The sequence below is a fragment of the Aphidius gifuensis genome, linkage group LG5, assembly GCF_014905175.1.
Source record: "Aphidius gifuensis isolate YNYX2018 linkage group LG5, ASM1490517v1, whole genome shotgun sequence".
Lineage (NCBI taxonomy): Eukaryota > Metazoa > Arthropoda > Insecta > Hymenoptera > Braconidae > Aphidius > Aphidius gifuensis.
The window spans coordinates 9,615,720-9,742,246 of record NC_057792.1 but is presented as its reverse complement, the minus strand read 5'-3'; the positions used below and the strand labels follow the sequence as shown (position 1 = coordinate 9,742,246).

Below are 126,527 nucleotides of genomic sequence, written 5' to 3'. Positions count from 1 at the left end.
ATATGAAGATCCTTCAACTTCATCATCTATCAAGAAGAAGAAGTGGCATCAACATGTGGTTCTGATAGTAGTAGTGAATCAGAAATAGATGATGAAAAATCCAAAAAATTCTATGGAAGACATAATGAATGAAGTATATTTTTGTTAAAAAGGATTTTTACTTTTTCATTTTAATAATAATATATATATAAATTTATAATTCTAATTTATCCTTTTTTTAATTTACTTGATAGTTTGAAATTAAGAAACTTGATGAAAATTCAGAATACACAACACAGCCTCTTTTTGAAAATAAATCAGTGGTTAGTATGATAACGAATTAAACAAAATTATATTCGATACCGGTAAAAAGAAAACGAAAATATGATGGGTAACCTGAAAAATTTTTAACAATAACAAATATATCTGTAAAAAGAAGGCAAAAGGAAAAAGGTATACAAAATTTTTATTTATTTATTTATTGTTTTTTTATATTTTTTCAATACATGTAAAAAAAGACATACAAACAATTTATTTATTTATTTATTTATTTATTTTTTCTATACAATAATACCTGTAAAAAAGACATACAAACAATTCAATTTATTTACAAATGGGTTTATTATTATTTAATCTATTAATTGGGCACAGTGTTCACAATGACCAAATTCATTGACAATGGGTTCTCCATCACAGAGATCGCATTTTACGTGACTCAATGATTCTTTGAGCTCACGTATTTGCTTTTGTAAACATTTTATTCTATCATCTACAAGTTGTTGTCGTTTTTCAAAAATTGGATTGGGTATTGGTGATGGTTGTGGGTACTGCGGCTGCTCACCCATCTGCCATTTTTCATGACACCCTTTACAGAACTGGTGGTGGGGTGTGGCTGCTTTATTCGGACATTGATATCCCGCGCAGTCAACGCAGAAATCTGTAATATCTACAGACTCATCTTTTGGCTTTGAAGACCCTGCTTTAGGGCGATATTGATGTTCTTCATCATATTTTTCAGCAACATTATTCTCATTCATAATAGTGGGAGGGTCTGAAGACGAAAACGATGACCCCGATGACGATGATGATGACGAAGACTTTGACGATTGGCTCAATATAACCACGTCATCTACCATACAAAAAATATATGATTAATATTATTATTATCATTATTATATTTTAAAAATTTTTTCATTTATTTTACCTTCATCATCATCTACGGCTATCATTTTTTTCCGTGTTTCCCGGATCGAATAGGTAATACTGGATCCTTTTTTTTGTATTGTCATCTTTACTGTGTTCTAATAAAAAAATATATATGATTAATATTATTATCATTATTATATTTTAAAATTTTTATTTATTTATAAAATATTTACCTTCATCATCATCTACGGCTATTATTTTTTCCGTGTTTCCCGGATCGAATAGGTAATACTGGATCCTCTTTTTTTGTATTGTCATCTTTACTGTGTTCTGTAATAAAAAAATATATTTTATTATTATTATTACCATAAAATTTTTTCTATTTATTTATTTTATAAAATATTTACCTTCATCATCATCTACGGCTATTATTTTTTTCCGTGTTTCCCGGATCGAATAGGTAATACTGTTCCCTGTTTTTCAGTATTGTCATCTTTACTGCGTTCTGTAATAAAAAGAATATTTTATTATTATTATTATTATTGTTATTACTATTATTATTATTATTATTGTTATTACTATTATTATTATTATTATTATTTTTACTACAAATATTTACCTTTTTGTTTTTTCTGTCCATTTTCTTCAAGAGCACTTTGTACTAGATCTGTAACATAAAATTATTATTATCATTATTATTATTTTATAACATTCTATAACGCGTAAAAATATTATGAACAAAAAATATTTCACCTGCAAAAAACTTAACCAACTCCTCATCAATTGGTTCATTTTTTTTTATCTCCAACTGTGCATCGGCAAACATAGCCGCTGCTGTTTCATATTCTCGGCCTGTGTCAACCATGTCATTTTTTTCAAGAGGTACATTTTCCCGTTCAGGCTCATTAACCGGGATTTCATTGTTTATCACAATTTCGTCTACCGGCATTTCAATGTCTATAAAAAGTATTGAAAAATTATTTATGGAAAATTTATTTGTTGAAAAAGTATTAAAAAATTTTTTATTGAAAATTTATTTGCTAAAAATTTATTTGTTGAAAAAAAAGTATTGAAAATTTTTTTTTTATTGAAAATTTATTTGTTAGAAAAGTATTAAAAATTTATTTTATTTATTTTTTAAAAAAAGTATTCAAAATTTATTTTATTTATTTTTTAAAAAAAGTATTCAAAATTTATTTTATTTATTAGTTAAGAAAAAAGTATCATTGAAAATTTATTTACCTAAAAACATCATATCATCCTCATCAGCCTTCTCAAAATCCTTCAACAGATCTTCTTCACACTGTGTTGAACTTTTTTCACTTGTTTGAGCACGTTTGTCATTAACTCTTTGTATGATTTTTTTAAACTGCACTTCTAATTCCGGATACTCTTCTATATAGCGTATATCTGTCGGGTTACCGAGTAATTTATATCGAATAAAATCATGAAGTTCTCTATCTTTTTTGGGGAAATCTTTGAAAAACCCGGAGACCCAATATCTGCGCGCAATTACAGTGCACTTTAAATTTTTTAGTTCACTCAACAGTTCAGGATATTTATAAATTTCATGTACCCATTTTTTACCATGGATATCTCCTACTTTTTTTTTTTACAACTAAGGTCAACTTCGTTGGTTTCAAGTGCGCGTTTCATTTTTTATTTTAGTTAAGATGTGAATAAGTAGACCCGGAAAACACAACTGACACTTGTCGTGAAAATTTTCAGGGATGATAGTCAAAATAATTTTAGTCAGGCCCATTTTCCCACCACCATAAATACTTATCATTTCTAATTGGTCCATTTTTGCTAAGATGTTGCCAATAGAAAATCAGAAAATCAAAAAAAAAAATAACAGGTGTATCTTCAAATTTTTAGAAATTTGTCGGTAAAACTTACTTAAATACAAAAAAATAACCCACTGTTTTTATGACTCTTTTCCACGTACAAAAATCTGAAAATACCCATCGCAAGTCGCTCGTAAAATTAGATAATAAACAGCAGGAACATTTAGAAAAAGTCTATCGAAAAAAAATTAACCCTCGGCATGGAAATCTGAAAAACATCTCTGAGCAACTCGTTAAAAAATAAAATAACAAAAGAAACATTTTAAATTACAGAAAAATTTATGTCGTTCGTAAACTAAATTAACAGCGGGATGATTTTTTCTATTCTACCCTTATACGATTTGAACACGAAACTAAAAACTATATTAAAAAAACTCCTTTATTCTTATATTTTCCGAAAACTATACTAAAAACTATATTAAAAAAAACTACTTTTATCTATGTTTTCTTAAAACTCTATTCTTTTTTTTCCATACTATAAAACTCAACACATGTATTTCAAAACTAAAACCGGAAAATACTCTACTGAAAATTCTATACTAAAAATACTAACCCAAAAAACTATACTAAAAAAAACAACTGAAAACTCTATGCTAAAAAAACTATCTACTGTAATGAACCTATCGTGGATTCGTGATACTTTACGATAGGCTCAAATACCAAAATGTTAAAACTGGTTGCCGGCTCAGTTCTGGCAGGTGGTGCAGGGTTCTCCACTTAAAAAGACAAATCAATCAAAATTACAGTTTAAATTTATTAATGACAGTAGATTAATCAGAACCCTCGGTGACAAAAAATGACCAGTCCAGTACGTCAAATTATACAATTTAATTATTCAATTTTATTATGCAATTATAACATTCAATTATCCAAGTTAACAACCCAATTCAATTATTCAAGTTACAATATTTAATTATCCCAATAATAGTTAATTTATCTCGATGCTTTTACTTGGTCTTTGCGAATCGCCGCGATGTCCGCGCCCAAGATCCCGTATTCCTGTCAGTCCCCGCAAATCTGGTTAATTCTGGTCCCTTAATTACTCATACTCCGTTTCCAGTAGTAATTGCAATAAGTTGTAGGCAGTCCGTTACCGGTACTGCCGCTAAGTAGTCCGTTGCCATTACTACCATTCACTCTAATTGTAGTCCGTTGGCAGTACTACTACTCTCTCTCTCTCATACATGCATTCAAATTGGAACAATTTAGTGGGGGGTAAGTAATCCACGAGTGAATACTGGGCTTACCACTAATTGCCGTTCTGGGGGTTCTCAATGTATGCCGCCGTTTCCAGTCGAATATGAGCAAAAAACCAGAGCATTTAATCCATTCAAAAAAAGCCAACGTTTACTCGTCGCACGCTGCCAGTTCAGCGCGACGGGTGTACTGGGCGGCTATGAAAAAGCCAAACGGTGCGTAGCCCCCTGGCGTCAGACATCTGAACTATTATTTTTTTGTACAATAAAATTTTACATGTATATACTTTTTTTCATTATTATACTAATTTATATTTTATTATCTTGTGACACCGTCACACTACCTGTACGATTTCCTTATTCTATGCCTATACTACGCTTACCTATGCTCTATTCTTATTCTATTTCTATACTACGCTTGGCCTATGCTCTATATATTTCACCGTTGCCCCTTGACGTCACCCATGCATTTTTACTACGCGCCCTTATTCATGCAACCTATTCCTATACCATACACACAAACCTCTCACTCACACACATACCTCTCACTCACTCCTATGCTATTTCATTTTTACCCTACACTATAGGCCCATGCACCCTGTACTATAGGCTCATGCACAACACACACGAGGGGGGAAGGAGGGAACCGCATTCCACAAAGTCGCCCAGAAGAGCCACCTTCTACTTTTGTAATAACCAATCGTACATGATGTAGTATTATCAATTACCATAGAATTACTTCAAATAAAAATAATTTATAAGACAAAAGTTAACTTGTTTTTTATGTATTTCTAATATCGTCAGAAATTTTGTAGAAATTTTTTATTAACATTTGTTTCGAAAAATCGGATGTATGAAAATCAAGACTATGTTTTCCTGTAGTCTTATGCATATACAATATTGTTGCATGATTGTATATGTCAACAGAAATATTTTCCAGACTCTCTATGCAGGTTTTTCCACGGTAATTCATTCACAATTTCATTCATCGACACTTCATGTAGTTCTATTTCACCAGACCCTATGATTAAATACAACAGATATAATTTTGTATGAATAACTTCTTATGGAGAATATTCTAATGTCTTCACACTTATTCGATTTATATTTTTTTTTTAAATCGTCTGTGCTTCTACTAGCTGTGTACCAAAATAATATAAATTCTAGTTAATCCAAAAAATATTTCCATTTTATATACTGCAAATGAAATTTTTCTTGAAGTATTATCACAAATAAGAATATGAATTCGATAATCTTCCCACGATCCAACACGTAGGTTTTTCGTCTCAGATTTGTAGAGTGCAACTGAATGTGATAGAAGAAGATTACTAGTTGACTCCATCGTTAACTTTCAATTTTACCTGTTATTACATCGACTTTTATACAATTAGTTATTGAATAGTGAAAAAATTAATAAGTAGAGGGATAAGATAAGAGGGGACAGACTTCACATCTATATGACACATTTTTTTTCTAAAAAAGATAAAATTTTTTTTATAATAATTACAATCGGTGGAAATGAAATAATTAGTTGTTATTCAACGATTCTCACATGTGCTCACGTCAGAGTTAATTCACATATATAGGAACTGAGATTATGGTACTTATAAAAATTTAAAAAACATATTCAAGTTTAAAAAAAAAAATGCAACGCTTCGAGATTGAAGTTTCTTGATACCTTACCGTGATGTTTATAATAACCACAATAATTCGGCCAGAATTTTTTTTTTTTTTTTAGAATTTTTAATAAAAATAGTCTGACAGATTCTGGCAGATTCTTACAGATTATGTCAGATTCTATCAGATTCTTACAGATTTAGTCCGGTTTTTGGAACAACTGTCAGATTCTTGCAGATTCTGTCGGATTCTTGCCGATTCTGTCAGATTCTTACAGATTTAGACCGGTTTTTGGAACAACTGCCGGATTCTGCCAGTTTTTTTCACCAAGGTAACCAAAACTTTGCAATCTTCTATAGAACCACTCAAGTGTTGAATTACCTAAACTTTAATAATCTATTAGAATTGTTCTAAATTGTTCTAATTCAGCTGGTAATATATGTGTAAGATTCTCAAGGTTCGATATAAAAAATTTTTCCCTCAACATATTATCAATTTTATAATTGTATAATGCAGATGCTCCATCACTCCGTAATAATTACAGCAATTTACTCTAATAATTACAGCTGTTATTACAAAATATTTTTTCAAAAAATTTGTGTGTTAGCAATACGCGTAAAGTAAAACTTCTTTTTCAAACTGTCAATTTATTTGTAACAATTTTAATAATTTTCACAATCAATTGATTAATCATGATAATAATGATATTAATAATAATATTGATTATGTTCAAAATATAAATGATGATATCAATATGATATTTATAATACTAACATCAATCATATTGATAATATTATCAATATTATATCGTTTTTAATATTATTATTATTTATAAAATTATTGTTATTATTATTATTCATACTATAAATAAATATGAATGATAATAATAACAACAATAATTTCAATAATATTATCATTTATTAACAATATTATCGATATTAATAATAATATCTATAATAATAATATTCGAAATATAAATACTAATGATTATTAATATTATATCGGTATTAATAATATTAACATCACTGATATTATTATTATTAAATGATTATATTTTCGTTATTATCATTATTAATATAATTAATACCATCGATATTATTATTATCGATGATATTATTGAAAGTATTATTATTCATACTATGAATCAATGAATATATATTTATAATATTATTATTATTAACAATTATTTCAATAATATTATACTAAATAATCATGTCAATAATACATTTATGATAATAATATTCGAAATATGAATACTAATAATTATTAATATTTATATTTGAATATTATTGTCAGTATTGATATTATTATTATCGATGATATTATTGGAATTATTGTTGTTATTTTTATTTATACTATAGTTATATATATCAATAATATTATGAAGAATAATAAAATCATTATAATATTAGTAATAATATCAATGGTATTCATCATATTCATAATAATAATATCGATGATATTAATATGCTAATTACAATTTTAATTGAGTATATCATTTATAATTTTTATTCATTATTTTCATAAACGCTGCGAACTGATCAGCTACATTATGGCAACGCACACACACACACACACACACACACACACACACACACACACACACACACACACACACACACACACACACATTCTGAGCATATCTCCTTTCTCGCTCGTAGCCACTCGCTTGCTCAGTCATTAGTTCGCTTGTTCCTAGCGTTGGCTCACCTGACCGTTGGCTTGCTCCGAGCGTTACATGGCCGACACACTGTTTTTTTTTACTACCCTGCGAAAAGAAGTTTCACTTCAATTATGGAGCATGCCAGAAAAATAGTATTAATTTCTAAGGACTCAATTAATAAATTAAATACAAACAACGACGTAGGTACTGTTCAAACATCCGGAGATATGACATCACGTCTTGATAATCAACTACATAATATTTCATATTCAAATAAAAATGACGGAGAAAAGTAGAATGAGTATTAAGAAGGTTTAAGACGATTTTTATTTTTCAATAATGATAATAATAATAATAATGAGTACAGAAATTTAAGTAATGATAATGACACATATTATCCGGAAGACTTGATTATAAATGCAGTTCCAAAACTTTTTTTAAAAAAAGCACAAGGTTTAATAAATCACATATCCAGACCAGATAATGGAAATCGATTGAAATGGAATGATAAAGAATTGGTTAGTATAGACGGTAAAATCATTCATGGCATTAATAATGGTAAGCAATTAGTCATTATGATGGTGATCAATTGGTCATGAGCAGTTTGCACGATTTTTAAAAGATATTCATGTGCCTAGAGATTTTGTTAGCAATATTAGTTTCTGGGAACAAAGCGAGAACGATGATGATGAAGAAAAAGTAATTACACTAAAATTAAGACCACCACCAAGAAGATTGATCCGAAGAGAATTGTCTTATTCTGATGAAGAAATATCTAGTGTACGTAAAGTTGAAAAACCTCTACAAAAAACTGTAAAAGCAGCTACATCAATTTTGCGACCATCAACAAGGTCATCACAATAGTTAAGCATAAAAAAATAAATTTACCAAACATCTATTACAACCCTACAAATCCACTATCATTCTTGGGTGCACGAAGTATATTTAAAAAATACCCAAAGTCAAAAAAAAAATTAAAAATGGAGTCGAGGTAACAATCCGTGGCTATATCATTAACGTGCCGAAGCAAGCTGTCGTTTTATTAGAAATATAGCATGCGTTAATGGACCTAGACGAGTAAGTCCACAACTTATACCTATAGAAGGTGATCCACATTGTCTACTTACAGATTTTCGTGCTTCATATCGCATTCCATCTACTTCAAGATAAGAAGACCATAAATTTTATGCTGAATTTTATATTGATCATGAAATAGAAGAATATTCTCATCCTCAAATTGAAAGAACAATGTGTTGAAATATCTACTAAAGTCAACTGAGAGAGGAGAGAGGTAAGAAGATAAGGACATTATTATGATAAATATACGGAAAGGATACTGTAAATGGACAGAGAAAAGAAGGAAAAATTATTCAAAAAATATTGGAGAGTGGTTACAACAGATTGTAACAATATAGGTATAAGGACTGGTTAATGGAAAAAAAATCATTGGAGGAAGAATAATGTGAGTGCTAAAGATAAAGAATGTTGGGCCAGAATAATATGTGGGAATGTAGGCAGAGCTTACAAAAAAAAAAAATATAAGATTCGAAAGAGGATAATAGTTTTTCTGACAATGAGAGTGTCGTGGTATCGAGATAAACATAAAAATAGACACAAAATTCAAAAAAATAAAGGAAGACAATCTAATAAGTGAAATTATTAAATTACTAGGAGGAAAAATCCAGTATGAAAGGTGTAAATGAGTGAGGAAATTTGAGATAGAATGTCAAAAAGAAACGAGAGAATAAAATGAGAACTATTAAAAAGAAGAACTTTACGATGTTTTTTTAATCGTCCCGAGTGGAAATTTCAGTCCGATTCGGATCCAGGTCGGATCCGGTTTACCTGGTTACATATCCGAATCGGATCAGGCTGGCCGGATCCGATTCGGACTGAAAATGTAACGCCAGCTAGGCTCCGGACTGGATCCGTTGAACCGGATCCGGTTACAATAAGGACACCGTGGCTAAATCGGATACCAAATTATGTATCCGAAATTACATTTAAATTGGATCCGATTTTACATCCAAAACGGATCCGTCCAGAAGAAAAGCAAAAACAATAGGAAATTAAAATTCCCTGAAAAAAAAGTAAAAGTGAAGGAGTGGAGGTAACGAAATACGTTTGAGTGCATATACACACAACCGTATATGATTGGTGGAAAACAGGACCGCCTACGCAACAAAAAGTGAAGAGTGACGCATTTCTTGTTTGTAGTTTTTTCGTTCCAACTTCCTTAAACTTTTATGTTATTTATACTGCTGTTTGTTTCTATGTAGTCCAGTGCATAACAAATATTCATTCTTTATATTAGTTTTTTTTCATCACTGATGATTATAATATTATTTATATTGCTTCTTGTTTTTATGTAATACAGTGTATAACAAATATTTATTCTCCATATTATATTTGTTTTTCGCAGAAAAATTATCATAATAACCGAATAATCCGAGCATGAATAATTTCTATAAAAAAAAAAAAAAAATATTTATAAGTAAATGAAAGTAATAAATATATTATTTATATTGTAAATGAAATTACTAAAAAATAAATTGTTGACCCAGAGAAGGCGAGACGAGACGAGAGGTAGCTGACGAGAGACAAGAATATTCAAGACGAGAGACGAAACGCGACGAGAGACGGATCTCATAAAGTCGAGACGAAATGAGAAAGAGCTGACTCTCGTCTCGTCTCGTCTCGCGGCATCAATATAAACTAACAAATTCTGACAAGACATATTGTTGAATAAATAAATAAACAAGGGACCTTAAAATTTTAACGAATATCGTAAAGTCTACTAATGAAGCGTCATCGATTAAAACCTTGACAAAATCGATCGGTCAATGGTTATAATTAAGCTCTGTGAGAAAATCGAAATATTAAATCTAACAAGACCCACAAATAAAAAAAATATATATTGGGTTGTTTTTGGAAAAAGAAATAAACATTAATTTCTTTTAACATATTGTTGAATTTGAAAATAAATAGCGCTGCAATCACTTCTTATCGAAGTCATAGTATCCATTCTCGTGTAGTTGTGTTGGTGTACAGTTTAGATGCAGATTCTATGCGTGTATGTTGACATCAAACATTTATTTCACGTATTATCATAATTATTGAAGTGAAACTTCTTTTTGGAGGGTAGTTGAAAAAAAAATTCGTCACGAAAATCAGAGACGGGAATCGGGGACGGAAGTAGCATAAGCAACGCCACATGAAACGTTGCATGCAACACAGTATAGTATAGTTTGAGAGAAAGAACAAAAAAAAGCATGCGCATAACTGGAAAAAAAACTCCAAAAAGAAATTTGAAATAAATAAATTTAATATGATTCAAATAAAATAAGTATTGAAAGTTCAAAATATGTAGTGAAAATAAATTAATAAAATAAAAAAATAATAATAAAATAAATTATTAAACTTGATTCAATAAAGAATAAAGCAGTACAAGTCAAATCGTAAAAAACAAAAAATTAATTCAATTAATAATCAATATATAAAATCAAATTAAATTAAATTGAAATCAATAATCAATGACAACTGACAGGCAATGAAAAACACAATTTAAAAAAAAAACCGTACTTATTAATTATTACTTTCTAGGTAAAAAATATTCAAAGTTTTCAATGTTTTCTTAATCTTTATTAATCGAGTATTACCTATATATTGTTTTTATATTTATCATGTGACAGCAGAATAACAACACTGAACAACACGAAATAAATAAAAAAAAGTTCAAAAACACACAGCCACATATAAATAGCATACACATACATAAACTATTCACCATACTATTCATTTTGTCTATCCAATAGCACTAGATTAAGGGCCCTGTATTATCGATGATTTAAGATTTACACATTATTTTGGAAATTCACACACTGTTTCAGTCTCAAAGAACGTGTGTATTTCTTGATCGACACACTGATTCCTACTATGTCAGAACCGTCATCTTTATGAACTGAAATCGATGCGGATGGGGGGTATTTTTTCTTAATAGTGTAACCAAAAAAATTACAGGGAAATCCTGATGCTCTATTAGCTTCAAAATCTTCACCTGTTTCAAGTACTGAACGTTCATAGCAATATCGTTCTAGACAACGATAATTTATAACAAAAAAATATATGAAAATACAAAGATTTATACTCATTTTTCATTATTGTATAATTTAAAATAATATAAAAAAATTACATATCACAAAGAATATCTCGAATTCCTAACATAATTACCGCATTATTTTAATATATAAATTTTACTAGTTAATGAAATGAACAATATTATGAATACCGATTGTAATATGAATCAACAATACCAATAGAAAAATCAATGAAAGAAACTTATAGTTTTATCACCGCAATCACTCCAAAAGAAGTTTCAATTCCCCCGCGCGTACTCGCAACACGCATAATTTTTTACTATTCATTTTATTCTTCTTATTATTTTTATTTTTATTATTATCAAATGCTATTTCAATAGTATGGTCCAAAGTAACTTACTTGCCTAGGTTGGAAAAATTATCGTCACAATAGTTTCCATAGTTGTTATTAAATTCTAAAAATTGAATATTGCAAATAAAAAAATAATTCGTTAAAATAAAAATATCAATTCTCGATCAGAATATCATAAAGAAAGCATTTTAATTCAAAAATAAAACGACAAATGATACATTTAAAATGTATTTCCACAACTAGTATATGTTTTTGGACAATATTTGCTTGCAATTGACGCATAAGGTACATCGCTGCCAACGAGCACAGGCTCGGTACTGCTCAGTTTATTCCATACATGAATGGCGAAAGATTTTTGTACTTTTTCCATGGTTAAATTTTTTTTTTTTTTATCGAAATACTGCTTCCACTTTTTGTAGTGTATCGGGTAAAATGCGGATGGTGGAGACACGGTAAATCCGTGACATCTTGCTGTTGACATATCCCGAGCCTGAAACAAAATTGCACGGAAAAAAATAATCAATAGTTTTTACATTTTTGATGTGCAACGTAAGGATAAAAGGTAAATTTTACCCATAGAAATCGTGAAACGAGAAACACACTTTTATTGGGAGTAGATTCATGATTCCTATGAGTAAATTTCACGCTTTTTAAGTGTAAAATTCACTCGTTCATCGAAAAAAAATGAGACCAGCGTATAACGAATCAATCAGGTAAAGTTTACTCACAAAAAAAGGAAACCACTTTTATCGAGTAACGTATACATTTTTTAGGGGTACACTTTATCTGATTAATTTGTTATATAATTTCGTATTAGGTAGAATTAGGTAGCGTTTAAGGAATAGGGGATTGAGTCTTAGTCGTTGCCAGAATTCTGACAAAAAAGAATAAAAAAGATGAGACAGTTGCTGAAGCAACTGTGCCTGGCCTGCGGGGGGAATTTTAATTTCTTTTTTTATATATTAAAATTCGTGACTACAAATTTATTTCATTCTCCATCGTTACAATGATTACTGTTACAATTAAAATTTATTTAATTTTTTGACACTTTGTTTGTAAAAGACGCTATTACGCACCAATTATAGTACGTGAAGAAATAAGTATTATATCTTTTACGCACGATTTTTTAACAAGAAATCGTGCGTAAAAGTATCTCCTTACGCTCTATATTGGGGCAAAATGAAGTCTATATTACAAACCTCGTGTCAAAAAGTATTGTATATAACTGGGACATGAAGAAGGTGATCCTCCACGACTAGTTATATAATATACCATTCATTCATTTTGCTTGTTCCTTCTAATGGGTCATCTTCATGTCCGGAATCGCTTTCTTCAAACTTTTCAAATTCCCTGTTTTTACTCATTTTGTTGTAGCATGATTTTAGACTATCAATGTCAAATATTTATTTATGAAATGGTCGAATTCGATTTTATTTATTTGATTTACTTTTTTCCCTCGGTTAAGGGAGAACGGCCCCCATTGAAGGAAATTATAAACTTCTTTTTTTATTGTGTTTTTAAATAGTTAAAATTATGATGAATCTATTAAAACAAATCTCTACGTTTCTTACAGACTTAGTTTAAGAGTCATAATGTTTATAAAAAAAAAAATTTAACATGGGCTCTTATGGAGTAATGAAAAAATGACCCTCCAAAACAGTAGTTATTGCAAAAAAAAGTATAGACCGGAATTATTTTGTATAGTGTTTTTTTGTGAATATAAGTAAATGAGATTATTTAGAACAGATTGACAGTTTTAGTTTTGTCAGTTACTATCTTATTGTTTATAAAAAATAGCAATGAAAAAAAAAAAAACGCTAATTTTATCATTTTTTTTTTCTTGTCAACAAAGATATGGCAACTACGCATTGGATTCGTGTTATAAATTTGATGGTATATTATCGACTGCGTCTCTAAAACGCGTGTCTACTTAGATCAAGCGTTGCCAAATCTCTCTTGTTGTGTAGGTGTGAATTTTTTTTTAATTGTGTGGGTAAAAAAAATCAAAAGTTTTCACGTCAGCGACTGGTTTTGGTACAGGCAAAAAATAGAGCTCAGGGACAAAACTTTTGGTTGATATGATACGTACCGTTCTCCCTTAAATCAGGATTTAAAGTTTTAGTTGTTGTTGAAGTCATATTATATTTATTTTTTTGCCAAAATAATTTTACCTGCAAATGAATTAATTGGTAGATGTATGATTTCTTGTATTTTTTTAAACTCGAAATTAATTTTTGGTATATTTTCATTTTCCTCATCGTCTTCAAATTTTATATAAGCTTCTACTGGTATCATTATTTCTTTATTATTTATTAATGAGTATTGTTTATTAACTTTTCTCACTGATTCTCCAGTGATCGTATATATTTTGTTTAACTTGAATGTTTAATAATTTATCATGTAAGTAATTTTTTTTTTGAAACCTTTTTGTTTTATACACATATTATTGATAACGGTACCTCAATCAATCGTCGATATTTATTCGCAGCTTTTTCAAAAAAAATACATCTTATTTTGTCATTTTCATCAGATATATCCATCGTAAATTTTTTACCAGTTCCTCGTTCGTTTTTCCATTCCTTTATTTTACTTTTATGTATAATTCGTGCCTGAATTGTATCACTGTATTGAATTTTTAATTTAATTTTTTATGTAAATTCTATTTATTTCTAATGAATGATATTTTCTATATTGATCGTACTTTTTTCATATTCAGTAATTTTTCCTTGATATTTTCCCATAATTTCCTATAATTATCGTATTTTTCTTTATTTTCAGGATTTTTTCTTTATATTTACTGAGATTTTTCCATATTTATCGTTTTTATCTTTATATTCAGTGATTTTTCTATATTTTCCATTATATTTACTGATATTTTTCATATTTATCTTATTGCGATTAGGGATTCAGAAAATTTTTTAGTGGAGGATGCCTTCAAATTTACTGATATTTTTTCCTGATTATCGTATTTTTCTTTATATTCAGTGATTTTCCCTTCATGTTTACTGTTATTTTCTATATTTATCGTACTTTTTTTTATATTCAGTACTTTTTCCTTGATATTTTCCTATAACTTTATATATTTTCCTTTATATTCACCGATATCTTTCTGATATTTTCCTATAATTATCGTATTTTTCTTTATATTCAGTGATTATTCCTCTATATTTACTGATATTTTCCATATTTATTGTATTGAGATTAAGGGACTTAGAAAATTTTTTAGGGGGGGGGGTGTCTACCATGGTTAGGGGGGTGCAGAAGAAAAGCGAAAACAATAGGAAATCAAAATTCCCTAAAAAATCAGAAATATAATGTTCTATTCTTGATTATAGATTTTGCATTTTTAACATCAAAAATTGGGAATTTCTGTCTTTTTTATTTTTATAATCAAATTTAAAACATTTTTTTCTTCGGAAAATTTTTCACTAGATATTGTAACATGTGAAAATATGTCAATACGGCCCTGACTGCAATATAACATACGGTTGGATAGATGGCGGGACTCATTGTCCTGAGAGCCGGTGAGGTGCGAGATGTAATAATCTTCGTTCAATGCTGTTCGTAATCATTGGAAATTTGGTCTATCATGATGTCCAGTCGTGAGCCATGTCAAGATGTAGGAAGAGCTCCATCTTTATTCGCTAAGGTATCTATTTCTCTAAGAGCCGAAATCAATATCAAGATTCGGGAGTGGACCCTGGGTCTTCTGAAATAAGTTACCCGGGTAGGAATTGCCAAGACTCACAACACGGCCAAGTCTTGTCCAATAATGGCATCCAATGCTTGGCAGCCAATCGTGCGCCATCCATGGGCTAAGGCTTGGCTGACTCATGGCTGGTTATTTGCTTACCAAGGCTTGTATTCCAATGCTTGGCCGACTATTGGTTGAAGAAGAGGTGGCCAGCTCTTATCAAGCCATTTATCGGCCGAGTCTTGGTAAATTATTGGGTGGCCAAGACTCGAAACAGATGATTAAGCCAAGGCTTGGCTCATTAAGGGCTGGCCAGCCATTGATCGACCATTCATCGGCCGAGTCTTGGTAAATTATTGGGTGGCCAAGACTCGAAACAGATGATTAAGCCAAGGCTTGGCTCATTAAGGGCTGGCCAGCCATTGATCAAATATTCATCGGCCAAGTCTTGGTTAATTATTAAGCGGCCAAGACTGGGAATATACATTAAGCCAAGAGTTGGCACATTAAAAATTGGTGAACTTGACTTGTCATTTGTCGGCCGAGTGTCGATTGTTCTTTGGGTCACCCAAAATTAATTATTTTATATTCTTTCGACATATGTGAATATATATTAAGAGTCGCTGTTATGTATTTAATATTGACAATTGTTTATTCAATTATATATATATGTGTATAACAGCTGCTCATTTTTTTCTTACATAACGAAAATTTCAAGAAAAAATTTTTTTTTTTATAAATTATTAAAATATATTCCGGGGTTAATGAAACAAATAAAATTTATATATCGGCCGACTGTCGGTTGATTATTGGATTGCCATTATTATAATGTAAATTCAAGTAGAACAAATTTTCCTCATCTCTAATTGTTGCTGCTATAGTTAAGTAAGTAAGGCTCTGGAGTTTCAACTAGAAGATCCCGTGTTCAAGACCTGGTAATGTCAAGTATTTATGGTGTAGTTTTTTCAGTCAAATAAATTAGTAATTTTATAAATAAAAAAATTAAATTGTTTAAACAATTAAAAAAATTTTTTTTTTATAAAATTATTAAATTTTTGAAAGTCTTGGCCGAGTATTGGCAGCCAATGCTTGGCCCAGTATTGGTAGCCAAGCTTAAATTAGTGTCAATCCCCAAGCCTGGTGCAAGCACTGACCAAGACTGGCAGCCAAGACTTGGCAACATTTTGCCAGGCTTGGCCCAAAGCTTGGCCATGTTGTTTTCTCCTTCACGGGTAGAGGTCTAGCGCTGAGAGGCTGGAAGATCGGGTGTAATAGGGGCTCAAACGAAAAAGTAGGGGATGGAAAAATGGGCTGGAGGTCTAATTGCCTATGCCGGAGCAGAGGTGTCCGCTCCCTAGAATATATCCAAAAAGGTCCAAGTCTTACGAGAGCAAAATCAGTATGAGCTGCTCTGGCCCAGACAGCTGTTTATATAGGTCAAAATTATCGTTTTTTTACTCCCTTCCTACTATTACAGAATGAATAATGGCTTTTGCGCTAATTTTTCCACTCGTTTCATCTGACTTATAAGGAGTGCAGGCTCATCACAAATGAAAACCAATACAAACCCCTTTTGGCGTCGGCCAATCAGAAAATAGTTCTATAGATTGACTATACCCATGGGTCTTCACTTATAATGCCATCTATTAGAATATCTATAATCTATATGCTATTCTTTTTTTGCTGGAGAAAGTTTAAAAAATTACAAATTTCAATTTCGTTGAAACAGAAGTTATCTTTTGATAAGTCCCCAGCAGTAACCATTGTCTTCAATCACTAGTTTCATAGAACAACGTAACCATCCAGCTATGATTTTAATCTATTGCTTCTTCGCTAAGTATCCTCTATCTATTCACAGCAGGCCCTACGTTAGTAGCCATTTTGTAACCGATTTTCTGAAATGCACGGCGAAAACTATCGGCAGCGTACTGTTAAATGAATACTAACTTGGAACAAACCAGTTTAGAGACGTTTTTTCAACCTGCCGCCGTCCCATCTAGGCCGTTTGCTTCTGCTTCCTCTTCGAGCACCTACAAGCTAATCAAACGCGGGCCCATACGCGAATACCCATCAACTACCTCAAAAACTACCACTATTATTTTATTGTTTATTATTATTTTTTTATTTATTATTATTATTATTATGTTACGTCTTGGTATAATTTAGAATTAAAAATCAATCATAAATAATAATCTAATAGATTCAACGCATGTAATATGCCGAGCAAGCTATAAAATTTTTCTTTTTTATTTTTAATTATTTTTATTCATTTTGAATAAAATAAGCATTTTACCTTTTTCACACAATATAATATTTTGATTTTGTAAAATTATTTTGTAAGCAGTTTTCAAAGACACCTTTGCAACGCGAGATACTACATCCGTTGAAATTATTAAACTATTATTTTTTAAATGTTTAAACAAATGGAATAATGCTGACTACTATAAGAACCATTTAATATGATTGGTTCAAATATGGCACCACTTTTTCATCCCTACTTTAAGATATAATTTTATGGGAATATTTTAATTTTAATTTTCAAGAAGCGTCACTCTCGTGATAACTTTTATTCGGCCAACATCTAATTAAATTTAAAATCATTCTAATTTTATTTGAATCAAATACTTAATAGAATTTCACAAATTTATAATAAAAATTGTTGATCATTTTAATCTATAAAAATATAAATAAAATAATTTCAATTCTTTTAAAAAAATTTATAACAAATAAATAATATTACCAGTGTATCGGAACTTGAATAATTACTGTGACAATTTATTATTCCTACAAATTTTACCCTTCCTAAATCCTAACATTGACTGTGAATCTCCTGGGTGTTGTTTTTCTGTGCTGCAAGTTTTGTGTTACCAATTGGATTATCTTGAATTATCAACATCATCAGGCGACCATCGGGATTGACACGCTCTCTTCAATAAAATTTTGGATAAACCACAACATCAAGGTAGAATCTACATAATCACACATTCCCTCCTAACCCGTTACCCAGTAGGGAATAACAAAACAAGAGGATCATAAAAAAATACGTTAAATATCCGGCTCATTAATTTGTATTATTGCTAAATTATTATTCTATTATTATTGTTGTTTAACATTCTTTTTTTTTTTTTTGTTATTTCATAAATAATACAAATTAATTAGCCTGGTACGTAACAATTATTATTCTTATTATTATTATTTATTATTATTTTATTAAAGATCTAATATATAAAAATGTCGTGTCACGGTGTTTGTCTTCAAACTCCTCCGGGACCGACTTCCTTTAAATTTTGTACGGATGTTCCTTGGGTCAAAAAAAAAAAAAGTTTTCTATTCATTAACCCCCGAACTTATGAGGGTGGTTCTCCTCATGTGTAAATAACTTTGTATATGTATTATATGTGTATAATATAATACATACATGTCTATAATATAGTACATGTATATTAAACCTGTTCAAAAATAAAAATATTTTTTTTTTTTGCTCCTAAGGTCTCAAAAGTTGCGTACCGACCTCAGAAACTTGGAAAAAAATTTTTGTCTTTTTACGATTTTTTTTGAGACAACGAATCGATTATTAATTTTTCCATTTGATTAACATGGGATATGGCTGAATATTCACGCAGATTGATGTAGTGTCACCAATTTTTAAGGTACAAATTTGATCAAGGACGTTTTTTGAAGTTCGTTTAATGCTTTACAAGATTTTGTATATCATTTTTTTTTTGAGCGTTTTTTTATCATTTAAATTCAATTTATTAAAAAATAATGAAAATATCTAATTATTCAATAGAAAAACATTAAATTTATTATTTTGTTTCTGAAAGGTATAGTATTTTTACAGGTATATTATAAATAAGTAACAAGAACTATATGTTATGAAATTTTTTCAAAGAATATTTGTATCAACAATATAAATCATATATTTCAATTCGATTAAAAAAAAAAAAAAAAGAACAAAAAAATTATTTCTAGATAAACCACCATTCATCGGATATATCTAAAGCTGATATAATATTTTGATCACAATAAGGTAATTTTTTACTATGATTCTGAATAACTTAAGTAATAAATACTGCATTTGTTCTTCATCATGCGTCAAGCATTGATTTAAATTTTCTACAAGAGAAACACCTCGTTCAGTTATATCATTTACTACTTTTAAATCAATAAATACTTTTTTAGCAATTTCATATTCATCATTGTTTTGCCAGTGACTTGGATCAGTGTGTATAAAATTATATGATAAATTGTATTGCTCAAATAACATTAAAGATCTTTTTGAATAAGATCTTTATCGAGTAATGTTTTTATTTGGTTTTATTCCAATTATGAAGCGCTTGCTATATGAAGAAAAATTATCTCGTTCACCCATTGCTTTGACTATTTTTTCTTTACATCACATGTTACTGTTTCATCAAATAAAACCAACTCAATCAGTTCTTCAGAACAATACCACATATGATTCGATAATTTCAAACTTGCTGCTTCAGAAATAGTTCGATTACTTTTTTCATATTAAATTAAACTTGTAAGCAATGTTGAGTCATTATTTGCTGCGTTTATAGCCAAAAGTGCATTAAACCAGGCCTTTAAACAAAATTTAATAATAAAAATACAAATTTCTCGAAGAGCTTTCAAATCAGTTGTTCCGAGATTTAATTGTTTACGAAACAAAATATTTTCAAGCAGTAAATTGCTTTGGACAGAAATCTGGCATGATGCATTGCCCCTGGGCTTTTGAGTTGAACTCCTTTTGGTGGTGTTTCCCCCAAAAATAGCTCAATGCTTATAATTCCTTGTAGTCTCCTCTCAGTTGATATGTCTAGAATAAATGATAAAATTAAATAATATATTGGAGTTAGATATTTGTAATACAAGTAAAAGAAAATTGATATAATTTTCTTCTTATTAAAATCGGTTAATTTTTCATAAACCATCTGAATGTTTTTTAAATCAATAGACCTAACATTTCATATGATCAATTAATCACTCATAATACATGTTCAATTTCGTTTACCTCAACGTGGTTCTTGATAAAACTTACAAGCTCATTTTTATCTTCAAAGAATATATTTTTTACAATTTTGTCTGCCATACCAGTATTATATTTTAGCTTATCAATCTGACCGCAATTTTTTTTGAAATTTAAAAAAAAAGCTACATTTGGACCAGTTTGATTACTCCAAAATATTTCAAACACACTATTTAGAATAAGTTCTTTGATGTAATGTCGACAGGAAAGATATAACAAATTTTTTTCCTAATAATTTTTCAATGTGTACTGCTGCTCTATTCAGTTTGCCTTAGAAAATTAAACAAAGTTTGATATAGTTAAAGATAATAGTAAAAAAAACAAGTGTGTAAAATTGAATAGATTTAGTTTGATTCAATGAATTTAAAGGCAATTAATTGAAAATTTAAAGAGTATAACAAATTTGAATGATCTATCGATGAATTAACACATAGATAAATAAATAAAGAAATAAATAAATAAATAAACAGATAAATCGATTAATCAAGCAAAAAATGAATGATTCTCCATAATTCTTTATTAATAACTCAGGTAGAGAGAAAAAAAAGTCCTAATAAAAAATTCGATATCTCGAATAGTTTTCGACTTATCGATATTTTTTCAAAACATGCATACGATTTACTTAGCTGTTAGATGTTTTACTATAGCTGTAATTATAGCTAAACAATCAATATTTATTCGAGATGTTAAATTTTTATTAAGACATTTTTTTATCCTTGACGAGTTTTACCGATCGCCATTATTGAATTTTAGAATTAATCGTTATTTTCATGGCTGTACGATATATAACCGATAAATAGCCGTTTTTTCGATAATTCAACTTGATTTTTAACCACTTTGCGCATGCGTGGGAATTTTTTTCGTATTTTTCCCGTAATCGTGAGGTAATTTCCTATAAGAAACAAAAAAAAAAAACGTGTTGCCTGATTTTAGTAATTTTCACATGGAAAAAAAAATTTTTTATAATGAACCCATCGTTATCCCATGATGAAATTTGGAAATTGAGCTAAGCTTGTGCTCTACTATCTGCAGTTAAAAAATCAGAATTTTAAAAAATGTCGAAATCGTAGTTTACTCTTGTGAAGGAGGCATTTTTTGATTCTGGCTCGGCGGTTAATGATGGTAAAAATAAAAAAAAAATCAGAGGTACATCTGAGTCGATGACTAACTCAAAAAAAATATTTGTTTTCGAATCTGAGAGGGTGAGGGAAAAAACCCTGTGAGTTGACATGGAATGCCCCATATATATACTTGTTGTATGATTGTATATAGATATATATTTTTTCACTTTTTGATGTAATTTTAATTCAGTTATGATTTGTTTATTAATTTTTAATTAACAAAATACTGACATTATATATTTCCTGTTTTCAATTATTATTTTTTTTTTTTATCACAAACTACAATATGCACAGTCTGTTTTTTTTTATGAATATAACAAAGGTAACGTGACATCAGTGTTTTTTTTTATTTTCCAAAACAAGTATAAACATGTCCTTGTCTCACGGCGAAGATTTGTTGCGTGGGATGAATGGGCACTTGAGTGGTTGAATATAACTGCAGGAGGAGAAGTCAAAAGGGCTAACGGTTGTTAATAACAGCCATAAAAATTATGTGTATATGTATATATATTTTATTATACGCTTGCATTTTTTCGCATACGTGAAAAGCATATTATTATAATTTTAATCAATATTATTACAAGTCAAGTGATAACATACTTTAATCAGTATCTATTGTATCTCAGTGTTATTTGCGTTTGTTTACGAATAAAAATTTTTATAATCCATAACGCGTGGTAAGTGGCCTCTTCAGTTTTCATATTTACAAAAAACATAACCTAAAATATTATTACTAAAATTTTATATTATAGAGCGTCTCTTGAACTTGTAAACAATAATTTTATATAATACACAAAATGTAACCACAATGTTTAAGGCGACATGAAACCCGATTCTGCCTTACCACCTTGAAAATTTTCGAAACAACTTTTTTCAAAAACTACGTGTCAAATAATTCTGAAAATTTAGCTATAAGTTTATTTAGGTATTATCTACTGCACTCAACTCTTTTTTTTTTTAAATTCAAAAATTTTTTTTCAAGTCGATAATTTTGAAAAAAATTTCGAAACAACTTTTTTCAAAAACTACGTGTCAAATAATTCTAAAAATTTAGCTGTAGGTGTATTTTAATATTATCTACTGCACCCAACTCTTTTTTTTTCAAAATTCGAAAATTTTTTTTCAAGTTGGTAATTTTTTGAAATTTTTGAAACAACTTTTTTCAAAAACTACGTGTCAAATAATTCTGAAAATTCAGCTGTAGGTGTATTTTAATATTATCTACTGCACCCATTTCTTTTTTTTTCAAAATTCAAAAATTTTTTTTCAAGTCAGTAATTTTTTGAAATTTTTGAAACTACTTTTTTCAAAAACTACGTGTCAAATAATTCTGAAAATTCAGCTGTAGGTGTATTTTAATATTATCTACTGCACCCAACTCTTTTTTTTTCAAAATTCAAAAATTTTTTTTCAAGTCAGTAATTTTTTGAAGTTTTTGAAACAACTTTTTTTAAAAACCACTTGTCAAATAATTCTGAAAATTCAACTGTAAGTGTATTTTAATATTATCTACTGCACCCAACTCTTTTTTTTTCGAAATTCAAAAACTTTTTAATAATTATAATTATAATAGATTGTCAACACAAGTTACCCTTTTTTACCGGCAAAGCCCATTTATTTTATATAAAAAAAATTAATATAGTATTTATTGTATGGGAAAGTATACAGGACAGACAGACTTTACAGGAAAACTTGTGTCAATTGTTCAGTTTTTTTTTAAATGACGTTTAAAAAAATTCTCGAATTATAAAAAAAAAGAGTTGAATAAAAATAAGAAATTACCACAATGAGTTTTATTTTTTCGCGCATGCGTGATTGAGTAATTGTGCTTTTTGTCTCTTTTTAACCTGTCAAGATGGCCGTCCAACTGACACAACCGACACAACGCTGCACCAAGCCGAGATACATGTTCATACTTCTCCAATATAATAAAACAATTAAAAGCAATATTTATTTGATATAAATTAAAAACTAATTAATAATAAAAGCGTCATTGGAGTATATATTTGAAACATCAACCTGATGGAACAATCAAATCAATCTGAAGTGTCATTATTATTGTGTCATTGTATTTGGTGTCAAGATGTTGTTATTCAATTATCAGTACATCAACAACAGCATATATACAACATTAAAATATTAATAAATCAAATAAATTACATAAATAGATAAGTTAAATAATTGTATAAATGGATCAGTAATGTCATCAGTTAATACAAAAAATTAACAAAAAATACTTGATATGTTATAGGTTATGTTGTGGAAAAATATCAGTTGTCAGATTGTATTGATCAATTTGGAAAACATATTTATTATAACAATTTATAAGAAAAAATTCATTTATCCATTGGAACAAAAGGTATTGGATAGATTAGTTGGTGATTGGTTCAGTTGGACATAAATATTGAGTGTTAACATCATTATTTTACATATATCATGGTTGTTTTGGTTCAATCAACAGTTGTGGATGATGAATTATCAATATTAAAAGCTAATGGTAATTTTAGTATAATAATAATTGTATAATATTGAGAATATAACTGAAAATTCATGTATACATCATATCAAACGATTAGAAACTAAGTTACATGAAAAAACATCAATTCATTCATTAGAAGTATAAGGGGTTTGTAAAGAAAAATAATTTAAAATAACGTCAGTCTATGGGTTGATAGATTGACATTATTATTTTTATAATTATTATTGATAAATAATAACTGTGGTTAACACAGAATTATGCATGTCGTAGTATTTGAGATTCGGAAAAGAATCATTCAATTAAATTATTGATATAATTATTATGGATAAATAATAACTGTGGTAAACACAGAATTATGCATGTCGTAGTATTTGAGATTCGAAAAAGAATCATTCAATTAAATTATTGATATAATTATTATTGATAAATAATAACTGTGGTAAACACAGAATTAGACATGTTGTTATATTTGAGATTCGGAAAAGAATCAATGACTCAATATAATTATTATTGAGAAAAAATTACTGTGGAAAACACAGAATTTAGTATCTTGTAAATTTAAGATTCGAATAAGAATCAATGGCTCAATATAATTATTGGTAATCAATAATAACTGTGGAAAACACAGAATTTAGTGTCTTGCAAATTTTGGATTCGAAAAAGAATCAATGATTCAATATATTGATATAATAATATTAATAATTATTTTAATTAATTAATAATATTAATTAATAGACACTTGTCGCATATAAACAAAATTCATATGCTTTATTATTATATTGTTGTTAATAATTTTGATAATTCGTTGTAAACAGTAATGTTTGTTTACAATAAAAATAAAGAGAGAAATCTCTTTCATTAGATCTTAAGTTGTCTCTTAAGTAGTCTCTTGACTCGTCTTTCCGATCGAAGTATAGGGCTCCAGTGATACCACTGGGGACCTATAGATGGAGCGCACGGCACCCCGAGATAAGGCAGAATCGCGTTTCATGTCGCCTTAAGAAAAACAAAAAAAAAAAAAGAATAATGAATATAGAAGAATATGTCAATTTTAGTAATTCATTGTTGCTATCCGATTATATACTTACGGGGAATATTTCGATGATCGATACTAACGATCGATCCTGAAGGATCTAAAAACATCTTGAAGAATGTCATCACTTTGTTTCTTATTTTCCACAACTGATTATAAGAGATAAGTGACTCCTATTAAAAATAGTAACTAATTCGTTCTAGAAAGAGGTCGTATTTATTGCAAGCTTTTCTCATCTCAAACTTTTTTAACATACACACACAAGTTCGAACTAAAAACAAACTATTCATCAAAAGTCAAGGACCTTACTTAAAAAAAATTGAGCAAATTTTAACAACCTTTTTAACTAAATGCAATCTAATATGTTTATACTTCTGTATCAAAGCCTGATCGAGTAGAAAAATTAAATCATAAATTCAAACCTTGTTTTCAACAACTTGTTCATTTTCTTAACAGTACCGATGAATCGTGAATTTTGATGACCCGTGACATCGAACTGACCGATTGGTCGACAATGATGCATGTTTGTTATAAGGAATTTTCGATTGTAAATTATATAAGAAACATAGATTTTACAACAATATGTCGATGAAAGCTTTAAGTGTCGTTGAATTATCAATAATGATCGATTGAAGAGTATCACTTACGATGCCTAAAAATAGAAAAAAACAGGCAACTTTACTAGGAATCGAGTATTTCAGTGACCGGTGTCATCGAAATGACCGATTCTCGAAAAATATACGAAAACTCGTTTTGGTTATTCTTTGGTCAGATTTGATGAAATTTGATGGGTGTTTCATCCAACAATAGATCAAGTAATGTTTTGATTGTGTCGACCTGACCAGGAATCTCCTGTCTAATAGGCATTAATATTTAGTCATTCGAAGAATCAAAACGATAGCTCTGTTTTACTATACAAATTCTTACAATTTTTCGTATTGATTGTGGAAGATGAACGACTTCCTTCTGAAATTACTCAAAGTTTGTAACTATTATAAGTTCTTTCAGCTAAATCTTAAACTTTTTTTAACATCGTTATAATAGTTACATAAGTTTGTACTAAAAACAGACTTTTTATCAAGATTATAGCACTTTACTACGATAACGATGAGCAATTTCTGACAGTCTTCTTGACTTATGCAATATATTTTTTTTACACTTTTACACTGTATCAAAGTCTGATAAAAATACGTTTTACCAATTAAACTTTCCAAAATTTCTGTTTTAATTCCTAAAATTGAATACAATTAGTATTAGTGGCCTCTACGTTCTTAAATAAAAGTTTATGTATTTTAAGTCTCCTCAAAACTTATTTACTAAAAGTTATGCTGAAAACATTTTGAGTTCGACGTGAGGGTTTCTTGAAGAAACGGAATAGTCAAAAGCAATTGAGAGTCACAGTATTAAATATACATTGATAATCCTGTATTTTTAGGGCGAATTTAAAAGAAATTACGGAGTCAACTTGGGTACCTGGTTTTTACTATTTTTTCTATTTTCCCATTTAATTCTTTGATTTTCGAGTCGTTAATAATTTCTTGTATTAGTGGAATATTAAGCATTAACCGTTTTGCTGAGTATTTTTTTGTATGCACACTACTAAGCGGTTATTTCAGTAGCCGTTCATGAATATAATTATATATAAAAAATATATTAAGCGTTAACTTTGATGACTTCTATATATGCATATATACAAAAAAATTTCATGATTAGGTCACTTTGGTGACTATATATATCATATATATAAGTCACCAAAGTCAACGTTTCTCATATTTTCGATGTCATTAAACTGACCGATCCGTACTTAATGTTGAATATCTTTAAAAATATCAATCAAAAAAAAAAATTCTTTGAAACAATTATTTGAATCATAATTACACAGCGTTTGAAAATATAAAAAAAAAGTGTCATCAGAATGACCGATTGTCATACATATATACGTAATATACGTATATACATATACACGAGCAACAAAGGCGCCCAACACAAGCCGAGTAAAAACTCGCCTACGTGCTGACGCTGAACTGCAGCCATCCAGGTCCAAGGACTCATCAAACTGCAAGTCACTGAATTGTTTTTTACTGATTAGAATAATTGTGCAATACCATAAAAATCGAATCAATTAATTATTATACATATCCGTTTGAGATGATCAAAATTTAAATAATATAACTTAAAATACCATAATCATTTTTATAATTATCGACTGAAAATTATCTCTGATAATTGCAGTCACAATAAATTACCATTGTTATTGATAATAACAATCAAAAGTGTTCAATTAATAGTTTCAATAATAAAATAATACAAATTTAAATTCATAAATTAGCAATAATTTATAAATTTTTAAACAATTAATCAAGAGCTATGTAAATAAAATAAATATTATTCAAGTCATTGAATAAACAATTCAATTAATTGATTGAACAATAAATTAAATAATATAAAATTAAAATAATAATCTAAACAACAATTATTGAAATTAAAAGATAACAAACAAAAAAATAGTATTGTGTTAAGTATTTAATTTGACTATCCTAAACTTATTACTAGATATAAATCCCTTAACGGGCAATATATCCAACAAATGATAAAAAAACGCTAAAAAAAAAAAAACGATATACAAAATCTTGTAGAGCGTTATTCGAACTTCAAAACGCGTTCTTGATCGAGTTTGTACCTTAAAAATTACCACATCAATCCGCGTGAATATTCAGCCATATCCCATGTTAATCAAATAGAAAAATTAATAATCAATTCGTTGTCTCAAAAAAAATCGTAAAACGACAAAAATTTTTTCCCAAGTTTCTGAGGTCGGTACGCAACTTCTGGGACCTTAGGAGCCAAAAAAAAAAATATATTTTTATTTTCGAACAGGTCTAATGTATATATTGATTATAAATATTATCATTACTCTGTTGCATTACAGGACTGATTTTTTTTTTCTTTTGTGAATATTTTGTGAATATTTTGTAACGAAATAAATTTTGCTGTCGATTGGATTATTGATGACTAAAAACTTTTCTCCGCCATTTTTCTACTTCGTTACGGTAATTATCCATAGTTTGTTCAAACTTTTGTCTAATGTAGGTCCCCAAACGCGTTGTTAGAAATATAACATAGACTTGACAACGTATCTTAATCATGATATTCATTTGATTTTCTAGTTACGTAAATATCTTTTTTACTAAAAAATAAGGGTATTTTTGACTCAATACCAATTGGAGTATTTGTCTAACAACGTGTTTGAGTACCTATAGTACTCGAAGTACAGTGTACACAGTAATGAGTACACATTTATCAATATATGTATATTATATATGTATTCCGTTGGGTTTCGGTGGAGCCGTAATTGATTATGTGTCAATGTATTACACTTAATATATAATACTGAGTTCATTAAAAATCTTTAAACATGATGTTGGCCTGCCATCATTTTCTTCTGAACAAAAATTCGAATGAGGATAAAAAAATATTCGAAACAATTTTAAAATGTTTGATTAATAAAACGCTACCAATATTAACATTATCATGACAGAACGAATCGAAAATTCACACCCACATACGAAGACTTCTGATTCAATTCTGGTTAGGGTCAACTCTTGAAATATTCATAGCTTTGATTACTTAGAAAGACTTTTTGATAAATACTTTTTTCAAGTTTGATGTCTTGGTTCAAGTTCAATCCCGGAGAGGGTTGAGTATCTTGTAATTTTAAATGAATTCGATCACGTATCTACGAGGTTATATCTTGATTCTTTAGAAGCATTTACGATTAATTATCATATTTCCAGCATTTTTTACCCATGTAAGTATCTTCTTCACTTAAAAATAAAGGTATTTTTGACCTAGTACTAATTGGAATATATGTCTAACAACGTTTTTGTGGACCTAGAGTCTCAAAGTTCAATATAAACAGTGAAAAGTATATATTGTAACGAGATTTAGCAGATCTCGCGCTCCCGAAAATAATTAGAGGTCTGGTCTAAGGGGTTTTATCGACTAGGACGCTAATTAATACCACCGGTATGGGAGTGGCCTCGGTAGTGACATCCATTTCCGCCTGAATGTCAGTGTTGACTTGGTAGACATCCGCCACGAGCGGATAATCCGGATTCCTACCTTGGCTACGTCAGATTCGTATCCTCTACTTCGACACTCCCACCAGAGAGTCGCATCGGGTGTGCGCACAGATGTTAGTATGGAGTGGGTCAAACGGGAGTGGGGATAGAGACCATAAAACTAGTGATCGCTGGCATCTCACTGCCAGTCGTCGGTCGGCTCTCGGAGCTGGCTGATGGCACCGGGACTGGTGACAGTCCGTGGTTGGCTTCCGACGAAGCTAGCTGACTTCTTGGTGGAGTTGGTGATGTCGACATGCTCCTATGGAGGAGCTAGTTGATAGCACCGGTGAAGCTGGCATGACTCCTTGGTGGAGTTAGCCGACTTAGACGATGACGTCGACTGGGTCCTAGGGTGGAACTAGTTGATGTCACTGATGAGTCCAACCAAGCTACCGATGCGTTGTGCATGCTCTCGAGGGTGATTTACGATGTCGCTATGCTGCATAGATAGGACGTTGTATCTCACTCGCTCTCTCACTCCAGTGTGGTTACTTAATGTCAGGGTAACCTATAATCGAGTAGTCAAATGCATAGAATGGTCCGGCGTAAGACCAGCGTGGTTGCAGATGGACTTTATGTTCGACTACTTGGTGCACTAGAGTGAGTAGGCAATAGGAGGATATTTGGTAAAGCCTGCGAGGTACGAATATCCTCGTTCTCGTATTGACTTAGGTTATGCGAGTTAGCTAAACCAAGTCAATGATCACGGTAATAACCGCCGCCGCGGGGTGAGGTTATTACGCTCCCGGCCGATACTAAAAATCACATACATTTTAGTAATGGTGCCCGAGTGACGTTTTGGAACCAATATGGTGGACCGCGCCTCTCTACCATTTCTTGTTGAACTAGTCGCTACCGAAATGGCCGTCGGCAGCCATTGCTCCTGAACTACCTTGGCGTCCGTTGGTTGCCGTTATACACCAGCTGGCTCCTTCCTGGCAGTAAGAGAGGAGGATGGTGAGAAATCCTCGTTGATCCCATAGTAACTGACGCTTCTACTTTATCGGTAGAAAAATTAGTTACAATATATACATATTTATATCAGCTATATTTCGTCTATTTCTTTATAACTGGAGATCAATTTTGTGTCAAAGTATTACACATGAGTTAATAAAAAATCTATAAAGATTATCTATAAAATAGAAAATAGATTGAGGTCAGAAAAATATTTTGAGCAATGGTAAAATTGACAAAAGCTAATGAGTGAGAACATAATCATGAAAATTATAGGTCTATTATTACCCTTTCGCTAAGGCTTAGTAAGATTTTTTATAACATATATTCACACTGACATACGAAAACTGCTGACTCGATTCTGGTTGGCGTCAATTCTTGAAATATCTACAGCTTTGATTACTTCAAAAGATTTTTTGATAAATACTTTTTTTAAGTTTGATGTCTTGGTCCAGGTTCAATCCCTAAAAGGGTCTAGTATCTTGTAATTTTAATCGAACTCGATAACGTATCTACGAGGTTATATCTTGATTCTCCAGAGTCAATTACGATTTCTTATCATATTTCAAGCATTTTTTTACTAATGTAAGTATTTTCTAACTCGAAAATAAAAGTATTTTTCACTTAGTACTGATTGGAGTACATGTCTAACAACGCGTTTGAGAACCGAGAGTCCTCGAAGTTTAATATACACAGTAAAAAGTTGTTATATATATTGATATCAGCTATTTTCCGTCTATTTTTGTCAGACTCGTGCTCAATTTTATTTGAATAAAAATGTATAAACTTGTGCTGGCTCACCATCATTCTTTGAAAATGGATAAACGTTAAAGTATGCCTCCTTAAATGTAGGCGGAATATATTTAGATGATATCAGTTATACATAATTTCTTAAAATAAGTGGAACATAGATTCAAAATTTCGAAAAATCTTCATTCAGGTATAACCTCAATCTTTATTCAAAAAAGTTATGACAAACTAGTATCATTTGAAAATATTTTCTGTCAGTGTAAGGACAAATGCTAGAAATAATAATAGTTATAATAATAATTTCTAAGCTTCGATTAATCTTGAGCAAACCTGATTAAACTTCGAATAACGTTACTTTTTGAAGTCCAAACGAGATTGAATCGAGGTTGAATCCTTGAAAATTGAATACTTTCTTTTCCTTTTATTCTCTACCATCATATTAATAAATTTAGGTATTTTTTGTGTATTTTAATTTTTCATTCAGTTCAATCTCGGATCAACTGCGTTTCAACGTCAAAAATCAAACCATTTCGACATAAAATCGAGCGTGATCCCGAGTAGAAGTTCAGTTCAGGATATGATCAAAACTTGATCAGGCAACTTGAATTCAAATCAAGTTTTGATCAGACAACTTGATCAAGAATTGATCAAAACGTAACGCAAAAATGGATCAAGACTTGATCAAGGTACCTGGTTAAGACTTGATCAAGCTACCTGTTCAAGAATTGATCAAAACGTAACGCAAAAATGGATCAAGGCTTGATCAAGATTTTTGATCAAAAAGTGATCAAGAAACATTATCAAAAAATGATTAAAAAAAATTATTTAACAAATGACTTTGTTTTTCTTTTTTTTTTTTGAATCAGCTAATTACTTATTATTTTTGGGTTAGAGTTAGAGATAGATGTGCTGAAATGAAAGACAAAGAATATAATTAAGTAAATTTGCGCAACTAGACGGGATCAAACCTACGAACAACGGATTACTATTCTAAACCCACGCTTTAGCCGTTAGGCTACCGGACGATCGATGCAATGTACAGTTTTTTAATCCTCATATTTTACATTTACACACAAGAGGCAAAAAGAAAATGATAGATTCAGAGAAAGATTAATAATTGGAAAAAAAATAATTATGCGATATAATAATATTTCCTAAATAATTATTTTTGAATATTTTCATTAATAAAATACGAAATGATTTTTTTGTATTTATTTGTTAATTCGTAATAATAAATTATAGATAGATATTGGAATGAATTATTCGATAGAAGAAATATTATACAGAAATGTTACCCTAGCGAAATGGCGACACCGATCCGACACCAATCCGACAGTCGGTTTGTGCACTGATCTCATACAAAAACGACACAAAACCGAGACACGAGTATAAGAATTTCTAAGTCACAAAAATAAATAGTAAAAAGCATTTAAAAAATAGAATATTATGTGTAAAAATTTCTAAATAATATTCTTATAATTTAAGACACATTAGAATTTTCTTAAAATAATTTTTTTATTGAAAAAACTCAAATCTGTTTATGTATTAAAAGTGAGGTTAGCTGTCAGAATCATCTGTACACGACTGTGAGATTTTACAATTCTCACACAATTCCGACACACGACTGTGAGAATTGTAAATCCGACACAATTCCGTCACAAATCCGACAGGCGTACGACAGTATATTTTTATTTTGTATTTAATATAAAAAAAGAGCTTTTTATGAATAAAAATTTTTGTTCAATATTAAAGTTATAATATTTTAATAATTTTAGGCATATTAGTTTTTTTTTCTTTGAATAAATTTTGACAAAAAAAAATAATGGGAAACATGGGAAATCAAATACATGGTTTCATTACAAATTACATTCGAGTTACAAAAATACCAAATACGTGGGAAACTGATTAAATGTATTAGTTTTGAAAAAAAAGTATTTAAAAAAAAACCTTTCTTAACCTCATAAAAAAACCAAAATATGATAATTTTCTAATAAAATAATTTAAAAAAAAATCCAATATGCCTATAATTATTAAAAGATTATAATTTTATTATTAAACAAAAATTTTTGCAAATCGCGAATTCTCACAGACGATTCCAATTATTTTTTTTATCAAAATTTATTCAAAAAAAAAAATCTAATATGCCTAAAATTATTAAAATATTATAATTTTAATATTGAACAAAAATTTTTATCAATAAAATGCTCTTTTTTTATATTAAATACAAAATAAAAATATACTGTCGTACGTCTGTCGGATTTGTGACGGAATTGTGTCGGATTTACAATTCTCTCAGTCGTGTGTCGGAATTGTGTGAGAATTGTAAAATCTCACAGTCGTGTACAGATGATTCTGACAGCTAACCTCACTTTTAATACATAAACAGAATTGAGTTTTTTCAATAAAAAAATTATTTAAAAAAAATTCTAATGTGTCTTAAATTATAAAAATATTATTTAGAAATTTTTAGACATAATATTTTATTTTTTAAATGCTTCTTACTGTTTATTCTCGTGACTTAGAAATTCTTATAGTCGTGTGTCGGTTTCGTTTCGTTTTTGTATGAGATTAGTGCACAATCCGACTATCGGCATTTTCGCTAGGGTATCAGCTCTACATTTTACTTGACTTAATTTATTAAATTTATTAAACTAGGTTGATTTGACCAGATTTACTTGTTCAAAATGTGATCAAGATACTTGATGTTGTCTTGAACAGGAAAAATTGTTTGAAAAACTTATGTATTTTAAAATAATCAACTTTATAGTTTTTTGATCAAGATTTGACCCGACTCACTTGATCAGGATGTGATCAAGATACTTGATCCTATCTTGAACAGGGAAAATTGTTTTAAAAGAATATTCATCTCAAATCATCCAACTTGATGATTTTTTGATCAAGATTTGACCAGACTCACTTGATCAGGATGTGATCAAAATACTTGATCCTATCTTGAACAGGAAAAATTGTTTTAAAAAAATACCTATTTTAAATCATCCAACTTGATGATTTTTTGATCAAGATTTGACCAGGGTCACTTGATCAGAATGTGATCAAGACACTTGATCCTATCTTGAACACGGAAACTTGTTTTAAAAAAATATTTATTTGAAATCATCTAACTTGATGATTTATTAATCAAGATTTGACCAGGTTCACTTGATCGTATCTTGAACAGGGAAAATTGTTTTAAAAAAATATTTATTTGAAATCATTCAACTTGATGATTTATTGATCAAGATTTGACCAGGATGATCACTTGATCAGGATGTGATCAAGATACTTGATCCTATCTTGAACAGGGAAAATCGTTTAAAAAAAAATATTTATTTGAAATCATCCAACTTGATGATTTATTGATCAAGATTTGACCAGGTTCACTTGATCAGGATGACTGACCAGATTTCCACTCGGGATCTTCAACGTTGATTAAAGGTTTATGTTGGAATCCAAGACTAACGTCTACCATGGTATCAAGTCGATAACCGTCTTATCAATAAAAGTAATGGTTAAAACTTTTTATATAAAGAAATTTTACTAACCCCTTATTCACAGTTCTTGCAAGAGTCTGTTTCATTCGTTGAAGATCATATACATTATGTTTGTGATATTTATACATGTTCCGTCAGCATAAAAGGGAGAGAGAGAGAAGAAGAGAGAGAAAAATAGAAAAACGAGTTAAGAAAATAAAATTTTGAGCAAAAAAAAATCGCCAGCCTGAGCATTGTGCCGAGTGCTAATTGGTATGCACCGTATCGGCGCACAAGTCAGGCTGACCGGTTTATGCTTGAGTTTTCCTGCAGCGTGTTGGCCCAACAGCCAACACATTGGGAAACCTCAAGGCAAACAAAATAAAATAAAATTTCCAAGAACTATAACGAGCCTGAGAAAATTTTCAGGCGTCGTTGTAGATCTTTCTAGATTTTTTGCAATTTTGCACGTACACCAAGGTGCCAAGGGCTGTGCCAGTACTTCGGGCCTTTAGTCAAGTTAGTTGCGTTGGCATCTCGATACTAGATACATCTATTTTGTATTAGCAAATCCCCTTGAATTTAATTATTGAATAAACTAAAATAATATTTTTAAGTAAATATACGATCACTAATAACAGTAATATAAAATTTAATAACTATATTAATAAATAAAAACAATCAATGCTCTCGTCGCGACAACAATAAAGTGTGTCAATTATTTGTTTCATAAAAAATTATAAAGTCAACTGAGCGAATGTTACTATTTAGGCAAGGGAATGAGCCTTCCCTTACTCTTCCTTAAAAACATTTGATGCCGTAGCCCCCTCTCCCAAAGTAACATTCGCTTCTCGTATCTTAAATAGTACCTAACCAACTTTTTTGAACTAGATATAAATCCCTTAACGGGCAATATATCGAACAATACATTCTACTGTGTATCCATCGCTTTGAGGACTTTGAGTCCTCATATACGAAGTTAGGCATATACTTCAATCATCACTAAATCTAAAATATTTTGAATTTTGACATCAAGGGTTATCCACGTTCATCGAAGAGTCAATGAATGTAAATATTAATCTGTATCACTAAATCAGAACTTTAATATATACTCATTCAAATGTGATGGTCTAAAATCAGAGCTATAGACAAAATAAGATCTGATCGAATCATCAGTGCTCGCATATTTCTTCCCACGGCAAAAAAAGCTTTGTCAGGTTGAGATTTATGTCGGAGAAATATATTAGATACGAGATCAATGTCGGAGAAATTTCTCCGGTGTCATCCCCCAGTATTTCTCACGTCATTAAGAATTACCTACATGATAAGAGTATCGCTAGAAAGTCATCTCGAGTGGGAACTAAAGTCTTCCAAGTCTTTTATCATGCTGAGCCCATCAGAGGTGTCATGTCCTCATACTCTCTTTAGAGTGAATTATGTCCCTAAATTCATAAATACATCAGAACTTACATGTGTCTTACAAGTCCTCAAACTCTGTTATAAATAACATTTTTCCCTGAACTCAAACATTCGTGCCTAAACTTATATGTGTATATATAAATGTCCTCAAAGTCCAATTTGTAAAAATAAAGTCCTCAATGTCAGAGTTGGACAAATTTTCGGCGTATTAAAAAAAATTACTTGCAAAATTAAAAAAAAGTTGTATATTTACATTAAGAATGTTTATACAAATTTAAATATACCGAGCATCATGTTCACATGGCCATCTTCTTGAACTCGAAGTTATACAAATATATATATATATATGTTGAGTGGCTAGAATGGTGACATTTTTTGGTACCAAACGGCTAGTTTGGTGACTTCTGTCTAGATTGGTGACTGTCACCAATCAAATCTCTCATTAATCGTATAGATTGGTGACTGTCACCGATCTATACAGTTCTTGCCTTAATTCTAGAAACTTCTTTGATTCATTGTTTTGTAGACATTGATTCGATATTAAGATCGCATATATGTTTTTTTAACTAGAAGAATAGTCCTGAATCAAAAGATCTGATGTAAATGCTGTCAGAGATGCTCAGTACCCGAATATAGATGGATTCATATATATTATGATTAAGTCCTAGAAAATGAATAATATCTTAAGAAAACGATCAGATGTCTTCAAATTGAATAACTGGAACAACTACATCAGTGCAAATTGAACGAGTTTCTCCATTCTAGAAGAGTAAATAGTGAGAGCCACAAAAGCAGTCGATTGAGTACCATTCGGTTAGTTTGGTAACAGTCACGAAACTGGACGGAATATCAATCAATGGATGAATCATAAGCTTAGTCTACTATTGCAATATATCCCCATGGTAGTGTGTTGGTACTACCTCTCTGCAAATTACGTTTATTATCCTGCCAGCTCATAGCTTTTTTCGTTATTGTAATTGTCTTTAAATTATGATTACGAGAATGTATCATATTTTGCTTTTTGAATATTTCCATTTTTAGTTATAAGACAATTTTTATAATCTTCAAATGTTATTTTTTCATGGCAAATTTTTTAACACCTTTTGCTCTAGAATGAACTTTATGTGTATTTGTATTTGAATCATTTTCAACTCTATAACTATATGATTTACTTCTTAAACCTATGAATTAAGTCATTATTTTACCATTGTTTTCGTCTTTTATTAATCCAACTACTTTTTGTTTGTAAGCGAAATACCATAAGGTATATTAATATCATAATCTGATGTATCAAATCTATCGATATCTTCTTTTATATTTTCATGAATATAAGGTACAATGAAATGATGAATACATGAATCAGTATCACCATAAAGATATCTTGCATTATTACCAAATTTTTTAAAGATCTAATTATAATGAAAATCATAAATATATGTTTTCGAAATATCCAAAATGCTAAATCCTAAATAAATAGGTTTGTTAAATAGTATGCTACTTCGTTTCATTTCTATGATTACTAAATCATTGATTATTTTTGATGATGCAAAATTAGGTTTTGCTATTAAACTTCTAGCACCATATCAACCATCATATTTCGAAACCAATTTAATTTCTCGATGGTTTCTTACGCTTCCCATTGTCTTTCCATAAATAGCATTGTTCATAAATTTGAAAAATGATTTTTCAAATTCATTTTTAGCTTGTTGTCGTAATTGTGTATTTAAATCTATGTATGGTTTTAACCATGAACTTTGATTAAACGTCAAAACACAATGAATTTTGGTTAGTTTAAGACCTAGAGATAGATTTTGTTTGAGACTTTGATAATGAACAACATATTTTTCTTTTGAATTTAAAGTAGCTAATAGCTTTACACATTTACTCTCAGGTAAAGGTGTTTTCTCATAAACTGGCGCTAAAGGTAAATCTTTATGTAAATCATGAAGATTCGATGGATATTCTCAATCAACTTCAAATATATCCAATTTTTGAATCATTTAAAAATCGATTTGATTTGTGATGTAAAGTACGTAAAGTAATATCTGATCGTAAATATAAATCTAAATATTCACCTTATGATTGAATCCTTAATTTCTTCCAAACGTCTGTAGCATGATTATATAATTCATCAGTTATATTTACATCATTTAATTTTGAATAAAAATTCTATTTTGATGGAAGGTTTTGAAAAAAAAAAAACCAGAAACTTAGAAAAAATAACGAAGTTCCCTTGCCGGGAATCGAACCCGGGGCTTTTGCTTTTCGGGCAAACGCCTCGACCACTAGACCACAGGACTTCTTATTTTTTCTAAGTTTCATCAAGTTAACTCCGACGTCCTTCTATGCGTCAATTCATTTTTTGAAAAAAAAAAAAAAAAAAAAACCAGAAACTTAGAAAAAATAACGAAGTTCCCTTGCCGGGAATCGAACCCGGGGCTTTTGCTTTCCGGGCAAACGCCTCGACCACTAGACCACAGGACTTCTTATTTTTTCTAAGTTTGATCAAGTTAACTCCGACGTCCTTCTATGCGTCAATTCATTTTTTTGACATCATCAAATTCACTCCAATCATCTAAATAATCATATGGAAAAACGTTTTTTTTAGTTAACAATTCAAATTCTTCGTTATCTCTACAAAAACTTCTAGATATTTCTTTTTTATCTTTTTCTAAATTTTTTGCTAGTGTATCGTATGAACTAGCCATAACTCTAAATGAATCTATGAATCTTAACTGAATCCTTGTATTATCTACATGTTTTGTGAAAGAAATATAATTTTCTTTGTTCAATGGAAGTAATTCTATTTTACCAGGAAATCTCTTAGTTAATTGTTTAATTATGAAACGTGCATCATATCCAGATAAATTATAAAAAACAATTGGAATTATACAAGAATCTTGATATTTAATATTACAAGCTTGATGAGCTGTCCCCCTTAAACACCAGTAATATGATCGTGATCACGAACTTTAATATTTTGTTCCGTAATGATATTATCGCAAATATAGCATTTTTTAGCTTGATGAAAAGAACGCTCTTTATTGATTGTCAAGTTCATAGGTTTGATATTTGATAAAATATTATCAACTTTAATAGCTATATCAAACAATTCATCAACAAACCACTCAACACAATTTATCGATCTATTAAATTCAAATTCTGACAATGAATCATCATAAGAACATTTCTGATAATATCCTAGACTACAAGGAACATGGTTTTGATATTCTAGAGTCTATTTCAAATTATTATTATTATCCTTCACAATTGGTTTGAAATACATTCTGTATCAGTATATACAGATACTTATAATTTTTGAATTACAAATAAATTGAAAACGGCGTTAGAATGGGGGCACGTGTTGGATGTTACGGAGTACGAGGGTCAAAGAAGAATTCAAAAGATGGTACTGTTTTGGTTTTTTTTTTTTTCTATTTTTCTTCTAAGTTATTCTATTAGTCTAGAGATGTTATGATATTTAATTACACTATCAATAGAATAATCCTATCTCGTCAAACGATCATCTCTGACCTCGGAATAATATTTGACAGTAAATTATTATTTAATAGTCAAATATAAAACGTTGTTAAATCAGCAATGTCGTCTCTTGGTCTGGTAATTAGACTCACTCAATCCATACTTTAGAAGCATTGTATCATGCTCTGGTTCTCTCAAAAATGAACTATTGCTTTTCATTATTTACCCCTCATAATAACAAACGGATGTTACTTATTAATAAACCTCAACGTAGGTTTTTTAAATATTTCACATATAAAACAAAGGGTATTTACCTACCTAGAGGGTGTGATAATAATTTTCTCATTCAAACTGTAGGTAGTATCACAGACATTACACCTATCCATCTACACCATGAAGTTTTAATAATATCTTTATTTATAAAAATTCTAATTGGAGCAGTTGAATGCCCAGAGCTACTCAATGACATCAGGATAAGATTACTGGCTAATCAATTACGTAAAATATCACCTTTTACAATAGTAAACGGTACTGGGCTTATAATATCATCAACCCCTCTTAGTATTATGGTAAATACTACTAATAGAGTATGTAATAAAACTACGCTATTCAACAATATTATGTCTTTCCGTTCAATATCACCAGAATATATTATCATGTGTAAAAGCTGCAGGCCAGTAAACTAGCTATCAATTGAAATTATAGATCAACTATGTACAATCAAAACAAAACTGTATTATTACCACAATTTTTATTATGTAATTATTTATCATATATTGTCACCATGTAATATCTATCTACTTGTGTTCTATAATGGCTACTGCCGCAGAACACTAAACCTTAATAAATAAATAAATAAACAAATAAATAAATTGTAACATGACATTTGTGCCAGTTATCTTCTCGGACCGCTCGTTACCGTCATTTTACCTGTAAATTGTCCTTTTTAATAAACAAAGCTAAAATCCAATAATCCAACATAAATAATAATAATAATAATTTTGTATCCAAAAACGTAATAAATAAAATCAGGAATTTTCAAATCACCTTAAAACCGGAAAAAGATATAACGCAGTCTCGCGCTCAAAACACATTCATACCTGGACAAAATACAATTAAACAATGAACAAAACAACCGAAACTAGCAATCTACAGGGTCGCTCAGTGTGTGGGTTTTGGTAGAAGGGCCAGATAAAGCTGTTATAATAATTACATCCTGAAAATAATAATTAATGAATACCCCAAAAATAATAACAAAAGACACAATTAATTCATTTCACTCCATATTTTTTTATCAAACATCGACGTAACTCAAAATACAAAATAACTAATCTAATAATATCTCACAAATCCTAATCTAAAAGCGTTCAACAAAATATTAATTTATTAATAATGAATAAACTAAATCTAATAAACAAATGTATCAAAAGTATCATAATCAACTCGAGGATCAGCCTTGAGTTGATCATAAAGACCAAGTTAAACAAAATGATCCACCATGTCCAACATACAGAAAAATAACCGCAAACTCACCGTCGCCAGACGACTGGTTCAAAACAAAAGGTCCAGTCAGTCCGACGTCTCAAACACAAGAGAGAAAGAATTTTCTTTTAATTATTTTACTGAATTTTACATACGAAAAAAGGAGGGAATTCGCCCTACTCTAATTTTTTAATGTTGATGTCGTGCAATGAAGAGTCGATCAAATGATTTTGTGACTAAGCCTTTAAGGCAACGAGGATTCGCTACAAAATAAATAATAATAATAATAATAATAATAATAATACCTCCTGTAGTGCAGTAAAGAGGTATCGGATTTCAAAATGAAAAGCACCTTCAAAACTTTATGGGGGCAACTCATTTTTCAAACAATAGAAAAAATAAAACCATCGGTAAGAAAGGTCTCAACCATATGTCATACGAAGAAAGTTTGAGACGTTTAAGCTGACAGTAAAAGTGAATACCTACATATTTAGTTGCACAAATTTTTTGGAGTGCTCGTGTGATTACTCCTGGCCCATTATTGCCCCAATCATTACCACGAAAATTTTTTTTTAAGTCTCGAATACAAGCATCAGCTATTTTCCGACCTAACATCGATGTTTTTGTTAATCCAATAGCTCCAGCCGCAACATTCTCCCAATCCTCAGCACCTGCAAAGTTTGTCAAGTTCTGCAGTGATCTAAAAATAAAAAGAATACAGACATTGAAAAGACGCACCGCAGCTTATTCTCAAAACGTATAATAAGCTTGATACCGATTATATTTGTATTTCGTTTTTCCACTCTATTTTCTATCTTTCACAAATAGTCCAAGCAAGCCAGACCGTTGGCCGAGATTTATGTTAAAAGTTATGAAAAAAATCACATTCACTAATTCGGGAGTAGGAAATTTGAGGGTGGTAATGAAAAGTTAGTGAAAATTTTTTTGGATGAAAAAAAAAAATAAAAAGAATTAAAAATTGTTTTTTTTTTGGAGTATCGGGAAAAGTAAGGGGTTTAGGGTAAAATAGTTCAGATGAAAGTCGTAGAAAAAAAATTAGCTTCAATTAAGAGGAAACACAAGTTGTCCTGTTTTACCGGTAAAGTCTGTATGCTTTTCTATACAAAAAAAATACTATTATTATTATTTCAATTTTTTTCCTATGTAAAACATATGGACTTTACCGGTAAAACAGGACAACTTGTGTTTTCTCTTAAGTAATCAGGCGTTCTGCGTATTTTGAAGGGTTAAGCGGAAAATTGCGATTAAAAAAATTAATAAAAATGCCTGGTCGATCGGGATTATATTTTAAAATTAAAAATTGAAATTGGGCTTTGAATTGTTTATGAAAAATTTTGTTTATAACAATAGCGTTAATTCAAATAATTTCGCTAGAATTTGTTTCTTGATTAATTATTGAATAAACAATTAAAATTTATAAATAAATAATACTTTTTTTTTTTGCATATTGGATGACGTTATCAGTATTCTACAATAAACTCAACATTATTCATCTGCTTTAACAACATTACCAATCAGTGACAACAATTTTAAGTACATTTCAACAATCAGCAACACTTCATCACCAGTATATAATAATTATATGTTTATTTGGGTGTGTATGTGGACGAATCCGTGTTCGCGAGTATAATATTTATTACAGTGAATTTAATTTAATTCAAACATGAATAAAATGCGTATTTTTATTTTTGTTTGCTGCTTTACCTTTTTTAGATTGATTCAGTTCATTAAAATGAACGTTACATTTTTTGAATTTATTTTTCTTTTTACGCTGTCATTAGTTGTCTATTGTTCAAGATAGTAGGGGAAGTCTTTTTGTTTATTAAAATTTTCTTTTAAATTATTTTTTTAGGAATTTAAAACGGTCGAGAGACGTGAGAAAAGGGTTAAAACTGAATTTCATAGCTTTTGCGATTGTGATTTTTTTAATCATTTTATTATCATTATTATAGGAAATATAGTATCAAATACCTCATAATTAAAAGTTGGCCAAATGGAACATCTTTATCATCGATTTTACATCGATGACCCCACGAAAAATATATATCCTGGATATACACTATTCAGATATATCCTGGAATTTCTCAAGAAAATACCAGTAACGCACTCTTCGATATATGCGAATAGCGTATATCCAGGATATATATTTTTCCGTGGGGGAATAAAAAAAAATACTAAAACTTTCCAATTGTTTTAATTCACTCACGAAATAATTACAAAATCTAAATCAAGGTAGATTCCTCCATATTTCCATAGTGTTAAATACCGTAGAACATCAGAGGCATGACTTCTAGGCCACTGACTGAATTCCAATATCCTGCTATTCCACCACTTTTCGAGTGGAGTATTTTCGATATAATCATCGATGACAATACGATAAATTTCAATGTTATTATAAGCGGATGATAGAACCATTATCGACTTGCGAGTTATCTCTGATACATTTGAGTGACTTAGTACTAAAAGGTATATTGTCATGTTCGGATTCATGTGGGCTGCAGACTCGATGGCGCACAGTTGTCTTGAAGTCAGATAAATAGTGCCGGTACCGAAACAGGATGTTTCGTGAAAGAAGATACTCCGTTCATTCAAACTTTCCGTCACAAGATCTGTAAATTATAAAAAATTATCAGTAAAAGAAGCTGCAAGATAGGGTTAGAATATCATTTCACACGCCAGTAGGTATATAGGGCGGGTTCTAACTACTAACGAGCCGGTAAAAGAGCCATGGGGTATGAGTTGATTGCCGGGAAATAGGAATTTAAGTGACGGATTCTAGAATTTTCTAGAACTTTCAAGATGCTCCTCTAAGACGTCATAGGTATTTTATTTTTTGTTCATTGTATATTTTATTATTTATCATTAAAATTGTAAAAATGACCACGATAAGGAATATTTCCAGTAATATTTGTTTATTGAAATGTGAGATCATTTATCAATGATCGTCATGGCACCTTACAATTCTAAGAATAAAAAAAATTAGTTATTTAAAATTTTATAAATTTGTTAAATACAATCGATATCATTGATTTTGAGAATATAGGAAATATTTGTTCATACTTAAGATTTTGAAGTTCTCTAAAAAAATTTCCAGAAGAAAAATGCAAATTACTTTTGCGAAAAAATCAGTCATTTGTAAACTCTCGTGTTTGTAGCATTAAAACAAACCCCGTAGTAGAAACTGAATATTGTCAAGATATTTTTTGTAGATGATTAGAATAAAATGGTTGACAAAGGCGCGAAATAAAAAAGTTTGAAATAATATTATTTTAAAACAACTTATTTATTAAAAATAAAATTTAATAATTAATTCAAAGATTAGAATAAAAGTTATGATACAATAAATTTATACCGATCATTCAATTTATATTATACAATTACTTGCAGCGATTTTATTTGAAATGTACTTTTTCTAAGGGCCAGTTTTTGTAGGATCACTAAATCATCAATATTCACTTTTCTTAAGATGTATTTTTCTTATGCAAGCTGTAGCTTTCTACTATATCAATAATTATCGACATAATAATATAAAACATATTATTTTTACCGACTGGAATTATAAAATCACACTCTATTTTAACTGGAGTCACTAAACCACAAACAACCACAGCAGCCGTAGCAGCAGCATATTACATACATTGTAACTAATTTTTCCACCGATAAAGTAGAAGCCTTAGTTACTATGGGATCAACGAGGATTTCTCACCATCCTCCTCTCTTACCGCCAGCTGGTGTATAACGGCACCAACGGACCGTGGGGTAGTTTCGGGAGCAATGGCCGCCGACGGCCATTTTGGTAGCGACTAGTTCAGCAAGAAATGGTAGAGGGGCGTGGTATATTGGTTTTGAAACTAGGGATGTGCGATACTTGGCGATATATCGGAACAGCCGATATATCGCCAATATATATCGGATACTTTTACTCGATACTTTTTGATCCGATATACCGAGTAACCGATATTTTTTACCAGATATCGGTCAAAAAGTACCGGAGACTAGTGATTGGGGATTTCAGCAATTTTATAATATATAATACCAAAAAACATACCAAAAAATATTATTTTATAAACAATTATATAAATTAAAATGATAAAAATTGTTATTAATTTGAAATATATATTTAATAATTTTATCCAATATTAAATATTGTTTTGTATTCATTGAAAATACATATATATATTTATATATATATATATATATAAGTATTTTTTTGATAAATACAAAACAATATTTGATATTGGGTGAAATTATTAAATATTTCAAATTAATAACAATTTTTATCATTTTAATTTATATAATTGTTAATAAAATAATATTTCTTGGTATGTCTTTTGGTAATATATATATTATTATATATTATAAAATTGCTAAAATCTCCAATCTCTGGTCTCTGGTACTTTTTGAGCGGTATCTAGTAAAAATATCAGTTACTCGCTACAGCGGATTAAAAAGTATCAAGTAAAAAGTATCCGACTGTTCCGATATATCTCCGAGTATCGCACATCCCTAGTTGAATAAAGTAATTGACTATTCATTATTGACATCGATATATCGCTATTGTAAATATCGATTATATTTTTATCTTTTCCATAACTTTAATGTAATATCGACTATTATCTTTCACATAATTGATTAATCACATATTAATAAAAATTATTAATCGTCATGTCAAAATAAAAAAATAAAAAAATAAATAATCATAATAGTAAAAAATAAAAATAATAATATTTGAACAATTTAATAAAGGTAGAAAGATAATGAATGCAATAAAAAATCAAATGCACCACAACTATCGACGAAGTGCTCGAAATACCAACATAACTATTTAATTATTTGAAAAAAAGTACCAATCGTCCAATACACCTGCTAGAGAATATTATTATTTATAATAAAAAATACTTGAAATATTTTTTATTTATAACAAATGTTATTGTTGAATCACTGAGTACGGGTTTTAAGATCTAACTTAACGCTCAAGACACTACCAAAACAAACATGGCCGACCTACACTACACACACCCACGCACACATTCCCCATTCAAACTGTTGCTAGCACTCCTACTTACTAGTATGCGCACGCACACATAATAAAATAATATTCAAAAATAAAATATACATATATACTTACATATATGATGATGAAGGTAATAATACCAAAAAATAATATTTAGAATAAATGGTACAACAACAAAAATGCAATATCGTAAAAATAATATGAAAAATGTTTCAATGGAGTTATAATTCAAAACATATGGTCTGACTCGATCACTAGACCCTATGATCGAAATGAAAATTCAAATAAAAACGGGTTAAATATAAAGATGAATTTATTAAACAAAATAATAAGCTTGTGGTACCTTAGTTTTTACGTATTCGTAAACCAATAATAAATGATCAATCAATTGACGAGGGTGTGGATAAAACAAATATTTCAAAAAATTTATAAAAATTCATAAAATAAAAAAAGTCTCAAAATTTATATTTATGAAAATTCAGAAACAAAAGTGGGTTAAAAATAATATTATATATTTTTCATTTTATATTTAAGTTTTGTTTTCACTAAAAATAAAAAAATCTTATGCTACATCTAAAAATTAAAGCTGTCTTTTTTTTTTTGGGGGGGGGAATCTGAAAAATGCATACCACCCGTAAGAATAATATAACAAGAGAAACATTTTAAACTACAAATCTAAATATTTTATTTTTTCATTTTGTTTTCTTAAAAATTTTTGTTCTTAATTTTATTTTCTAATTTTATTTATAGATTTGAATATTGGTTGCATTTTAAAAATTTTATTTGTGTTGTAACGTGACATTGTTACCTTCTCGTGGAATTTTAGATTTTAATTATAGGCTCGGATCAACGAAATTTTTCAGTCGAAAAGGGTGACGGTAAATTTTATTCTACGACGCTAAAATGTACCGAAAAATGTCAATACACTACGGAGACTTTATTCTACACCGCCAAAACCACCAAAAACGACAATTAAAATGTAGCAGTTTCTTTATTCTCCGATGTCGAAAAACTAAACTAAAAAACTAATCTAAAAAACTATATTAAGAATTGTATACCGCAAAAAACTAAACTAAAAAACTATATTAAAAATTGTATACCGGAAAAACTAAACTAAAAAACTATATAAAAAATTGTATACCGTAAAAATAAACTAAATAACTAAACTGAAAAAAACTATATTAAAAAAATTATACTAAAAACTAAACAGGAAAAAACTAAACTAAAAAAATATATTAAAAAATTTTATACCGTAAAAATAAACAAAAAAAATAAACTAGAAAAAACTAAACTGAAAAAAAACTATATTAAAAAAATTATATTAAAAACTAAACAGGAAAAAACTAAACTAAAAAAATATATTAAAAAAACTAAACTAAAAGCTATATTAAAAACTAATCTGGAAAAACTAAACTAAAAAAAACTATATTAAAAAAATAACCAAAACTAAACTTGAAAAAAACTAAACTAAAAACTATATTAAAAAATTATATTAAAAAATTTACCAAAACTAAACTGGAAAACTATATTAAAAAATTATATCAAAAAAATTACCAAAACTAAACTGGAAAACTATATTAAAAAACTATATCAAAAATTATACTAAAAACTATAACAAAAAATACTATATAAAAAACTATAAAAAACTCAACTAAAAAACTCTAACAAAAACTATACTACTCTACACTTGCTTATGTTCTATATGTACCGTTGCACCCTGACGCCATCCTATACATTTCATTTTACACACGTACACCTCTTACTCGTACACATACATTTTATTCACCGTGACGTCACCCATGCATTTTTACTACGCACCCTTATTCATGCAACCTATACCATGGTAGAAATACTACAGGTATGGCAGTGCGCAGCCTGGTTTGGCCGCTGTGAATCGACCAATCAAAAGGTCACCTTCTCGCCACAAAAATGGAAGACTTTATGCGCGCGCGATACAAATTTGTTAAGAAAATTTTCAAGTTTTTTTTAAATTTTTCAAAAGTTATCATATTTATTCAATTAGGTGGTATTTTATAATGATTCACATACATCAATAATAAAAATTAATTATTTATATTAAATAAATGAATCCAAGTATAATAAATACAACACAATCTTTATTGTTTGTGGCATTAAAAAAAACAACAACAATGAAAATATTATAATTTATTTGTTAAACTGTCTTGGTTTTTTTATTTTTTTGATTTTTTATAAACATGCTCCACATATATTTATTAGTATTTACAACAATATAAAAAATAGTTGTCAAAACAGTATGTTAGAGAGAGAGGCTCTTATAATAGAGATTGCGTGTTAGAAAGAAAAGCAAAACAGCTCGATGGCGCGTTGTTGATTGGTTGAAAAAATAAGGCTGCGCAGAACGCGACGAAAAAAGCATGGACTACTGCCATACCTGTAGTACTTCTACCATGACCTATACTATACACACATACCTCTCACTCACACACATACCTCTCACTCGCACCCTTGCTATTTTATTTTTACTCCGGGCCCTGTACTATAGGCCCATGCACAACACACCCGAGGGGGGGGGACCGCATTCCTCAAAGTCGCCCAGAAGAGCCACTATTTTACTAGAGTGAACTATTTGCCCTATATCAAAAAAATGAGGAACTGGTTAAAAAAATTTTAAAAAGAATACAAGAGAAAATGAATCAAGTTAAAGAAATATATATACCAGGAGAAGAAGAAGATCCCAATATCATGAAAAATCGAATGTACACTTTAAGCAGACAAGCGTTTCAACGAAGCATCAAAGAAGGATTAGAATATGCCATTGATTGGACAAAAGATTGGGAGGAGATAAAAAGACTGGTAGTAGAAAAAGAAGAAGCTAGAATAAGAAAAAAGGAATTAAGAAAAGCAGTAGCGAAAGTAAAAAAAACCTTCGAAGTAAATGTATGCCAAATTTGTAAACAAACTAGCCATGAGGCAAAAGAATGGAAAGGTAAAACTTCAACAATAAAAATAACAAAACAAAATAAAATGGAGCAAGAAAAATCAAACATCACAAGATGCCAGTTATGTTGCAAAAAAGACCATGTAGCAAATGCCGTAATGCAGGTTCAGGAGCAATCTAATGTGGAAATTGTAATAAAATGGGCCACCCAACGCAAGCATGTAGGGTCACAGGTAACCAAGCAATCATAATAACATGCCAAATATGTGGGAAGAACAAACATATTGCACCAGACTGCTATACCCTGAAGCGAAATAATAAAGAGGCACCAACATGCAACAAATGTGAAACAGGAGGACACGAAGCAAATATGTGTAGACGAAACAATAATAATATAACTGCTCGAGTATGCAACTATTGTAATCACATTTGGCACGACGAAAATTATTGCAGAGAAAAAAATAACACAAATATAAAAAAATTAATACCTGACGAAGTACCAATCAACTGTAGTGAAATACTGAGCTCAGAATTTTTCGAATCTACCGGTGCCAGATTGAACTTTGAAAAACATAGATTGGAAAAAATTCAATATGCTACATCGGATGAGGAAGATTATGCTAGTATTACCCCACAACCCTCTAAAAATGAGATAATCGATGTTGAACTCTAAGAAAACGCGAATCAATCAATAATCTTAGGATAAAGCATGAACACTTTCCTTTCTTTACATATATATAAAATATTAATTCACTATATTGCATGACCCAACAGGCACAATGGACACTACAGTTGAGAGGAAGAGATGTCGCGATTGTAAATGAACAACGAGTACGAAGATGTGAAACAATTGGTTACTCACCAATGAAACAACTAATCGTCAAGGTATAACGTATCAATGTCATTACTCTAGTCGAAGAGCCTCGGCCTCATGAAAATGAATACAATTACGCACCTCTACATCCACCGTATCCACACATGTATTCACCAGTGACGCCAGAAAAGGACCAATCGAACTCAGTAATTTCGAAACAAGGGCTAAACGCCAGTTGTTTAAAAATTTCTAATCGACTGAAAGCTGGATTCTATTTAATTTTCTTCCACTACCTTTTTGAATTATATAGCTTCATCTGGAACCACCATACTCTGATAAGAAACTTGAAAAAAGAAAACAAAACAAAAACAAACAAGGAATACATTGAAAAAAAATGTGAACGGACCAACCAATGACTCCTACTCCGTCATCTTGATTATTTACCTCCTTTACTACTCGATTAAATACATAAATTAACTAATAATATAATAATTTTTATTCTATAATATATAAATAAAAATAATTCGGGAATATAATGAAAGAAAAAAAAAAAAAACCATATACATATGGGGCATTCTTAGTCAAATCACGGAGTCATCTGCCTGACCCTCTGCGATAAGATTGATTAGATAAGATGAGCTATTTTTGGTTCATTTTCGGCTGAAATTAAGTCTCTAATTTTTTTGAATTTTTGGCCCAGATTTTTGCGATGCTTAAAATGCGTGTATTGTGTACCTTATTTTGTAAAAAAAAAAGGGTCCCTTTTGAGAAATTCCATAATTAGTGATATTTAAGATAATGGAGTCTAGAAAAATTGATGAAAAAATTCAAAAAATTAGAGAGTAGTATAGTTATACGGGTTCTGGACCACGAATAAATTTAATCGGTGTTTTGATAACAGCGGGTGGTCTCGCGGATTAAATTCGTGGTCTGAGCGGCTAGTGGTGTCATTCGGTGGTGGGGATTTATTTTGTCGCCATCTTGGATTTTCTGTCATAGAGGCCATTTTGAATTTGGGATCGTTGCGCCCTCTCGTTGTTATTTTTATTATTAATATTATTTTTTTTTATTTTTGCAAAAAATTTTTCCCAAGCGAGATTTGAACCCGGGTCTCCAGCTTGGGAATCCATTACCTTACCTTCTTGACCAAAGAGTCATTACACTTTTGTGGCGTATGTAATTTGAATTTACGTTGTTGGTATTTGAATTGTTTATAATAATTAAATAAATAATTAAATAACAGTTGGCAGAAGCAATGGACTGTAATTGGTTTGATTTAAATATAATAGATATCCAGAGGTCGCTGGTTCGAAGTTTTCTTTTGATTCAAATTCTAAGCGTACATCTACAGCACCAGTCTTTAAAAACTCATTCTGTTTACTACAATCTATAACAATCAATGGAAATTTTGTAATAAAAGTATTTTTTGACATTAAATCTATCTTTGAGCCGTAGTAAGACTCTGCAAAATTAGCATACATATCATATAATAAAGAAAATTGATTTTTTTCAATATCAAGATTCAAATTTCCATAGGTGAAAATTTGCGAATTAAGATATAATTTAACATTTGTTATTTTACAATGATCAAATTGTGTTACATCTTTTAACCAATTATTTTTTCTATTTGATTGAAAACCAAGAATTACATAACGTGGCTTTTCTAGTTGAGTTGCAGTTTTCACTGTCCATATATGATGAGTTGTTTGTGGCAGCAATGGGTACTCATATAAATCCCAAGATCTAAATCCAATAGATATGACAGGATCTTTTTGTATATATTTCATAATATCAATTTTATTTCTATTTGATAACATTACATATGGTACAAGCCATTCAATTTTTGTAATTTTTAAGTTGAATTCTGGCATATCACCATCCATCACAGCATCTTGTACAATTGCATTAGTATCCGAACGTGAACGTATCATAATAAGTTCATGTTTAGCACTGACAATTATTTTTTGATAATCTTCAGCAAAGCCAAAAATCATTTTTAATGGAACACATATATCGAAATATCCATCATCATTTTCTAATTTTATAGTATCATTATTTATCCATCCTGCATTTTCATAATTTAATTGTGAACTTAATGATAAATGATTTTTTATTGTTGATGTTATACCAACATTCTTTGATTTATCAACTAGAACTCCATTCAATTCATAGCGCATTTCATCAAATAAAAAACACATAGCATTATTGGCAAGCTTCAAAACAGAAAAATCAACAGGAGCGTTACCTGCATTATTTCCATTGTTGACAACAGCATGTGTATGGGTAAATTTTCCACTGATATGAATATAGCTTTTCGAAGGCAAAACAAACAAATCTTGATTTTGTATTGATATTCTTATTTCATCACTATTATCGAAACTGGTTGATCCAAATGACTGATGAGCATGTAGCTCATAGTTGGATATTTCATTGTTAAATTGAACTGGTGCGTTAATATCTAGAATACTTTCCTCACTCATTTTGACGTGTAAAACAATTGAGACAAGTTATATTTATCCAATTAAAGTTCCAAAGTTTTTTTTTACTTTTAGACCTAGACTTTGCAGATAATTTATATTCTGAGGTGTCAACTTCTTGACTGCTCGATTCAGACTGACTGGAGGTGTCCATGATGTGCTGCTTTTATACGAAGCCCCACGTTTTATAGCTCGTGAATTAAAGCAAATTCCCATTCCTATGATTTTATGTGTAACGTAATAGTTATTGTTTCACCACGGAAATTTACTAATTTTCCGTTTTGATCGACAATTTTTAACTGTAAATGATCAATGTTTTTAACAGTAATTGGTAAATAAATTGGATTTGCTGGTACTTCAATTATTTTATAACCAGGTGGTACAGCAGGAAAAAAATTATATATTGTATGAACTTTTTGCTGATTCACGTATGCTCCTGTTGTAATGTTGCACTCAATTCTTAATGAATTAACTTTTAAAATATTAATTGGGTAATCTGATTCATGTATTTCATTAGCTTTTAATACTTTAGGTTCAAATCCTAGTAAATCCGCTGGTGATTTTGATTCGTTAAAATTAATGTCTTGATCACTTTTGATATATGAACGTAGTGTATTTTTATTATACGTAATATTGATGTAATTTTCTTTTAAGTAAGCAGCAAGATCAGCTATCTCATAACTTCCAGTCGGTATTTCAATTATTTCATCACTATTCAAAAATGAAATTATATTATTATCACGATCTATATTTGGTAATGAATTGAATGATAAAAACGAAATAATAATTTTTTTCACTTGATAATTGTATTGGTGGAAAATAATCAGTTTCTAAGACTGAAGATTTACCGGTTAAAGTTAATGTAAAAGTATCATTCATTGTCAAGGTTGATGAATAACTGATTGTAAAAATTTTTTTTCTTATGCTTTTATAGTTTCCCCGTGAGAAATGCAAGACATAAATATCCGCAATTATATGTATTCCAATCTTGATAACGTTTATAATTATAATTGATGCTACCAACATTGAGATAACTGACGAGATCTTTTGGTGGTTGCAAGTTGCCAAAACTATCAAAGTATAATGCAGAATTTTTATTGAGTCTTTTATATGCAACCCAATGTGTTCCAGGATTTTTTTTATCATCTAAATTAATGATTCCACACTCTTGTTCCCATGGTCCATCTTTTGGCATATCATTTCGCATAAAAATTCCGCGGAAATTAGTAATTTTTAATTGTTTAGCAAATAATAATAAATCACCGTCAGTTAAAGCTCTCTGTGGTAGCATCAGTTGAAGTTTTTTGGAAAAAGGTAAAGTCCTATTCCACTTTTATGCGGTGTTAAATAAAGCCCTTTTCCTATGGCAATCGACTCGATCATTTTATTATGTCTCACATTCTGATTCAATTGTTCTTTACTTGACTTTACTGCATTGATTGCTTTAACAACACCAGATGCTCCACCAACTAATCCTCCTAATGCTGATATAGCTGAGAAAATTGGAATCAAAAGCGGTAAAGCACCACCAATATGTTTAGCAACTGGTAATACTCTGGGTACAGTAATTGCTTTTTTACCACCACTCGTTTTGATAGCTGCTTTCGCTCCTTTTAATGCTGATTGAATTGCAGTAGTTGAATTATTTGATCCTTTCATTGCTTGTTTTGCTGCTTGTACAATTTTTGAAAATTATATTTTTTTTTTCTTGATTTTCTTCTTTTTATTAGTGCTTTTTTTATTTTTTATTAATTTTCTACCAGTCTTCTTGTTCGTTTTTTTATTTTTTAGCGAAGACATTTGTTTTCTTTTTATACATTTCTTTTTTTTCTCCTCAACACAACCCATACCAAATTTTGATTTTATTTTCATTGCTCCAGTTACAAATGTAGCTGCTGCTCTCTCACTTAAACTTGCGTCCTTGGAAAAAATATGTTTGGCTGCTTCACGAGCTAAAATATCATCAGCTGCGTTTCTTGCCTTAATATCGTTACGATTCTTCGAATATGCAATATCGTGATTTTTACAGGCTACGTCCAGAGGATTAATTCCTGGATCACCTCTTGCTAAACGTTTTTCTAACTTGGTACCTGGTCCGCAATATGAATAACCAGGCAGATGAAGTTCAAATGGCAATTTATTTATTATTTTATTGAGTATTCCCGTGCCTCGTCGTTTTTTATTTTTTTTCTTTTGTGATGTATGCTCAATCATAGTTTATAAGAGACTGATTTGCTGTGGTATAAAACAGATGAATTTATATCATTTGTGCTCAGTACTCATCACGATGGAATATCAGAAACAATCTCTCAAATTACCAGTTATCAACTTTGATTTGATTACGTTAAAAAGTGGTGATGGTTTCAAAGAAAAACGTCACGGTGATCTACTTGATGTGCAATTATTGGAGGAAGTAATTGTGGTAAAACAAACGCTTTAATGAGTTTAATTGTTGATCCAAATGGCTTACGATTTGCAAATATTTACATTTATAGTAAATCATTATACCAACCAAAATATCAATATTTGGAAAAATTACTTGAACCACTTGAAGAAATAAATTATTATAAATTTTCTGATAATGATCAAGTAGTACCAGTTGACGAAGCGAAACCGAATTCATTGTTTATATTTGATGATGTTGCGACTGAAAAGCAGGATCATATTAAAGCTTTTTTTTGCATGGGAAGACATAAAGCTGTTGATTCGTTTTATTTATGTCAATCATACGCACGGATCCCTAAACATTTGATACGTGATAATATTAATTTTTTAATTGTTTTCCCACAAGATGATACAGATCTAAAACATATATACATCACGATCATGTTAACATTGACATGGACTACAGTAAATTTCGGCAAATGTGTGTGGATTGTTGGAAAGAAAAATATTGCTTTATGTGTATTGATAAAGATAGAGATATAGATAAAGGAAGATATACAAAAAATTTTGACTGCTTTATAACTATAAATAACAAAACAATTTGTTAAATTTTATTACTTAATTGTAAAATCTTGAAGGGACAACATGCCTATTTGTGAACAAGAACTAGTTGATGAAACAAAATTATTAAGTGAAATTGAAAAAGTACAAAATGTTATTCGTAAAAAATATAAATTGTTAAAATTAGACAAAGAAAATATATCAGAAACTGCGAATGAATATTTAAAACCAGTTGTTACACCGCTTAACAAATTAGCAGCACAAATACCAACAACCATTAAATCATCAACAATTGATGATGAAATACTTCCGAATGAAAAAAATACAAATTATGAGGACAATAATTCAATTTATGAGTCCAATAATAGTACTTCAGATATTGATGATACAATATATGATCAAGAACCTGAATATGATACTGCTAATGAAGGTGACATAACATTTGTGAGAGATGAATCAAATAATGATTTAATAAATGAATACTTGAAAAAAATCAATAGTATACAGTGGGATAAAGATTACGGAATAAGACTAGTTAAATCAGACTACAAGATCGGTAATGCTAAAGTATTATTTAATGATGATAAAATAAATATTTTTGATACATCATACGAGATAACACCTGGATTAATGGAATTATTATTCATGAAGTCACCAAATAAAAGAATCATCACTGATATTGATGAAAAAAATTATAGTGAAATTATTCATAACACAAATGCACATCATAGATATCATAGATCAAATATGCCAATAAAAAATATAGCATCTCAAAAATATATTGATTTTATTGCATCACCTGAAAGTAATAATGAGCGTTATGGTACTGGATTATTACCGACAGCTATGAGAGTTGCCAAAGATATCTCATCAACAGTGAATTATTTATATTGGGATAATCCGAATGAGCTTGTTGATCGTTTACGATTATTAATTGCATCGAGAGCAGCTGGTAATCCAAATGACGATAATGAAATCATGTCAATTATTGAAGAGTTGAGAGAAAGATGATTGATATATTAATATGAGTCATCAGTCAAAGAATTATGACAGACTATAAAAAAGATGTTGTGCGTGAATTACATGCTCCAGCAAGAAAAAATTTTTTACGTCGTAAAGTTGATATCAGAGACAAAGATGAAACATGGCAAGCAGATCTTGTCGAAATGATTGAATATTCAAGTGTAAACTCTGGATTTAAATATATTTTAACAGTTATCGACATTTTTTCAAAATTCAGTTGGGCTGTAGGACTCAAAAATAAAACTGGAAAAGAAGTATCATCAGCGATGGAATCAATATTTAAAAAAGGGAGAATTTGCAAAAATCTCCATGTGGATCAAGGAACCGAGTTTTATAATTCTACATTTAAATCAATGCTAAAAAAATATAATGTTCATATGTACTCAACATTTACTCATTTAAAGGCATCAATAGTTGAAAGATTCAATAGGACCATTAAAAACAAAATGTATTTCGAATTTAGCATGCAAGGGAATTATAAATGGTTAAAACTATTACCAAAGTTAATTGAGAAATATAATAATACTAAACACAGAACTATTAAAATGAAACCAATAGAAGTTGATGGTAAAAAAATTTCAATTTTGAAAAGAACAGTGTACAAAAGTTTGAATTATTGTTATATCAAACCTAAATTCAAGTTGAATGATCATGTTAGAATAAGTAAATACAAGCATGTTTTTGAAAAAAATTACATTCCAAACTGGACAAATGAAATATTTAAAATTGTAAAGGTTAATAAAACATCTCCTGTCACATATAACCTTGAAGACTATCAAAAAAATCCAATAAATGGTTGTTTTTATCAACCAGAGTTACAAAAAGTTCGACACAAAGATATTTATTTGATAGAAAAAATTTTAAAAAGAAGGGGTAATGAAGTGTATGTAAAATATTTGGGATTTGATAGCACGCATAATCAATGGTTAAATAAATCAGCATTATAAAAAATTCATATTTTTATGTTTGTTTATTTTAATATTAATATATACTACCAACTAAAAAAAGTCTGATATCACTAGCAAATCTAGGGAATTTACATTCCAAACTATTTTACTTATTATACTTAGTATACATATTATATGTATTATACGTATTATTTGACAGGGCGGACATGTTATGCTGCAGACATGGTAGAAATATACAGGTATGTCCATTCCTCGGACGAAAATAAATTCTACTGCGCAAAACTCTAAGTAGCCATCTTGTCTACATGTGTGTAAATCTGTAAAATCATATTATTAACAATGTATCTCGTTTATGTGTATTGTAAATTTGTGTGCCCGTCATACTATTATTATTATACTGTTATTAATTAATGCAGAACATGTTTAAAATTTACATTAACCATAATTAAAAACTTTAAAAATATTGTTTAATAATTATACATATTTATCAATGTGTCAAAACAATTAGAAGTTAAATTTTTACTTTTTCACAAAAAACAATTAGGAAAAATAAAAGGAATTTTTACATATTTAGTTAACAAACTAGAAGTATGGATGAAAAAAACTATATAAATAGTGCATTGAATGCAATACAATGTTTGGTACATACTTGTACGTACATTTGACTTAGAGTTTTGAATGAGAAAATTATAGAAGATAAAAAAAAAGAAATAAGAAAAAAAAGTTAAAAAAAATATGTAACAAAGTTAAATATGAATTTTATTTTTTATTTTTTATAGAATTAATCAGTTGTTTATGTGTCTTTATTATTTCAATTTTTTATTGAGACCATCTTTGATATGTACTTCAAATTATGATTCAAATAAAATCGCGCCAATTTAGCCAATATGGCGACGTAGGGGCCACACTTCTTATTGGCTTAAAAAAACGTATGCGCATGGACCTACCTGTATATTTCTACCATGGCTGCAGACTAATTCACAGAGCATTACAATTTAGGGCTTTTTTCTTCCACTAGCGGCGCTTGTGAAGCTTTTGTATGTGAAATCTATATAAAAAAATTTTACAAGCGCCATCAGTGGCAAAAAAAAGTCTCTAAATTTGGACTGCTGAAAATAAACGTATTAGACATATTATACATATTATTTGACAGGATAAAAATATAAGTCTGAAAATAAGATTTAGTGAAAAAAATTTCATTTATTTACAAATAAACCAGTTTTAATCGTTTTATACAAATTTCGTTTTAAAAATACTACTACTAAGACACATTTGTTGATTATACTTATAATCCCACGGTAATGTGTCTGTTTCTCCTGCTTTTAAGCAACGTTTGTCATCTGCCCAACTTAATGCAATTTTTTCAGTATTTATGGTATAAATGTCATGTTTTTTTGATCTAATCCTATTTTGTTTTTTTGAAAGAATAACATGATCTTCAAGACAATTTTTATAATCTTCAAACGTAATTTGTCGAAGGGTTGATCTTTTGACACCTTTAGCTCGTTTATGAACGCCATCTGTTGAAGAGTTATTTTCTTTATCTACTATATATGTATATAATTTACTTCGTAGACCAATAAATTCTTTCATTATTTTTCCATTGTTTTCATCTTTCATAATGCCAATAACTTTTTTATTTTTGAGCGGAATCCCATATATATTATTTTCAGGATAATCTGAAGTATCAAATTTTGCTGTGTTCTTACGAATTAATTCATAAGGATTATTACCAAAAATATGATATATTGCTGAATCAGTGTCACCATATAAATATTTGACCTTATCACCATATTCTTTTTTCATAAAATTATAATGAAAATCATACATAAAAGTTTTAGAAATTTCCAATATTGAAAAACCAATATATATTGGCTTGTCAAACATTATCCATTGTGGTTTCATCTCAATTATAACGAAATCTTCAACAATTAATGCACTATGGAAATTTGGTTTGGAAATTAATGATCTAGCTCCCCCTCTGCCGCCATATTTCGATACTATTTTTATTTGTTTTCTATTTCGTACTGTTTCTAGTGTTTTTCCATATATTGCATTGATAAATAATTTACGAAGATCTTTTTTAAATGCAGTACGAGCTTGTTTTCTTAACTCTGTATTTAATTCAATGTATGGTTTGAGCCATTGTTTTTGCTCAAATTTCAAAACTCTATGAATTTTTATTAATTTCATTCCCAATGGAATATATAGTTTTAAATTACGATAGTGTATAACATATTTTTCTTTTGAGTTCAAAGTCGCTAATAATTTTTCTGTTTTACTAGTTTTTAGCGGTGGTTTCTCACGAACCGGTGCTAACGGAAAATCTTTATGATGATGATGTGAATATGAAGGATATTCTAAATCTACTTCAAGAATATAACCAATCTTTGAGTCGTCAGAAATTGAATCGAGAATCGCTGGGTCAAAATTACTTTCCCATTTAAAGTTATGTGTAGGAAGACTTTCCATCATTGCAGCTCCATACATATTGTTTAAATCAAAGTACATTAAAAATGACTCTTCTTCTTCAGGATCATACTCGTTGCCCATAAATCGGTTATTTGCTTTTCCATAACGATTTGAGCACTGAGATAACCCACCACGTATGCCTTGCTCAATAAAAAACATCATTTCTGGATCAGTTAGTAATTCTAATTCAATCTGTGTATATCGTAACATGGCGCTGAAACTCAACCCTGGGAGTGTATAGTAGTGCGCAGGATCCAGTTTATATGTTTGTAAACAATCGGTTCTGAAACTCTCGAATATGTCTGCTAACAGAGCGACATCTGTCTGCAAATATAAATCTGAATACTCTCCCAATGATTTTATATGAAACGTTTGCCAAACATTATGCGCATGCTCATATGCTTCATCTGAAATATCTTCTTCATTAAGTTGTGAATAAAAGTGATTCTTAGATGGCAGTGTTGTTTCATCAAATTTTTCCCAACTATCAACATAGTCATAGGGTAACACTCCTATTTTTGTTATCAATTTGAATTCTTCTTCACTTTTACAAAAACTTTTTGTTATTTCTTTTTTAGCATTATCTAAATTTTTTGACAATGAATCAATGGAACTGGCCAAAAAACGATATGAGTCGATGAATCTTAACTTAATTCTTGTTCCGTCAACCCACTTAGTAAAAGAAATGTAACTTTCTTTATTTGAAGCTAATGAATCAATTCTGCCTGGAAATTTATTCTGGAGACGTTTAATAATATGATGACCGTCATAGGTGCGCAAAGAATGAAATACCACAGCAGTCCAATTCACAGGGCAAATTTTTTACAATTTAAGGCTTTTTTTTGCCGGCGATGGCGCTTGTCAAATTTTTTTTATATAGATTTCACATACAAAAGCTCTACAAGCGCCACCAGTAGAGGAAAAAAGCCCTAAATTGTAATGCCCTGTGAATTGGACTGCAGGAATTGTACATGAGTCCTGATAATTGATATTGCATGACGCATGCGCAGAACCTCTGTATGTTCCGCTGATATGACAGTGGTCACGACATCTAACGTCATCAATCACGTAAGTTTTCTCGCAAATATGACATTTAGTTTCATTCAAAAATTTCTGTTCTTCATCATATGTCAAAGACAATGGTTTGATGTCTTCTATTATTTTATCAACAGTAAAGGCTATATTTTTTAGCTCTTCCAAAAACCAATCAATACAATCTGAACTACGTTTAAGCTCAAACTTTGTAAGTGAATTATCGTAGCTACATTTTAAATAATATGCAATACTGCTGGGAATATGCTTTTGATAACTATGTGTTTTTTTCTAGAATCCATTTGTATCATCAATTTTTTCTAGAATACTTTCACTGTCAGCATATACTATAAATGGTACATTCAATTGATGTTTATAATTTTTAAACTTTAAGATTTTATTTTTTTGAGATGGTAATGACATTGCTTCGCTGCTTTTCTTGTTACATTGCACTGAATGATTTATTTGTGCTTTTTCTGTATGAAAATAACACAAACAACGATCACAAATTATTTTTTTTCCTTTCGTACCAGAAATTTGCGTGGAAACTAACCTTGAAAGATTTCTGATCCATGCGAAATGATATAAAGATAAATCAATCTGTGATTTTAGATTGATATTATCTTCAAATAATTCATTATCATCATCATCATCATCAGATTCATCAGTAGAATCAACTCGTTCAATCATTAACAAATGAATTGTATTTTTATCTGATTTATTTTTACTAATATAAAAAGGAACTATCCTTTTTGATCTTCGCTTGAATCCTTTTTTTTTTTGGTTATGATCGGATTCATTATTTTCATCATCATCAATATTAAGATCGGATTCAATTCCGTATATATTAACTTTCAGGTTATTCATTTTTTCAAATTGAGGAATTTGTTTCCATGATAAGGGGAAATTTAGTCCAGCCAAATTTAAATTTTTTGAATATGGCTAATATGTGCTAACCCTGTTGGCATGTTCTTTAACATTGTACAATCCAGCTAATACAGACCAAACGAAGCACATATTGTCTAAATTTTGAATATTAACAACAGAGCGTGTATTTATAATCCACTGTGGAAGATCAATGTATGATGAATTTCCTCCCTGCAGTGGAATATATTCATTAATTTGTACTTCCAAATGAATAATCTCTTTCAATGTCCAACCAGAGCCTTTATCTTCCATATTTTCTAAATCAGTTTTCAATATTTCAAAGTTTTCAGAAAATTGACTGTCAAGATCTGTTGACTGCAAAATCGTTATACTACCATCACTAAAATATTTAGTAACAGTTTGAATAACATCATCTTTTATCATCTCAAAATTAGCAGCTAATACTGTATTAATTTTAAGTGAATTTTTTTCATGTAAATGTGAATTTACCTTCTGAATAAGAAGACCTTTTGCATCATCTAGAAAAGTAGTGACATCTTTGTGATTTATATTAATGATTGCAGCAGTTGACATACGGTTATTAAACACATTTTCTTGTTCAACCCACTGAATTCTTGGCCTCTGTGACTGAATTGATTGACTACCAACTGCGTTTGATCTTGCACCTGCACCACGTCTTTGATGGTTTTCAATTTTTATTAAAATTCTTGTTAATATGATAACCGTTGTTTGTGTCAATTTTCGATGTGCACTTGGCAAATCCCGAAGCTGAGAATTGAAGTTGGAAATTTCCCGTCTAATATCAATAATTGTTGACTGAATTTCTGATTGATCGTTATTTATTTCAATTGATCGTAGGATTTTATTATATTTTTCTCGTAGAATCGTATGTGTCGTTCGTCTATCCATTTTTTCTCCGTTAAAATTATGCTTTTATTGTCAACTGTGTGAAATAAAAAAATGTAAACATTAAAAAAAAAAAAATTTCTTGTAAAAGTTAGGTTAAGAAAAAAGAAATGTCAAATTACACTCAACTAACCTGTTGTTTATTCGTAGAGTGCTAGAAGCAGAATGCCTGGAAAAAAACTTGACATCTAGAAAAAAAAATATAATCGAGGGGAGAAAATATTCCGAGAAAATATTCAAAATCCTGCGAAACATAAATTATTCTAGAGTTTTCATTGGCTATAAGTGCGCAGCTGTTGATCAGCAGAGGAAAATTTGACCAATCAGATCATTACACATCGGTAACACAGATTCCTCACATAAATTGTGGCCTTTTTTACGTTGCGTTAGTTTAATACATTTTTTTTACAAACTATGTATATTACATGTATTTTACATGTATCTTACATAGATCAATGGATGGGTAGACTTGCTAGTTTAAGCCTGCTCTCACTCAAATTACAAAGTTAATCAACCAATCAGAAACTGGTAGCAAACTTCGCAACATACATAGAAACTTATCTAGTATTCTTCGGTCTTTCAGATTTTCGAATCAAGAATTTTTTAATTTTATTAACATTTTTTTATAAAACAAAAGAAAAAAAAATTCTTTCGAGCCGGATTCGAACCAGTGACCTCTGGATATCTCTTATATTTAAATCAAACCAATTACAGTCCATTGCTTCTGCCAACTGAGCTACCGAAGGTGATATATTTATTAATAATATTATTTAATTATTTATTTAATTATTATAAACAATTCAAATACCAACAACGTAAATTCAAATTACATACACCACAAAAGTGTAATGACTCTTTGGTCAAGAAGGTAAGGTAATGGATTCCCAAGCTGGAGACCCGGGTTCAAATCTCGCTTGGGAAAAATTTTTTGCAAAAATAAAAAAAAATAATATTAATAATAAAAATAACAACAAGAGGGCGCAACGATTCCAAATTCAAATCGGCCTCTATGACAGAAAATCCAAGATGGCGACAAAATAAATCCCCACCACCGAATGACACCACTAGCCGCTCAGACCACGAATTTAATCCGCGAGACCACCCGCTGTTATCAAAACACCGATTAAATTAATTCGTGGTCCAGAACCCGTATAACTATACTACTTTAGAGACTTAATTTCAGCCGAAAATGAACCAAAAATAGCTCATCTTATCAAAATCGCAGGGGGTCAGGCAGATGACCCCGCGATTTGACTAAGAACGCCCCATATATATAAAAAAAATATAATAAAAAAAAAAAATATAGTCAAGTGCTTCAAGTTGCGCCCTAAGTGTTCCGTAGAATTTTTTTTTATTTTTTTTTCTTGCCGTTCGATTAATTTTTTTTTTCATATTTTGAATATAAGCGTCATTATTAAATTTTAGTTATTATTTTAAATCTATGAGATTTATTAAGCTCAGTTTTATTATTTTATCGCTGAGCCCAATTGGAAGAAATATCGTAGAGTGTACAGATGAAGCGTCGTCGATTGAGATAATGCTGGAATTAATCAGTCGATATTTGAAATTGTGCCCTGTGGAAAAATAGGAATATTGAATCTAATAAGGCCCAAAAAGTAAAAGAAAATATCATGATTGTTTTTGGAAAAAAAAAAACCTAAATTTGTTTCAACATCGACTAATTCGGTTCAGCAGTTTGAAGAATATCGCAAAAAAACAATTTGTGACACTACTTATCGTTGAATAAAAAAAAAAATAAACGACCGAAAAAATTGGAAAAAAATATCGTAGAGTCTACAGATGAAGCGTCGTCGATTGAAACATTGCCGGAATTAATCGGTAAATATTCAAAATTGGGCCCTGTTAAAAAATGGGAATAATAAATCTAATAAGGCCCCAAAAATAAAAATAAATATGACGATTGCTTTTGGGCAAGAAGATTGAACAAGATGAGCATCTTAAAAGCCAATACGATTCAGAACTTCACATTTTATTTCGAAATAACAAAAAGTCACAGAAAAGCGAAAACATAAATGTCTTACGGAACACTTAAAAAAAACAATAACAAAACAAAAACGAATAAACGGTATAATTATATACGGTAAATACTTATAAAAATAATATTAACAAAAAAAAAAAAAAATCTATACTCAATCAGACTAATAAATAATATATATACATTTAGGATCACTACACTAAAAGAGAAATGGCACGCTCCAAGCTGAAAATACAAGAGGAGAATCGGGATAGAATTTGGGAAGTAGACCATATAATACGTCTATTGGAAGGAGTTGAAGACGAATTCTTGGAACTACTCCGAGGAATAAAACATTTCCATTGTGTATTGGTTAGATTAGCCTATGGCAGATTAGCCCTACAATGCGACGAACTAATAAGTGCTTTCTTTTGTGTATTTATTTTTTTTTCACTTGAATGCGCATGATCATGCACATGCGCATATTATGAAAACATGAGGAAAGAGCAGTGGCGTCGAAACAAATAATTCTTAAAAAATAAGAATTAAAACATGGCTGATCCAGCTCCTTATGTCCTACGCTGTTGCAATCTGACTTTTTGCCGACTGCGCATTTCACTGCGCATGCGCGAAAATAAACAGAAAAAAAAATAACACCCAAAAGAAAGCACCTAATCCCAACCAGCAGTCCAATTCACAGGGCAAATTTTTTACAATTTAGGGCTTTTTTTTGCCGCTAATGGCGCTTGTAAAAATTTTTTTTATATAGATTTTACATACAAAAGCTTCACAAGCGCCGTGAGTGGTGAAAAAAAGCCCTAAATTGTAATGCCCTGTGAATTAGACTGCAGCTGTTATGATTGTAAACGTGAGCTTTCACGACCAGCCTATGAGGTAGATTGCAACAACTATGAATTGAAATACATTATCAACCACAGTTTGATACGAAAATATGGTATTTGGGAAGTACCCAACCGGATGAAACTAGTTCCTGCCATCACGAATTAAGCAATGGGATCGGTCAAAACTCTACAAGCCCTAGAAACGCGACAACGCTACTGGCCTATACGATGTGATGAAGATGAGATAGAAGCAGTCGTCACATTGAAAAGGGCTTGTCACCACGCTTTTTTATATGAAGGTTAGATTGATTTAGTCTTATCTCCCGAAAGGGAAATGTATCACTGCGACTGGTACATGTATCTCGTTGAAGCATTCGCCATGACTCATGTTGGAGCATTCAAAGCAGCCTACTTGTGATGTAATTTTCGCAATACGATCAATCAAAAACAACGTCAATTAAACCCAGGCGTAAAAGTGTTGCCATTACTGAGACCACCCCCAAAGCCGAGTCTTTTAGCCAGGCTCATTTCGTGGAATACTATGACAACAGCATGGGCATCAAAATAGGAACGATGGATCAACTTAGCTTCTACATTGATCATGAATTATGTCTCAACCCATCGTCCTCATCATAATAAAAATATAAATTACTAAATATTAAATATTAATAAATATTTTTGACAATAGTTATTTATTATTGCACAGTTTTATATTTTCATTGACTTTTTTAATTTCAATTTATTAATCCCACAGACTCTCTCTGAGGATTGCATGACCTTGACTCGGTGGGAGGACTTGAGTGTCTCGGTGATCCGATAGGCTATACCGGGGAAGGGCACCTATGAGGTTAGGAGCTTTTTCATGAAGGTTTCCTATACTGGGAAGGCCGGAGAGGAGAGCTCAGACGAACAAGTAATCCTAGCGTAGGGAAAGTGGCGTACCTATCGCTCGAGTTGTCTCGCAATAGTGCTCTGGTGCTATTTGTCCGTATTGCGGTGCTGATAGCGATAAGAATAAAAGAAGGTAATAGAAAAATATGAAGGCGCATGTTGTTGCTTTCATGTAAATTCTACTTTATTTTTGCATTTGCATACGACTATGGCAGCTTTACATGAAAGCAACAACAAGCGCTTTCATATTTTTCTATTGCGACAAACATTTCTTGTCGGCGAATCGTTATTGCGGGACCCGCAATAACTCCCGCAATACGGGACCAAGAATAGCACTCCTGGTCAAGCTAAAGTGTGGGACACAGTGCTGATAGCTGAATAGAACTTGACCATAGATAGTGTCGTAAACAATTCTACTGGAGGTCCAGGTCGAGCTCCAGACGTATATAGACCCCTGCTCGGCATTCGGGGCTCTGCTGGGTTGGAATTATATTTCCCTAGATACTCGTGGGATTTCATAAAGACAGTAAAAATACCAAATGATTAATGCCGCAGGGCTTACTGATGATAACTGGGACTCAGCAAGAGACACCAGAGAAAATGGACGATTTTGTCCCGAGATCCCAAGGTTTTCACATCCATCAAGGAGGGATCAGAGTAGCTTTTGGTCATCGATCAGAAAGACCTCCCAAAGCTGGTCAGAGTAATGGCGCATATTCAGGATAAACTGGCCAAGGACGTCAGTACAATACTGACGAGAATTGCCAGAAAAAATCCGGGGCTACACCAGCGGATGGGTGAAATATGAATAGAAATATCAAAGAGGATGCCAAAGGCTAGGGAACAACTCTTTTAAGATATTACAGTTTCTAGGCCTAGGGCATGCGTTCTAGTTAGGGACATAAATGCCTCCCTCTTAAGGGAACATTGTGGGAGAGATCTAGAAGCAGTGAAAATTGCGACTGGATCAAGAGAATGTGAAACAGAGAGCGTCTGTCTACATGACTCACGATTCATCTGACTCACCTCCCTCTAACGAAGTTGTAGCCCTCGTACAGGACTGCAAAAATAGACAGTGGAATCTGGTACTGGCTGAGGATGTCAATGCGCACCGTGTCGCATGAGACAGCGACGACATCAACATTTGGGGCAGAGCTCTACTGGACTTTATATTTTCCACAAACCTGGAGGTCATCAATCAACGTAGAGAACCCATTCCACTTAACTAGTGTAAGGAAATCGGTGATAAACCTAACGATGGCCACACGGCGAGGTTCAACACTCCGAGTGAAATTGAAGGCATGGCGACATTTTTGCAGGACGCAATGGTTGAGGCGTATGAAAATAACTGTCCTCTAAGCGTTGTTAGGGATAACACTGAATGGTTGAGTAGCGAGATACAGAAGCTAAGATCCGGTGTACGTAGATGCTGCACTCCATAGGCTTGTTAGCAAATTGAAGGACGCCAAAGACAGACGAGAACTGGAGTATTTTCATGGACATAGAGGGGGCTTCCAACAAGAACCCACTAGAGGCCATAGATAGGGCGGCAGAAAGACTTGGGATTGATTCAACTTTGAGAAGGTGGATCAGGAACATGATTTCTGACCGACGGATTTGTGTCTAAAGAGGAGGGGAGATGCTGCGGGCCATCGTCAGCCGAGGATGCCCGCAGGGGGAGTGCAATCCCCGCTGTTATGGTGTTTGGTGGTGGATGACCTCTTAGTGTTTCTGAACCGCCAGGGTTTCCACGCTCAGAGATATGCAGACAAGATAGCTATCGTAATACAGGCAGGGGATGCGATTACCGCCTGTAGCAGATCTCGAACTGCACTAGGTATAGTGAACAGATGGTGTGAATGCACAGGACTACTTGTCAATCCGGACAACTCACGGTTTTCTAGGTGAACCTGAGCAGAAGGTAGCTAGGCAGCTACTAAATATGACTAGGTGTCAGCTAAGGCTAGTAGTAGGACTGTTAACGGGACACTGTAGACTCAGGGCACATCTGAAAAAGATAGGACTAGTACGGGATGACACTTGTTGCAAGTGCGACGAAGAGGTGGAAGAAACAGCGAGTCACGTGCTATGCTATTGCATTGGACTGGTCAAGCTTAGATTTCAATGCTTTGGGAAGCACTTTTGCGAACCCGAAGAGGTCGAAGCTATCAAGGAGCACGATCGCAGCATTTGCTGTAAGATCGGGTGTAATGGTGGCTTAAGAGGAAATGAGGGGACGGCAAAATGGACCGAAGGTCGAATTGCCTATGCGGGCGCAGCGGTGACCACACCCTAGTAACATTAAAAAAAAAAATAAACAAAAAAAATAATCTCACAGAAAAGAAAAACTGTCAACCGGTAGACAACATAAATTAATTAATAAATGAAACAATAACAAATGAAATATTATTGCTAAGGGAGGCTTTATTTCTCGTTAATATAATAGGATAATATTGATATTAATAATATTTATCCAATAATAATAACAACTTAATTCAAATCAAAAATATTAATAATGTTATTTATACTATTTTGACTTGATTTTTGTCAGTTGCACATTGTTAAATTCAGTTACCCTGGTGAAAATAATTTGGCGGATTATGTCATAATATGGCATAATATGACATAATCTGACATAATATGACAAAATATGCCATATTCCGACAAAATTCATTTGCCAGAAAATGGCATATTATGGCATCCAAAAATCATGTGAGAATATGTCAGAATATGTCATAATATGGCATATTCTGACATATTCCGACAAAATGAATTTGCCGAAAATGGCATATTCTTATTCAAAAACATATAAATATGCCATATTCTGACATATTCCGACAAAATAATTTGCCAGAAAATGGCATATTATGGCATCCATCATGTGAGAATAGATATTCTGACATATTCCGACAAAAATTATTTGCCAGAAAATGGCATATTCTGGCATCAAAATCATAAGAATATATATTCTGACATATTCCGACAAAATTCATTTGCCAGAAAATGGCATATTATGGCATCCAAAAATCATGTGAGAATATGTCAGAGTATGTCATAATATGACATATACTACATATTCCGACAAAATCATTTGTCAGAAAATAGCATATGTGTATATGTAAGAATATGTCAGAATATGGCATATTCTGACATATTCCGACAAAATTAATATGCCAGAAAATGGCATATTCTGGCATCCAAAAATCATATAAGAATATAAAATAGAATATGTCAGAATATGGCATATTCTGACATCTAAAAAGTTTGTAATGGCAAAATCATTTTGATAATAGTTTTAGTAAATAATATTTATTCTCGGTCACGTCGTTGTTTTAATTATGTGACTTTGTTATTAAATTATTACGCAAGAAATTTTTTGAGTGATACTATTTTTTTTATTTCTTCTTGTACATTGCTTTTTGAAGTTTCTATGTGGTCATCTCACAACTAGTTCTTATATAACGATAACGATATGGATCCATCATATTCATATCCAAAATATGACGATATAATAATACAAAATTTAAATAATCAATGTTTCCCGTAATTGTTTGAAAGAATTAAAAATGAATAATACGTAAAATAGTTATGTTTAATGAATATCAGAAATTCGCCAGGTTATAAAATGCACATAAAAGTTGCGGCGGATTATGCCATATTATGACATAATGTGCCATAAATTGCTATAAAAGTTGGTGGATTGTCATATATACAAATGCCATAAATTGACGTAAAAATGGCCCATTATAATAATATGTCATAATATGTCATAATATGAATAGCATAACCTCAAAAATCTTGTAAGAACTTGTCGGAATTTGTCGGAAGTCCAAATAACCTTAGAAATTCCGGCATTTTCCGACAAATTCTGAAAAGTAATAATGACAGAAGATGTCAGATTATGTCATATTATGCCATAATATGCCATAATTTTCCTGTCATTTTATGGCATATTATGGCATATTATGACATAATCCACCATATTATTTTCACCAGGGTACACGTATTACTTTATAAACCTAATTCAGTTACACACAAAGTTACACAGAACATATCAAACAAATTACGTCAGATCAATAATATCGAGCGTAAATCAGCTTTGAGATCGTTCACAAACCACAGACTAAGTGCCAAGATTAATACAATCTACGGCACATGTGACACGTTATTTCATCTTACACTTATTATTATTTTAAACAACGACAATACTTATAAAATGTACATAACCCTGGTGGAAATATTACTCCGGCATTACTCCGGCATTTCTCCGTTTTTGGCCCATTTCCGGAGAAATTACTCCGGCATGAGGTTGATGGCGGAAAAATTATTCCGGCATGAAGTTGATGGCGGAAAAATTACTCCGGCATGAAATTGATGGCGGAGAAATTATTCCGGCATGAGGTTGATGGCGGAGAAATTATTCCGGCATGAAGTTGATGGCGGAAAAATTACTCCGGCATGAAATTTATGGCGGAGAAATTATTCCGGCATGAGGTTGATGGCGGAGAAATTATTCCGGCATGAAGTTGATGGCGGAAAAATTACTCCGGCATGGAATTGATGGCGGAGAAATTATTCCGACATGAGATTCATGCCGTAGAAATTGTTCCGGCATGGGATTAATGCCAGCAAAATTATTCCGGCATGGGATTGATGGCGGAGGAATTATTTCGGCATGGGATTGATGGCGGAGAAATTATTCTGGCATGGGATCAGTGAAGGAGAAATTATTTCGGCATTAGATCAGTGAAGGAGAAAAAACTCCGGCATAAAACTAGTGGTGGATTCATTTTTCCGACATTAACTTCATGCCGACAAAATTATTCCGGCATGAGATGACGCGGAAAATACCCGCCAGAGATTGATGGCGGAGTAAATACCCGCATGAAAGTAATGTCAGAAAAATTAGTCCGCCACTAGTTTTTATGCCGAAGCATTTTCTTTCAAAGATTCATCTATGTTAGATAATTACTCCGGCATAACATTAATGCCGGAGTAATTAATTCGGCATGAGATTACTAAAAAACAATGTAGAAATGTTATATGTTCATCAATTTTATCAAATATATTTTTTAAACTAACCATCACATTTACTGATTCAGAAAAACTAAAATTATATTTTCGGAATGTGGTACGTTTATAATTAACTGCTTTTCCAAGATCTATAAATTTATCATCAATCATATAATGTACACGCCATGATAAATCAGCAGCACATTGACGTAATTTTGGCATAACACGTTGTTCAACATCTTCTCGTTGTAATAATGTTGCAATATACTAACACATGCATCAACAGCTAATAAACGAAAAGAATCTTGTTCATCTCGTGCAAGTATAACAAACATTAGAATTGAATCAGATTTTAAATACTCAATTTCAACAACTTTCGCAAATTCTCCCAATTTTGATGATGCTGAACGTCGCCTCATTAGTGTATCATCTTGACATAAATTACAAAAATGATTCAGCTATTGTTGCTGTACTTACACGTGGATAGAACACTTATTAAACCACATGTCGATGTTCTTGACGTAAACCAATCACCAGATGCCAAACGTTGTACCAATGGAACAAAATGTATCAACTCACAACGAGTATGTTCAGCACGCCAAGGCAATCGTTGAAAGTTTTTGATTGAATTCAATCGCAGCTATAAAATAAAAATATATTCATTAATTGTAATAAAATAAAATGTTCATCATATTTACATTTCAAACAAATTTTAAGTCAACTGATATGATGAAATTAATATAAAAAACCGAGTTATAACCTCATTGTTACAAACACTTGCTGACTAAGATCGAGTTATTTTTTTTTTTTCAAACATAAAAACTTGGCAATATTTGAAAATAATAATTATTGTACTTACTTGTAAATTTGCAGTCATCGATCAGAACTGCAATTGATAAAGCTGTCGTCCGTTGGTGAGTCGGTTGCTGCCATTTTGCTGAACCACAAATTTATCCAAGCAGAATTCATTTATTCTGAGTGTTTTAATATTAGCCCCAGCACAATATGGCTTTTTATTATTTTATTTGTTTATTGATATGATTTTCCATTGCCTTATATACTAGGGCACAACACTACAACTTTTTCTTTAACAAGATAATAACATCTACGTTGCTTCCACTGCTATGCTACAGTGGCGCACACATGTATATGAGTAGCGATGGTGAGCAGTAGAGGTGGTATTTTGGCAGCCGTCCGGCGACTCGGCGAGGATTAGATTATAAATGTGTGAGCGAACTTGACAATTTTTTTTTTTATAAAGCATGGTATGGGGTTGGATGTGGTTCTCCATGAACCAGAACACAAAAGAATAGATTCATATTATAAAATGTTCAACCGATGAAAATACTTCTAGTTTGTCTGCTCAAAAATAGTATTTATTGCTAACAATTGTAATATTTTTCCGCCATCAATCCCATTGAAAATTTATCCGCCATCAAACTCATGCCGGAGTAATTTCCCCACCATCGATCCCATGCCGGAGTAATTTTCCCACCACCAATCCGGAGTATCCGCCCAACATGCCGGAATAATTTCTCCGCCATCAATTTCATGCCGGAAAATTTCTCCGCCAACCCGGCGCCGGAGTAGTTTCTCCGGAAATGGGCCAAAAACGGAGTAATGCCGGAGAAAGCCGGAGTAATGCCGGAGAAAGCCGGAAAAAGCCGGAGTAACGGCGGAGAAATATTTCTACCAGGGAAACCTCAGTTATATTAAATAACAGTGTTAAACAGTTTTCTTTACTTAAAAACGGATGTTCTTATTCAATGCCTATAACTATTCCTATTCCTGTTTCACAATCATACAGTTCAACAAGTCTCAAACAATACTATACCGACTGTCCCATTTTAATTGGATAATAGATTTTTCTTGAAAAATATAGCTCAAATTGAAAAATGATTTGAGTAAAAGTTGTAGGGTTTGGAGGGGGACCTAGAAAAAAAAAAAAAAAAAATTCAAAATGGCGGAGTTTCAGGTATGACCATAGTTTTTTTAAATGGATACTGTATTTTTTTTTTTGCACCAAAACGTTTCGTACATCAAAACTAACACTTTTTATTTGAAAAATTTTTCGATAAAATCACTGTTTTTCCGGCCCGATTTTATCTGTTGATGGATTTTCCTCAAAAAAAAAATGGCTTTGATTTGAAAATGATATTTGAAAAAGTTGTAGCGTTTAGGAAGACAAACACGAAAAAAAAAAAAAATTTGGTAAAAAATTCAAAATGGCGGAGTGAGAAGCAAAGATAAAAAAAATGGACTTAGCCTAAAAATTTTATTTAGAAAAAGTGTTAATCTTGATGCGAACAATTTGTTAGTAAAAAAAAATTACACCTCACCTCAAAAAAAAAGATGTTCATACTTTAAACTCCGCCATTTTGAACTTTTAAAAATTTTTTTTTTTCTTTTTGTTTTTGATGTAAGAAATATTTTGGTAAAAAAAAAAATATAGTACCCATTTGAAAAAACTCAGTTCATACCTGAAACTCCGCCATTTTGAATTTTTTGATTTTTTTTTTTTTTTTTCCAAGTCCCCCGCCAAACCCTACAACTTTTACTTGAATCATTTTTCAATTTGAGCTATATTTTTCAAGAAAAATCCATTATCCAATTAAAATGGGACAGTCTGTATATATGTATACTATTCCATTTTTATCAACTTTATTATTGACCAAATCAATGACACTTTTAACTGTATTCAAATACTTCGTATTCCGACATTACACTCATATAGAGTACGCATACAACACCATATACTTTCTTACAGATACCGTGTGTGAGCATATATATTTCTTTCTCAATAACTCTTATTAAGTGTATGGGCGAACGCTTGTGTGATAGGGAGGGGACTTACGCTTGATCCTAACTACGCCCGAGCGTTATATGCGAGCGTCAGATCCGAGCGTTACATACAATTTTTCTCTCACTACCCAACGAAAAGAAATTTTACTTCAAAAATTGATGACGATGTTATTGAAAACGATTCTTCAGCAACTGGTGGAACGAATTATTGGGAATACCACTAAGTAACAAGTGCATCAAATAAAAAGTGTGACTGGAAAAATATTGATGCTACTGACATCAATCCGTACTACTGTAGAGGGATTCATGACTACCTTTTATCAAAAGTGACGATATTTTCTGTTTGGTCATGTGTTTGCTCTGGACAGTGATGCCGTGATAGACGAGAGGACTCGAGACGAGACGATAGAGAGGTGACGAGAGACAAATTTTCTCTCGTCGTGAGAGACGAGACGAAACAAGACCAGACCCTGATGTCGATATGGGAGAGAAAAGTCGAGAGTTAAATAATTTAGTTCTTATTTTCATTTTTTTTAATTTTCATATATTTTTAATCTTCTCATGATACATACCTAAGCCGTTTTATATTACTTGTTTTTAATAAGATTTTTTTTTGGTTCAGTGTTAAGGTTGTTTGTAAAAGACATCGTCGAACCAATATTTGTAGTTTGAGGGGCCCGTATATCGTAACGCTATATCTCATGCCCGGGTACCCGAAATTTTGTTGCGCTTCTGTCTCGAAACCGCTTGCACAAAAGGCTACATGGTATACTAACACTACTGCTAGCAAGCAAGTGCATACAGCTATTATGGCTTTGTGGTCACGTCTCAGGCATCACTTGCCGCGAGCAAATATTTTTTTTTTAAAACTTGAATAACTTTTTAAAAACCGTGGCAAATATAAGTAACTTATTTTTTTTCAATTATATCGCTTTTTTCTTATCTACAATTTTATGAAAGTTTTCAGTGACAACGAATCTACTATATGCTGTTTAAGAAAAAAAATTGTTTCGCACTATTCTCGTGTATAAAAGTTGTCAACTTGACATTCATTATCTATAAAAGCCGAGTAAAAAAATTGAAATAATTTGTCAAGATAGATAATTATTTCATTTAAAAAATAAGCCTAATTAAAAAAAAATCGAGTAGAAACTCAAATATTTACAAACAACCTTAATACTTTATTATTTCTCACTTTCATAATTTTGTTTAATCTACTATAATGAATATCTGATTTTTTTCATCAATGTTGATTAAAATATTATTTACTTTGTTTCTTGTTTTTATGTAGGACACATATTCATTCTCCATATTATATTTATTTTTCGCAGAAAAATTACGAGAATAACCAAATAATCTAGGCATGAATAATTTGTATTAAAAAATAAAAAAAGATATTTATAAAAAGTTTTAAGAACTATTTATAATTTTAAGAGCAGTTTTGAAAGTTTTAAGAGCAGAAGCTAATTTGAACTTATAAAATCGGAATTCATACATCAATAATAATAACAAAATATTGTGAATTAAAATTTGGAGTAAGCTATTTCTTCTTACAATAAATAGCAGATGATGGCAGACGATAGATGAAAAAAAATTGTTGAACGACAATTATTTATTAACAGTTGCATAGTGCCTTCAATAAAAAATATATTTAAAATTTTAAACAATTTTTTATTATTTTTGATGTGAAAGACGTGAGCTAAAAAATTTTAATTTACAATCTATGTTATTGTTATGGAGATGTAACTTTTTATTTTATTGATACAAGTTGTAGCTTTCCCCTGGTGGAAATATTACTCCGGCATTACTCCTGCATTACTTCGACATGAGATCAATGCCGGAGTAATTTCGTCGGCATGAGATCAATGAAGAAGACAAAAATCCAGCATTGATCTCATGCCAGAGTAATTTCTCAAGAAATTAACCAAAAACGGAGTAATGCCGGAGAAATATTTCCTCCAGAATCGCTCTTTTCTTTGAAATAGATAGGAAATAAATGGAAAAAGGATTCATCATTTAAAGCACCATGCGTCTGTATATTGTTTTAGTAAATTTTTTTTTGTCGTTATTCTTCAGGTGAATAATTCCGATGTTGATAGCACAAATTAATACAAAATAATTCTGATCATTTAGCAACTTTTTCATGTTCCGAGTCAATTTGGGCTCAAGCATTCTATTCGGCATCGTCAAATATTATTTATAAATTAATTTTTCTCTAATTAAAAATTTCATTGTTTTTTTTTTTTTTTTTTTTTTTGTTAATAACACCACATGATGACGTGTCATTGGAATTTAGCATATGGCATATAAAAACAACTGAGGCTGCCGGCGAGGGTGCTAGTACACATATATATATATAATTGAATAAAAAATTTTCAATATTAAATACATAACAGCGGCTCTTAATATATATTCACATATGTCGAAAAAAAAAAAAATAATCAATTTTGGTAACCCAAAGAACAATCAACACTCGGCCGACAAATGGCAAGTAAAGTTCACCAATTTTTAATGTGCCAACTCTTGGCTTTATGTATATTCCCAGTCTTGGCCGCCCAATAACTAACCAAGACTTGACCGATGAATGGTTGATCAATGGCTGGCCAGCCCTCAATGAGCCAAGCCTTGGCTTAATCATCTGTTTCGAACGGAAAAAAAAAATAAAAACGGGAAAATTTTCTTCAATTGTAGTACATTGATTTCGTTGTGTTCCCTGATACTGCTTCAAAATTGAAAAATATATTTTTATTTATATTATTCAACACTCTCGATAGACAAGTTTCTCAAAATTCAATCATTTTCTCTAAGGCTATTGATGAGTTGAGTTTTCTTGAGGTCCATGGGATTGAAACTGATTTACCAGCGGAAAAAAAAAAAATTATTTTAAGTTAGCACTAATATTAAGTGATAATTTGGGCCTACATAGCCTTTTAAGAGTTGCTGAAGGTTTCAATGCAAACTTTTTTTGTAGGCTTTGTTACGTCAGAAAAAATGCAATTCAGGATATCTTTGATGAACGTAATTGCAATATAAGAAACGTTGAAAGTTACGAAAATGATTTATCAAGAAACAATCTGAGAGAGACAGGTGTTTCTGGTTCGTGTGTTTTTCATATATTCCTGATTTCCATGTTACGAAAAATCGTGTTGTCGACGTGATGCATGACTCACTTGAGGGCATTTGTCAGTATGACTTGGTAGTATTGTTCAACTATTTTATTGAAATAAAAAAAATTTTTGTGCTTTATCATCTTAATTATTGTATAAGAGCTTTTGATTATGGTACAAAAAAAAAATAAACCTACTGAAATGATGGATAACCAACTTTTAATAAATAAAATAAAAATGTCCTCTTCTGTAATATTATGCCTCAAACGATATTTGCTTTTGATACTTGGATCTTTGATACCTTAAGGATATGATCACTGGTGGTTATTGTTAAAATTGAATCAACAGTTTTGGAATCGATGCACATTTACAAATCTAAAACTCCAGTCTACTTTTTAGCTACTTTTAAGCCATTCTTATTAGAATGGAAGACATCTTAGGTTGAAGTAGATATTTACTCGCCAGTTAGCTTCTATATGTAATGTACCCAGTTTTAATCTAACAAAAATAGCTAATGACGAGATTCAATCAAGTAAAAGTAGACAGAATTCTACCAGGGTGCAAATATTTAATTATTTGCGACATCTGTAAGAATTATTTCCAACTCACTTCAAACCAAAACACCATTTACTTGTCACTACCCAAACGTTTTATCGAGGGTTGGGCCTTTTTGGAAATTCTCTGCCATGCGGTACGAATAAAAAAAACAAGAGGAAAAAAAACTTCAAAAACAACAGTTTGCTGGGTAAATGTAGCTAGGACAATTGCGATTAAGCATCAACTACTTCTCAACTATCATTTTTTAAACCGTTAAGATTAAAACCATAAAGATTCATCTCAAATTGAGAATAAAATCGAGAAACGAGAAATTTCATGAATGTAATTACCGAGCGTAGATGAGTTCAAACATTTATTGCCACCATATATATTAAATTGTGAATTAATATATAAAATTGAAAAAGTTGATTTTGAAAGTGAATCAGTCGAAAGTAATAGTAATCTAATGGTACCTTCAGAAAAAGGACCCAGGTTTTTGTGCGTCAAAGAAATTTTGATAATTAATAATCAGTTTGTATTAATTAGCAAAGAATTGGTAGATGTTTTCTATGAAGAACACATGAATAGTTATAAAGTATTTTCGCAGTCGTATGAATGGAGTTTTATTGCAAAAAATGATTTAGATAGATTTTATACAACCCACATGGTTCGTGTTATGGGAGGTGATTTATATATATCATCAAATGTTAGTCATAATAATGCCGAAGTTGGAACTGAAATAATTTGAATATTGAAAGTGAAATAATAATAGAACTTTGTAAAAATCTGAAAACATTAGTATATTAACATTACTCAAATTTAAGTTAAAATGTAATTTTTCATGAAAATTCATTAGTTTAATAATAAGTGACTTGTCTGTAATTGATCAATGATTCGAAATGCTTTCCTCATAACTGTAATAATATATCAATTATATATTCTCAATAATTGTTCAGATAATTCTCATTTTATTGAACAACATTAATTTATGTACATTAATTTTTCCGTTAAAATAATTTCTTTTACTTCCAGATTATTTTTAAATTTGAGAGAACAGTGAGTGTAGCTTAATTTTCTGTTAGAATGATTTCTTAACTTTGGTACTATTTTATTTTTAAATTGTTATTATTGTACTTTCTTAATTGTATATACCTATAATATGTTTCAAGTTGGTAGATAATTTTTCAAGCGCAAAACAACCTTAATACATTAAATACATTAAATTTTTCCGTCAAAACAGTTATTTTTGTTTTCAGATAATTTTTATAATTTGGAAAAAAAGCGTCCCTTAATTTCCAATTTAAAATCATTACTTTTACTTTTATACCATTTTTATTAATATTTTGTTCTCTTCAATTTTCAGAATTTATCAAATTTCAGAGTAAACTGAATTCAAATTAATTTTTTAACTGGATAATCCTCAAATAACGAATCAACCTTAATATGCTTTTATTCTATTTTTGAATGATTTTCGTACTCTGAAGCAGCTTCGTGTACATTATTTAGCCTGAAAATGAAGATTCTATATTTTCACGTATTTGCCGAATTTGAAAAAAAACTTGAGGTGTCGTCAATCTACACTCAATTTTCATATTTTAGAACAACCTTAATAATAACGTCATCAACAGTACCAAAAATGTTATTTTCTAGAATAACTGTAATACCCAGACACTCTACAACAAAAATACTTTCATAATATGTTTTAATTGGTTTCATATTTATTTAGTTCAAGATTAGCTCTGATTGTTTATTTTATCCTATAGCACCAATCAAAATCACGTTGTTACCCCTCTTAGATATTAACTACGCAACATCAACAAAAAAACGTTGTTTACAAAAACTGACCTTTCCGATAATATCAAAGTACATGGTTTCCTGCTTATTAGATTATGGCCATTATATCATGAATTTATTTGATTTCGTATATTTTTGCCAAAATCGAAATAAGGGACTTACGTAAACCCAAGTTTTAGCAAAAAACTACTAAGAAATAATGTAGATATTATCGTTTGGCTATAATTAAAGCTAAGTAAAAATTTATTAAAATATGTAGATATTGAGTCAAAATTACAGCTAAGTAAAAAATCTAGCTAAGTAAAATAATGTAGATATTGATTGATTGGCTAGAATTACAGCTAAGTAAAAAATCTAGCTAAGTAAAAAATTTTGCTGGTAAAATAATGTAGATATCTAAGTTGGACTACAACGGACGGTCATGCAAGCCAGAATGAACGATAAGTCACGTTCCGCACCCCTGGAGCGCTTGGGCCTGAGTTCGGACGTTGCCTGTGAGGGCTTACCCCGAGATTTTGGGCTTGCCAAAAATCCCAAAATTGTAAGTAGAAAAAGCTTTTGCGGCACGGGTTAATGTTGACTAAAAATTCTAAAAATTTAAGGTGATTTTTTTTCATATATTTCTAACTAAATGAGAGGGTGAAAGTGTAAAAATTACACCAAAGCCTTTTTAAGGACCACTTCAATAGAGAGCTATTGACAAATAACTAAGGATTGGAAGTGACTTACATGTTGACATCTAAGGCTGAATTAATTTTTCACAAATTACAGCAAATCACTTTCAACAATTAACTTTTTTATTATTTGTGGAATCGTGTTTAACTGGAGATAAAAAACTAACTTTGCACGTGCTCAACAAAGATAAATGATACATTTCTCAAAATTTAGGATATCAATCAAGAAGTAATTCACTGCTATAGTCATTTATTTTTTTTTTAGCGAATTTGTGTCTTTGCTGTCAAATGTCATCGTTGGAATCTGAGAAATCATGTCTTCAATAGAAAAATACAATGATTGAAAAAATCGAATGGAATCGTTGAGAAAAAATTCAGTCGGAAACAATAATATAAAACTTGACTTTAGTTGATGATCAAATTTCTATTATCTTATTGTCTGTCGTGATTATCGTATCGCGGCACCACTGGGGTCAATCATTTGTCTTTATAGATAGTGTAATGTATTGAAAATTTTGGTACAACTTGACAATACCGCATCAGTGATGATGGAAAGATAAAAAAAACCCTTCTTAGGAATAGGCTATCACACTAACTGTTTGAGTAACACAGCTACTCGCAAATGTTTTAAAAACACAATCAATATTAGTAGACTGTGACTACGCAAGTCACAGACTACAGCAAGTCTATACAAAAAGGCCAAAAATAATTCTGACTTATTACTTCAGAAATATAAAACGTCAAACATCAAACAAAATTCAAAACTAATAAAAACATCCAAATTTGTTTAATTTTATGATTAATATGATTTTGTAACGCTATCAATTCAAATGACCGAGTTCCTGAGGTAAAATGAGAAAGTACAAAAGTCATTTATGTTAAATAGTAAGAAAACATAATTTCTACACAAACGAAAGTCTTTAGATATGTCACTAGTCACATATTTTTATCAACCAGGTTATTTTTTGTTTTAATTTTACTTAAAAAAATTGTTTTCTATTTCCTGATTTTTTTGGTGTTAGGAAAACTTAAATTTTGAAAAACACCAGAAACTTAGAAAAAATAAAGAAGGTCCCCCACTAGGAATCGAACCCGGGGCTTTTGCTTACCGGGCAAACGCCTTGACCTCTAGGCCACAGGTCTTCTTATTTTTTCTGAGTTTCATCAAGTTATCTCCGACTTCTTTCTATTCGTCAATTCATTTTTTGAAAAAAAAACGACCAAAATTTAAACGCAGTAAAAAATGCTGTAGATACTCAAGCAAATTTGACTATGGACTTAGGAAATGTAATAATAATTATTGTAAGAAGTGGGAGTTAGTCACTGAAATAACGTTAGCCATGATTATTACTACACCACATGGAAAAAAAAAAATTTCAGTTGTTAACAAAATATTTTCTTCAGATTAGTAAATTTTCCCTCGGAATGTTTGTACTTTAAATATGAAAAAAAATTATCAACTTAAAAAAATTTGTCTCGATTTGAGAACATTTTTTTAGTTGAAACAAATTACATTTTTTTTTTTTAAAAACAATCAACTCAAGAAAAAATCATGCACACTTGAAGCTATTTTGTTTTTCAATTTAAGACTAAGATAGCTCAAATTTAACGATATTAGGATCAATTTCAAACAATACTTTGAGTGAAAACCGTAGTAGAAATTCAGTTCAGGATATGATCAAAACTTGATCAGGCAACTTGAATTCAGATCAAGTTTTGATCAGACAACTTGTTCAAGAATTGATCAAAACGTAACGCAAAAATGGATCAAGACTTGATCAAGAAACATTATCAAAAATTGATTAAAAAAAATTATTTAACAAATAATTTTTTTTTCTTTTTTCAATTGATTTAATAAATTGCTTTTTAGTACTGAGATAGAGTATGAGCTACATAAAGATAGGTTCGGAAAGACAAAGATAAGTAAAGTGCGCGTTACCAGACGGGATCGAATCTACGAACAACGGATTTATATTCTAAACGCATGCTTTAGCCCGCTCAGCCATTTGACGATCGATGAAATGGAGAGTTTTTTAATTCTCAAATTTTACATTCAGTCACAAGAGGCAATAACGAAATTATAGATTTGAAGAAAGATTAATAATTATAAAAAAAATAATTGCGCAATATAATAATTATTCTTAAATAATTATTTTGACTACATATATTAATTAATAAAGTACAAAATAATTTTTTTGTATTTATTTTTTAGAGTTATTGTAATGAAAAATTATGGATACATATTTAAATTATGTATTTCATAAAAGAAATATTATATAGAGCTATCATCAGCTGTATATTTTAAATATGATAAGACTCAGAAACTTCTGATCAAGATTTGACCCAGTCAACTTGTTCAGGATGTGATCCAGATACTTGATGCTTACTTGAACAGGGAAGATTGTTCAAAAAAAATATTTATTTTAAAATATTTAACTTGATAATTTTTTGAACAAGATTTGACCATGTTCACATTATCAGGATGTGATCAAGATACTTGATGCTATCTTGAACAGGTAAAATTGTTTCAAATATTATTCATTTTAGAATATTTGACTTGATAATTTTTTGATCAAGATTTGCTCGGGTTGCCCTTCTTCAGGATGTGTTAAGGTTACTTAATGCTATCTTGATTAAGTTAGCTTGAAATTGAACACAAACAAGTATATTGATCAAATCCTGATCAGAATTCAATTAGGCTTCCTGAAATAAGGTAACTTGATCAATTTTTTATCAGGATCGAATATCAAATCCGTCGAGCCTGACCAGATTTCCACTCGAGAAATTTTGTCATTTATATAAACTAAGAATTGAATGAAAGCAATAAGCAATCAACTTGAAAAACATTTTGCTCAAATAAAATGACACGTTGTCTTAATTCAAAAGATCAGTCATTCGATTCAAATCAATAAACAATAAAGTTAAAAAAAAACTGTATTCAAAACAATATTGATTTTTTTTAACTAAAGCCAGACCCTCAAGACGATAACAAGAAAAGACGACAGACTAAAGTAATAAAAAAATACAGATTTAGGGAAACACAAAACCGACAGGAAATATAAAAAAAGGGATATTTTAAGTAAATAGAAAACGACAAACACTTGGATGCAATAAAATAGAAAATTTACGACTTGGACCCAAGAGGCACACGAAAACCGGCGCTTTCCTCTTCCGAAAAACAAAGCGTCCCTTGGTCCCAATCCATATATATACCCCGGAAAAATAATTCGAAGTCAGTTATCGTAGTACCAGGACCAGTTCGAAATCGTCTCCTTGACACTCAGAACAACTATAATTTTTACAAAATTAAAACTTAGAAAATTTTCATGTTTGATTTTCACAAAAATTAGAATTATTAAAAATTACATTCGAATCAAATCAACTATTAATTCAAATTCAATTAAATATATTCCAACAGTTAAATTTTTATTGGTTTTATTGTGTACAACTCAAATTACAAAATTTCTGACTTCACTGAGTACAGCCACTAAGAATTGATAAATAATACATAAAAACAATGGAAATTATTTAAAGTTATGCAAACATTTCTTATTGTTCTGAGAAGATCCTAGTAAATGCAAAAATTTTTGAGTTCAAGTTCATTTTAGAAGACCACTAAATCGATGAGAAACACACGAATTTTTTTTCCACAAAGCATCGAAAAACAAAAAATCTATGTGAATATCTCATTATTATCATAATTTTCTCTTGACAAGACGGTTTAATCATTGATAAAAAATCATACGGAAGAAAAAAGTTAAAAGCATTATCCGGCTAGATTGGTGACATCTGATATCGAAAGTTTGACCGAAATCAAAAATCACACGTCATATTATGATAGTTCTGACTTTACTGAGTACAGCTACTAGGAATTATTTATTGATCTATAAAACAGTAGAAGTTATTCAAAGTGATGCGAAAATTTCTTATTGTTCCGATTAAAGCATAGTAAATGCGAAAATTTTTGACTCTAAACTCAGAAAACGAGCAACTCGATAAGACAATCATAAACTATTCTACCTCGAAGCATTTCAGAGCAGCAAATTCATCTGAATATCTCATTATTATCGTAATTTTGTCTTAACAAAAGAGTTTTGTTCACGCGAGCTCCTCTAATGTGTGTCGTCACAGAGATGACCAGTAACCACTGCGCATCTCTGTTATTCACTGTCCAATCAGCGCACACTAGAGAAACTCTCATGTCGTCACAACAACGCTCGGCTTACACCGTACGTTGCCGTAACTATTCGAGTCTCTCGTTCATCATCGAGGATCTCCGGCCAACTTTGAGTTCAACATCAAGCAAGTCTCCAAGCAGCGTTCTGGAGTCACTTGCGTTTTGGTTATTCTACATTACACACCACATTATTTTTCATCCATTTATACCTGGTGATACACACCAAGTATAATTACTTTTGAGTTATTTTCACGTTGGGCAAAAGGTATACAACCTTTTGCAGAGTATATTTATTGAGTAATATCACCCTTTTGTATATATTTTTCTCTATTAAATAAACACTAATATTTAACCACAAGTTCATCGTTTCCTGTCACATTTATTTCATCCCTTTATACAGTCCACATCCTGGCGCAAACATTTGGTCCTTCTCGAGCAAAAGTAAATTCAATGTGTTCCCAAAATGGTGATATAAAACAAGTGAAAATTGAGTGTGTAATTTTTGAGTTATTGTGAGTGTAAATCGGAGCATCACGAGGTAAAATTTGAGAGTGTTGAGTGACCTCATGGGGAATGAAAAAAAGCACATCACCACGAGGTGGTGATGAAATGATATCTTATCTTGTTGCTAAAAAAAGGAACAAGTATCCAAGGTGGATAGATATCATTTTTTATAATCGAGAGATTTTTTTTTCATTCTCCACGCGACAACTTCCGGTGTGGTTTTAGCTTAGCGAGACCGCATGGTCAAAACTTGAAAAAAAAAATATTAATCATGCTGCTTGAAAAAAAAAAGAGAGTGTGAGACAATGAGAGAGAGAGAGAAGCTTAGTTATTTTTTTTTTCTTCCACACGGTCGTTTTGTCTAGTCTTTTTCGAGGTTAAACGTGATGCTCACGATGTGTGTTAAAAATCCAACCCATGTCATCCAGTTAAATATCCAACATCCAACTATTTTTGTCATTTGTTCTGTGTGATCCTGAATGATAAGAGTATGAGTGGTTGGGATGTAGTAATATATTGGTCAAAAATTAAGGGTTACTGTATAATAATGTATAGTAACAAATGAGTAATTTTTTTTCAATATATTTAAGGTTATGGCGCAGCAAGATCCAGAAGGTCAACCAGGGCCATCTAAGGACGACACTGGTGACGTGAAATCACCTCTATTTGAGGCAGCTTTGTCACCGGAGGAACTTTTGGCCAATCAACGGGCAACCGCTATAAGAAACTGCCTCAGTGACGCCTATGTTTCCCAGCAGATCTTGAGTGAGCGTTTGATTCGTATTTACAACTGGGTGATTAATGGCGTGAAGGAGAAGAAGGTCTTCTCAGCCAGTGAGCTGTCGGTCAGAGACTCCGAGACTGACCGAATTTATCAGCAGTACAGCGACGCCCACAAATTGATACAACAGCAGCTGTTACACCTTCCAAGAAAGCATCGTGAAGCTGAGCAATCTGCCAGGTCTTACTGGTTGAATAACAAATACCTCACGGTGGAAGAGGGCTATTTTGAGACCTCAGCTTTGCTCAAAGACAAGTTGTCTCTCTTAAGACCACCACCCAGTGCCGCAGTAGTTCAGAACATGAATGAACTACCACCACTTGATGTTCCAACTTTTGATGGTGATTACACTACGTGGTTAGGCTTCGCGGACATGTTTGATCAGGTCGTAATACAAAGACCTGGTTTATCAGACATTTCCAAATTCAGGCATTTGCTATCGGCACTGGATGAGAGGACTAAGGAGAAGATCAGTGGCATCGCAGTTACTGGTGACAACTTCTCCTTAGCCTGGGACAAACTAAAAAGAGATTATGGTAATCCAAGAAGGTTGGTAACAGCAGAATTGTCAAATATGTTTGACCACTTAAAGATGTCAGCACCATGTGCTCAAGAGTTGTCACGAATAATCTCTCGTGTAGACCATTCATCAGCGGCACTACGCAAATTGGGTCGTCCTGTTGATTATTGGGACGACATTATTGTATATAGAGTTAGCAGGTTATTGCACAACTCCTTGGCAGCCTCCTGGGAGAAGAAGATAGCAAACACCACTGAACCTCCATCCTGGTTGGAGTTTCGAAGCTATCTGACTTCTCAGGAAAGAGCCTTGGAGTTGGTGGAGCAGTTAAATACATCTCCGAGTCCACAGAGTTCATTGCGAACTCATCATGGTGCAACAACATCACCATCAGCTAACACATACTATTGTGAACTCTGCAAGAGCAACTCACACAACTTGGTGAGGTGCCAAAAATTCATTGACATGTCACCTGTCGCCAGAGATGAATTTGTTAAAACAAAAAGGGCAAAATTCATCTGTTGCACACTGCAAAATATCACAGACGTGCAGGAGATGTCCTGGGCAGAGGCACCACACCATGTTGTGCTACAAGAGCAGGTCCAAGAGGGCCACAGAGCCAACACCATCATCAACATCAAAGCCAACTACAGCTCCAGCACCAACATCGACATCAGCAGCAGCAGAAAAAAAAGTAAAAACAACATAAATATTTGGGTTTTTTTGCTGTTGTTGATTGAGCCAACAGTTGGCATTGTTAGTAGAGCCTCTACTGTCTCGAGATGGTCTCGAGGCAATAGTTCATCGTTTTTTTGTGCCTGAACAAAAAAAAGACACACAAAGCACCAGAGCAACAATGACTTTTGTAATTTTGTACAACATTCTCTATACTTGCTATCTTTGATATATTCAGTATTTTTTTTTTTTTTCATCTAATTAAAATCATTTTTTTTTTACACGTAAAATCATGTATTATTACTAAACTTAAATTCATTCTTGTATATATTTAAAATCATTTTTTATATATCTTTATATTTAAAATCATTTCATTATATGTATATATTTAAAACTATTTTGATACATTATTATTTTTTTTCTACATAAAATTCGAGTCAATAATTTATCAGTTAAATATTTAATTTAACATTGTTTTTTTTACATTATATTTTGCAAAAAATTACTTGTTCGTGTAGTCAATATTCATCATTTATTTTTCTTTTTTTTACACATATATTGACACATACTTGATTAAAAAAAAAAACAACAAAACTAAACATGCTGTTGTTTAATAAAATAAATATAAATTAAATGTACTTGATATTATCACGTTTCCACTTCTCCTTTCATCTCCATCTGCATCAAACTAGACGTAGTTTTTTTTTATTGAGTAAATGTATATGCATATATATACATGGGTGCACTGCATTGAGTACGTATGCATATATATATATATGTGTTCATGTGACATTGACTTGTCATGGCATGGACATATACAGACTGTCCCATTTTAATTAGATAATGAATTTTTCTTGAAAAATATAGCTCAAATTGAAAAATGATTCCAGTAAAAGTTGTAGGGTTTGGAGGGGGACAAATAAAAAAAAAAAAAAAAAATTCAAAAAATTCAAAATGGCGGAGTTTCAGGTATGAACATAGTTTTTTTAAATGGATACTGTATTTTTTTTTGGACCAAAATGTTTCTTACTCCAAAACTAACAATTTTTATTTGAAAAATTTTTCGATAAAATCACTTTTTTTTCGGCCCGATTTTATCTGTTGATGGATTTTCCTCAAAAAAAAATGGCTTTGATTTGAAAATGATATTCGGAAAAGTTGTAGCGCTTAGGAAAACAAACACGAAAAAAAAAAAAAATTTGGTAAAAAATTCAAAATGGCAGAGTGAGAAGCATGGATAAAAAAAAGGACTTAGCCAAAAAATGTTATTTAGAAAAAGGGTTCATCTTGATGCGAACAATTTTTTAGTAAAAAAAAATTACACCTATCCTCAAAAAAAAAAATGTTCATACTTTAAACTCCGCCATTTTGAACTTTTTGAAATTTTTCTTTTCTTTTCATGTTTGTCTTCCTGATCGCTACAACTTTTCTGAATATCATTTTTAAATTTGAGCCATATTTTTTGAGGAAAATCCATCAACAGACAAAATTGGGCCGAAAAAAAAGTGATTTTATCGAAAAACTTTTCGAATAAACAGTGTTAGTTTTGATGTAAGAAACATTTTGGTGCAAAAAAAAAATACAGTATCCATTAAAAAAAACTATGTTCATACCTAAAACTCCGCCATTTTGAATTTTTCGAATTTTTTTTTTTTTTTTTTATTTGTCCCCCTCCAAACCCTACAACTTTTACTTGAATCATTTTTCAATTTGAGCTATAATTTTCAAGAAAAATCCATTATCCAATTAAAATGGGACAGTCTGTATATATATCATGTGTAGGCCAGGCATGCATGTGTATATAGGTGTATGCTTTGGAATTTTATAATGCTTACAGCTGTTATATCTCGAGCTGACTGAAGGGGTGTGGTCAATGCTTTTTTTCCTTTCTTTTTTTCTTCTTGTCTTGTTGTACATCGACATAGGGTTATACTTGTTTCATCGGTGCATTCGTGTCATGGAGGAGTACTCGAAGGCCAAGAGTACTCAAATTGTTGTTACATTCTTATGTTTTCATGGTGTACATATATGTTTCAACATTTGCTTGTGTTCCTTTTAAATTCATCGTTGTTAAATTAGGTCAATGGGTTTAAACAAGGAACTACATTTGACAATTTTTCAACAGGGAGAAGATCAAGTACGAGTCCTAGTGGAGAGGCTCACACCTCGGCATCCAGTACTGCTGACAACAGCATTAGTGGACTCTCTTGATCGCTGGGGTAGGGTTGTCACTATCCGAGCATTGCTGGATCAAGGGTCTGAGACGTCACTGGTTACTGAAGAATTAGCAAACCGTCTAGGACTCAACAGATCGTCAGCATGCCTTGCAGTGGTTGGCATTGGCCAAAATTCCATGCAAGCTAGGGGAGAAATTATAATCACGGTGATCTCCAGGGTTTCACCATATCGCCGAGCTGTTTCAGCTTTAATTATGCCAAGGCTCACTGGGTTGTTACCATCGGCAGCCATTAAGAGGCAGCAATTACAAAATTGGCCTCAGATTCAACATCTGAAGCTGGCTGATCCCGAGTTTTATTTGCCAGCGCCAATTGACGCCATCCTTGGTGCTGATGTATACAGCACAGTATTAAAGGAAGGCGTCTTGAGAGGTAGAGAAGACCATCCAACAGCTCAGAGTACAGAGCTGGGTTGGGTGTTATCTGGTAACACACCGAGCTTTGGTAGAGATATTTCTCTCATGACATCAAAGCATTACCACCAGGGCATCAAATGTCAGAGAGAAGAAGAGTTGTACCAACTTGTCAAGAAGTTTTGGCTGCAAGAAGAGCAGTTTGAGTCATCAGAGTCATCAGACCTTACAGATGACGTCTGTATGAAATATTTTATTTCAACCTATGAGAGAGATGCACACGGTCGTTTTGTGGTAAGGTACCAGTTTAAAAGGTGTGTAGACAACTTTGGTAACTCGTATGAGTTAGCCTTGAGAATGTTGCACAACCAAGAGAAGAGAATGGCTAAAAATCCAGCTCTTCAACAGGCATATTGTGACTTCATGAATGAGTACGAGTCACAAGGTCACATGGTCAAAGCATCACCTGTTGAAGACCATTCTAGATGCTATTACCTATTGACACTTGGTCTCAATTGGGATACAACAGCTGATTGTTTTAGTTATATACCTACCACATCATAGTGTCATCAAAGAGTCGAGTACATCAACAAAGTTGAGAGTTGTATTTAACGGTTCACAAAAGACAAATACTGGTGAATCTTTAAACGACAACTTGTACGAGGGTCCCAAGTTATTGAATTCTTTGGTGTCTGTACTCACACAATGGAGAGCATATCAGTATGTTTTTTCGGGTGACATACGGCAAATGTTCAGACAGATCATCATCCATCCTGATGATCAAAAGTATCAAAGAATTCTTTGGAGACATACACTCGACTCACCAGTTCAAGAGTACGAATTAACAACCGTAACATATGGTACCAAACCAGCACCATTTTTGGCTTCGGCTACTTTAAAGCAACTTGAACTGGAAGAAGGAGATAGGTTCCCGTTGGTTAAATCAGCTATTTCACAAGGGTCATATATGGATGACATATATGTTGGTGCTGATAATATACAACAAGGGGTTGACAAGGTGGTACAAATACAACAAATGCTTCACTCAGGTGGCTTCGAGCTGAGGAAATGGATAAGTAACTCGAGTGAGTTATTGAGTAAAATTCCAGTAGAATTTCATGAGAAATCATCCACCTCGAGTGATAGTAATCAAGTTTTCAGGACACTTGGTCTCAATTGGGATACAACAGCTGATTGTTTTAGTTATATTCCAATAGTATATAAAGAACCTAAAGCAATCACTAAGAGAGTCGTTTTAGCACAAGTGGCTCAACTATTCGATCCACTTGGTTGGATATCACCAGTCATAGTTAAGGGTAAATTATTTATGCAATCTTTATGGAAGATTAAGCTTGACTGGGATGAGCCAATTCCTGAAAATTTATTGGGTCCATGGAGAGACTTTGTCTCTTAACTGAGTCATCTATCTGAGATAAAAATACCGAGATGGTTGAATCTCACACCAACAGTTTCATCCATTGAGATTCATGGATTTGGTGACGCTTCTGATGCAGCAATTGGGGCTGTAGTGTACTTGGTGTCTATTGATACTCTTGGTGTAGCCAAGAGTAATATAATAGCATCAAAATCGAAGCTAGCACCTATTAAGGCCGAATCCAACAGCTCCAATAAAACTAGAGTAAAAGTTTCGACACCGAGATTGGAGTTGTCAGCCGCAGTGCTGTTGGTGAAATTGGTGAGAGATATTCAACAGAGTTTGGGTTGTCAGTCAGCAAAGATACACTTGTGGACTGACTCATCCATCACTTATTATTGGATCAAAGGCGACGCTAGTCGTTGGAAAACCTTTGTCCATAACAGAGTAGTATTTATAAAAAATACACTCACACAGGCAACCTGGCATCATGTGCCAGGTGAGGATAATCCAGCTGATATCGTATCACGTGGTACATCATCATCACAACTGCATACAGACACGTTGTGGTGGCAGGGTCCAGCCTGGATTATCAAAAGTCAAGATTCATGGCCTGTGTTGAGTAACCCAGAGATAGACATGACTCAGGTTGAAGAAAAGCCATTAATTTGCAATGTGACGTCAACCAGACGTGAAGAATTTTTGGACAACTTCTCGTCATTGGTCAAGGCTGTTACAGCAGCAGCTTTGTGGAGAAGATTTTATCAGAGTTTCTTGTTGAAATACCCTGTAAATAAATCTTCTTGGATTACATCTGAAGAACGTCAGAATGCATTGCTGGGCTTGGTAGTAAATAATCAACGGTTATATTTTCATGAAGAGATTAAACAATTATCAAAGGGTGAAACCTTGTCAAAGTCTAGTTCTTTGATAAAATTGACACCATTCCTTGATAGAGATGGTGCTTTGAGAGTCGGTGGCAGACTGAGTAAATCTCTCATGACAAGTGAAGAAAAATATCCGTTGATACTGCCAAAAGAGTCGAAACTTACTGAGCTGGTATTACATGAGTGTCATGCAAATACTTTGCATGGTGGTGCACAACTTATGTTGGCCACCTTGAGGCAACAATATTGGATTGTTGGAGGACGTTTACCAGTCAGAAGTTTCATTAATAAATGTGTTGTTTGTGTGAGACATCGAGCTGAAGCTGCACAACAGTTAATGGGTCAACTACCAGCATCAAGAGTATTGAAATCAAGGCCATTTCTCCATACAGGAGTTGATTATGCTGGTCCATTTGAACTGAAAACATGGTCAGGTAAATGCAAGAGGTCATACAAGGCCTACCTGGTTGTGTTTGTGTGTATGGCTTCGTCAGCCGTTCATCTCGATTTAGCAACTGACTATACAACTGAGGGTTTTTTAGCAGCATTTAAGCGATTTGTCAGTGACTGTGGCACTAATTTTGTGGGTGCAGATGCGGAGTTAAAACGCATGTTTGAGGCATCCTCAAAAGAAGTAAAAAATCTGGCCAGTCTTCTAGCAAAAGATGGTACAGATTGGAGTTTTATTCCACCTGGATCACCACATTTTGGTGGTAAATGGGAATCAGTTGTAAAGTCAGCCAAACATCACATCAAAAGAGTCATAGGTGATCATAAACTCACCTACGAGCACTTCAGTACCTTTCTGACACAAGTTGAGTGTCTACTCAACTCTAGGCCATTGTGTCCAATGTCTGAGGATCCTGATGACCTCCAGGCATTGACACCTGGTCACTTTCTCATTGGGGAACCACTTAATGCTGTGCCTGAGCCATCAGTGTTAGATGTTCCTGACAATAGACTCAACAAGTGGCGATTGTTGAGGAAGTTTATGGAGTCATTTTGGGACAGGTGGTCGAAGGAGTACTTGCAAAAGTACTTGGTCAGGTCAAAGTGGTTAAAGACATCTCCATGCATTAAAGTGGGTACAATGGCTTTGGTCATTGATGAGAGATTGCTACCCGGTAAATGGGCATTGGAACGAGTAACTGAAGTGTTTCCTGGAGCTGACGGATTAGTCAGGGCAGTCACTGTGAAAACACAAACTGCTGAGTATCAGAGGCCAGTGGCTAAGTTATGTGTTTTGCCAATTGAGGTCACAGATGAGGTTGACAATTAATTTGACAAGGGGGGGAGAATGTTCACGCGAGCTCTTCTAATGTGTGTCGTCACAGAGATGACCAGTAACCACTGCGCATCTCTGTTATTCACTGTCCAATCAGCGCACACTAGAGAAACTCTCATGTCGTCACAACAACGCTCGGCTTACACCGTACGTTGCCGTAACTATTCGAGTCTCTCGTTCATCATCGAGGATCTCCGGCCAACTTTGAGTTCAACATCAAGCAAGTCTCCAAGCAGCGTTCTGGAGTCACTTGCGTTTTGGTTATTCTACATTACACACCACATTATTTTTCATCCATTTATACCTGGTGATACACACCAAGTATAATTACTTTTGAGTTATTTTCACGTTGGGCAAAAGGTATACAACCTTTTGCAGAGTATATTTATTGAGTAATATCACCCTTTTGTATATATTTTTCTCTATTAAATAAACACTAATATTTAACCACAAGTTCATCGTTTCCTGTCACATTTATTTCATCCCTTTATACAGTCCACATCCTGGCGCAAACAAGTTTCATCACTGATAAAAGTACGTACGGAAAAAAAAAAGTTTAAAGCATTTTCCGGATAGATTAGTGACATCTGATATCGAAAGTTTTACCAACTTATTGATTTTACCAATTTTTTTGGTTACACTATTAAGAAAAATACCCCCATCCTTTTTTTTAATTTTATAGCGCTATATTGGGAAACGCACTGTGGGCGTGGCCAATCGCTGTAAGCAGTTGGCAAAAAAAGAAACTAATGACTTCCAGTCAAGTATATCCCATTAGCATAGAATTTTATTGTTTATTAAAAAAATGTTATTAACTATTGAGCATATACTTTCATGGGCACGAAAAACGAATTCCTCACGAAATTTCCTTGAAGAAAATCGTATTATATATGCGGAACATATTACGAGTATTGGTGTAAAAATTGATTCAAGTGATGAGTATCATGTGTTTGCCACTTGATATATTATCAAAATGTGATTTTACTTTGACAGGTTGTTGTTTGTCTAACCTCGAAAATGCATAGAAACTCAGATCTCTATTTCTCCTGGAATAACTGTTGCACCCAGAAACGTAAAGTCTTGTTTTTTTTTTTTTTTAATCAGTTTTGGTGAAAATTTTGTACCAGACATTTCAAACTATTTGTAAAAATATTATTTGTTTAATAATTTAGCATATATACTGTGTATACCACATACGAATGACTGGAAGAGGTAGTTTCCAGAAATTTACCACCAGACGTCGTGGTGAATTGTGCGTTTCCCAATACCTATTGACTCTGTCTCGACACCGTTTTGATCGCGTTTCGACAGCATTTCGACCGCGTTTTGACAGGCTTTCGACACCGAATTGAGAGGTGTATAATTTATTCATTTTTCATTGTTTTCAATTGTTTAAACATCATAATGGACTTTATTAATGATGAATTTGCATTTTTTTTATAAAAAACTTAACAGAATAAATAAAAAAACTTGTAAAAATTTAAACAAAAAAATTTATGAAAAATATATAACTTAGACAACTCTCAATTTGGTGTCGAAAGCCTGTCGATTCAGTGACAAAATATCTCGGTGAGTCAATTACCGATGAATGGTCTGAGGCTCGACAGCTTTCCGACTCCAGTAGATATGCGAATCATGTCAATCTAACCTCTCTACCTTGTATAATTCAAACTCTTATTTAATATTAAATACATGTACTAGTCAAGGTTTCATTCAGTTTAAGTTATTGTCATTATAATTTTATATTTATTTCATATTTTTCCAACTCGTTTTGAGTGTCCGGTGCTCGTGAATTACGTTTTATATATGCTGTCGAATGGCTGTCAAATCGCTGTCGACTGAATGCTACATTGGAGAGTCAAATCCCGATCGAATAGGTGTCGACGCATCCGCTAGGGTTAATCTAGTGCTATTGGATAGACAAAATAAATAGTATGGTAAATAGTTTATGTATACATTACACCATTTGTTTCATCATTTTTTTTTCTCCCACTCCTATAATCTTAAAGTAACAATAAACTATTCACTATTTTCAATTTCAATGTCGCTCATCGATTTGTAATATTTTCCATTTAAAAATACATTTAACCACAATGTTCATTTTATCACATTTATTTCATCCCTTTATCACCCTTGAGCTACAGACTTGGTAATACGACTACTTGAAAGTAAAAAAGTATTAAAAATTTTTGATCAATAGTTTCGTGGCTAGAAATTTTACCAACGTTTATTTTTAACAATTATTTTTTTATTTCACATTAAGAAAATACCCCATCCTTTAATATAGTTTTTTGATTGCTTTTAAATAATCATCTTGAATCGAAATTTATTGATTATTATAAAAGTTATGATTTTTGAAACACTGAAAACAATGTTATTTGTGCAATTTTTTATAAACGAATGAATGCTGTTTTCGGTTAGGTGTTTAAAAATCGTAACTTTCGAAATAATCAATATATTTCAATTAAGATGATTATTTAAAAGCTTAAACAAAAAAATTTATGAAACTATATATATAACTAGACAATTTCAATTTTATATGAAAGCCTGTGAGGTCTTCGAATAAATAAATTATCGTTTGTTTAAAAATAAAGGTTTACGTAGTTTTCTAGCCGCGAAACAGATGATTCAAAAATTTTTCCAATATGTGTTTCAAAGATTTTTCTTAAGCTTTGAATGGTCATTTAATTCAAGTCTCTAGTTCAAAATTGATACAAAGTTATGAACAAAAAGTACAAAATAAACACTTTTGCTTACATGTATTTTAAATGGAAAAATATCAAAGTCGACTGAATGCTACATTAAAAAAAAATCCCGATCGAATAGGTGTCGACGCATCCGCTAGGGTTAATCTAGTGCTATTGGATAGACAAAATAAATAGTATGGTAAATAGTTTATGTATGTGTATGTTATGCTATTTATATGTGGCTGTGTGTTTTTGACAGATTATTTATTTATTTCGTGTTGTTCAGTGTTGTTATTCTCCTGTCACATGATAAATATAAAAACAATATATAGATTAGACCTGTCCAAAAAAAAAATGTTTTTTTTTTTTATAACTCCTGAGGTCTAAATTTATTCTTTATGATAAGACGAGAAAGAAAATAAAAAAATTTTTTTTTTAGAATTTTTTTTAAGCCCGCTCATCGGGTTTTTGATTTTCCCATTTGATTTACACGAGCGCGAATGGCTGTATCTCTTTGACTGTGCATAAGTCAGTCAATTTTCATCGTAGAGAGTTGATATTAGTCTCATTTTTTAGCTAATAAAAAAACCTTTTAATGAATATAATACATTTTTTTTTTACTGTTAATAGTTTTGTCTTAAAAAAGGAATAAAAATCATGACTTTTCAGGTATATGTAATTTAACTTGTAAACATATTTTATTTAACATATAACATTATTCAACATTATAAAACAGTTTTATAATTTCAAGTAATAATATTAAGAATATTAATAATGATAATAATAATAATAATAATAGAAATATTTTAGGTTTTCCACCAATTAGATGGATCCATTGTCGATAGTCCTTGCTTTTCACTCGTGGGTATTTTTTGACGATTTTTTTGAACCACTTGCAACAAAAATTGCATTTGTTTTTCCGAGTGCGTGAGACATCGATTGATCTTTTCAATCGTTGATACACCTCTTTCAGCTATATCGTTTACCACTTTTATTTCACTAAATACTTTTTTGGCAGCTAAAAAACTTGCATCATTATGCCATTCTCTTGGATCCAAGTGCACAAAATCATAATCAAGATTAAATTTTTCAAATAAAATACGCGATTTTTTTGATACAAAGTCACTGATATCTTTCGTTAGCACAGAATTGAATTTTGTTTTATTAATTATATATCGTTTTGGATAATCAGTAACATTTTCTCTTTCAAACATTCCTTTAATCATTTTTTTTTTTATTTCAATTGTTACTGAATCGTCAAATAGAGCTAATAATACAATTTCTTCAGAAATATACCAAAGGTGATTAGCGAGTTTTAATTGTGCTGCTACGGACACTTGTCGATCAATTTCTTCAAAATTTATTAAGCTTTTAAATAAATTCAAATCATTATTCGCAGCCTGCACCCGTATTCAGAGGATGTTCTCATTAGGGCGTTTTTTTCCGATGGTGGCGCTTGTGAAGCTTTTCCATGTAAAATCTATATAAAAAGTTCACAAGCGCCGCCATAAAATAATTCTGAAGTGCATAGAAGAGCAGAAAACCAAGCTTTAAGATAGAATTTAATAATAAAAATACAAGTCTGACGGAGATGTTGTTCTTCATTATCTGTCAATTGAAATTGTTCTCTAAATAGAAAAATTTTTAATGAATATATGGCCTTAGATAGAAATCGAGCATGATGCATTGCTCCCGGAGCTTTAAAATTGATGCCATTTGCTGGTTTTTCACCTAGAAAAATCAACGATAGTGACAAAAATTCCTGATAGTCTCCTCTTGGTTGATAATCCTTGAAAAAATAATTATACATATAAATTAAAATAGGTAATGATTCAAAGCAATGAATTGTTTTAAAATTTATACAATTTACAAGGGAAAAAATAACAAATAAAAAATAAAGAAAATTTTATAAAAATATGCAAATAAAATATAATTGAATTTCTATGCTTGGCCTTGAATATTTGTAAATATATTAATATATTAATTATTATACTCTTTCAAGTAAATTATACTTACATTCAATTGCATTACAATGAAATTAGTAATATTATTCACATCATTGCTTAAAATTTCAGCCACAAGATTGTCTTTCAAACCATGATTAAAATTTAAATGATTTATTCGGCTCCAATTTTTTTTAAATTTATTAAAAAGTGCTACATCTGGTCCTGTTTTTTTACCCCAGTAAATTTCAAAAACACTTTTTAAAATTATTTCTTGAATGTGGTGGCGACATGGAAAATACAATAAGTTTTTTTCCAACATTTTTTCTATAATAACTGCTGTTCCATTATATCGTCCTAAAAAAATTATATTCCTTATCAAATTCAGTAAATAATGAGAATTATATAAACTTTGAAACGAATAAGTACGTAATTATTATTTAATAAAATAAGTAATATAATAACTATTTAATTAATGAATGAACGAATAAAAAAATCAATTATAAATAAGCTAATAAATAAATAATAAATAATATTATAGCTAATAAATAAAAATTACCAGTATTAACTGCTGTTGTATCGAAGCACATTCCCTTTATATAATTTCGTAGCTGCCATTCATCCAACGTTTTAACTATAACTTTTGCCTGTTTTAAACCTGTTCCACTATCAACCTTTGGTGCACCAAGTATATGGCTGGTGTCAAGCCCAGATATGACGACTGGAATCCTGTCAATCATTTCCGGACCAACCAGGTCCTGAAGGATTTTACCATCAAAGTGCAAGATTAAATTAGAAGCAGTGTGAAAATTGTTCTTTAAATCAGTTGCTAGTTTTTCACGATTCATGATTCGAGCTCTTCGGATTGTACTTCTACTCAAAAGAAGATCATCTAATTTATATCCTAAGCTGACAGCGGTGGCAGAAATTATATAGACAGCGTTATGATCTGAAGTTAACGTACGATCAAGCGCTGAGGCAAGAATTGGAGTCATTATTTTTATTTTTATGTTTTTTTGTTCTTCTAATTCATCCTCAAAATTTGAAATCGCTCGTTTTAACTCATTGCAACATGGCTTATCATCAGAAACATTACTTGACAAAGATTCCATACGAGTAACTATTTGATTCAAGTCTAAAAAAAAAATTTGAGTAAGTATAAATGAAATAAAAAGCATATGTATTAAAAAAAATAAAAATGCTATAATAATCTACCAGATTCTTGTTCACGTATATTTTCATGATTGATAACTTCTTCTAAAAGCTCATTCGGTTCAGCAGTTGTTAGTAGTCTGTCTGTAAATTTTTTATTAATGTATAAAACTAATATAAAAATTCATACATAATAATTTTATTAATATTTTACACTTAGTACAATTACCATGAGTTATGATTTATATTTTTTTTAAATTGTCTTACCTTTAGAATCGTTTGAAATAAATCCTCGCTTTAATGTTTGACGCTGGGATTCGAGAAATTCACACTGAGCTTGCGTTAATAGATTTTTTGAATGTTTAACGTGAATAATATCAAAAAGCTCGTTCATTCGATTAACAAAAACTCTTTCTTTCGTTGTCTGTGTTTCAGATGTTTTTCTTGATTTATTTTTACGAATAGATATCCATAAATTATAAATTTTTTTTAGCTTCACGATGCAATTGTCTTTTCTCTGAAAAAGAATGTCTGCTCTTACCCAAAACTCTTGTACTTCTTCTATTGTATCACTTAAACTCTGCCGAAGAGATAATTTTTAAGTATTCAGTTTATATAAAAATAACAGCAAAACTTGTCTATTAGTTGGCAATTTTTTACGGTTTTCTATATTATCAATTTCACAGCCAAGAAGATAAATGTATTTCATCTTTCTTAATGACATTGTAATGCTAATTTCTTAATATAAAATTTTATGTGAAAACTTGTCACTAAAAAATGATGTTTGTTATGCTACAATTTCGTCCTTACTGACCAAAAAACATTAATATTCTTGTCTCCTTTGTTTTTTTTTTTTCAATTTTCCATGACCTTGACAGAGTAAGTAAGAAGGGGAAGACGAAATGAAACTTTTGATTTGTTCTTAAAAATATAATGATAATAATATGACCAATGAACATAATTTTCTTTGTCTCTTGTTTTTTTTCATGACCTTAACATAAAAATGATAATAATAATAATAATAATAATATAAATAAAATACGTTTACAAGTTAAATTACATATACCTGAAAAGTCATGATTTTTATTCCTTTTTTAAAACAAAACTATTAACAGTAAAAAAAAAATGTATTATATTAATTAAAAGGTATTTTTATTAGCTAAAAAATGAGACTAATATCAACTCTCTACGATGAAAATTGACTGACATGCATAGCCAAAGAGATACAGCCATTCGCGCTCGTGTAAATCAAATGGGAAAATCAAAAACCTGATGAGCGGGCTTAAAAAAAATTCTAAAAAAAAAATTTTTTTATTTTCTTTTTCGTCTTATCATAAAGAATAAATTGAGACCTCAGGAGTTATAAAAAAAAAAAACATTTTTTTTTTTCACAGGTCTAATATAGATAATACTCGATTCAGAAAGATTAAGAAAGCATTGAAAACTTTGAATATTTTTTACCTAGAGACTAATAATTAATGTGTACGGTTTTTTTTTGTTTTTTTTTTTTTTTAATTCTGTTTTCCATTGCTTGTCAGTTGTCATTGATTAATATCGGGGAAACATCAGTAAACATAAAAGAAAATATAGAAAAATATAGCAAAATATCATGAAAAAATCACTGAATATAACGAAAAATATGATAAATATGGAAAAATATGAAAGAAAAACCAGTAAATATATAAAAAAAAATATGATTTCAATTATGTTACCCCCTCTTAATATGCAAATGGAAATCTAAGAGAAATTATCAAATAAATCACAAAAAAAAAATAAAAATGAAATGACAAGTTTAAAAAAAAACAGAAGAAAATAATACAATATATGTGACCTAAAATATAATAATGTGGAGAATAATCCATTCCAGTCAAATCAAAAACAACATATAATAACCAAAAATTTATGATATAAAAATAAAAACAAAATTAATGCAACACCATCACATCATCAATAGAAAAACAAAAAAACATCTATCATTTTTAACCAATTTGAGAACAGATACAACGAAATTTTTGAAATCATAAGCCAATAAAATTGAAATGGGTAAAAGAAAACAAGAAGGGAACAATCCAAAAATGAAGAAAAAAAAATAAAACTGAGTGATAAAAACACAACAAAAAATACATTGATGAATAAGAAAATTAAAAAAATAACAGATTTAAAATTAAACACAATATGGTAAGTCAAAAATTAGAAATGAATATAATTTACATAAAAAATTAAATTAAAAACTCAATCCAGTGATACAATTCGAGCACGAATTATAAATAAAAGTGAAATAAAGGAATGGAAAAACGAACGAGGAACTGGTAAAAAATTTACGATGGATATATGTGATGAGAGTGACAAAATAAGATGTATTTTTTTTTTTGGAGAAGCTGCAAATGAAGATCATGGATTGATTGAGGTACCGTTATCAATAAAATGTATAAAACGAAAAGAAAAATTATTAACATATGATAAATTATTAAATATTCAAGTTGAACAAAATATATGTGATCACTGAAGGATAAGTGAGAAAAGTTAATAAACAGAGGCTAATATAAAATTCGAAGACGATGAGAAAAATGAAAATATAATAAAGATTAATTTCGAATTGAAAAAATACAAGAAATCATCTACCAAATAATTCATGTGCAGGTAAAATTATTTTAGCAAAAAAAAAAAAAAAAAAAAATTTTTCAATCCTGATAATGTTATTATATAGATATCACCGCAGTCATAATAGCAATAAATGAAGTAGAGTTTATATATGCAATGACAGGACGGTTGTTAAAAAAGAGAACAATAACATTAGCAGACGACAGTGATTATGAAGTAAAATAAAATTTGAATAAAAAAAATTTAATAAACCAAGTAAAGATACTAAATTTACTAAAGAAAATATGGAAGGAACAAACAAAATGATGAATAATTTTTAGTTGTAACAATAGAGAATAAAATAAATTTGTAATCACGAATTTTAATAAAGAAATTAAAATTCCCCCCGCAGGGCAGGCACAGTTGCTTCAGCAACTGTTTCATCATTTTTTTAAATTTCTTTTTGGAATTTTTTTTCAGTTATGCGCATGTCTTTTTTTTGTCTTTTCTCTCAAACTATATACTATACTGTGTTGCATGCAACGTTTCATGTGGCGTTGCCTATGCTATATGTATACGGTGTTGCATACAACGTTTCAAGTGGCGTTGCTTATGCTACTTCCGTCCCCGATTTTCGTGACGAATTTTTTTTTCAACTACCCTCCAAAAAGAAGTTTCACTTCAAATAGTATATTTCGTTACAAGTGCCCACTCAGAGAGTGTGCTCTCAACGAATTTGGAGGGGCAAGCACGAGCCTTGGCGAGTGTTTCCCCTCCAAATGAGTTGTGAGCGGGCTCTCTGATTGGGCACATGTAACGAACCATATTTTATGTTACTAGGGACAGTGGTAATAATGTGTGAATTTCTAAAAAGCGCACTACCCCTCTTGCGCTTTGGAAATTCACACATTATTCCCACTGCCCTTGTAACATAAAATCTTTTTCTTGTCAATTTAAACTCGGTATATAAACTAAAAACAAAAAAAATGTAAATTTAATATGGTGCGTTGGTAAAACACCATTTCTACAAAATAAAGGTAATTTTTACAGTTCGAGTTAATAAAACAACATTTCTTCAAAAAAAAATCTAATTCTCGCAGTTTAAGTTCGTAAAACAACACTTCTACGAAAAAAAAGTAAACTATACACAAAAATCCGTGAAACACTTAATTGAGGGTCCGGATGCAATAACTCGCCGAGCGCTTGAAGACAAGAAAACGCTATGTTGCTGTGGGTGAAAAATAAGGGAAATTAAAATTGAAAAATTAAAAAAAATAAAAATACAGTCGTCAATATAATTAAATATACATATTTTTCTCCAAATAAATTTTTTTTTACGATAATTAGTTAATGCTATAAAAAATAAAAACAAAGTTTTTTTTTTTGAGAAAAATACTTTTTTTTAATCATATAACTCGAGACAATTTCTTCAAAAATAGATAAATTGACTTGAAAATTTAACTGTAGCTTTATTATAAACTAGCAATTGCAACAGTATTATCAAATAACTCATTTATTATTATTGTTTAATTTTTATTATGTGATTGTTTAATGTCGATGGAAAATTCAATTTGTCTAACTTTGAATAGAAAAAGAGTCGGAGAAATTGGAAAATTGAGTAACTTATCAGTGCCAATATTGTTGAGCAGTATATCAAGAAGTTTTATACAAATTTTTAGGTATTTTTATCAATTAGTTAGTGAGTTATTAATTTAACAACAAATTGCGAGCTGCCGTTCGGACTATATATACGTGATCGTCAGCCCCCTCTCTCGCGAACGCCTATGTTCACGCGTTTGCATATCCATATGAATACATACAGTATAGCCGCAATTTGTTGTTACAAATACGTGACTAAACCACAACCTAATTTAATTCATCCTTATCCTAACGGAACAAAAAATTAAAAACATTGAATTTACGAAAAGAAATAAGTATAGGAACTTAACTGTTTCTCTACTGAACAGATACGGTCTCCAAAGAGCTCGACAATACTGTACTTTATGAACTGTAAAAATTTTTTGTTAAAATTAAGACAAAAATTTCTGGAAAATAGAACTTTTTGTCTAGGAAAAAAAAAACATTTGAGAAGAGTTGAAAGCAGTTTGTTTAAAGAAAAAATTGTGTATTATTGAAAAGAAAAAACCCTCGATTATATTATATATTTTTAAGATTTAATATGAGTATTGTAAACATCAAAAAAGATTTCTTCGAAATCGCTTATATACTTCAATTGAAACAATTGAAGAAATTTATTTGATTTTTTTTTCTTTTTTAATAAATATATCAGTCTTGGAAAAAAACGAAAGTATCTAACTGTTAGATACTTTCACCTTGCTTTGTAAAAGATTTGATTTCGTTGTGAACAAAAGTGTCTCAATTTTAGACACTGTCGTCTTGCTTTACAGCAGATTCAGTTTTATTCAAAACCAAATTGTTTAAATTTTAAACATTATTACATTTTGTTTTATAACAGATTTGTTTCCGTTAAAAACTAAAGTGTCTGAATTTTAGACGCTATGTAGTCTTGCTTTATAACATACTCGGTGTCATTGAAAAGAAAATTGTCTAAAATTTGGACAATATAACATGGTGAAATATAGTTTAAAAAAAAGACGACCTGAACCTCGTACATGGAAAAAATGGCCCTTTAAAATGGCCTTATATTTTTGGCCTCTTAAAAATGGCCTCAAAAAATGGCCTTATTTTTTTTTTTGGCTTCTTAAAAATGGCTTTAAAAAATGGCCTCTTTGGTTTTTGGCCTCTTTTGGCCAATTTTTGAGGCCATTTTTAAGAGGCCAAAAAAATAAAGCCATTTTTTAAGGCCATTTTTAAGAGGCCAAAAATATAAGGCCATTTAAAACCATTAAAACCAAAATAAGGCCATTTTTTGAGGCCATTTTTTCCATGTACGAGGTTCAGATCGTCTTTTTTTTAAACTATATTTCACCATGTTGCCATGGTATTTACGGCAAGCTGAAATAACAGACGAACTTCCCGGCTCTGTTCATAACATACTTCGTTTAATTGAAAACTTGAGTGTCTAAATTTTAGAGATAGTCGTCTTGCTTTATAACAGATTTGATTCTTTCAAAAACAAATGTGTCTAAATTTAAGACACTTTTGTATATAAGTAACTCACCAATTTTATTTGATCAACACTGCGTCTTGAACATTGTGACACGTGAAACTTGAGAAGAATTTATGTATATCTTGTATTATATCAAAATTATCTCTTTCTAAAAAAAAGTGGCTAATTTTTAGACACTTTGTGTTTCAATGGAAAAAAGTTTGAGTCTTGATTCATAAATGAAGTGACTTAACTTTTAAATACCGTGTCTTGATACAAAATAACACATTCCATAAACTGAGATCATATAATTTTATATTGAATAAAAATTGTCTAAATAAATGAAATAGAATAGACCACTATTCATCAACATTTTTATATTTGAGGAGTTGTCATTGCAATTTTAAAGTTTTTAAGTGATTTGAAATAGACAAAAGTAGTAAAAAGTGATAAAACCGCGAAATTGAGGTTTTTTTTTATCTTAATTTTTTTTCGAACTCATTATTCATGGCTACTTTTTATTATTATGATTTTCATATTTGAAGAGTTGTTATTGTAATTTTAGGATTTTTTCAGGTTCTTTGAAATAGACAATAGTGGTCGAAAAAAGTCAAATCCACAAACTTGAGGTTTTTTTTTCGATCTCTATTTGATTTCAGATTCATTATTTAAGGCTACCACATTTATTATGATTTTTATAATTGAGGAGTTGTCATTGTACTTTCAGAATTTTTTCAAGTTATAAAAAATATACAAAAGTGGTGAAAAAGAGTCAAAACCGCGAATTTGAGGTTTTTTTTGAACTCATCATTCAAGGTTATTATACTTTTTGATATCATTCTTATATTTGAGAAGTTGTCATTATAATTTAGACCTTTTCCAAATTATTTGAAATAGACAAAAGAGGTAAAAAAGAGTCAAAACCGCGAATTCGGAGTTTGTCTTTCGATCTCGATTTTTTTTCGAACTCATCATTCAAGGCCAACACTTTCTATTATGTTTTTAAATTTTAGTAGGAGTAAATTCAGTGTAGGAGTTGTCGTTGTAATTTTTGATTTTTTTGAAGTTATTAAAAATATACAAAAGTGGTGAAAAAAGTCAAAACCATAAATTTGAGGTTTTTTTTCGATCTCGATATATTTTCGATTGAATCATTCAAGACTACGTCTTTTTATTATGATTTTTAAATTTAAAGAGTTGTCATTGTGGTTTTGTAACTTTTCCAAGTTATTTGTAATAGTCAAAAGTGATGAAACAGAAGTCGAAACCGCGAATTGGAGTATTTTTTTTTGATCTCGATTTTTTTCGAACTCATCATTCAAGTCTACCACTTTTTTTCACGATTTTTTTAATTTAAGAAGTTGTCATTGTAATTTTAGAATTATTTCAAGTTATTATATAGACAAAAGTTACTTAAAATTATATTATATAGACATAGATTCACGTGTCTGTGGAATTAAAGACGTTGAAATATATCAAGTGATGAAGTGAGACTCGCATAAATTTGATACGTCTGATTATCCACAAGCAAAATCCGTTTGGTATTTGTTTGACATAAAAATAAAGAAATAGCTCTAATAAAAGATGAATTTGGTGGTCAAATACTTTTAGAATTTGTTGGACTACGAGCAAAAATGTATGCAAGTGGACATTTAACTGATAAAAACCCAATACATATATGTTAAATATTTATTACAAAATTGTCGAGTTCGATTGTATTTATTTTATTTACTTCTTTAGTATTTTCTTTCTAATCTCTCGTTCTTTTCGCACTCATGAATATATAATGTTTTTAGCAAACATCCGCCAGATGTCTCTCATTTTGCCCTGGTTGTACCTTAATGCTATCACATCACCCTTTTTTCCCTCGAAATTTTCTGCCTCCTCATTCCATAGATTCCAAGTTCTTGGATTATGGAAAAATTTTCTTATATTAAATAAAAAACTTTAGTTACTTTACATATTTATGTAATCTTTCAGTTAAATCTATGTACTGAAAGATTATAAGAACGAATGTGTTTAAAATATTACAAATAAATATAATGAAAATGGAAAAATTAGTTTATTCATTTATTGAAATATTTATATCAAAGAAATTTTAAGAGATTTATTTTAATCTATTATTGTATGAATAGTATTAATGCATATGATACATCATATTTTTTTTTTCAATTTTATATACTCTTGTTTTTAATACTGAATTAAAAATGAATTGTCAATTGAGGGTCCGGATGCAATAACACGAAAATGAGATTACAAAGGCTCTACATTATACTAAACATATAAAATTGATCTCCATAATTTAAGGAAAAAATTAGCAATGTTTCTATCACATTATTATAGCATGATTCGATGTCATTTCTCAATAATCATAGCGAAGAATGATGTTAAATTTTTTTAGGTTATGTCCGAGCTGTCATTCGTTATTATCTGAGTTTTGGTAATTTATGGAAAGTTACTGAGAATAAAATGAGATGAAACATCCACTCAATAGCTAGTCAATAGCAAAAAAAAAAAGTCTAGAATACGGTATTCAACATTGTTATTGTTCATTGTTGTTGTTTAATTGTCTATTATATTGTTTTTTTAAAGTTTTCAACAATATTACATAAAATTTAAAAAAAAAAAAAATTTTTTTTTTTGTATAAATTCGTCCAACATCTAGTCAATAGCTAGTCAATAGCTAGTCAATAGCAGAAAAAAAAAGTCTAAAATACGGTATTTAACATTGTTATTGTTAATTGTTGTTGTTTAATTGTTTATTATATTGTTTTTTTAAAGTTTTTAACAATATTACATAAAATTTAAAGAAAAAAAAGTCCAAAATAAATTACTTAACATTGTTATTGTTGTTGTTCAAACTTCTTATAATATTTTTTTTTTAAGGGTATTCATTAATATTATATAGAAATCAAAAAAAATAAGTACGCTTATTTTAAAATATCATCTGAATCCGTGGGAGAAATACCGTTATTTATTTATTTATTTTTAAATTTTATGTAATATTGTTGAAAACTTTAAAAAAACAATATAATAAACAATTAAACAACAACAATTAACAATAACAATGTTAAATACCGTATTTTGGACTTTTTTTTTTGCTTTTGACTAGCCATAGGGATCTGACCTATACACCATGGCATCTAGTGGCGCACAGTGAACTATTTCCAGACCATTGAAACTACATTGAAAAATTTTATATGGTATAGTTTGTTGACGATAGTATACTATAGTAAAATGGTCTGGAATGCCTCACAGATAAGCCTTTACACAATGAATGTGTGCATGAGCAACTTAACTCCGCCCATAGGTCAGAATTTATTAGATATTAGATTAGAATGTATTAGATACGGTACCGTATTTAATACGGTATTAAATACCGTATTAATACCGTATTGATACCGAGTGCCAAATACGATACAGATACCGAAATACCAATGTTCCCATGTAAAAATACGGTATCTGTCATTTGATACTAAAATACACCTCTTTAGATGTAAAAATACGGTATCAATACGGTATCAATTTGTACATCTTGGCGCTAGTGGGCAGTGGCGCATGGCATCAGCCATTTTAGAAACAATTATTATTATTTATTTTTTTTTGTTGATGAAAAAAAACCCAAAGAAATAGGATAAATGATACAATAGAGGTAATAACTTAATTAAATAATTTATAAATATAATTGTTTATAAATTGCACCAGTAATTTTTATTATAAAATTTATTCGTATATTTGATTAATTTTAGGACACTGAATTATTTAATTGCCAATAATTAACTTTAAAATAATATTAAAATATTATATATTTTAGGTGCTACTACGATCCCAAGACTGTACTAAGCAATAAAAAATTTTCTTATAATAAAATAATAAAAAAGTTTAATAATAAATTATTTATTTTATTTATTTATGTCAATTTATAATAATTTGATAATTTATGTATACCTTTATTCAATTTTTATTACAGATATTGTTTTTTCTATTTTTTTTAAGAAAAATTTTAATAATTAATTATTTAGACTTGATAATTAAATAATTAATTCGCTTCATTTATTTTGATACTAAAAAAGTTTGAAGTTTGGTGCAAAAAAGATGGCGGACAGTAAAATTGACACTAGCGCCACTCAATGTTGAACTTTTGATACCGTATTTTTTACATCTATAGGGGTGATACCGTATCAATACCGTATTAAATACCGTATTAATACTGAAAAAAAAATACCGGTATTTTTACATCTCTAGGTCAGATCCCTATTGACTAGCTATTGAGCGGATGTTTCATCTCATTTTATTCTTGCGGTAACTTCCCATAAATTACCAAAACTCAGATAACAACGAATGAAAGGTCGGACATAACCTAAAAAAATTTAACATTATTCTGCGCTATGATTATTGAGAAATGACATCTAATCACGCTATAATAATGTGATAGAAACATTGTTAATTTTTTCCTCAATTTATGTAGATCAATTTTATATGTTTAGTATAATGTAGAGCCTTTGTAATCCATAATTCTTTTTGCTATTGACTTGCTAATAATCTGCTATTGAGTAAGCGCCCATGTCATTAATGACTTTTCCGCTAGGGTTATTTATATAGTTTAATTTTAATTATATGATTGTTTAATGTCGAGGAAAAATTTAATTTATCTAACTTTGAATGAAAAAAGAGTCGGAAAAATTTAAAAATTGAGTAACTTTTTAGTAGCAATATTATTGAGAAGTATATCAAGAAGTTTTGTACAAATTTTCAGATATTTTTATTAATTACTTACTGACTTATTAATTTAACAACAAATTGCGAGCTGTCATTAAGGCTATATATGCGTTATCGTCAGCTTCCTCTCTCGCGAACGCCTATGTTCATGCGTTTGTATATATCCATATAAATACAAACAGTATACGCGCAATTTGTATTTAAAACAAAAGTATATAAAATTTAAAAGAAAAAAATTTGTGAGCCATCTGGACTCGCGGAATATGTGTAAACGAAAATGAGATCCAGGTAGCCGGGTCCTGATCCAAATCAGATCCAGTATGGCTAAGGTAATCTCCATTCGGGTTCCCATACCCTTTCCAGATCCGTTATGGCTAAGGCTAACTGGATCCGGCTATCCTTACTCTTTCCTGATCCGAATCGGATCCGGATTGCCGGACTTGAATCGAAGTGTAATTTTTTTTTCAAAATCAACATCCGGGTTCAGTCAGGTTTGACTTAGGTAAGCCGGGTCCGGGTTTCTTGACTCTTTTGGATCCAAATCGGATCTGGTTAACCGGACTTGAATCGGATCCGGCTTTCCTTACTCTGTCTTGATCTGAATCCGGGATGCCGGACTTTGATCAGAGTTTATTTTTTTTTCAAAGTTATCCCCGGGTTCAGTCAGGTTTGGCTAAGGTGGGCCGGATCCGGGTTCCCTGACTCTTTTCGGATCTGAATCGGATCTGGGTTACCAGACTCAAATCGGATCCGGCTTTCCTTACTCTCTCCTGATCTGAATCGGATCCGGACTGCCGGACTTTAATTGAAGTTTGATTTTTTTTAAAAGTTATCTTCGGGTTCAGTCCGATTTGGCTAAGGTAAGCCAGATCTGGTTCCCCTGATTTGAAACGGATCCAACTTAAAAGTATTTGAAAAAAAAAATTAATTTTAGAACATTTTATTTTTTGATAATATTAAATACATTGTTGTCTATATATATATATATTATCAATCATATCAAGTTTTTCTATTGTAATTTTCCAATAACTTTCTACGCTTGTAAAGGACTTTTGATTTCAACGATTCCATGTACGCCACCGTGATCGATAGGATAGTGTCGCCGACTTTGAACAGATAAGCCCCAAGATCGATCCGCGTAAATTCCGGAATTTTAGTTTAGTTTAGGTTGAATTTTCAAAGATGAAAACATTATATAATGATTGATAAAAAAAATTATTGAAAAAAAGCATATTTTTTTTTTTAAGGTTGATTCCAAGTCCCATCGCCGTACCAATATTTATGCCACGAAGGGCCCGTATATTAATAACGCTATTTTTTATTCCCGTGTCCTGAAATTTTTGTGGCGCCACTGATGAAAAAACCAAGTTCTTTAGTAGTATGTGTGTGCGCGGCAACACACTAGCAAACAAAGTTTACGTCGTACGCCAAAACCAGTGATGGGTAAATGGTCGATTTTTGAGGTTTCTTACACTTACAGTAAGATACTGTAAGAAACTGTAAGATACCTGAGACGCCATTTTTGAACATTATTACCGACTGTCGACTCGACAATTAGCTGTCATTGCTCGATATATGATGGTACATGTATTTTATTTGTTAAATAAATATATAAGATATCAAGAAGAAGCAGTGGCTAAGAAAAGATGTAGCTCGAAAACTAATGTTGCCAAACAATTTTGTTTTAAGAAAGTAATGTTGCTTGAAACAGAATTTTTTTGGCAACTGTAATTCCTTAGCTACATCTTTTCCTTATAAGGCTTTTCCTTAAAAGCTATAGCTACTGCTTTTCCTTTGACATTTGTATTTTTAAAAAATAAATTTACATGTATTTTATTCATAAAATAAATAAAAATGTCCAAGGAAAAGCAGTAGCTAAGGAAAAAATGTAGCTAAGGAATTGAGGTTGCCAAACAATTATGTTTAAAAAAAATAATGTGGTTTAAAATATAATTCTTTGGCAACCTTAATTTCTTAGCTACATCTTTTCCTTAGCTACTGCTTTTCCTTGGACATTTGTATTTTTAAAAAATAAATTTACATGTATTTTATTCATAAAATAAATAAAAATGTCCAAGGAAAAGCAGTAGCTAAGGAAAAGATGTAGCTAAGGAATTAAGGTTGCCAAAGAATTATATTTTAAGCAACATTATTTCCTTGAAACATAATTCTTTGGCAACCTTAATTTCTTAGCTACATCTTTTCCTCAGCTTTTCCTTGGACATTTGTATTTTTAAAAAATAAATTTACATGTATTTTATTCATAAAATAAATAAAAATGTCCAAGGAAAAGCAGTAGCTAAGGAAAAGATGCGTGGCTAAGGAATTACAGTTGCTCAAAAAATAATTCCTTATACCCACTGCAGCAACTGTAATTCCTTAGCTCCATCTTTTCCTTAGCTACTGCTTGTTCTTGGGATTTTTATTTATTTAATAAATAAATGACATGTATTTATCGAATAAAAAAAAAATTGTGGCATGAAGGTTCCACTAAAACAACATAGGAGGCGCTGGGAACGCAGTGTAAGATACCTCGATGTATGAAACCAATGATGTAAGATCTTACATGGTATCTTACCCATGTAAGATACCAAGGTATCTTACCTACCCAACACTGCCCAAAACCATGCTTGTGTTCATGTCAGTGTGCCGCGCATCAAGCAAAGTTTAATAGTTTAAAAGTTAAATATTTATTAAAAGAAAAAGAAGAAAAAATTGAAATAATTATCAAAATTTTGTCTTGTCCAGGGTTTTAATCTGATAGTAAATGTACAGTTTTAAATCAACACAAAAAAAGTTATTCGTAAAAACATGAGGTAACGCGTATACCGGCAATATTACGATATCCGTGGCGACAAAATATGACAGCTGAAATTAGAACGTCTTTTCGAGAGAATAATAATGGCCGCGAAAGAATTTCGATATCTCGAATACTTTTCGAGATATCGAGGGCCCAAGATATCGAAATTTTTTTTTTTGTTATTTTTTTTATAAATAAATGGTATATAAAAAAATTAACTTTAAGATCGATTTTAGTAGTATTTTTTACGAGGAATAATATGGATTAAACAGCATTATCGTATCTTCAATATTTTTCGAGATATTAAGCTTTAAAGGTGAAAAATATCGAAATTTTTTACTAATTTTTTATTATTTTGCTATTTTTCACTATAAATAAATTTAAAAAAAAATAAATTTATGAATGATTTTAGTAGTATTTTTTACGAGGAAAATAATGGTGATAATAGAAATTCAATGGGTGCATTCCTTTAATAAAAAATTTTTTTTCGTTTTGCAATTTCGCCCTGTAATACCGGCCAAAATTTTATAGGAAAAAGCTGTTTCGTGTAGTGGCAGTACTGGCACATGACATTATTTTTTTTGGCTTCATATTATTAGATGGATAACTGTTCAATGTTTATATCAAACTGAAATAAATAGAAAATTGACTTGTTGTGATTGTTTGTTATTGTCACATAGCTCATACCACACATTATCGTAAACTGTAAAGCCTGGAATATTGCATAGAGAAATTTATCACTTTTGTCGTTTTTTCTGTTTCTAGTTTTTAGTCCGGTATTAAAGGGGCGAAATATAAAACAATATATCGATATATTTATAAAATAACGAAATGTCACCAGAAAAAACTAGATTTCATAGTTATATTTGGACTTGGATAAAGAAAAATGATTAAGGTACAACTAGGGCAAAATGAGAGACATCTGGCGGATGTTTGCTAAAAACATTATATATTCATGAGTGCGAAAAGGACGAAAGATTAGAAAGAGAATACTGTTTCTCACTTCCACTCAAGTATTTAGACAAAGACAAAAATTTATTATCCTCTATTAATTAAAATTGAATATTAAAATCTATACTAAATTTGGGTGATGATTTTTCGTCTTTTTTTCTAGTTTTATCCTTTAGTTTTTGGTAAATATGGCATTATTTTTTCAAGTATTTCGATGGGGTATTATGAAAAGCCGAACATCATTTTCCATAAGAGCCTATGTTTAACCTCAAAAAAAAGGACCATCTTTAACAGTTAATTAATCAAAAAAACATCTTATAACAAAAAAACTGATTAAAGAAAAAGGTGTATCGTTATTTCAATTACCTACTCTATAAAATTCGTGAAATCGTCATTATTTTTAATTTTCCCTAGTTGTACCTTAAGTGCTACATTTTTTACGTAGCTTAAAATTTTACTTAGCTACATCTTTTACTTAGCTAAATATTTCACTTAGCTAGATATTTTACGTAGTCTCAATTTTAGCCAAACACACAATACCTACATAATTTTACCAGCTTAATTTTTCACTCAGCTAAATATTTTACTTAGCTACATTATTTCCTTAGATAGATATTTCACGTAGTCTCAATTTTAGCCAAACACACAATACCTACATAATTTTACCAGCTTAATTTTTCACTCAGCTAAATATTTTACTTAGCTACATTTTTTCCTTAGCTAGATATTTCACGTAGTCTCAATTTTAGCCAAACACACAATACCTACATAATTTTACCAGCTTAATTTTTCACTTAGCTACATCTTTTCCTTAGCTAGATATTTCACGTAGTCTCAATTTCAGCCAAACATACAATACCTACATAATTTTACCAGCTTAATTTTTCACTTGAATTTCTATTATCACCATTGTTTTCCTCGTAAAAAATACTACTAAAATCATTCATAAATTTATTTTTTTTAAAATTTATTTATAGTGAAAATAACAAAATGATAAAAATTAGTAACAAATTTCGATATTTTTCACTTTTAAAGCTCAATATCTCGAAAAATATTAAAGATACGATATTGCTGTTTAATCCATCTTATTCCTCGTGAAAAATACTACCAAAAACGATCTTGAAAGTAATTATTTTATATACCATTTATTTTTAAAAAAAATAACAAAAAAAAAAAGTTCGATATCTTGGGCTCTCGATATCTCAAAAAGTATTCGAGATATCGAAATTCTGTCGCGGCCATTATTTTTCTCTCGAAAAGACGTTCTAATTTCAGTCATAACATTTTGTCGCCACGGATATCGTAATCTTGCCCGTATACCTTGTGTGTTAAAGTTGTCAACTTTGACAGTAAATATCTCGAAAAAAGCAAACAAGAAAAAATTCAAAAAAATTCACAATATAGATAATTATTTCATTTAGAAAATAAGCCAAAAAAATCGAAAGTCTATCAATAATTCAGATATTCGGAATCAACCTTAAATCAAAATTTGGATCCATGCCGCACTTAAATTTTGACATCTGGATTGGCTAAGGTTCTCTCCTGAAACAGGATCCGGTCCCGACTGAAAATGTAACGCTGGCTAGACTTCGGAATGGATCCGGTTTGAGTAAGGGTGCCTTAGCCAATCCGGATCCGGTCCGGAGCCTAGCTGGCGTTACACTTTCAGTTCAGACCGGATCAGGCTGGCTGGATCCGGATTGAATTTGTATTCAGGTATACCACATCCGACCCGGATCCGAATCGGACTGAAATTTCCACTCGGGTGTAAGCGAAATTATTTTTCCTGGTATAGAAATTGGATCCTCATTATATCTTTAAGGTTAAATGTAAATACGAGTTGCCTCTACTCGATTTCGCTAATTTTTTAATCGCTAGCTAGAACAATTGTCTTATCAGTGGAATTTTTTCGAATTTTTCGATAGTAAAATAAAAATGTCGAAATTTACAACTTTAACACAACCCTGAACACATGAACTCACGTTTTGATCTGTATCTATTATATCCTAAACTCGAAATTACTTATTTTAATAATAATCTGTTCTTCTTCAAGTTACGCAACTTTTGAAAAATAATCATCAATTTTGATAGTTATTTCTAAAAGATATTCAATCACAAATTATTGATTAACTCCAAAATTTGCTTCACGATCTGTGTTTTTACTGGTGAAGTAGTATTTGTGTGTGTGGGTATAGGCTGGGGGTGGACTGCACAAGTCATAGATTGTTTTACGTAAACATTAAATTCACTCAAATGCTCTTTTTAAAACTTGTAAAATGATTAAAAAAATGAATTATAAAATGGTACTAATGTATGAAACTTGAAATTATATTTTTATGATATTAGAATAAATTAGGAACAACGTCTGTCATATACCGTGAAAATTAATTTTATTTTATTGTTTTATCTGAATAAAAATTTTTAATGATTTAATTTGTTAATTAAATCTCATTTTTATTTGAATAGAATATTTTATAATGGAGTATTTTAAAAGGTTATGTATGATGATATATGCTAAATGGTTGAATGTTATTATTATGGTTTTTTCTTTTTCTCGAACAGCTCTTTTGTGCTTTTGTGAAACTGGCACTTTCGTGTTTTTGCTTTTTCTGATATTGATGTAGGTAAAATGCTTATAGATATCTGCTTTATTAACGTGCTTTATCTCACTCTGACACATTTCAATCGCATTGATTAAAGAGAGATAAAGCACGTCAATAAAGCAGATATCTATAAACATTTTACCTACATCAATATCAGAAAACCAATTAAAGATACTAAATTTACTAAAGAAAATATGGAAGGAACAAACAAAATGGATGAATAATTTTTAGTTGTAACAATAGAGAATAAAATAAATTTGTAATCCCGAATTTCAATAAAGAAATTAAAATTTCCCCAGCAGGGCAGGCACAGTTGCTTCAGCAACTGTTTCGTCATTTTTTTGAAGTCGAAGCGTGTCCTTTTAGCACAGAAAAGTCATCCGCCGACTATGCGACTTACATTCAACCAGAAGCGTGGATAGCATCATCATTCCTATATTTGGCATCAAAAGTAATTTGAGTATTTCGGTATTAAAATATTTTCATTAAGATGCATCAAGAAATAACATTTTTAATAAACAACAGAATATTCTATTTATTTTTAGATATGGTCTTACAAATAATGCGCGAAGTTTATAAAAAAATATAAAATCATATTTGGATAGTTTCAAAACTAGGAAATACTCGCAAGATCGAAATCTGCAAAACTACTATCGTCATCATCAAGTAATTGACCCAAATTTTCCGGTATGCTAGGACGAACTACAGTTAATAATGATGAGTTTTCATCTTTCATAGATTCAGAAGTTAATTCAGAATTGAACGTAGAAGTTTGAGGTACTTCGTTCATTGGATATGAGAACTTCTTTTCCATATTAATTTGCAACTCCTGCGAAATCACAAAATCATTCAGTGTTTTTTGTTTATCAATACTTTCTGATAATGCTAAATCTTCCCCAGTTAATTTTTGATGGGTTAATTCTGTTTCACTGAACGAAAAGTTCTGGTTAAGTCCTGCATCAGCTAGAAACTCTGTTTTCGACTGCAACAAAGGCCAAAGAAAATCATCAACTGTTCCTTTTGCGATTAAATATTGGATAACAACTGAGTTTTTTTGACCAATTCTGTGAACTCGATCCTCCGCTTGGCAAAGAGTCTAAAGAGAAACAGTAAAAAATATTAAATAAAATCTTTAAATTTATAAGGTAGATAGAAGAATAAATGTTCTTGTTAAGGGGCTATTAATAAAGAATTTCGTTGACACCATAATTTCATTCCAAATCGATTGCCGATGATTTAAATGTGATTAAAAATATAAGTGATGTCAATGATTTTTCGATTCATTCAATTTTTGTGATGTTGCACACTGAAAAAAAAAAATTCTAAAACCAAGAATAAAACTTCTGTAAAATAGAAGTTTCCTTCTTGCAAATAATTTTCTTGAATCAAGACGATTATGTCATAATCCATGACTATTTTGTAATGATTTTAGAAGTATCCTTCTTGGATTATGACAAAAATTTTCTTGCTTCAAGACAATATTGTCATAATCCAAGAATATTTATGTTATAATTTTAGGAGTATCCTTCTTGAATTATGACAAAAATTTTCTTCTTGCTTCCACTATTGTTTTTTCATAAGAAAAAAAAAGTATTGAATAACTAAATAAAAAAAAAAAAATTATTTATTGTAATTCATTCCAACTTAGAGTTTTTTTAGATGTTGCGCTCTATCTCTAGTTTTTTTTTTTTTATTATTTAAAACAACGACTTGGCCTCGAACTCCTGTATCTTAAGTGTACCTATTCTAAAACCCTGCCTTGAGCAACCTAACCACAAACGCTAGATTTCTCATCGAAGATTTTTTGTTTCTCTTGTGTTACAATCATCATGATGAAAAATTAAGTTATTATTTTTTTTTTTTTTTAATTCTTATAAATTATAAGTTATATAAATCATGAAAAAGAAAAAGACTGTTAAATAAAGTCTCTGAATTTAAATCAAACTGTTTGTATTATTTACGTTATTTGTTTTATATATTATAATATTATTTTCAACATGGTTTAAAACATTATGTTTTATACATGCTCATCCCTGGTTACCGGAATACTGCAGCGCCGCTCAATGTGCGAAGATCATATAGTGATACGATTTTTATATACAGGCAAGATAGAGAGCTCGTCCTCCTGTATTTCTAGTCCTCTTGGGGTGGTGGACAGTTGGCCGAGAGGGTGTGAAATATCTGATCTTGGAAAATTTTTTTCAATACCTGGCAATTCGCCTGAATTCGCTATGGAAATAAAAAAATTTGCCTGATAATTGTTTAATTGTTATTAATTATTGAAAGCGAGTGTGGGAGTTATCCGAAAAAAGATTTCTAATTAATTATTGCAAGTTTTTTTATCGTTAATTTGTAGAGCTCGATTTGCTGGATCCGAATTTTATTGTCTCGTTGCGCCTTAATTGATGTAAAATATATATATAAAATATCATATTCTTGACTTCAATTGATATGATACATGAATTGAATCTAAACTATTTATAAAAATATTGTGTTTAAACATTATTGCTAGTTCTGAATATAATTACTCCATTTCTTGAATCATAAATTTTATATATATTTTATGTTGTTTTTATATTTTTATGTTTTTTATATTTATATATATTTTACATATGTTATATATATTTCTTTGTGTGTATGATTCTATATAAATAACATGTGTATAACTTCAGTTGTTACTAAACTACGCTTTTTATCATTGCTTGTCGAGAATTGCATTCTTGCCAATATGATTTCAAATAATTTATCCTACGACAATATGCGATGAAAAGACTCTTGTGTTGCACGTAATAATTTATAATATTATTAATTTTATTACTAATAAATTATTCAATCTTATCTAGAATAGAAAACTAATCGATTGTTATAAAAATTCAAGTGACATATGAAATATGTCATGATAGTGATACTAATACTCGTGACAGCTGATAAGGTACGCGCATACACACTCGCTCTTCCATGGTTATTAATTTTCAGCTTTTTATTATTATTTTAATTAATTAATTATTATCAGACAAATAACGAAGCAATAAAATTTGGATCCAGCAAATCAAACTCTACAAATTAACGATAAAAAACTTGTGATAATTAATTAGAATTTATGTTTCGGCTAACTTCCATACTCATTTTTAATAATTAATAACAATTGAACTATTATCAGGCAAATTTTTTTATTTCCATAGCAAATTCAGGCAAATTGTCAGATATTGAAAAAAATTTTCCGAGGTCAGGTATTCCACACCCTTTCGGCTAAGTGTCTACCACTTCTTGGTATAAGAAATTCTGTTTGTTGGAACGTACATCCGAAGATGATTTTGTATGCTTATCCTCCAAAAATAAGGAAACTTTTAACATTAATACTCAAAAAAAGCATTACAAGGACACAATCCGATTTTAGAAAAAATGTATTATTATTTCAAAAAACTGTTTTATAAGTTCATAAGATTTTCATTAGTACTAAATTGCTTTGATTGTACCTTAAGGTTGTTTGCCGATAATTGAATCTCAACAAAAAAAAAAAAAATCATATATAACGAAAATTAAAATTTTCAATACTCCGGTGGGTTATGTGCAATTATTAGTTAGTGTAATTTTTTTTTTTTCAAATAAAATGTCATATTGTTTAGTCACAACACTACGAAATTTTATCATAAACATATGTTCATCTGTGTGAGTGAGCAGGGCTGCCAACACTGCGCGTCGAATCTCCACAAAACATGATTTTGTTAGGTTCCAATGTAAATCGGGAAAAAAAAAGCCACATCAAATTTTTCTATTAAAATTCTAATAACTCCGTGAGTTTTAAAGATATCGTTTTCAAAATAGCGGCAATTTAAAGATCAAAATAAAAAGAAACTTTTAATTAGTCAGTGCAAATCGATCACGCTTACAGATAAAAAGTTATTTAATATTTAAAAGAAAAAAGAAAAAAAGGTTTTTAACATTTTTGGCTTTGGCAACTTTAATAATTATTTAAGAAAAAATCGAAAATATATAAATTAAAGAGATTGAAAATACGCTTCTTTTGGTTCTAACCTTTATTGACTTTATAGTGTCATATCTGAATGAATATACTTACAATTATAGTGACAATTTCGAATACTTGACACTTTTTTTTGTACAAGAAAACTTTGTTTTTTTACGTAGGCGAAGCCTATAGTATTGAATTCATACACGTTTTTTCTTAAATGATATCTTGTAAAGTAATAAAGTTAGAAGGATCGTATTAGGACCAAATTATTCGTCTATGAAAATACTAAAACCGGGAACTTACTAAAAGTAATTTCAATTGTTAGTTAATTTATTAATAACAAATAACGATCACCGTATAATTTTCAAAGTCAAATAATAAGAAAACTAAAAACAAATCATGGATGCGATTTTTCGCCAGGATATTAGGAATGACTGAATTTATAATAATCGAGTTAAAAATTGTTTTTAATGTCGTTAGAAGATTGTTAATAAACAAAAAAACAAAATTGCTGTTTTTTTATATTTTGCATCTTTAAAATTTTAACTTACAAGCTGTATTTATGGCTCAAAATAATTGTCTTTTCGATACCGAGAGCCACCCTCTCTTGATAAAATTTGCTCTGATCATTTGTTAATTAGATATCAGCAATTGTTTATAACAATCACTATCATCCTTTATGTTACAGTTGAAAAATAGTAACGAAGGAGTGATTTTAGCGATTTTTATCAAGACAGGGTCGCTCTCAGGAATTTAATATCAAATTTTTTGAGATCAATAAAACTTTTTTATGTTAATTTGTTCAAAAGTTATCCAAAATATAAACAATTACCGATTTTTATTTTAAACATTTTTTCTTCAAAAAAGAGTTTAAAGCGCATGCGTAAAACTTTCTTTGCTGTGGTTATAATTTGCTTGATCGATAAAATAGTTATTTAAATTATCATGTTATTGAAAATAAAAAAAAAACTACCATGGACAAATTTTTATAAATAAAAGTAATAAACAAAATGGTTCTAAAAAACATTTGTTTAGTTAAAAAAAAAGTAAATTGAACGATTTATTTTTTTTATATTTGTATTGATTTTTTTTTTGAACGAATCTAATAAAATCATTAATTACAAGTTGTATAACCTCAAATTTTTTTCATCTGTATTTTGATTTATGTACATAGTTTGACAGGTGAAAAACAGCGCGAAAAAAACAAAAAATATTTAATCATATAATTCAAAATTATTAAGGGAGTACTTCCATCGATTAGTTTTCTTACAATTTTTCTAATTTTTGGATATATAAATCTTGAAATTCCCCTGCATCTAATGATCTTAACTTTGTGATGATGAACAATCTAGTATTAGAGATAATTGAGTCTAAACAGGTGAACTTTTTACGTGGTTTAACATTGCAGGTATAGGATTTTTTTTAAATTTTTTTATATTTTTAGTTCTAACAAAAAAACGGTTCTTACAAATTTGATAAAAAATTAATATGTCAAAATTGATATAATTTAGAAAATTTTGGAAAAAAAATTAAACGCTTGAACTTTCTAGAATCAGAGATATTGTTAGTTAAAGTTTGCAATATTTATCAATATTTGACATGAACGTGAGGCCGAGTGTATCCGAGCGACAATGATGGGTCGCGCGCAACTCTCCACTTATATATATCACACATATACATACAAACATCTAGATAATAAATAAACTATAATTTTATTGAATAAAAATTTCCAATTATTTTTAAACAAATTGATTATATTAACTAATGAAATAAATAATCAAATGCATATTCCAATATTGATAATCTCAATTTACAACTAAATAAACAGCTGTCACAACAAGCATCATAGATTCACACCAACACAAGTACACATTAATCCGAGCGTTTTCCCGAACACAACTTGGCTGTGATTGGCTGGGATTTGTACAGTATCAGGCAAAAATTTCGGGCTCCGATATAGACTTTTTGTTGCAATTAACACTACGCTTTTTCCTAAACTTTCTATTTGGATTATCTTAAAAGTACTCCCTTAATAAAAAAAAAACTAAAATGAATTTGGAATAATCAAGAGGAACCACACGGGCTTTCGCCGGAGTTTTGAAAATTTTCAATTTTCAATAGAACAAGTCCGTTACTAAAAATTTTTTTTTTTTTGTTGAGATATCACATCTTTTTGTAAAGTTTTTTGATCATATCGAATTTAAAAAATCCAGCCTCAAAATAATCGTTTTGTAACTTTGACACTTTTACTAATTTGTTTTGAATTTTGACACATACTTCACAAAAAGTTGTTACCAACGTAACAAAAGAAATCTGAATTTTATAAATTTGAAAATAAAAAAAAAAAGAGAAATTATAGGGTTCTGACCATGGAGGTGTATAACTCGTTAAACTCCATGGCGTTAAACTCCATGGATTAAATAAACAAATTTTAATATCATAAGTGTAGATACACAATATATTTTTTTTATTTTTCAGTCAATGTTGGTTGATGCAAATTTATAAAAATTTTATTTTAATTAATAATATTAAATTAATAGCAAAGTGAGCTTTAATTATTTACTACTTTTTTACTGTTTTTTTTTTATGATATTTGGAACTTTACATACATTACTTTAAAATGTAAACACACATATTATTCATATTATTATTTCAAGTTCGGAAAGCCCGGAAAAGACCGATAAATTAGACGAATTTCTGTCTGGTAAGGTAAAGTGGCTCCAGCTGGATCCCGACGTATATGGTCCCACCCCCACCACCGAAGTTTAGTCTCCTGGTCTTCTTGAAAGGGATAAATGTCAAAGGTGAAAACTTTTATACACGAGAATAGGACGAAATAATTTTTTTTTTCTTAAACGGCATATATTCGATTTCTACTCGAAAACGTATTTTTTTCTATCAAATTGTAGCTAAGAAAAAAACGAAAAAATGAGTTATGCTTGTCACGAATTTTGAAGGTTATTTAAGTTTAAAAAAAATTGCTATACAGTGTTAGTGTCTGTCTGTATATGCACAGACACACTTAAAACAGTCAAAAGCCAATTTTCGAGGCAGAATCGCAACAAAATTTCGGGTGCCCAGGCATAAAATTTAGCGTTACGATACACGGCCCCTCAAGCTTTAAATATAAGTCCGAATATGCCACCGGCAAACAGCCTTAGGAACAGTTTCGTACTCATCTCTAAGAAAGTTATTCAAAAATTCCAGAAATCACTATTAATAATGGAACAAAAAAACACGATTGCATGAAAATATTAAAAGATGGAAAGCAATATATGAAATTTTACACGAAAATTCAAATCAGAGAAATAAGTTATTAATCACATTAATTAATTATGAAAAAAATTATGAAGCCATTGAGCTTACCCCAGGATTCCAATACAGCTCAGCAAAAACAACTAAACTTGCTGCAGTCAAAGTAATTCCAGCATTAGCTGCTGTAATCGATAGAACAGCAACCAAACAAGAATCACACTCTTGAAATTTATCCACAAATACTTTTCTATCTTCTGCTTTTGTTTTACCATCAATTTTAACGTAGATAATCTTACTTTTGTTGAGAATATTACAAATTTTAGTAAGCATGTATTCATGATGAGCAAAAACAAGAAATTTGTTTTGTTTTTCAACAAGATTTTTGATATAATTTCCTACTGCAAGAACTTTTTGCTGACAGCTCTCCGCATAATATTTTAATAAAAGACCATGTCTTTCAATACCATTAGTTTTTTGAAGATGGGCTGCCATTGCTACCATCTCTTTTGTAGCAACTTTAATCAACCCAGGATCAAGAATTACGACTTCTCTTATTTTGTCAGGCAATTGCTTTAAAACATCACCTTTCATTCGTCTAATAAGACAAGTAGATTTCAAAAGTAGCTGAAGTTCTCTAATATTTGAAGCTCCTTTAAAATCCCAACCAAATGCATTTTGCTGTCCTTCACAATAACGAACTCCATAATCATGCACTTTCATGAAATTCCGACAAACGAAAGATAGCTGTGAATAAAGTTCAATTGGTCGTGATAAGGCTGGAGTTCCACTGAGTAACAAAACGTGTCTTGCTTGTGTAGCAATTTTTTTAACAGATTTGGTCCTTTCTGTTTTGAAACTTTTTAGAGAGTGTGATTCATCTATAATTAAAAATCCAAATACTTTGTTTTCAAATGTTTGTATATGTCTAGCTAGTAAATCATACGAGACAATTGTAACACGTTCACTGCCAAGACAATCTTTTCCATTAGTGAATTGAAAAACATGCTGAGCTGGAATTGACGGTAAAAATCGAAAAATTGCTTCAGACCATTGATATCTCACTACAGAAGGTGTCACAATTAATAACGGCCAGTCATCTTGAAAGTAGTGAGCAATACCAAGAGCTTGAATGGTTTTTCCAAGTCCCATATCATCAGCAATAATACAGTTACCATTATTTTTTATTCCATACATAACTCCTTCTTTTTGAAAAGGCATTAATTGGGATAATAATGTCTTATCGATTTTATCTTCAATACTGATATGCAGCTTTTCGTCAGATTTTTGTCGTAGATTTACGCGAAAAGTTTGTAAAACGAATGGAGGAATAGATGATATAATAATTTTTGTTCCAAATACCATTTTAATATCCTGTAATAAATTATTATAGTCATCGATATGGAAATTCCACCACTTGGTTTTGGGATCATATTTTTTTGATGAAATTTTGTAAAACAATTTAATAAGTTCTTGGTTATATGATGCCTCTATTTGAAATCGATCCTCAGTTATCATAACACAATTGATTTTAAAAGATTCAGATTTTCCAAAAAAGTTATCTGGATTTATTGTATTAAAAATACGGGGTTGTTTAGGTTTATGTGTAGTAATAGGACTTGACGATAGTTTCCTTTTTTCAGGCACTTTATTTTCCAACTGTTGTAACTTTTGGGCTTTTTTTTGAAGAGCTAAAAGTCTCTTTTTTTCAATTTCCTCTGATGAATACATTGTACCTATTAGATAAAATGGTTGTAAAAAATACATCGAATTGCATTAGACTTAGTTATGTTTGTGTTACAATGAAAAACTAAAAATTACCTGAGGTTCTTTTTTGACATCAGAATTAGAATTGAATATTAACATTATATTTTTTCACCAACACGTATGTCGTAAGTTTAAGTAGTTTTGTTTTCTCACAAGGAGTGAGAACTTGTGAGTAACTTGTATTAACAAACGGAAAAAACAATGGTCTGTAAGGATTGCAGTGTTGGGTAAATGAGCGATTTTTCGAATTATTTACATTACATGTAATTTACGTAAAAAACGTAAATAATGTAAATAACCCATACCTAGCCCTACCTGACGCCAAATAACCTGTTGTTGTAAACAAAAAAAAATATGTCAATGGGTGCATAGCTGTGTTCGATGGTCGTCTCGGCTCAGTTCCGTCTCACTGGCTCCATATACTTGGTTGGCAGGATTATGAAAAATAAAAAACTGAGATATAGAATCGTTTGGGAATGATTTGGGAACGTTTGGGAAATGATTCTCATAATTTAGGAATGCTTAGTTTAATTAATAATTAATAATTAAAGAATGGGCTAAAATTCACTAGATGTATGCGCAAACATATTGCGCATGAAGCATTGCTACAATCATAAACGCCTCCTTCAGTCACTAGAAGTTAAGCACCTGGCCTTAAGGAGAGTATCCACAATGCAAGTTTGCTAATTTAAAGATGGCGACCCAGATAACCATAACTGGTAAGACAATATGCTACTAGTAAATTACCGGAAATTTACTGGTAAATACAAAATATTTCAAAAAACAGGTAAACGGAAAATTACTGGTAGATTACTGGTAAACATTTACCACAAATATTATTGAAAAATTACTGGTAGATTACTGGTAAACATTTACCAAAAATATTATCAGTAATCTACCAGTAATTTTCCAGTAATCTTTGTGGTAAATAATCACCAGTTATCTACCAGTAATTTTCTGATAATCTTTGTGGCAAATATTTACCAGTAATCTACCAGTAATTTTCCGGTAATCATTGCAGCTAAAATGATAAAGATTTCCAGATCCAGATCTTGGGATCTTTATCAAATTATATTTTTCGAACATATTTTTTTTGTTGCTCATCTTGATTTTCCACTTTGCGTATGATGAAGAAAGAAAAAAGAATACGAAACATATAATATTTATCAAGCTCGTATTTCCGAAAAAAAATCAGCATATCGAGTAATCAATATTATATTTATTTTACGAAATTGAATAAATAAATCTTTTATGAATTTTCTATTTCTATAAAATTTCTGGAATAAGTTGATAATTAATATAATGTACATAAATAATCTTTAGCTACATTTTTTCCTTAGCTGTTTCCTTGGATATTTGCATTTAAAAAATTTACATGTATATTTATCGATAAAATAGAAAAAATGTCCAAAAGATAAGCAGTAGCTAAGGAAAAGATGTAGCTAAGAAATTAAGGTTGCCAAAGATTATATTTTAAGGAACATTATTTCAGTAAATATATTTTTAAAAATACAAATGTCAAGGAAAAGCAGTAGCTAAGGAAAAGATGTAGCTAAGGAATTAAGGTTGCCAAAATTATGTTTGAAGAAAATAATGTTGCTGAAATATAATTCTTTGGCAACAACAATACCTAACTATCTTCTCTTAGCTACTACTTTCCATTTTTAGCATTTTATAAATGAAATACATGTAAATTTATTTTCAAAATACAAATGTCCAAGGAAAAGCAGTAGCTAAGAAAAAGATGTTGCTAAGGAATTGAGGCTGCCAAAGAATTATGTTTCAGGAAATAATTCCTTAGTTACATTAATTGTAGCTATATCTTTTCACTAACTATGCTTTTCCTTGGACATTTTTTATTTTATAAATAAAATATATGTAAATTTATTTTTAAAAATACAAATGTCCAAGGAAAAGCAGTAGCTAAGAAAAATGTAGCTAAGGAATTAAGGTTACCAAAAATTATGTTTGAAAGAAAATAATGTTGCTGAAAATATAATTCTTTGGCAACTAAACTATTCTCCTGCTACTGACATTTTTATTATTTTATGAATAAAATACATGTAAATTTTATTTTTCAAAATACAAATGTCCAAGGAAAAAGCGGTAGCTAAGAAAAATGTAGCTAAATTGGGAACTAGAATTATGTTTCAAATAAATAATGTTACATTAATTCCTTAGCTATATCTTTTCGTTAGCTACTGCTTTTCCTTGGACATTTTTTTTTTATTTTATAAATAAAATATAT

General features: G+C 30.6%; 5 protein-coding genes across 8 annotated transcripts; 1 reads left to right on the top strand and 4 right to left on the bottom strand.

Moving 5' to 3' along the window:
• Window positions 1-1,207: 1,207 nt before the first annotated feature.
• On the bottom strand, window positions 1,208-5,510 carry LOC122856339. Its single transcript, XM_044158025.1, has 7 exons — window positions 5,399-5,510; window positions 2,368-2,727; window positions 1,879-2,082; window positions 1,745-1,792; window positions 1,533-1,630; window positions 1,359-1,455; window positions 1,208-1,280 (listed from the first exon to the last, which is right to left on the bottom strand). Exons 1-5 carry the CDS (start codon window positions 5,508-5,510, stop codon window positions 1,554-1,556), a joined length of 801 nt encoding a protein of 266 aa, XP_044013960.1. The 3' UTR covers window positions 1,208-1,280; window positions 1,359-1,455; window positions 1,533-1,553.
• A 6,551-nt stretch (window positions 5,511-12,061) lies between these two features.
• LOC122857547 (lactosylceramide 4-alpha-galactosyltransferase-like) lies at window positions 12,062-70,280 on the bottom strand. Of its 4 annotated transcripts, none has more exons than XM_044159793.1 (4): window positions 70,084-70,280; window positions 43,163-43,565; window positions 41,422-41,635; window positions 12,062-12,387 (listed from the first exon to the last, which is right to left on the bottom strand). In XM_044159793.1, exons 1-4 carry the CDS (start codon window positions 70,115-70,117, stop codon window positions 12,118-12,120), a joined length of 921 nt encoding a protein of 306 aa, XP_044015728.1. In that variant the 5' UTR covers window positions 70,118-70,280; the 3' UTR covers window positions 12,062-12,117. The 4 variants fall into 4 exon arrangements, with proteins under 4 accessions (XP_044015728.1, XP_044015730.1, XP_044015731.1 ...); XM_044159795.1 differs by having other exon boundaries at window positions 43,223-43,565; XM_044159796.1 differs by having other exon boundaries at window positions 12,177-12,387; window positions 41,418-41,635.
• Window positions 58,327-62,997, bottom strand: LOC122857552. The gene is made up of 2 exons (XM_044159802.1): window positions 62,490-62,997; window positions 58,327-62,393 (listed from the first exon to the last, which is right to left on the bottom strand). The coding sequence occupies exon 2, from the start codon at window positions 62,357-62,359 to the stop codon at window positions 61,505-61,507; it is 855 nt and encodes a 284-aa protein (XP_044015737.1). The 5' UTR covers window positions 62,360-62,393; window positions 62,490-62,997; the 3' UTR covers window positions 58,327-61,504.
• A 20,972-nt stretch (window positions 70,281-91,252) lies between the features above and the next one.
• LOC122856338 lies at window positions 91,253-92,779 on the top strand. Its single transcript, XM_044158024.1, has one exon. The coding sequence runs from the start codon at window positions 91,253-91,255 to the stop codon at window positions 92,777-92,779; it is 1,527 nt and encodes a 508-aa protein (XP_044013959.1).
• Window positions 92,780-115,175: 22,396 nt separating this feature from the next.
• Window positions 115,176-124,529, bottom strand: LOC122857540 (SWI/SNF-related matrix-associated actin-dependent regulator of chromatin subfamily A-like protein 1). Its single transcript, XM_044159784.1, has 3 exons — window positions 124,334-124,529; window positions 122,627-124,248; window positions 115,176-116,386 (listed from the first exon to the last, which is right to left on the bottom strand). Exons 2-3 carry the CDS (start codon window positions 124,241-124,243, stop codon window positions 115,904-115,906), a joined length of 2,100 nt encoding a protein of 699 aa, XP_044015719.1. The 5' UTR covers window positions 124,244-124,248; window positions 124,334-124,529; the 3' UTR covers window positions 115,176-115,903.
• Between the last annotated feature and the right edge of the window lie 1,998 nt (window positions 124,530-126,527).

Coding starts and splice junctions, on each gene's coding strand:
- LOC122856339 (XM_044158025.1), bottom strand. CDS start 5,510: ATGGAGTCAACTAGTAATCTTCTTCTATCACATTCAGTTGCACTCTAC. Junction 2,083..2,367: donor GGATGATATGATGTTTTTAG/GTAAATAAATTT, acceptor TACTTTTTATAG/ACATTGAAATGCCGGTAGAC. Junction 1,631..1,744: donor TGGACAGAAAAAACAAAAAG/GTAAATATTTGT, acceptor TTTTTATTACAG/AACGCAGTAAAGATGACAAT.
- LOC122857552 (XM_044159802.1), bottom strand. CDS start 62,359: ATGGATAGACGAACGACACATACGATTCTACGAGAAAAATATAATAAA.
- LOC122857547 (XM_044159793.1), bottom strand. CDS start 70,117: ATGTTCTGTGTAACTTTGTGTGTAACTGAATTAG. Junction 41,636..43,162: donor TTAGATTTTGTAATTATTTC/GTGAGTGAATTA, acceptor TTTTATTTTTAG/ATCACTGCAGAACTTGACAA. Junction 12,388..41,421: donor AAATTTGTGCAACTAAATAT/GTAGGTATTCAC, acceptor ATTTTGTTTCAG/GCTCGGGATATGTCAACAGC.
- LOC122856338 (XM_044158024.1), top strand. CDS start 91,253: ATGACTCAGGTTGAAGAAAAGCCATTAATTTGCAATGTGACGTCAACC.
- LOC122857540 (XM_044159784.1), bottom strand. CDS start 124,243: ATGTATTCATCAGAGGAAATTGAAAAAAAGAGACTTTTAGCTCTTCAA. Junction 116,387..122,626: donor AGCTGTATTGGAATCCTGGG/GTAAGCTCAATG, acceptor GTTTCTCTTTAG/ACTCTTTGCCAAGCGGAGGA.